Source organism: Cavia porcellus, unplaced genomic scaffold, assembly GCF_034190915.1.
Source record: "Cavia porcellus strain 051 isolate PalLab524CR breed Dunkin Hartley unplaced genomic scaffold, mCavPor4.1 scaffold_5, whole genome shotgun sequence".
Lineage (NCBI taxonomy): Eukaryota > Metazoa > Chordata > Mammalia > Rodentia > Caviidae > Cavia > Cavia porcellus.
The window spans coordinates 76025177-76130441 of NW_026947488.1; the positions used below are offsets into that span (position 1 = coordinate 76025177).

General features: G+C 36.8%; 2 protein-coding genes and 1 pseudogene across 3 annotated transcripts; 2 read left to right on the forward strand and 1 right to left on the reverse strand.

Moving 5' to 3' along the window:
- The first annotated feature begins 19108 nt into the window (after nucleotides 1-19108).
- LOC100720372 (elongation factor 1-beta-like) lies at nucleotides 19109-19979 on the forward strand (annotated as a pseudogene).
- Nucleotides 19980-52282: 32303 nt separating this feature from the next.
- Nucleotides 52283-55855, reverse strand: Serp1 (stress associated endoplasmic reticulum protein 1). Its single transcript, XM_003476554.5, has 3 exons — nucleotides 55422-55855; nucleotides 55130-55205; nucleotides 52283-53865 (listed from the first exon to the last, which is right to left on the reverse strand). The coding sequence occupies exons 1-3, from the start codon at nucleotides 55503-55505 to the stop codon at nucleotides 53825-53827; spliced, it is 201 nt and encodes a 66-aa protein (XP_003476602.2). The 5' UTR covers nucleotides 55506-55855; the 3' UTR covers nucleotides 52283-53824.
- A 189-nt stretch (nucleotides 55856-56044) lies between these two features.
- Eif2a (eukaryotic translation initiation factor 2A) lies at nucleotides 56045-102519 on the forward strand. 2 transcript variants are annotated; one of them, XM_063249175.1, is made up of 14 exons: nucleotides 56045-56188; nucleotides 74269-74338; nucleotides 80684-80758; nucleotides 84658-84776; nucleotides 86845-86944; nucleotides 87367-87449; nucleotides 91027-91100; nucleotides 91267-91411; nucleotides 91553-91669; nucleotides 95149-95720; nucleotides 97969-98082; nucleotides 99955-100083; nucleotides 101246-101311; nucleotides 101994-102519. In XM_063249175.1, the coding sequence occupies exons 1-14, from the start codon at nucleotides 56161-56163 to the stop codon at nucleotides 102057-102059; spliced, it is 1758 nt and encodes a 585-aa protein (XP_063105245.1). In that variant the 5' UTR covers nucleotides 56045-56160; the 3' UTR covers nucleotides 102060-102519. The 2 variants fall into 2 exon arrangements, with proteins under 2 accessions (XP_063105245.1, XP_063105246.1); XM_063249176.1 differs by lacking the exon at nucleotides 84658-84776 and having other exon boundaries at nucleotides 56049-56188.
- The last annotated feature ends 2746 nt before the right edge of the window (nucleotides 102520-105265 follow it).

The following is a 105265-nucleotide window of genomic DNA, read 5'->3' on the forward strand; positions in this document are numbered from 1 at the left end:
AAGTGGTTGCATGATACCTTATAATAAGCTATATCATGATATCCTTCTAATAATGGACACTTAAATGGCACTTAGTTTTTTGTTTCTCCATATATATTTGTGTAGATGCCCCCAGAATTTCTATAGAATAAGAATGACTAAGATTTCTTGAGCTTTTGCCTTCACATCATGTGGATAAGAAGAAAAGAACTGGGGCTGGGGGTTTAGCTCAGCGGCATAAGCACCTGCCTTGCAAGCAGGCAGTCCTGAGTTCGATCCCTGGTACCGATAAAAATGAAAACGAAAAAGACCAAAAAAAAAAAAAAAAAAAAAAAAGAAGAAAAGAACTAAGGCTTTTAGAGTCAAGCCAGGGTTTTTTTAAAAAAATATGTAATTAGAGCAGAAATTGCAATTCTAGTGAGCTCAAGGATCCAGATAACATTTATTTTCAAATGTATTGATATTCTAATAATAAGATGTCAAAGGGCTGAACTTCTTTCATTTAAACCCTTTGGCTCTCTCTAATCCAACTAACTAAAAGGCACCTGCAAGGAAAAAAGCAAATGGATTAAAAAAAAAAAAAGGTAAAATGATTAGACTTTAAGTGCTCCAAGGAGATGAAGAAGAAAGAGAAACATTTTAAATGTTCTTTTAATATTTTAATCAATTTTATTGAGGTAAAATTTGTGCACTAAAATGCTCCATTTTTAAATTAACAGTTTGATAAGTTTTGACAAAGGTACATAGCCATGTAACTACAGCCACAGTCAAGGTGAAAAACATTTCCATCATATCAAATAGTTTTCTTGGCCTTAGGCTGTTTGGGTTTTTTGTTTTAGATTTTAGATTTTCCTATTCTCAGATTTCATATAAATGGGCCCATGCAGAATTAATCTTTTGGACCTGGTTTCCTTGGCTCAGTGCAATGTTTTTTAGAAATTCATACGTGTTGCATGTATCAGTAATTGATTTCTGTGTATTGTTGAGTGGTATTTCATGATACAGATGTATAACAGTTTACTCATTAGCAGTGAGTATTTGAATTTTTCCAGTTTGGGGCTACTATAAATAAAATTGGAATCAAATGGAAATTTCTTCATAATTGTTTGTATGGAGATAGTGTCTTTATTTCTCTCTACCTATTACTGGTTCATAGGTAAACGTGTAGTTACAAAATGATTTCCAAGTATGTAATGTTTTATATTCTCACTGAAAAGTCCAGTTGTTCCACATTCTTGCCAGAACTCTTTGGCCATTAACACTCTTCAGTATCAGATGTCAAAGTGTTCATAGTTATATCTTGTGATTTTAATTTGCATTTCCCTTATAAATGATGATGTTAAGCATTTTTTGAAGTATCTATTGAAATCTTTGGTTCCTTTTTTATCAAGTTGTTTGATTTATTGACAAGTTACTAAATGTCTTTATATATGTTTCATAAAATTCTTATATATAGGTATTGCAAGTATTTTCTCATAATCTAGGACACATCATTCTAAGCAGAAAGTTTTTATGTAATGCAATCCAATTTATCAACTTTTCTTCAATGTTTATGTTCAATGATAATGATCTAAAGAAGAAATCTTTATGTGCCCCAAGGTCATGAAGATTTCTCCTATGTGCTCTTTTAGAAAATATATGTATTCAATTTACATGTAAGTCTATGATCTTTTGAGTTACATTTTGCATACAATATGTAGTAATACCATGTGTTGATTCTTTTGCATATGGTTATTCAATTGACCCACAACTATTTGTTGAAAACATTATCTTTTCCTTATTCAACTATTTATCAAAAATTGATTGACTCTCAATGTAAGAGCTTATACTGTATTTCTGTCAATTCTGTTCCACTAATCCATACGCCTACTTTATGCCAGTACAACAGTGCCTTCATTTCTATAACCTTTATCAAATTTTGAAATTAGATAATGTAAATCCTCAGATTTATTCTTTTTGAAATTCTTTTTGCTATTCTGAATATTTTAAATTTCCATTTAAAATTTAGATTGAAAAAAATTTTAATTTTTAAAAATAGAATTTAGATTGACTGTTTCTGCAAAAGGAAGTTTGATGGAACTTGGATTTTTTTTTAAGTCTTGTGCTGAATCCATTGCTCAATTTGGGAAAGAACTACCACTTAATAATTCTGAATCTTCTATCTATGATCATGGACTCCCTCTGCATTTATTCATATTTTAATTTCTCCCATTAATATTGTGTAATTTTTGATGTTCTGTCTTTCCATTTGTCTGAAATATATTCCTAATTACTTTATTCTTCATGAGGCTTTTGTGAATGGAAATTGTAAATTTTAATTTGGATTGCTTCCTACCTTAACTGTCATATTCCACCCTTGTCTCCAAATGAACTATGGCAGCGGTAGTCTCTGAGTGCCTAGATGGCTGACCACAGTGAAATAAATCCCAGGACAGCAGCTCCATAGGTGGCCTTTCTTGAGCCGGAGGTCCAGAGGAAACTTTCTCAAATGAAAAATTTATACTTTTGCACCTTTAAGCCTGTAACTGACTCCTGCCATGCCCTCAAAGTGTCTTTCTTCTTCATCTGGTTCAAAGTTTTTGTTGTCTTTTTAATGAGGGTAACCTCTTAGGCAACTACATTCCTTGTGATCCTCAATGTTTTCCAGGAAAAAATGTAAGTCTTTCAAATTATTCTGCTCTGACTCTAAAATCTGTCTAAAAGTAACCACAGTAGAGGGAGGAACAAGGATGGCGGATAGATTATAGCTGGATACAGAGGCTCCCTGAGACAGTCAACTTAGAATTCAACATAATACAGAATGGGGAGCCCCAAACAGAGGGAGATGAATTCTCTCATCCCAAGAAGAAATTAATGTGGCTTGCCGACCATCCAAGGTTCCACCACAAATGGCCAACGCCGTGACTTGCTGAGCCATCTGAGGTCCCGCTGCTTCGACATTGGGTTCAGGCGTGGGCAAACCAAAAGGAGAGCCGAGCTGGCAGGGTGCCTACATCGACCTGTGGTGAGTGACAAGAGTAGAGCCATTCCATAAATAGGGGGGCTCCTGCGGACAACATTCTGGGACTGGGCAGTACTGGCAAGTACAAGGAACAATCAGTTGTTCCCTTCCTGAATGGGATTGGTGGAGTGAGCTAGGCCTGGGTCACGTGACCTGGCTGAGACCCAAAAACAAGTCCCTACAGCGGTGGCGCACACTAACCACATTAATCCAGTGAAGCCTCAGAAGTTTGACTGGCAGTGCAGGCCACAGCAGCTTGCCTGACCTGGAGGGGAGGGGCCAGCATACTCTGTCCCTGTCTGCAACTCACTAGCACACTGCAGTGTGAAGGATCATCTAGCCAGCACGCTTCAGAAGAATTGTAACCAACAAAGAAAGAAACTGGGACCTCCTGGAAGAAGCAAAAAAGATGGGAAGAGGAAGCAACAACAAAGTCTCCAGGTCCCAACCCTGAGAACACTGACCCAGGACAGGTAAATACAAAGGAGAATGAGAACAGCAAACATGCAATATCAGACACGGCACCAGTGGACATAAAGAGATATCTTCGGGACCTCATAGACGGGTTCAAAAGTGAAATATTTAGCCAAATAAAGCAAGATGTAAGAAGATTAATAAAAGAGATACTAAGCACCCCTCAAGCAGACACAGACAAAAGAAGGGAGGAGCTCAAAGAAGAGAATCATTTGATGAAGAATATAAAAATATAGAATACATGAAGCAGATTCAAAGAGATCACCAGGATATTAAAAACTCTATGGAAAGATGGTAAATCAGCTTGAAAGAAACTAAGGATAAATTATCCAAACTAAAGGACAATTTTGCAACGTGGAAGTATGAAAGGGAAAACTTTTTTAAAATAACAAGGAAACAAGCAGGAACAACACAAAAGCTAGAAGACATCAAAAGGATCTACAACTTGAGAATAAAGAATGTGAAGGGGGGCTGGGGATTTAGCTCAGTGGCATAAGCACCTGCCTTGTAAGCAGGCTGTCGTGAGTTCGATCCCTGGTACCGATAAAAACGAAAAAGACAAAAAAAAAAAAAGAATGTGAATGAAGAAGCAGGGGTACAAACAACAGAACTACAAAGGTTATTCACAGAAATAATTAAAGAAAACTTCCCAAACATAGGAAAAGGAAATGATATTCTGATATATGAGGCATACAGAATTCCAGCCACCTACAACCAAAACAGAGCTATACCCAGGCATATAATAATCAAGATCCCAGAAATTCAATATAAGAACAGAATATTAAAAGCTGTTAGAGACAAGAAACAGATAACCTATAGAGGAAGGCCCATCAGAATAACAGCAGACTTCTCGACACAAACCATCAAGTCAAAGAGTCTGGAGTGAAATATTCCAAGCCCTGAAACAAAATAACCTCCATCCCAGATTGATATACCCTGCTAAACTGTCTCTAGAAATTAATAGAGAAACAAGATGCTTCCAAAACAAAGAGGAACTTGGGAAATTTGCAACCACCAATCCAAGTCTACAGAGAATACTGCAGGGCATTGGAGAGAGAGAGAGAGAGAGAGAGAGAAAGAGAGAGAGAGAAGTACTAGGACTCTAGGAACAGTGGCAGAGAGGCCTCAATGAATGGAGCAGAAAACAAAATGAAGAAGATAAGCAGACAACTGATGGCAAAAAAAGCACATAACAGAAATGAGGCAGAGAAGATTTTATTCAAAACTGATATGATTGATAGTATCAAGTCTGAGAGTATAGGCAACTACACTGAAGATGATAAGACTCAACAATACACATTCTGGTTTGATAACTGTCAGTTTTTGAAGTTCTATACTATATACAAAGTTGTGTTTTTATTAATACTGTTATGTACTGACATATTCAATTATATGATGTCTGATGATATAGCCAATTCTATTGGAGATAACAAGAGACAACACAGGAACCATGGTAGAACTCTTTGTACAACAGTCTTATATGTTTATTTCATTTCATGTGTTTATAGGAATATGTTTTGTTTTGTCTTGCTTTGTTTTGTTTCTCTCTATAATATAGAATGGATAGAAATACATGTTAAGACTCATGCATGTGTAGAATCTATAAACAGTTTTTGAGAACTGATCTTATGACACATGATGAAATGAACAGATACTTTGAAGAAAAAAAGACACTAAAAACCCAGTGCTGATCTTGGAGTGTCATAATGTGAAACAATACTACTAGCAATAGTATTCTTTGTTCAGAGTGGTATTAGACTGCTTGGGTTTATTCAGTGTCAACACAATTGAATAAATGGATAACTGCATGTATGTTTTAGTGTACAGGATTGATAACCATATTTCTAAGTTTTTGTTGCATATTTGAACAGAACTTGTTGCAATCTCACTGTTTGAATCCCTACTTTATATGCTCCACTGCAGTATCTTGAATAGCTATTTATAAGAAGACAATCTGTAATCATCAACTACTGTTTATTTTTTCTTTGAAATTATGTATTATTTCTACCTTTTTTCTGTTTTGTTTAGTCTTTCTTTAAATTAAATATTTAAAAAAGACACTACAGTACCCCAGTGCTGATCACAGAGTGTCAGGATATGAAATCCACCAATAGTGTTATTCTTTGTTCAGAATGATTTTAACCTGCTTTAGTTGGTTTAATCTAAACATAATTGAAGATATGGATAACTGCATGTATGTTTAAGTGTATAGGATTGACAACCACATTACTAAGTTTTTGTTGGACAATTGAACAGAACTGTTTGCAGTCTCACTGTTTGAATTCCCATTTTACGTGTTCCATTTTTGTATTTTGAACAACTATTTGTAGAACAACAATATGTGAATATCAACTAGTGATTTCTTACTGTTTATTTTTTTCTTTGAACATATGTATTATTTCTATGTACTTTCTATTTTGTTTAGTCTTTCTTTAAATAAAATTTTTTTAAAAAGTAACCACAGTACCCATGATACTACCTAAACAAAGGGTTGCCTTGAAATTTCCTCCACCAAGTAAATTAGTGTTAACTCTTAAATTTAGCATCCTACAAAACTTCAGGACATGAGCAAACTGGACAACTATTTCTTCCAGAATGTAACATGCCTAATCTCTAGTCCAATTTCCAATCATTTCTCACTCCCACCTGAAACCTCATGAGCATTATCTCACCCTGAAACTTGAATATCCAAGGGTTTCTTCTTTCTCTATCCTTCACCCTGTAAAGTTTTACTGCCAATCACCAACCTGACAGAGGGGAACTGGACTCAGGATTTGCTCTCTGGTCCAGTACCTAAGATCTCTTTAAAATAAAAATTCTTTTATATTATCAAAGTATATGGACTGAGTCAAAAGATCTAAATTAGCCCTAGATCTGGCTCTTTATGGCTTAAAACTTTTTTTCGGAGCAGTTATCACATGATATAGTTCACTGTATGAGATGACGTTAGGTGTTGTCTTAGTTACTTTTTACTCGTCTCTGAGACAAAATACCTGATGCCCAAGTTGGGAAAGGAAGGGTTTATTTTTTACAGTTTTTGGAGGTTTCAGTCCACACTCAGTTGGCTCCCAGGCAGGCGGGCATGGCTGGGCCACCTTTCATGGCGGCTGCAAACAGCAAGCTCGAACCAGCAAAGAACAAGACACACCTTCTTCCTGCCATTACGTCACATCCTGGCTCCACCCCTATGTAGGTGGAGCACTGACACCATCAATCCAAGCACTAGACAATGAACGAATAACAAATGCACAATTCAAACTCATGAGGCCTGGGGGACACAGACATAAACCATGACAGGTGTTATATAGATACTTACTCAGCATAAACTAGTATTGGCCTGCACTGCATAGTGAGACCCTGTCTCAAAGAAACAAAACAAAACAAACAAATACTGACTACATAGAAAGGTATTCAAATTTCAATTAACTTTCAATTTGTCTGATTAAGTAAAAGTGACCATTTCAGTTTTGAGTTATGTTTTTAACATCCCTCTTATCACTGGCTATTCTTTTCTCTTTTAGTGTAGCAAAATACATAACAGAAACAAAATACATTTTTGAGTGTATAGTTGCTATGGTTTGTGTTTGGATGCCCTCCCAAAGCCTCATGTGGTCCTGGGGAGTGGGACTTTCCAAGGCAGCTGAGTCTAGTATTTGTGATTGGTTTGTTTGTCTAGCACTAGGATTGGCAGTGTGAGTGCTGCACCCACCCAGGGGTGGGTAGCCTGCATACAATATAAGGGAGGGAAGGAAGCATGTTCTCCCCTTTTGCCCTTTTTGCTCTTGTTGCTTTTGGAATCTGCAGCAGCTGCTATGAACAGCTGCCCCTCAGCCACACCACCCTGCCTTGGAACCGGCTGATTATAGTCTGAAACCTCCCAAAACTGTATTCTAAATAAACCTTTCCTATTTCATTTTGGGTGTCAGGTGCTTTGTCTCAGCAACAAGAGAAAAGTAACCAAGATAGAATTTGGTACCAGTGGAGTGGAGTCATTGCTATGACTATACTGAACCATGTGAGCTTTTAGAAGTTGTTTGTGGGAAGAATTTGGAAAAGTTTATAAATGTCACCTGAAAGACTGGCACTGGAATGCCTTAAGGTGTTCTGTATGGGAGATTCTGATCAGTGCTCAGGAGACTAGAAGGCTGACAGAAATCCTGGTGGTAAAGACCAAGCTTGGGACATTTCTGCTGGGAAGAAGGACTACATTGGTTGTCGGACTCCAGATGATGTGTGTTATGGCTTGGCAGAAAGTTTATCTGCACTTTGCTGATGTTCTAAGACTTTGCCTGAGACTGAGATTAAGGGTGGTAGGCTAAACTGGCAGAAGAAATTTCAAGGCAGTCAAATGTTGAGGCAGTGCCATGCTATTGTTGGGGGCTTTTAACCAGATTTATATTGGGAATCGAGAACAAAGAGCCCAGCAGAATGATTTAAAATGTTGCAAGTTTGGCCAAAAAGAAAGCTCCAGTAAAGCTGTGAGCTACAAAGCTAGAGCTGAGATCTCGATTGCTGAGAACAAACAGAAGAAAAGATGGCCCAGAGCCTTCCCAGAAAGTGGAGCACCTCTACTGTTTGCAGCCTCAAAACCACAAAAGCAAAAGATTTTGCTTTGAGGAGAAAGTCATAGAGCACCATGTTCCAGAATGTCAGTGGCCATACCAGGTTCCAGAATGGCAGCAGCATAGAGAATCCATTCCTCAGAATCAAGTTCAGAGTGCTCGGCAATCCAAGCTCTGGACCCCTACAGCCAAGAGAGAGGAAAGCCTGGCTACTACTCCAACTGGCAGCAGACCTCAGTATCATCCACATGGCACTGGTGTTAGATGCATACCGAATGCAGGAGTTCTGAGGCTAAAAAGTCTTCCCCCTTGACTTTAGAAGGCCTGAGAACTCAGGCAGCGCGCCCTGTGAAAAGGTGGTGTGTGAAGCTGTCAGTGTGATGCCAAAGGTGCAGTGGAGAACCCAGAAGTTTGGAAAAGCCAGGAGCATAGATTGTCTAAGGAAACCTGAAAGGATGGAGAAAAGCCAGCCCAAGAGAGAAACTGTGGAAGCTACAACCACCAGAAGTGCCGTAGGGGTGGAGTCACCCAAGCCTTTTGGAGCTCACATTTTGGAGCTCACAGCCAGATTGCTTCAGATGCTGAACATGAAACTCCAGGACTTAATGTTTGCCCTGCTGAATTTTAGACTTGCTTTCATCACAAACCTCTCTAGCCCACTGTTTGTAACTTTTGGGATGGTAATGTCTTATCTGGTGCCATTGTATGTTGGAAGTGTTTAACTTTGTTTTCACTTGTACAGTTCTTGCAGCTAAGAGTTTTCCTTAGATCTCAGGGGAGACTTGGGACTTGGACTTTTCAGCAGTGCTGAAACTGTTAGGACTTGGGCAACTCTTGGAGATGGACTAAATGTCTTTTGAATAAAGGATGTGCATGAGTCTTTGAGGAGCCAGAGGTGGAATGTTAGCATTTGTGATTGGTTCATTGCCTACCACTGGATTGGTAGTGTGAGTGTCAATGTGTATATACCATATTATATTTTCCATTCACCAATTGATAGGCATTTGAGTTGCTCCCATCTGTCACCTATTGCAAATAATTCTGCTGTGAACATGTGTGTAGCACTGGTCTTCCTTTAATAGAGAGTAAGGCTCAAGCCTGTTTGCAGCAGGATCTTAAGAATGTAGCTGGTGTTTCATAACTTTTGTGGGAATTATCTTGTTTTTATTGGATTTTTTATAGTTTTATTTCTATGGCAAGTATGTTCATTTATAAAGGTTGCCATAACAAAGAACCACAACCTGCATTTAAAAAGTAGAAATTTACTGCTTTGCGGTTACAGAGGCCTGATTTCCAAATTTAAGGCACTGGCAAGGCTACAGTCTGCTTTCAAATTATGGGTAGAATCCTTCCTGTTTTCTTCCTGACATTTTTGTGGTGACCAGCATCTTGGTGCTCCTTGACCTACAGTCCAGTCTCTTTCTGTCTTCACATGGCCACTTCATATTGTTCCCCTTTTGTGCACATCTATGTATAAGTCTTCCCTTTTTACAAGAACATGTCATATTGCATTAGGACCTAACCCAATGGCCCTTGTTTAAATGTAATTATTTTAAAGGCCCTAATTCCAAATAAGGCTAAATTTCGGGATAGGAGTTAGAACTTCAGTATATCTTTTTGGGAGGGACACAGTCCAAGTCACCACAAGAAGATGACTAACTTTAAATTTATATAGTGATATAAAACAGTGGGCTTCAAGGATTTTTTTTTTGCTTATATACTTCAAAAAGAATTTTGAATACTTGTGTACCCCTTTACATATTTTAGGTTGACAAAAATTAATATAAAAATTAACAGATGCAAAAATTTAATATTTAGGCTATATTAAAATTGGTATCTCTAGATAGAAAAGTCATATATTCCACAATACATACCATACGCCTCAGTTTAAAAAAGAGCCAGACATAGTGGCACACACTTGTAATCCCAGTACTTGAAAGACTCAGGCAGGAGTATCACCATGCGTCCTAGGACAGCCTAGGTTATATAAGCAAGTTCAAGGTAAATATCTACTACATAGAGAGATTCTGTCTCAAAAAAAAAAGTTCAAGATAAAAGAAGAAAAGATAGTCTACATTTTGCTTTTAAGCTAAATTCCAGTGACTGGAGATACTCATTATTATCCAAAAATAAATAAGCTCTTCTTTAACCGGCAGAAATGGTTTGTGAGTCTTTTTCTACCTGAATTTTCATCTTCTGCTCCATTCCACATACACAATAGAATTGTATCCTGTTGCAGGAGTTTTCAACCATCAGTGATTTTCCCCCACAGAGGTCTTTTGGCAATGTCTGACATTTTTAGTTGTCACAACTTGAAGGAGGACTACTAGTATCCAATTAGTTGAGGCCAGGAATACTGATTATCACCTTCAAGTACACAAGGCAGCCCTACTCCTCTACACTCAACAGCAACAGAGAATGATCTTCTCCCCATGGTGAGGTTAAGAAACATGAAAACAAGGTAATATATTGAACTCTTAAGACTGAAAGACTTTTATTGATTATTATTCTATCTTCTGTACCAAAAATATGTTCATGAATCAACATATAGTTTTATCGCTCATGACCATAAAAATTGAATGTGTTTGATCCTTAGCACTGGAGGAAGGAAGAGAAGGAAAAAAAGAAAATAACTTTTAAAATATGCTCATGTGTAAAATCACATGCTCTCTATAACTCTGACACATAACTGCATCTACAGTAGAGGGAGGAGATGAATGCCCACCCTTAAGGTGTGGACACAGGTGAAAGGTGGCTTGACACAATAAAACTGAAATCATGAGATCAAGAGAAGACCCAAGACGCTGGCTGTCAGGAGAATAACTCTGGGTTAGAAGACTCCCCAAAAGTCTATAAATTTATGGTTCTTAAACCATGCTCTGAACCTGCCCACCAACTATATGAGTAACAGATTTACTAGACAACCCAGATTTCCATACCCTCATCCCAGGTTAGATGGGAGGTAGAAGCCAGAGCAGCCTCTATAGTAATCAGTGTGGAGATTCCTAAAAAACTAAAACTAGAGGGTCCATTCAACTCAGCTAATCCCCTTCTTGGTATCTTCCTGAAAGAATTAAAAGCAGCATACTACAGCAATATATGCATGCCCATGTTTATAGAGGCAGTTTGTAACAGCACAATCTTGGAACAGCCCAAATGTTGATCAACCAATTAATGGGTAAAGAAGATGTGTTTTTTTTTACACAATGGACTCTGCCATAACTAAGTATAAATTTGAGACATTTCTAGTTAAATAGTTGTACCTTGAGACCATACTCTTGAGTGAAATAAATTGAACACACATGTGCAACTATCACAGTGTTTCTATGGCAAAAGAAACTGAAAGTGTAAATAAGGATTGAAATATATAATAGTGTGAAATTGGAAGGAAATGTTCAAATAAGAAGAGGAAACAGGGAAGGGGAAAGGAGAAAGGAAGGGAGGAAACAAATGTGAAAAGAAGGAAAAATGGTAAATATTTTGTAAATAAGAAGGTAAAGAGGGTTGAAGGAAGGATGGAGAAGGGAAAAAAAGAATCTTGTTATATAGTGTACAGATAGAAATTCCCAATGATGAATATGATCATTATATATATATACCTAAAATATAACAATAAACTTAAATAATTTTTAAAAAGAGAAATACAAACTTCCCTAACTCAAAAATAAAGGATGCATGATTTAATCTGCTGGACAACAAAATAGATAAAACTGATGTAGCTGGGCTTTATGACTGGAACCCTGGTGGCATAAGTAATACCAAGAATCAACAATGGAAAAAAATTTTAAAAAAAGAATCAACAATGAGGTCATTGCCAAGTTGAGAAGGTTCCATAACACCAAGGACACCACCAACAAAGAAAAGAGACAACCTATAGAACAGAAAATAAATTTTTGTTAGCTACTCTTCAAACAAAAGATTAATGTCTAGAATATATAAAGAACTCAAAAATTTATAGGATATATATGTATATGGATATATATATATGGATAATATGAATAAACAGAAAGAAAAAATATTGTAATCCAGCATGGACAATGCTTCTAAGAGTGTACTTTGAAGCAATAAAATTGTCTTACATGTTTTATATGTTTTCTGGTCTTTTTGTCTGGTTTTTAATCTGTACGTATGATAATTACTTTATAAAGTCTTATAAGATAAATGAATCTGATGTTATAAAATAAAAGGTGGTGGAAGGAAGGAGAATTGAAATGTGTTATCTACATGTAATCATTATGTACTGTAAATATGTAATAATAAAAGTCAATAAAATGAATGTAGTAAAACATTCAGTCAGTAACAATGAAAAAAGAACAGGAACTGCTGTAAAGATTATCAAAGAGCTCCTAGACCATTCTAAAGGAACTTGGGAATCATCCACATCAAAGAGGATGTTGAAATAGATGCTAATGGCATTAAAAAATTTTCCTTTCTGGAGAATTAAATAGATGCCCAAATAAAGGACATTTAGAACCCCAAACACACATGACCAGAAAAGAATCTCCCCAGGACACAACATAGTCAAAATGCCAAACAGTCAGAACAAAGGAAGAATCTCAAAAGCTATTAGAGCAAATCACTTACACAGTCAATTTATCAGGAGAATGGCAGATTTCTCAACAGAAGTCTTAAAGACTAAAGGGCCGGGAATTTAGCTCAGCGGCACAAGCACCTGCCTGGCAAGCGCACAGCCGTGAGTTCAATACCCAGTATTAAAAAAAAAAAAAAGAAAGAAAGAAAGCTTAAAGACCAAGAGAGTTTAAAATGAAATATTTCCATGTCCTCAAAGAATACAGTAGCCAACCTAGATTACTATATCCTGCAAGGCTATTCTTAAAAAAAATCAAAGGAGAAATAAAGATCTTTCATTAAAAGGATAAACTATAAAATTTTTGACCTACAAGCCAGTATCACACTGTACAGTAAGCACATAGCAGCACAGCTCTGACGAAGTCTGCCAGACATGTGAGCTACTTCTAGGTTTGTTCAGTTCTACACATATTCACAGTGAGGGTCCATTCATATCTGTGAAAGTTTGTAACTTGGATATTTGTAGGTTAGGGACTCACTGAACAATCATACTGTGGGACTTTAAAAACTAATTTACAAATGTACAGATCAAACAATTTGTTTCTTTTTATTTTGTTGCTTTGGTGGTGGTGGTGGTGGTGGTGGTTGTCGTTTGAGACAAGGTCTGGATATATATTACAGGCTAGACTTGAGCTCAAAATGTAGCCCAGGGTCATCTTGAGAGCTGACTGAGGAACTGATAAAAAAGATATGGTATTGTTATACAGTGGAGTACTACTCAGCCATAAAGAATGAAAAACTGGACACTTTATAGGTAATGGATGCAACTTGAGAGCATACTCAGTGAAATAAGTAAGACACACGTGTAAACATCATATTGTTTCATTAGTGTGACGAGCTGAAAGAAAAAACATGTATATGTGTATGTATACGTATATAAAATATAGCTAAGATAGGTATGCTACTGATTTCTCTGAGTTCACTGAAGAGAAAATTTGTACTGGTATTATTCGGACAATTCTGGGTGAATGATTTGGGGATAACAATGTGCAGTGTATGTATCATTGTTGTCCCCTGAGTAACGTATTTTGAAATTTTGTTGTAGTTTCTTCTTCTCCTTCTTTCTTTTTTTCCATAAATAAAATGGATTTTAGAAAAAATAAAATTTAAAAAAAGATTAAAAAAAAAGAAATAGCAAGCTCCCTGCTTTGGCCTCACAAATGCTGGGATTACAGGCATGTGTCACCAGGCCCAATTCAACTGTATTTTTAAAAATCATCAACAACAACAAAATCAGAGTTAAATTATACTGTAGATCAAATGGGTTTAACTGTTATCTACAGATTCATCCAAAAGCAGAATATACTCCTCATGTAACATTGCCCAAAATAGGTCATAAAGCAAGTCTCAATAATACAGAATAATTGAAATAATTTTATGCATCCCAACAGGTCACAAAAGAATGAAAATTAAAAATCAACAGTGGGACATCGTGATCCCAGTACTGGGGAGCCTGAACCAGGAGGATCACTGTGAGTTTGAGGCCAGCCTAGACTACACAGTGTGTTCAAGCCCAGCCTGAACTGCATAGCAAGACTCTGTCTCAAAAAGATGAAAATAAGTAAGTAGGAAAGAAAATAGCAAAAAGCAAAAGCACAGAAATTATGCAAATATGTGGAGATTGAATAAATCACTGTGGAATAATTAATGGATCACTAGAGAGGAGAGAAACTTAAAAATTCCTAGAATCAAATGATAATGGAAATATAACCATCAGAATCTGTAGACACAATGAACACAGTTCTAGGAAGGAAGTTTATAACTATGAGGGCCTGCACCAGAAGAACAGTGATCCCAAAAGAAAAGTCTAAAATCCATCGCAAGGTCATAGAAAAACAAGAACAAACGAATTCCAAAACCACCAGAAGAAAAAGAATAATAAAGATCAGAGTGGAAACTAATGAAATTGAAAAACTGCATAGAATGTCAATAAATCAAAGAGTTGGTTCTTTAAAAAGGTAAACCAGGTTGAGAAACTCATAGACAAAACAAGAGAAGCCCCAAATAGCCAAAAGAGAGATGGAAAAGGAGAAATCATTAATAGATGCCACTGAAACCAAGGTGACTGTCAGAAATTTTGAAAATATATCCTCTCATTAATTGGAGAATCTTTAAAACAGAAATAAATTCCTAACCACATACAACCTAGTAAAATTTAAATGTCAATATTTTAAAAATCTAAGTGAAGAAATAACGAACAATGAGATTGATGCAATAATCAAAACCCTATAAGCCATCAGGTGTAGTGGTACATGCCTGTAATCCCAGCACTTGAGAGGCTGAGGCAGGAGGATTGCCATGAATTTGAGACCAGAATGGGCTATAGAGTGAGTTCGAAGCAGCCTGAAATATTTGGTGAGACTCAGTCTCAAAAAAAAAAAAAAAAAGAAAGAAAGAAAGAAATAAATAAGAACTTTACAAACAAAGGTAAATCCAGGATTTATTACTGATGGATTCATTACTGAATTTTACCAAATCTTTAGAGAAGAAATAGCACTAAAAATTCTCAAATTCTGCCACATAATATAAAGAATGTTCTAAACTCATCCTAAGAAGACAGTCTCCTGTGATGAACATAGGTGCAAAAATCCTCAATAAAACTCTTGCAAACAGAATTCAACAACCTATGAGAAGATTATAACACTATGATGAAGTTGGTTTCATCCTAAGGATGCAAGGATGGTTCAACCTAAATAAATCCATAAATGTAATATACTACATAAATAGAATCAAAGATAAAAATACATGATCAGCTGAACAGATCCAAAAGAAGCCTTCAACATAACATCCAACATCTTTTCATGATAAAAACCCAATGAAAATAGATATAGAAGGATCTTATCTCAAAGTGATAAACTCACAGCCAATATCATACTTAATGGGGAAAAACTCGAATCATTTCCTTGAAAATCAAGAATGAGACTAGAACATCCATTCTTGCCACTCTTGTTCAATATACTATTCAAACTTTTAGCAAAATAGCTCAGTGTGGTGGTACATACCTGTAATCCCAGTCCTGGGAAGGCGGAGTCAGGAAGATTGTCTTGAGTTTGAGGCCAGCCTGAGCTACATAATGAGTTCAAGGTCAGCCTACAATACAGGGTGAGACCCTGTCTCAAAAAAAAAAAAAAAAAAAATACCCAAAGCAATCAGGTAGCACAAATAAGCAAAGAGGGTACAGACAGAAAAGGAAAATATCAAAGTGCCCCCCCATCTGCAGATGATATGATTCTTTACAAAGGAAACTGCACCAAATGACTTTTAATCCTTATAGACAAATTTAGCAAAGTGGTAGGATACAGATCAACACAAAAAATCGCTGGAGATCCTGTACCCAAATCAAGAAACCACCAAGGAAAAAAAATTTAAATGCCATTCATAATAACTTCAAAAAATTAAATACCTAGGCATCAGCCTAACCAAGAAAGTGAAGATCTCTCAAATGAAAATTACAGAACTCTGAAGAAATTGAAGGCATTATAAAAGACTATAAAACATGGTTACAAAGCCTTGTTGAAGATAATGAGAAGGTATTGCCTCTCTCCCACTACCCCAATATTAATTTGAAATAGTAACAAACATTTCAGTAAAGAAGTAGCTTCTTTGGACCTGAGACTTCACCAGAATAACCTAGATTCAAGAATATGATTCTGGCATCAGAAAAGATCTGATCCACATGTTGAATATATAGGCCCTGGTACAATCCTTAGTACTAAAAAACAAAAAACCACAAAGGTCAAAAGACTTAACAAGATATTTCACCAAAGAAGACATACAAATGGCCAAAAGATGCTTAACTTCACTAATCACTGGGGAGATGTAAATCAAAACCAAATCAAAATAAGAACTCATTAAGATGGTTATTACTTTAAAAGAAAAGCTTTGACAAGAATGTGGAAAAATTGGACTCCTCACACCTTCAAGATGGAATTGTAAAAATGGTGTGGCCACTATGGGAAACAGCATAACAGTTCCTCAAACAATTAAAAACAGGATTTCCAGGCCAGGGATTTAGCTCAGTGGCATAAGCACCTGCCTTGCAAGCAGGTGGTCGTGAGTTTGATCCCTGGTACCGATTAAAACAAAACAAACAAACAAACAAACAAACAAAACAGGATTTCCATGTGACCTAGCAATCCCACTTTTGAGAATATATGCGGAAGAGTTGAAATCAAGATCTCACACTGGAACCCCTATCTCTATTACAGCCGTGTTCACCATAGCCAAGATGCAGAAGCACCCAAAATGTGTATCAACAAATGAGCAAATCAAGAAAACATGCATATGTATACACGTATGTATGCAGTGGACTATTATCCAACTTTTAAAAAGAAATAAATCCTGGGAGTGGGGATTTAGCTCAGCGGCGTAAGCGCCTGCCTTGCAAGCACATGGTCATGAGTTCGATCCCCAGTACCGATAAAAAAAGAAAAAAGAAAAAAAGAAATCCTGCCAAATGAGACAAAATAGATGAAAGTGGAACACCTTATGCTGAGTGCAAGAAACCAGTCACAAAAGATTCCATTTAAAATAATCCCACAGATACAGACTAAATAGTGGTTTCTGGAAGCTGGAGTGACAAGGAAATGATGTGCTGCTGTTAAAATTTCAATTATATAGGCTGGGGTACGCTCAGGATGGAGGTTTGCCTGGCCTGTGTCAGGACCTGGGTTTGACCCCTAGCACCACTAAACAACAACAAAACAGTCACGCAAAAGGAGTAAGTTCCAGAGATCTGCGGTACAACACTGTGCCTGTAGTTAGCAGTACTACAAAACACATTTAAAAATCTGTCACTGGTGAGGGCAGACCTCATGGTAAGTGTTCTTACCACAGTATAAAACAAAAGTAAAGAAAGAAAAATCAAAACCAAAAGTGTCATAAAATACAAATGATATATGTGATGAGCTAGTACAATTTTTTAAACCTTTTTAAAATTTTATTTTAAAGAGGATAAAACAGAATACAACCAATCAAAACAAACTGGTGTAAAACATACAGGACTTTGGAACATTACAAAATCAACAATAGTTACCATAATGCCTCTTGATGTATTCAAAATAGCTGCAGATAACTTAGGACATAGTAAAAATCAGATAGAATCGAATAGAAACAATATAAACAAAACAATAGGGGCTGGAGATCTAGCCGAGTGGAGTAAATGCCTGCTTAGCAAGCACAAGGTCATGAGTTCGATCCCCAGTATGAAAAAAAGAAAAAGAAAAAAAACAATGAATGCAATAAAGGTCTTTAAAACATGGCGATAGCAAATCCAAAATTGTTACCATAATACTTCTTGCTATCTTTGAAATAGCTGCTCCTGCAGTTAGATTTGACATAATCAAACAAAACAAAAGAAAAAAAATCAAAAAATGGAAATGATACAGGACTTCAAAACAAGACCATAGGGAATCAACAATGGCTAGAGCCCTCAGAAGGAGAACCCCTCTAGATGCCACACTGTGTACCACCATCCCCTGAACCTGGGATGACCACTGGCCCTAGACCTGCAACATTAGTGAACACCAAAGCACCACAGGCATCCAACAGCATTTCACCTCCATAGCTGTCATCACAGCCTGTGTTTCTCCAGATTAGCAGTCACCCACAGCTGAGGGAGGGGGGTACTTCTTGTCTACCAGCCGGTTGGCCAGCAGCTCCCACAAGGCACTGGTTCTCAGACTGGGCTTGCTTCCTGGTGTGGCCTTCTCTCTTCCTCGGGTCCGCGAATGGCCTAAACTTTAATTTTATAGTTGTGAACTGATTAAAATGGAGAAAAAGACTACACTTACAGTAAAAGTCGCCTCAACATTCATTAAATATCTCTGGAGATCAATCCTCAGTTTCTAATTCTGTATTTCTCAGAGGAATCCAGACAATTTGCATTTCTAATGCATCCTAAAGTGGTGTTTCTCATTGTCCATAATCTGAGAGTCACCACTCTAATCCAGTTGCTTTCAATTTATCTTTTAACCATAAACCATGATGGAAATACAGTTTACCCTAGAACTCAGTAGACACACATACATACATACACATGTAAATATCACATAACTCTTCATTCTCCTATGATTTTGTTTGCCTGTGTATTTAGTTTGTGTTTTTGAGACAGGGTTTCATTATTCGGTTCAGGCTGGCCTTGAACTCATTATGAGCCCAGGATGGCCTCGAATTTGCAGCAATTTTCCTGCTGCAGTCTCTCGAGTACCAAAATTACAGGCGTGTGCCACCAAAACTGGGTAATTCTTCATTCTTGCTAGAAGCGATACATGCTGTTTTATTTTATTTTATTTTATTTTATTTTATTTTATTTCACTTTCTCTTAAAAACCCACTAAGTTGGTTGTGATGTAGCAGGGAGGGTGTAGCAAAGTTGGCTGGGAAAATAAGCAGGACCTGCCAGCCACAAGCTCCGAGGACAGCCTTTTTTCTCTCAGTGCTGGGCGCCAGCCCTTTGTGCTCTTCATTCCAGCACTGCCCAGCTCCAGCAGAAAGCTGAGGCCATGGGTTTCAGAGACCTGAAAAGCCCCACCAGCCTTTAGGTGCTCAATGATTATCCGGCAGACAAGAGCTACATCAAGGGGTGTGGCCCTCGTAAGCAGATGTGGCAGTTTCCCGCCCACCACCTGCCAATTTGTGTTATGCCCTGCGCTGGTACAATCACATCAAACCTTATGAAAAGGAAAAGGCCAGCCTGCCAGGAGTGAAGAAAGCTTTAGGCAAGTGTGGCCCTGCCAATGTGGAGGACACCACGGAAGGGGAGCTACAGACAATAAAGAAGATGATAATATTGATCTCTTTGGATCTGATGATGAAGAAGAAAGTGAAGAAGCACAGAGGCTGAGGAAGAACCGCTTGCACATGAGTCCATGAAAGCCAAGTCTTCCGCCTCGCTGGAGGGGGAACCTTGAGTTGACCAAACAGACGCGGTAGTGTTAAGGGAGTGCATGTGAAGCATTCAAGCAGACGGCTTGGTCTGCAGTTCTTCTAAGCTAGTTCCAGTGGGGGGTGGCATTTAAAAGCTGCAAATACAGTGTGTGGGTGAAGATGATAAAGTTGGAACACACTGCTTTTGAGGACTGGGTGTAGTCCATTGATGTGGCTGCTTTTATTCCCAAGGCCCTGTGTGTGAAACTTCCTGTGGGCTCCTACCAGATGTGGATGGCACAAGAGAGAGGAGACACCAGCAGGAGCTCTATGGTGACGCCTCACGGTGGCCCACGCTGCGTCTCCCACATGCGGAGTGCACTTCTATGTTTGCTTTTGCCCTCTTTGTTCAGCCCAAGTTCTCTCTGCAAAGCTCGTTTTTCCTTATCCTTTCACCCCTCACTTTTCAAACACACTTTTAGTGCCATTTTTGGCTGGTCTCATTAAATTTGTTTGGTTTTGTTTTGTTTTTTTTTTTTTTTTTTTTTGAGCCAGAAGGACCTGGAGTAGTTTTGATTGGTGAGACATTTCTAAAGGAATTACCCAACAACAGTTGTATATCCCAACAGCAAGTGGAAAGTAGCAATCTGAAAAAAGCACTGACTATAGACTAATCTGTGAATGGTATATCAGTAATGTACACATTTTATCATATGCCAATAATACCAATGCTGAGCATGCCCACTCAAAATTTCTATATTTATATGTACTCATAATCTGTCAATTCATATATCAAACATTGGTAAAGGTTTTTTTTTCCCTTAAGTTTCAGGCCAAAAAATATAAACAAAGACCTAGCATATTTCTTCCCACACTCCTGTGGATCATCGTACAGATATCTCAGAGATTTATGCTCTGAGATTTATATCTTTGAGAGTCAGACACATAACAAGGATGAATAAATAACCCAAGGTCACACACCTATCAGAGAGATAACTTTATTTTCATTTTACAGCTCTTAAAATTTAGTCAGGTTCTTAGCATTGGGGGAGGGGCAGCTCCATTTAAAAAAAAAAAATCCCCAAATGTAAAGGGAGAAAATATGAATACCATCGCGTCTTTGTCAAAAGACTACAAACTTTCAAGTGCTAATTTCCCAGGAGTCTCACATGGCAATGGTGGTAAATCACAGCACATACCTATGAAGCGAGCTCTGCTAAATCACTGGTTCCCACAGCCCCGTTTCCTCCTAGCTCCTGTGATAGCCGTGCCAGACATTGCATCTGAACAACGCGCTTCACGGAGAAGTTCATCTCTTGACTGAGATCTGCCTCCTATTTTTGTTGTGTCTAGTTCCTGGTAAATATAAAGAGAAGTGAGGTTCAGACACAGCCATTTCCACCTCCTTGTGGTGAGCTATAGTGGTTGAAATTTTTGGACCCTTTAAGAGGCAGCAAGCAGGGTCTGTGGTTATACAGGGAAAATTCTGCCTTTGTTCTTATCACAGACCATCACACAGTCCTAATTAGGTGCAGACATGAGATACCTAACAGCCGCACATATTCTCTCTCTCTCTCTCTCTCTCTCTCTCTCTCTCTCCATGCGTACACAGTAAGTTCCACTGGCAATAATATTCAGAAGAATTATACAGCCACTAGACTTATAACTTGCAAGTATTATGGAGTCGGAAAATCCTATTTTAAGAAAGAAAAGGACCTAAGGCTACCTGACTGCGTGTCAATATTGAATAGCTTGCTCGCAGGTCAAAGCTTCTAAAGTTACAAAGAGTCTCGAGACTTTAAAAAAATAATTCAAGAGATTCCTTGACATGGGGTGAGAACATCTTTCAATTTTAGTAGAAAGAGAAATCTTTAGTTTACAATTCAATGTTGAAGTTCAGAAAACATAAGTAAATAAATAAACTCAGTTCCCAGTTCAAAAAAGAGATGCTTGGAGGGTAATCAGTCTTTGAAAACGCTCTGTGACTTAAGCTGCTCCAGGCGCTCGCAGTGAGCAGGGCTAAGAAATGTCAAAAACACACAACCTGACCTGCCTGCCCGTGTGTCTGTGCCTCTTACACCGTAGCTCAGCCTTTCACTCTGTTTGGCCCTGTGTGTACACTTGTCTGTGTCTCCTCTTCCCCGTCCTCCTCCTCCCCCACGCCGGGGTCCCCCCACTTCTCCACTGCACTGTGTTCTCTCCACCTCACTGTGTGCATCCTCTAACATCCATCATGGAACACGTTAAAGTACCTGGGCCTCCCAGTTTTAATTTTTATAGATCATTGACTTGACCACATTATGTTTTTCTTTTTTAAAGCTGTGTTTGTTTTGAATTTTCAGGTGATCTTTGACCTACAAGGCCTCTTTCCTGGGAGGTCAGTGGCACACTTACAAGGGGAAAAAAATTCTCCCTCCTGCTGATGCAGATTAAGGAATCGCTCAAATTCAGCAAAAAGCGCTGAATGGCACGGGTAATGTTATAGTTTGGTCTCCACCTGGTGGTTGGAAATCAGAATACAGTCTTTAATGGAACTGGAGGAAAAAGAAAATTCAGTTTTCTGTTCATAAGACCAAACTCTTAAATTAGAAAATGGCTTCCAACTGGAAAAACGCAAAATTTTTATAATCTAAAAGAGTAGTTATGCGTTTCTTTTCTAATTTTGCTTCTTTATAGCAACCAAGAAGGAAGGAGAGGCCTTCTTAATGCTCACATTTAATTCCAGGATTACTTTCCGTCAGGGACGGATACTCTCTTAAACCTCTTGTCTTCGTCATGGCAAAGATTCTCTCCAGAAACATTTATGGTTTTTAATGTAGATTCAAACTTTGGAGCTGAAAAGCACACAATATATAAATCCCTACTATTATGACTATTATCTTGTGAAAAAACACACACACCATGAAAAATAAATAGTACCCTTTAGGCTCATGGAATGTTATCACATTTGAAATGCAATAAGCTGTATGCCGCCTAATGAGAACCTAATATTATTCCCTTTCCTTGTTCTGTTTTTTTCAAAAGCAGTATTTTTTCACTCTACCAGTGCATTGAATACTATCTCAAATACAGAAGTTTATGATGCTTTTTGAAACACTTCTCACAGACGCTTATGATGCTTGTTCATATCACAATCACATTTAATTAGTGGCACAGTTGCAGTCACTTCTTGTTATTCTTGGTCATTACATTCTATGAAGTTGCCATGAACACTGAATTAGCAAACACTAAACCACTGCTCCTAGGGGAAATACAAGAATAGATCCTGTGAGCCTCCAGTCACATTTGTATCATTTGCTCAACATATAATCTTGTTTTGTGTGTGCTTCCTTTAAAGATACCTTATTTAATAATAGTCATTACTGATTTATTTAACATGGAACCCACGGTGAGCTCATGCCTGAAAAAGCTTATCTAACACATATATTTTGTCCATAAGGTACATCTCACCCTTTTTTTCTGTTTGTCTTTTTTATGAAGGGTTTCACTATGCAGCTGAGACTGGCCTTGCACTCACTTTGTAGCCCAGGCTGGCCTTGAACTCAAAGTGATCCTCCTGCCTCTGCCTCCTGAGTACTGGTATTACAGGTCTGCACCATCACACCCAGCTACATCTCAGCCTTCTTGCACTAAGATCAGTAGGCAACATTTCAGCACTGCACTTCAGGGCCATGTTAAGCACAAAAATCACTAACAAAAAAGCACAGAAATTAGAAAAGCATGATACTAAATAAAGCATGAAGAAAAAGATAATTATTTACAGTACAAACCAAGGAAGAAAGTCATCTCCCATAATCAGCTGGAGAGGCCTGTGCAGGGTAATCTAAATCTTTTACTGCTATACATAGGTCTATCTATAAATGACTGAAAATGTGGTGCAAGTATTGATAGATTGAAAATAAATTTTAACAAGCCCCTCCCAAAGCTTTGTGCAAACATAGACAAGACCTTTGGAAGGCAGTTTGGGCTGTGGAATTTATTAGGGGTCTCGCTCTTAGGAGGTGGGGTGTGAGGTCACTGGTTTATCTGTCTTCTTATCTCCTCCCTTGGCTCTTCCTGCTTCCTGGGTGCCAAGCCTCCAGCAACCCTCCTCTGCCCTTCCTCTCTGCGACTCCACCCTGCCCTGGAGCTTGCTGACTGAGGTCTGAAACCTCTACAAATCTCTCCTCCTCAAAGCTGTATATATTTTGTTCCATGAACAGAAAAATTGACCACAACGTAAGCTGTTATAGATTGAGTTATGCTTCCCTAAAACTCAAGCAATGAAAGCCCTAACTTCCAGAGTTCTTGTGTTTGAAGATGAGGCCTTTAGGAGGTAGAGTTAAATGAGGTCACAAAGGTGAGGGTCTAATCTGATGGACAGACATCCTTATCAGAGGAGGAGGCGTCCACAGAGAGCCCTCCCTTTTTTCTTCCAACCCTCTTTACCCTCCCTGCGCACCTTTAAAGGTACCTGATTTAATATTCATTATTGACTCATTTGACATGGAATTCACAGCCAGCTCATGCCTGGAAAAGCTTACCTAACATATATTTTCTCTGGAAGGACCATCTCAGACCTCCTGCACTAAGGAAGAGATACCATGGCAGCTGGGTTGTAAAATACAGCGCTTCTCAAGTGAGATACTGTATCTCACTGTAAATTTGGTTAGTTATTCCTTGGGGAGAAGGTGTCTTTAAATCTAGGTTATTAACACTCAAGATATTGGCAAGGTCTGATCTGCAGCTCTTAAGGCTTGTGTCTAGCTGTCCCCACAAAGTCTCATATGATCCCAGGTGGGGCTTTCAGAGGCGGCTAGATGTAGTGTGTGATTCTGGGGTCAGTCACTACATTAGTCCCCTGGTTGTTTTGGCATAGCTCTGGTTGTGGATAATGGGAAGGCCCAGCCTGAGTGTCAGTGCTACCTGCCCTAAGGGCGTGTAGCCTGGATGGGATATTGGAGACACAAAGAGGCTGTTGTGATTGCTCTCTGCTTCTCTACTTGACTGCTGGCTGTCTTCTGCTTTGCTTCTTTCTGCCCCTTAGGACCTGTTTCTCCTCTGTGTTACCCCTCTGCCAGGTGCCACCTCACTTTAGAGCCGGCCAACTATGAACTGAAACCTCTACAAATTGTGAGCTAAATAAACCTTTCCTCCTTTAACTCTGAGTGTTGGGTATTTTTGGCTCAGCAATGACAAAAGTAACTACCACATCAGCTGACCACTGAGACTTCTGCATTGGGTCACAGTGCCAACTGGAAATTTGGGGCTCCTTTCTCAGGGATCAGTAGGGATGCCTAAGCCCTGGCTGCCCATCTTTTGATGCATCTGACTTATTTTGTTCCTTTTGGTGTGGATGCAGGCTGCGTAGACTTGCCGTAATGATGCAAATATTGTTTGTTAAACATTAGACATCAGTGAAGAGTGGATTTGGAAGTCCAAGTTATGTGTCTAACTGCAATTTTTCCACATTTTGAAGTTTAAAGACTTCTAAAGAAAAATGTTTTGTAGCATGCTCATTTCATTGAAGGGCTTTGAGCTGACATGTCCTGTCCCTTCTTTCCCTTCCTCTTCTTCCTCCCCTCCCCCCATGAATGTGACGACCAACTTTGTCACCTTCTCTGCAGCTGAGCCTGGAAGTTTCATTGTTCTGCACAGGGCACTGAACCAAAAGAAATTTAAATTCTCAAAAGACATTGACGTTGTTCACTTGGTAAATTGATCACATAGGACTTTCTAAATACACAGTGATATATAATATCTCAGCTAGACAGAATAGTACTTCTAAGAGCCTTAATAGATATTGCCATGTGACATTGTCCTCAGCAGAATTATCCCCCAAGTGGTGTGTATTTTAGTTAGACGTGAAGCACAGAAAAACTGGGGAATATATAAAGACGGTTGTGGAACTGATCAGAGGTTAAGGGGTCTAACATAATGCACAAGGAAACACTCTCTTCCAAAACTAGCTGCTCAGGATAAATGCCAAATATCATACAGTATATAATCCCTTTCCTATTTAGAGTTTCTTGTTATCTTCAAATCACAAACATATTCATCACAGCAAAAATTATCCAAAAATCCAAAAAGCAGAAGCAACCCAAATGTCTATTTATGGATGAATGGATAAACAAAATGTAGTATATACCTAAAATGCAATATTATGCTATTTTAAGAAGGAAGTGGATTCTAACATATACTGTAACATGAATAAACATTAAGAACATTATCTAAGTGAAATAAACCAATCACAAAAGGGCAAAAAGTGTGGTTTAGTTGATATGAGGTATCCACAGTATGTCAAACTCAGAAAGAGAAAGCAGAGTGATGGTTACCTGAACCTTGGGAGAGGGGGGAGAAGGAGGCACTCAATGGGGATAGAGTTTCATTTTTACAAGATTAAAAACTTCTTGTCGTTTATTTTGTAACAATGCGAATATCCTTAACATACTGGACTGTACACTTGGAAAGGTGTGACAAATTTTACATTATATGTCTTTTACCTTAATTTAATTTTAAAAAGGTACAACATAAGAACCCTGTCCTAGAACAATTCTACTGTTAAGTGGCTATTCATGAAATGATTTTTTGTTGTTGTTGCTGAGAAAAAAACAAAGCTCAAAAATTATACTTGAAAATAAATTATACTTGACCTGCCTTGGGTCACCCCAAAGTAAAACCTAGGTAGTCTGCTTTTATAAATGCTGAACTAAGCAATCCTCAGTGGAAAAAGAGAGATGAATTTAATGGTAAAAGGCTCCTTATCAATTCTAGACACCTCTGCTTTCCTGCAGACAGAAAGGCTGTCTCCTAACACTGTGAATACAGCTGACATCTGGGAGCATATGAAGAATATCCTGTTAGACACCACTGGCAGCTGAGAATGAAGTATGAGAATGGGAGGAGAAGGGATGCATTTATTTTTTGTTGAAGGGATTCGAGAACTCTGAAGGGAGGTAGCATACATTCTACGGAAGAGTTTCTCTGAAGTACTGTTGGTACAATCCTATATTAGGGCAAAGGATGAGGAGCAGAAGTAACTTCATGATTCTTTCGTTAACTAAGATTCATCATACTCTCAGGAGCTTAACCTGACATCAGGAGATCCTGTGATTTCTAGATCACCTGATAACAGGACAAAAAGGTGAAATTGTGGTCATAGAAAACTGTCACAATGGGCATATATTGCGCGCAGAAGTGCAGCATGGCCTGGGAGTCAACTAGAATATAAGTGCTTGTAATTACTTGTTTGATTTTAGGTTTTAAATATTCTCATGATTTCTAAGTTTCTCAAAGTGAGAAAGTTTTACTACTCTTGTAGTTGGAGGCCAACTCTTTCCAATGCACAGCAATACTGTCTTAGCAAGGGTGTGGAGATTAATAAGTCTCCTTTCACACTTGAAAATTCACAAACTTGCATTTTTTATTTTAAAAAACTGTAATCTCTTTTACATTTTGCATGAAAATAAATTTCAGACGCAATAAGGAATGTATGTTTTAAAATACATCCTGGATGAATTTAAAATGATAGAATAAAAGAAAAATGAAGCTTCTCTAGGACCTGGAATGAAGACATCAGGAAAACGACCACTAGGGTAAGGAAAAAGGAAATCGATCGCAGAGAATGTGAGAGAGCAGACAGGAAAACTGAAGAAACAGCATGATGCAGAGAAGAATTAAGCCATTGGAAAGCTAGCTGTGGCCTAAATAAAGCCCAGAAAGCATCAGCAGCTCCAGGGAGAAGCAACAAATTGGGTGGCAGTGCTAGCCCCAAATAAAGCCCACGGCTGTTGCAACCTGCAAAAATAGCATGGAGCTTTACTCTACAGTCACTGTCTGTGATCACACGGCAGGTGGCGTTGGGGAAGAAGTCCAGCACGGTGCTAGTCATGTCATACGTGAGTGTTTAAGCAGGAGCCAGTTTGAGGAGGGGATCGTTGTTAGGCTGAGCTACAAAACTATACAACAATTACACTGCAGAATTTGGGGGATCACTCCACACCGTGACGGGGAGTTGGGGGGATAGCCAAGCTAACCACAGACCCTCTGAGAAGTTTAACTCAGGCTGGGAAGAACACAGCGGTTCCACCCTACACGGTGAGAAACCAGGCTGACTGCATGTGGCTTTGGAGGGAGCTGTGTCTGAAAGTGCTGGCATTAAGTCCAACAGACTGCTTAACTGCCCTGTCGCCCTGCCTACATCTAGCACAGAGCTCAGGGGTCTGTTTGCTTTCCTTACCTGTCAGCATGAGCAGGCATATGCCTTGACTTGGACAGTTGCCACAACCTAGGGTGTCCAGACAGAGGGCCCTGGAGCAGGCCGTGGCTGTGAACTGGAGGGCAGAGGGCGACGTGGAACCTGGAGGTGGCCCGGTTTCTATGACCATAGGGCAGACGCCATTGACAAGGGAAGGATGGGACAGGATTCAGCATTCACACACAAAAGCACAAGTGTGCGAACAAAATAGGTCTTGGCAGTGACTTGTTATCTTTCCTCCTTATCTGGTGGAGTCTAATATGGCAGACTCCAGAAAGAAATCACTCCTTCCAAACTACAGCAGAGGGGCTGAGGATTTAGCTCAGCAGCATAAGCACCTGCCTTGCAGGCAGGCGGTTGTGAGTTTGATCCCCGGTAGCGATTAAAACAAAAAAACAAAAAACTACAGCGGAGTTTTAAATTTTTACGGCCCTTTCTCTAAAGGAAATTCATTATTTTCTGGGGGCTTGAGAGGGAAGTTATTTTCCTTTTTTAAAATTTCCTTTTTTCATTATTTTGCTGCTTTTCTTTTTTCTTCTTTTTTATGCTTATCTTTTTGCTACTCTCATCTACTTCTGTTGATTTTCACAGTCACCTCAGTAGGATGCATTATCTCACTTCTCTCCTCCTCATTTTCCTTTCTTTTATTTTTCAATTTTTATCTCGTTCCCCTTCCTCAAAACTCTCTATCTTTACAAGTAATACTATTGCTTTATTAATCCAGATGAATTTATGCTATTGTTGAATTTATTTATATTTTAATGGTGGCATAGTTGTTACATTTAGCAGATATTTACTGCATGTCAGTATTTGGTTTGTCTTTGTGTCTCTAGTATGATTAAAGATTTCTCTTTTTTTAAGTGTGGTTACACTTTTATTGGTTTTCTAGGATGTCAATATATAGTTTTCCTCGGACTTTATTATTGTTGCTGATTTTGTTGCTATTACCAACATGACATGGCTATTACTATTAATTGCTTCTTAATGTATGCCAATACCTGTTTTGCTTTTGTGTCACCAACAGTGCTGTAATTCACTTCTAGAGAACTGGAAGTTGGCCAATTATACTGTACCTTCTACTCCCCAAATTAACAGAGGCAGTCGGATCTTGGGACAGAGGCAAAAGCCCATAGTTAATCACTCCCAGAGCACATTACTGGAAAGAAGATGCTAATTAATGATATCTGTGTATAATCAATAAATTTTAATGGACCCACAACATTCAGCATACATGTACATGCATGTGTACACACACACACACACACACACACACACACACACACTCACACACAATCCCTGATAAATATGAATTACCAAAACAACCAATATAAGAAACTGAGCATTCTCGTAACAGGTGATGAAAGTGAGATAGTACATCAAAAACCTGACAAGTAAGAAAACCAGTGGATTGACCACTGAATTCTATAAAAACTTCAAGGAAGATCGAATGCCAATGCTTCTCAAATGCTTTAATGAAATTAAAAAGGAAGAATTACTACCAAATTCATCCCTAGAAATTAGCCTTTCCTTGATTCCAAAACCAGAGAAGAACTCAACTAAAAAAGAATATTACTGGCCAATTTTTTGAGCCAGTGTTCTCTTGTGCAGTTCAGGCTGGCCTTGAGCTCGCTTTGTGGCCCAAACTGGCCTTGAACTCACAGAAATACTCCTGCATCAGCCTCCCAAATGCTCGGATTACAGGCATGCATCACCACACCCAGCTACAGGCCAATCTCTTGATAAGCATAAATGCAGAGACTTTCAGGAAAATAAGGGCAAACAAAACACAACATACCATTTAAAAGATCATGCATCATGACCAATAGGCCTCATCATATGGATGCAAAGATGGTTCAGCATACATACAACGATGAATATAATACAACACATTAACAGAAGCAAGGGCAAAAGTCACAAAATCAGGTCAGAACTGGTGGTGCATGCCTGGAAACCCAGCACTCAGGAAGCTGAAGCAGGAGGATCACCAGGAACTTGAGGCCAGCCTGGGTTACATAGTTCAAGTTGAGCTTGAACTGCACAGTAAGACAAAAAAAAAATCACACAATCATTTCAGTAGATGCAGGAGTCAGGCTTGGTGGCGCACACTTGTAATAGTAGCACTAGGGAGGCTAAGACAGGAAGATCACTGGGAGTTTGAGGCCATTCTGAGCTACAAAGTAAGTTTAAGGCTGGCCTGAACTGCGTAGCAAAATCCTGTCTCAAAAGACCAAACAAACAAACATTTAAAAAGATGCAGAAAAAGTCTTTGACAAAATCTGACATTTACTCATGATAAGTACCCTGAAGAAAATAAGTACAAAAGAACCTTCTCTCTATCTGACAAAATTCATTTATGACAAACCTATGGCCAATGTCATATTAAATGAGGAAAAACTGAAAGATTTTCCTCTAAAATCAGGTGATGGTGGACATTAAATTTTTTTTTCCCTTTTTCCTTCATTTTGCTCTTTGTCTTTGTTTCTTTTTTTCTTTTTTTGGTGGGGGGAGGGTCCCAAGAACGGAACTCAGGACGTCACACTTGGACCATCTTCTTTTCTTGTTCTTGTTACTTCTATTGAATTCTATTGATTTTTCTTTTATCCTACACCTTAGTAGGACACATTATCTCACTTTGTTCATTACCAACCTGTTAAATTAAGCAAAAATATTAGCCAGAGAGATAAGGCAAGAGAAAGACATAAAAGGGATACCTATAGGAAAGGAAGAAGCCAAACTATTTGTTCAGAGACATGATCCTTTACATAGGAGACCCAAAAAATTCTACCAAAGACTCCTAGAACTAATGATCAAATTCAGCAAGCTAGCCAGATATGAAATCAACACATAAAAATTAGTAGCATTTTTGTACACTAATAAAAAAGCCACCCAGAAGAAATGAGGAAAATAATATCATGCACAATATCTTCAATACTTTCAATAAAAACTAAATATTTAGGAATTAATCACAGAAGTGAAACATCTCTATAACAAAAACTACACTACTCTGAAAAAGATCAAAGAAGACATCAGATAATGGAAAGCTATCTTCTGTGGTTGGATAGGCAGAAACAATATTGTCAAAATGGCCATTACCAAAACTGATATAAAGGCTTCACACAATCCCAATTAAAATCCACACTGAACTAGAGAACATAATCCATAGTTTCATACGGAAACAAAAGAGACCCAGAATAGCAAAAGCAATCCAGGGCAATATGAACAAAGCAAGAGGCATAACAATTCCAAATTTTCAAACTATATTACAAAGTTGCAGTGATAAAAACAGCATGGTACTGACACAAAAACAAATGTGGATCAATGGAACAGAATAAAGAGTACAGAAACAACCCTAGTCACTTCCAGTCATCGATGATCTATAAAGGGGCCAAAAAACACATGCTGGATGAAAGATAATCTCTTTAACAAATGGTGTTAGAAAATAGTCCATACACATACAGAAGAGTGAATCTAGACCCATATCTCTCACCATGTACTAAACTAAAATCAAAATGGATAAAAATCTAAATAGTTACAGAAACAATCTGCTGGAAGACAAGACAAGAAAGATGCTTGAAGACATAGGCATAAGCAAGGACTTTTTTTTAGCAGAACTCTGATACTACAAAAAATAACATCAAGCTACTGCATAACATCAGATTGTATCATAAAATCAGATTGTATCAAATTTAAAAGCTCTGCATAACATAAGGAATAAGCAATAGAGAGAAGAGACAAATTATAAAATGGGGGAAAATTGCCAGATATTCTTCAGATAGATATTTTAGGTATTCTTGAATATCTAGAATGTATGAAGAACTAAAAAAATCTTATCTTCTAAAATAAAAGACTCAGTCAAGAAATGGGTAACTGCTGGTTGTAGTGGTACATACCTGTAATTCCAGCACTCAGGAGGCTAAGGCAGGAAGATCCCTACAGGCATTTGAGGAGGATTGAGGTAGAAGTTCAAGGCCAGCCTGAACTACATAGTGAAATGCCATCATCTCCGTTTTCTTGTTGCTGGGACGAAATACTTGACAGACAAAGTTAAAGGAGGAAAGGTTTAGTTCAGCACATAGTGTTTCAGGAAACTGAGTTAGATAGAAATATTATAGGCAGTCACACAGGGCTAGGCCTTTGAAGGAGCCAGTGTGGAAGACCAGATACCTTGCCACTGTGGAGGAGACAGACACATCCACTGTGGGCCAGACCTAAGGCAACAGATAAATCAAATGCATCCACATACTGCCTAAGGATAAGCATCAGGAACTGATGTTCTAACTAGGTCTCTATCACCCTGAGGAAGGCAAGAGACTCATCCCAGCTCCCTACAGGAAGAGTCACTGCTCTTTATGAATGCCTGATTGCTGTGTGACTCATTTCTCACTTGTCCTCGAGTCAATCAATTTTGCAATTAATCCTATTGGCTGGCCATAGTTCTGCCCCACCCAATGCTCGCTCATCTTAGGAGCTCCCATGTTTTCCCCACCTTAGACCTGCCTCACTTTGTGGTTTTGCTCTATAAAAGCAATCCACTCAGGACCCCTTTTGTCTCTCTCTGTCAGACAGAAGCTTTCTTTCTCTCAATAAATATATTCTGCTCTTAACCTCTGTTGTTCCTAATATTCATTCTTTGATTTTAAAGAATATGAACTCATATCGGATATCTAGTAGGTTGGGAGTTTCTTTCCCCCGTATCAACAAATGTGATCATTATGCACTGCAAACATGTACTAATAAAAATGAAAATTAAAAAACATTTAAAAATGAAACCATACAGAAGAATACTAGGCAAAAGGAAAACATAGTGTATACTTGCAGATGAGAAAGGTCTTTCTCAACATGACACCAATGCCAAAGCCATAAAGAATTGGCAGTCTACTGGCAGTTCCACATCTACAAAATGAAAACTACCAAGATAAAAATGGTTTTGGAAAAAATATTTTAAAACTATATAAAAGGACATGACTTTTTTAAGAGAGCTTAAAAATATTTTTGTGGGGGCTGGGGATTTAGCTCAGTGGCATAAGCACCTGCCTTGCAAGCAGGTGGTCATGAGTTCAATACCCAATACCGATAAAAAAAAAAAAAATATATATATATATATATATATGTGTGTGTGTGTGTGTGTGTGTGTGTGTGTTTCAGGTAGTTCAGGCTGGCACTCAACTCACTATGTAGCCCAACTGGCATCAGGGTCACAGTGATCCTCCTGCCTCAGCCTGCTGAGTGTGTTGGGATTATAGTTGTATACCACCATGCCCACCTCGAAATAAACACTTCTAAAAGGCAAAAGACTTGAAGAGAAAGATCCTAGAATATAAATAGCAATAAATAGGGGCTGGGGGTTTAGCTCAGCGGCATAAGCGCCTGCCTTGCAAGCAGGCAGTCGTGAGTTCGATCCCCGGTACCGATAAAAAAGGAAAAAAACAAAAAATAAAATAAAATAAAATAAAATAAAAATAAATAAATAGCAATAAATCTATGCAAAGTTGTTCCAATATCACTAATGACAAAAAGGTAGAATATAGAAATGTTTTTGTTTTTCATATTTTCATTTAGCAAAGATTAAACTTTTATGCTTTACATGCTGCAGACTGAATTCTCACCAAAGCAGCCACAGAAGTGATAAATCCAGGTTACTTCAGCATTCGTCAGTGTAGCCACAGGAGGCAGCTATTTTTGATGGCAAAGGTGAGAAGGTGGCTCCTCTAGCTGGTGGTTTAATAAAGCATCATCCTAGTCAGTAACTGAAACCCTCATATGATGTTGGTGGGAATGCTAATTAGTACTGTATAGGTATTTTTAAAAACTGTTTCATAAGGTCTTCTTTTCCTCCTCCTCCTCTTCGTCTTCTTCCCTCTCCTTCTCTTCCTTCTTCTTTTTAAACTTCGAGATAGGAATTCACTAAGTCACTAGGTTGTCCAGGCTGGTCTTGAACTTGTGATTGTCCTGTCTCAGCCTCCCAGAGTGTCATAACATCCACCAAAACTAAATTGATGTGTATCCTATAACTTAGCATTTCCACTCTTTGGTATGCACACAATAGAAATGAGTGTTTATTGTATATCCAAAGTCAACAAAGGAAATCTACAAAAATGTTTGTAACTTCATCAGCTCTTCATGCTAAAAACATGCAGTAAACTAGGAATAGAAATAAACATCCTCAACTCAATCAAGGGAGTCACTCTTCAGCAAATATCATTGTTAATGGGAAAGACTCCCTGCTGTTTTCCAAAGATCGGGAAGAAGATAAAGATGTCCACTGTTGACATTTCTCTTTAACATTATACTAAGAGTTCTAGCCAGTATAGTTAGGTAAGAGAATGAAATAAAAGGCATTTAGATTGGAAAGAAGTGAAACTAACTCTGCCCAGGTGATTCGATTTTGTATGCAAAAAATACTAAGAATTCCACTTAGAAACTCAGAACAATAAATGGGTTCTGTAAGGGGGCAGGATCAGTATATAAAAATAATTATATTTGATCAGTATATAAAAATAATTATATTTGTATAGCATAGCAGGAGGCCAAAAAATAATATTAAAAAATCATAATAAGTCTAGGTTTTATTATACAGCTCAGTAAGAGTGCTAGTCTAGCAAGTGTGAGGACTTCACCCCACGCACTAGAAAAAAAAATTATTTTAGTTATAATAGCACCAAAAAGAATAAAATACTTGGGATTAAATTTAACAAAGATTTAAAACATTGTTGAAAGAAATTAAAAGACCTAATTACACGGAAAACATCCTACTTTTGTTAAAATGGATGATGTTCCCAGAATAATCTGTAGATAATTACTGCCAAGCTACTAGGTAGCTTCTTTGCAGAAAATTAAAAATTCAATAGATTTGCAAAGGATCTAGAATAGCCAATATTATCTTTTCTTTTTTTTTTTTTTTTTTTTTGGACTTTTTATCGGTACCGGGGATCGAACTCACGACTGCCTGCTTGCAGGGCAGGCGCTTATGCTGCTGAGCTAAATCCCCAGCCCCCTATTATCTTTAAAAAGAACAAAAGTTGGACATCTCAAACTTGCCAATTTAAAAAATCACAACAAAATACAATAATCAAAACAGTGTTGGTAAGAGGGAGTGGTACATGCCTGTGATCCCAGCACTCAGGAGGCTGAAGCAGGAGGATCACTGAAAGTTTGAGGCCAACCTGGAGCTACAAAGTGAGTTCAGGGTCTGCCTGAATGCATAATGAAATCCTGTCTCAAAAAAAACCAAATAATAACAATAATAACAATTAATAAATAAAGACAGTTATTCGCATGAGGCTAGACATATGGATAAATAGAAGCAGAATCCAGAAACAGGCCATTCCATGACGGCAAGCTGATTTGGGGGATTTTGGGTTTTCATTTTTGATATTTTGAGAGAAGGTCTCACTATGTAGCCCAGGCTGCCCGAAAACTCATGGCAAGCTTCTCTTGCCTCAACCTCCTGAGTGCTGGGATTACACGCATGCCCCACCCTCTGGCGCACATTGATTTTGACAGGGTGCCAAAATAGTCCCATCAAAAAAGAATAGTCTGCAACAAAGGACGCTGGCACAACTGAGTATCCACATGCACAAGAATAAAGTTTGATTCCTGTCTTACAACATATGTAAAATTAATTCAAGAATGCATCAGAGACCTAAATATGAGTTAAAACTATAAACCTCTTAGAAAAAACCGTAAGTATAAATCTTATGCACTTAATATTTTTAGATATGACAGGAATATACATACAAGTGAAAAACTAGGCAAGATGGATATTACCAAAATTTAAAACTTGTATGCATTCCAGAAGATAATCAAAGAAATGAAAAGAAAGCCCACAGTATAGCTAACATTTTAGCAAATCATGTATTTGATAAGGGACTTACATCTAGAATATAAATATTCCTCATTTAATGATCTGCCTGTTTAATGACTTGTGAACCTATAATCTACCCCGTGGACTTATGACCCATCTTTTGTTTTATGTACAGTTCTGTACATCTTGTTTATAAAACCTCAATATCTTTTTTGTACAGTATACCTTGTTTATACAGTAATATAAACTGGGCATGGTGGCATACACCACCTATGGTTCCAGCACTTAGAGGCTGAGGCAAGATTGTTGTGAGTTTGAGGCCCACTTGGGCTACATAGTAAGTTCAAGGTCAGCCTGCACTACATAGCAATATCCTGTCTAAAAAAAAAAAAAAAAGACATATAGTACTGTAAGTTTAGCAAGTCATTAAGTTGGAGTATCCGTTAACCATTTGAAAATTATAATGTATACTGAACTAGTCAGATGAATTTGGTCACTAAACAAGGAATGCTTGCACATAAGAAATTGTTAAAATCAATAATGAAAAGCTAAGCAATAAAATTTTTAAATAAAAAAGATCTCAACAGACTTTTCTCCATAGAAGATACACTAATAACCAACTAGCACATGAAAAGGTCTTCAAATATCACTGTCCATCAGGAAAATGTAAATGTGAACCACAGGGAGACTTAACTTCACATCCGTTAGGGTAGCTAAATTAAAAAACATAACAAGAATCGGTAAGATGTAGAAAATTTGAAATTGTCATACACTGCTGGTAGGAATGTAAAATAGCGCAATTGTTTTGGAAAATAACACTGAAATTCCTTAAAATAGTGAAACAAAGAGTTATCACACAATTCTATTCCTGGGCATATACCTCAAAGAAAGAAAAACACATGTTCCCTGCGCACAGAAAAATATGTACATGAACGTCCATTGCAGCATTATTTACAATGGCCCTGATAAATGGCCACATAAAATGTGATAAACCCCAACAGTGAAGTGTTTTCAGTAATAAAAAGAAATGCTTCCTGAATTTTGCCCTATCCTCTGAGTCCATTCTATTTAAAACACAGACTTCCCAGTCAAGCGCCCCTCTGTGCCCCGCAGACAAAGGCATCAAAATTATTGAAGAGCAGAGCCAGCTGCTTACTGAATGCTGGAGGAAGAGGTAATGTTTCCTGGCGCTGGTCCCACGTGACAACAGCCACCCTTTAACTCCTTTGGAGTCTCTGGGCTGGGCTTGCAGGGTCACCGTCAAAGGGCTTTCATAATATATGAGCAAAATCTGCCTAATCTTTCTTCCAAGAAATAAAAGAGCACATTGTCTCTCTAGTGAAAGAAACTGAAAGTGTAAATAAGAATGAAAATGTGTGATAGATATTGTGACATAGGAAGTAACAGTTCAGAGGGAAAGGGGGATGGGAAGAGGGTGAAAGGGAAAAGAAAAAAATGAGGAAAAAAAGGTTAAAATGGAAGCAAAACTTTGTAAATAAGGATGGGAAGGGGTGGAAGAGAGGGGAGGAGAATGGGAAAAAAGAGGAACTAAGATACATCATGCACAGGTACAAATTCCCTATGACGCATGGGAACAATATGCATATCTAAACTGTACCGGTAAGATTGTTTTAAAAACTTACATATTATTTAGATTCCACTTTTATCACATACTCAGAGTACATAAATTTATAGACAACTACATGGGAGTTACCTAGGACAAGGAAATCTAGTGGGAAATTGGGAATGACTGGTAAAGGGCAAAAGTTTCTATTTAGATGATAATGTTCTAAAAGTTATTAGGGTGATGGTCGCACAACCCAGTGAATATATTAGATGGTTTACTTTAAGTGGATGCATTTTATATGAGTTACATCTCAATAGAAATGTCAGTCAAAAACGTCTTAGCATTATTCTGAAACTCACAGACCCCATGGAAAGATCCCAGTGGGTGGGTGTGAGAGACTGTTAGTCTAAATAAAGACCAAAATGTCTAACAGATATTGTGAAATAGGAGGAAGATGTTCAAATAGGGAGGGGGACAGGAAGGAAGAGAAAAAATGGAAAAAGAAGGAAAAATGGAAACAAAGCTTTTGCAAATAAGGAGAAGAGGGGCTGAAGGGAGGGTAAGGAAATGGGGGAAAAGGTCCAAGATATAGCATGTACATCCCTGTGATGAATGTGATCATTACGTGTACCTAAAGTGTACCAATAAACTTAATTAATTAAAAAAAGAAAAGAGATAAAACCCAACCCTAAAATTGAAAGCAAAAAAAAAAAAAATGCTGAATGCAATTTCATTTTTCAGATTCATGTACAAAATGTGAAGCTGTTTGAAAAAGGTCAGGGGAGAATGAATTTTCAGGCCCCAGAACCTAAAAGTAGTTAGATTCTCTGCGTATTCTATAAATCAGTGGCTTCCCTGTTACCCATCATGGGATTCTTTCACAAATAAGAATAAGTCAAGGGCCGAAGGGACTAGGATCAAATGTTCACATAATAGTCTCTTACATTTTCTCAGAAATTTCAGGAGATAGGAGAAATGTTAAATTACAACTGGGCCTCTGTGGATTCCACATGAGTGAATTCAGCCAAGCACAGAGGGAAAATCTTCAGAAAAAAATCAGGTGTGTACTAAATATATACAGACCTTTCCCCGCTTGGCAGTATTCCCTAAACAGTGCTATGTAACAGCTATTTACATAGTACGCAATATAGGGATTACTTAAATGTGCGTCGGTTATATGCAAAAATGACACCATTTTTATACTATAGGCTTGTGTATCCGTAGATCGTGGTTGTACCCCAGTGGGATCCTGGAATGAGCTACCTGTAGATAAGGGCAAATGTAGTAAGGGAAGAACATTAGGACAAAAAGGGAAACCAGAAGTAATTAGGTGCAAGAAGAAATGGTGACCAAAGAAATCAATGCACATGAAGCAATATAGAAAGAAAAAGGAAGGGAGGGAGAGAAGGAAGAGAAAGAAAGGAGCAAGGGAAGGAAGGCGGGGGAAAAGGGAGAAGGAGAAAGGACAGAGGGAAGAAGGGAGGAGAGACATGGTCACAAAAAAACAAAAAGTAATAGTAATAGCTAATTTGGCCAGAAAAAAATCAGACAGCATTAACATAAAATTAGAGAGAAAGATTAGTAAAATGAAGCATACTAAGAGGTTGTAGTTCAAGAAGAAGAGAAAACAGCATGCATAACCGTGGAAAACAGACGGGGAACAGCACAGTAAGCCCGCACTTGGGTGGTCTCCCCCCGCTGGCCAGTGCTGTGTGCCACGCAGCACCAGGGCTCCCGTGACTGTGTCCCACACACTGCGGCAGAGTTTAGAAACTGAGACCTCTACCGAAGCCTCACCCAAGGACAAAAGGAGAAAATAGAAGCAGAGGGAAGGATAAAGAACCTGACATACGAGGCTGGTGTTCAAGGAGAGTGGACCAGTTGATCCAGCTAATCTAAACGCTGAGTAAATAGAACAGTAGAAGCAATGTATTTTAGTGATCAAAAACAAATGGAAAGACATTGAAAACATTTGGATAAATATTTCAGTGGGCTTGCAAGACTACTAGACAACAAAGTTATGTAATTGTTAATAAACTTGGACCTCTGAAGGATGAAACTGAGCTTTCAGGACAGGTTATCATCAAAAGCAGGTCACATTTATTCCTGGAGATGATGCTAAAATCCATTTGATAACATGGAAGATCTAAACTGAGAGCATTTAAACTGAACTTGGAATTTTACATGCTTGATTTTTGTGACAGTCGTCACCCAATGTGGATCATAGCTACAGTCTGCAAGGAAGACTAAAATACCATCAGAATGCATGAAATTTGTTAAAGACATTGGTTTTCAAAGTTTGTTTTAAGGTATTATGTTTCTTTATATTGAATTATTTTAAAACAAACATTAAGTTCACCTTGTTCTTTTGTTATTGTGCAGTTTACTTAGATAAAAAAAAAGTCCACAACACAGATGTGGCTGGGTGGTAGTTACTTGCCTAGCACAGCTGGAGCTTGGGGTTCAATTCCCAGTGCCAAAACGGAATCAAAACCCCGCAATAAATTAATTATTTAATTAATTAAAATAAAATTTAACTGCCCTTCACAGCTAATTGCAGTGAGAGAGGGAAATAATGTGCTGCTAGTTCTTCTGCTCTGACCACTTTACCTGTAGGGGCTGAATGTTTTGAATAGATTTTATGCACTAAATGATCACGAATTGGGTATAAGCCTCCAGTTTTGAGCAGTCTGGACACAGAGCACAATGTTTGTCTATGCTTCAGCTTCTTAGATGTCCACTTGAGATTTTCATTAAACTTAGGATGGCCAAAATGCATTTGCTACTACAACACATGGGTCTGTTTTCATATTTGAGTGGCTTGGGGCTGGGGATTTAGCTCAGTGGTTCAGGTGCTTGCCTGGTAAATGCAAGGTCCTGAGTTTAATCTCTGGTACAAATAAAAAAAAAAGAACATATTTGAGTGGTTTATGGCTGATTGATTGACTGAATTTTTGTTTTGCTTTTTGTTTGTTTATTTCTATTGGTGGTGGTGGCGGTGAGACATGGTCTTATTAATGCAGTTTTGGCTGGCCTTAAACTCACTGCCATTCTCCTGCCACAGCCTCCTGAGTCTTGGGATTTATATGCATGTGCCACACCTGGCATGGCACCACACCTGGCGTGGCTGTTTTAGAATAAATTTTTATATTACACACATTCTTTTCCTAATCTTATGTTGCCAATACAAAACAAATCAACCAAAAGGCATTTCCACATAAAATTTAAGACTGAGTTTCAGACTAGAAGTTGCAGAAATTGAACACTGGGTGGCACCCAATCATCATCAAAAATACTAACATTCATTCACAATTTTTATTTTTACTTTAAGTGAATAAGAAATTTCACAGACAAAAGAGATTGTCTTTTTAAATCTTTTGCTACATATGAAGTTTAAAAAAAATTATTTTTTGCAGTGCTAGAAATCAAACTCAGAGCCTTGCCCAAGCCAGGCAGATATTCTACCATCAGGCTATACTCACAGTCCAAAATTTTTTATTTGGAAATAATTCCATTTATAAAATGTTACAAAAATAACAATGGTACCCAAAATAGTCATATGCCTTTTTCCAAATTTACCTATTTTATATCATTCACTTTTTTGTGTGTGTGTACTGGGGATCGAGCTCACAACCTCATGCTTGCCAGGCAGGAATTTACACCAGTTAGCTAAATCCCCAGCCTGATCATCTACTTTTTTTCTCTATCCCTTTCTTTGCCTATGCTTTCTTCTCCCTTCTCTCTTTTTCTCTCTTTCAGTGCAGTATTTTGTTGAACTATTAGCAGATAAATCATATGTATCATGAATTTTTACCATAAATATTTAACAATATATATCCTAATGATAGATGCTCTTAAATCTCAAGTCCTGGTCTTTTTTTTTCCCCCACGAGGTCTCACTGCACAGTTCAGGCTGGCCTTGAACTCATGTTGTAGCCCAGACTGGCCTTGAACTCACAACAGTCCTCTTACCTCAATCTCCCAAGTGCTGGAATTACAGGTGTATACTACCACATCTGGCCCAGCTTTCTTTCTTTCTTAACTTATTTACTTGGTTTTTTGAGACAGGGTCTCACTATGTAGTTCAGGCTGGCCTAGAAGTCTCTATGTAGTCAGGTTGGCCTCAAGCTCACAGAGATCCTCCTGCCTCAGCCTCCTGCATTCTGGAATTACAGACATGTACCACCATGCCCAGTTTGTTTTTGTTTTTGTTTTGTTTACAGTCTTTAATGGTAAGCATTACAGATAATATTTTTACAGAAGATTATAATAAAAATGTCACTTTTTCCAAAAACTATAATTGTAAGCTTCAGTTCTGTGTGCTTTATATAAACATAAATTAATCCTGATTTATAAATGAAAAAAATCATATTAAATTATATAAGTTTAAATTAAGCCTGTCTTAAATTTTCCCTAAATTGTAGACACACATATGTTCAGCACAGAGACTTGTATTTGAATGCTCATACCAACATTATTTATAGTAGCCAAAAATGGAAAAGATTCAAGTTTATCAACTGATGAGTAAACAAATTAAAAAAATGAAAATTGATTTATCCCATAAAATAAAAGAACCTTCAAAACATATGCTAAGTCGAGACTGGGGATTTAGCTCAGTGGCCTAAGTGCCTGCCTGGTAAGCGCTAGGTCGTGAGTTTGATCCTTGGTACAAAAGAAAAAAAAAGTGCTAAGCAAAAGCAATCATTTAGAAAAGGCCACATATCATCTTTCCCATATTATATGAAAAACTCCAAATAGGCAAATTCAAGGGAAAAATATACATTAGTGATTGCCAAGGGCTGGGGAAGGAGAGAGTGGATGCTTACGGGTGTAGGTAGAGGTGGAACCTTTGTATACATGAGGAGTTTCTTTTAGACAAGACGAAATACTCTGAACAAAAACAGTGATAACAGTTGCACAACTTTGTAAATATATTAAAAGCTGGACTATAAAGTTGAAAAGGGTGAGTATGAGAATTACAGTTCAATTTTGTTTTTGTTTTTGTTTTGTGAGACAGGGTCTCACTGTGTAGTCCAGACTGGTTTCAGATTTGCTAGGCAGCCCAGGCTGGCCTCAAACTCCTGATCCTCCTGCCTCCACCTTCCAAATGCTGAGATTATCAGCATACACATACCCACACTCAGTCAATTAGAAAGAAAAAAATTCAATCTTATCAATAGAAACAGGTAACAAAGTAGAAAGTAAGGTATAGGACCTGAATTTCCTGAACATAGCTTGTTTAATAGATATAATTAGAAGCATGTAAATGGGGCACACGGTTATAAAATTAAACGAAGCAAAAGTTTAAAAGTAACCCTTAAGATTCTACCTCTGACATGGCAATGTGAGGACCTCTATGGACCTTCTCCACGGCGAAATTTGGTGGAAAGTATACTAAAGACCGTATCTAAATTCTCCAGAAATTATCATAAGGTATCTAGTGAACAAGGAACCCAAGAAAAGCTGCTAAAACTAGTTAGGAACCGCGAGTCTGTACATTTGAAGCGGGACACATTTCCTTTCCCTCCCTGAGCAGAGCACAGGAAACTGTCCTCTGGGTGAATGTGATAGGAACTCAGGCTCCCTCTGCCCGCAGCTCCCGTTAAAGATGTCTGTGTTTTTCCTCCTGCTCCTGCCACCTGCCGTGAAGGATTAAACTCTGGGGAGTGTGGCCAAGAGGCGGAGCTGTCTTCTTGCAGCTCCCGCAGGGAGACACCGGCTTGGAGCCCATTCTCCTCACCCCATTCATCCAGAAAGCAAGTTTCCGTGCCAGGACAGGCAAGTTAAGAATACCAGCCACAACAGAGCAGAAAACAAAGGCATTTTGAAAAGAATAGTCATAGAGAAAATAATGAAGCCAAAACTCAGTTCTTTGGAACGAACAATGTGAACTCCAAGGTCGAGCTAGATTGACCAAGAGAAGAGGGTGGGGCTCAAATGAAAGAGGAAATACTAACTACACTACTACTGACACTACAGAAATAAAGAGTTGTGAAGGAACATTCTGAACTACAATGAACTAGTTGGCTTAGAAAAAAATGGGCAAATAGATGAAAACTGAAAACTATTAAACTGAGTCAAGAAGAAGTAGAAAATATGAATAGACCTGTAACCAGTAAAGAGTCTCTCTCTCTCTCTCTCTCTCTCTCTCTCTCTCTCTCTCTCTATATATATATATATATATATATATATATATATATCTTTTTTTTTTTTTTTTTTTTTTTTTTTTTTTTTTTTGAGACAGGATCCCACTATACAGTTCGGGCTGGCCTTGAACTCACTTTGTAGCCCAGATTCACAGAAATCCTCCTGCCTCAGCCTCCCAAGTGCTGGGATTACAAGCAAGAGATTTAATTTCTACAAACCAAAACAAAAGGCAATCTGTAAAGAAAAACTTCAGCCTACATAACTTCACTGATGAATACTGCCAAACATTTAAAGAGTTAATATCAATTCTTCACAAACTCTTTCAGCTAACAGAAGAGGAGGAAATAATTTCTGATGCATTCTAAGAAGCCAGTATTATCCTGGTATTAAAACTTACACATCAGCCAGGCACAGTGGCATATGCCCAGAAACCCAGAACACAGACCACAAGTTCAAGGCCAGCCTAAGCGACAGAGCAAGTTCAGTGCCAGCCTAAGCTATATGGTAAGACCCCATCTCAAACAACAAAACAAAATCTATGTCTCAAGAAATAAAAACTACACCTAGAACTCTTATGAATACATATGCAGAAATCCTCAACAATATACTAGCAGACCAAAATTGTGCCTGAAGAAAGGCATTTACAAAAATCTTACAGTTAATCTCATACTTCAGGGTGAAAGATTAGGAACAAGACAAAGACACCTAGTGTGGCCACTTGATTCAGTGTCATGTGAGGAATTTTAGTCAAGGGTTAGTCATTATACAAAAAACTAAAATAAAATTTGTTCAGATTGGAAAGAAGTAAAAGTATCTTGATTGGCAAAGAACATAATCTTGTATGTGGAAAATACTAAGGTATCTTCTAAAACCTTAAAGCTAATAAATAAAATCAGCAAGGTTACAATATAGGAAGGTCAATATATATGAACAAATTGTATTTCCTGATAGTAGCAGTGAACAAATAGAAAATGAGGTCAAGAAAATAATTCCATTTACAACGAAACAGGGACAATAAAGTACCTAGGAATAAGTTTAAACAGAGTGCCAACTTTATATTATGAAAACTACAAATTGTTAAAAGAAACCCTAAATAAATGAGGGGGGAGGTGTAATGTTCATGGATTAGAAGACAATATTACTAAACTGTAATACTTTCCAAATTGCTATACTACAATTCCTATCAGAATACCAACTAGCCCTTGTAAAAATTGATAATTGATCTGAAAACTTACGTGGTCACTCAAGGGACCAGAATACCTAAAACAAGTTCAAACAGGAGAGCAAAGTCCAAATAACTTGTACTTCTTGATTTTAAAACGTACCACAAACCAAGAGAAACAAAGACATTTTGGACTAACATGGGGCCAGACACAAATCAGCGAAGTAGAATTTTGAGTCCAGAAAATAGACTCATATACATGGTCAATTGATTTTCAAAAAAGATGCCAATACAACGTAAGAGAAGAAATGTGTGTGTGTGTGTGTGTGTGTGTGTGTGTGTGTGTGTGTGTATTAAAAGTTTTAGCAGCAATGACAACACAGTTGCAATGAGCTCCTCTAGAGTATAGATTTTGGGGCTGGGGATGTAGCTCAATGATATAAGCATCTGCCTGGCAAGTGTGAGGTCATGAGTTCGACCACAAAAAAAAAAAAAGTAGAGATTATAATCACTAAATCTAGCAAAAAGAACACGGACTTCTTGAGAAAAATGGCTGGTTCCAAATCCAGACAAGGAACTATCTCATGTGACTTGCTCTGGGACACATTACTATGCTTCTCTCATTTCTATATGCTTTACATACATCGGTCCATTTAATCTTTATTTTATAGTTAAGGAAATTTGAGTCTCTGGTTGCTCAAGGCCATAGAGAGCCAAAAATAATTGGGGAGGGGGGATCCAGAATTTAGAGTCAGCATTTGAAAGGTTGTTCAACCTGGCTGTCAATCAGAGACATGCATACTAAACCAACACTGAGGCTACTTTACAAGAAAATTTATTAGATAGACAGAAGTTAAGATCTGATAAAATGATAGCTTTAGTGAGCACTTGAGGAGATAGAAACTCTCGCACATTGAAGTTAGAAATTTAATTTTTCATAACCTCTTTTTAGAGGAGAGGAGTTTGAGACAGGGTCATGCCAGATGGTCCAAGCTCACCTTGAACTTACCATATAGCCCAAGCTAGCCTCAAATTTGGGATCTTCCTGCTTCAGCATCCTAGTGCTGGCATTACAACCATGGACCACCATGTCCAGCTCTATGGCCTCTCTTGGATAGTAATTTCCTCATGCCTAATATATTTGAAAATGTACACACTCCCCTCCTGGAAGTTCCACTTTCAAACCAGAGAAAATCTGCATTCACTTACACAAAGGCACAATGTATTAAAGCCCTTATTCATCAAGCCCAGATGGCAACAGTGAACTTGTGGAAACAACTACAGTATCCCTCAGAGGACACAAGATAAAGTAGCTTGCTTTTGGCAATTGAACAGTTGAGGGGCTGGAGGTGTATATATCTCAGGGGGATAGCACGTGCTTAGCATGCTTAAGGCCTCGTTGGTTTGATCTCCAGCATCAAAAATAATATTGAATGCAAAGATGCATATTAAAATGTATAATTTTGGGGCTGGGGATTTAGCTCAGCGGCATAAGCGTCTGTCTTGTAAGCAGGCAGTCGTGAGTTCAATCCCTGGTACCGATAAAAAGGAAAAAGACAAAAAAAAAAATCATAAAAAAAATGTATAGTTTTATACCATTTGACTCATAAAAGTATATGAGTATGTATTGTTTATGAATTTATACATTGTAAAAATATAAAAAATGTATATGAATAACCCACATTGACTTCAGAAGAGAAAGAAGAGGTCATTTCTCCTATTGTAACATTTTCTATATTTATTTATTTTCACAATATGAGGATGGAACCCAGGCCCTTGCCCTGAGCTACATCCCCATCCCTTTTCTTTTATTTTTATTTTGAGGTAGATTCTTGCTAAGGTACTAAAATTGCCCAAATTTGTGATCATCCAGCCTCGTTTTTTAGAGTACTGGGATTACAGAGATGTGCCAACATCAACGGCTTTATTTGAGTGATTGAACCTGAAGTCTAGTGCATACTAAGCATGCACCTCCACTGAGCTACACAGCTATTTATATTTTTTAAAATAAATATTTGAAGCAAACACGACAATATTTTAACAACCATGGCAGGAAAATTGATAAGGGCATGTAGTCATCTCATGTGGTATCATGTATATTAATATTTTATAATTAAAATATTTAAATATCCAATGTTCAATATTCAATATTAGGCACAATTTGTTCATTAAAAAAAAAAAATAAGACAGTAAGTTAAGGCTAAATGGTGGTAACTTAGATTGGATCCTGAAATAGAAAAGAAGATATTAGTGGAATATTGGTAAAATCCAATTAAAGTCCTAATTTAGTTAAAGTATTCTCCAATGTTAATTTCTTGGTTTTGACAAATGTCCCATGGTTATTTAAGACATTAGTATTAATGGAAGCTGAGTAAAGGTATACAGGAACTTTTTGTATTATCACTACTTTTCTTTAAATCTATTTTTAAATGAGTAGTACTATTAAATCAAATTTCATGTTTTTCTCTAAATATTTTTCATATTAACAAGAATTCAAGTTTTCTCAAGGACAGTTTTTGTGAGCCCACATATTTGTGGAGTGTTTCCAGGTAGGTAGCTTTACCTGCAGTTAATCACTGCATTCCCCCAGCAGTGTTGATTTTGTTGTGAGGTAGCTAGGGTAACACAAGGGCCTCCAAAGCACGGATTACTGCTGACAACAAGCAGCTTTTGAGATCAATATGCCCCTGGGTTTCTCCACTCTTTTCTAAAGAGAACAGATCTTTGAGGACCTGACACATGCAAAGTTCCACATGATTCACCACCTTGCAAGGTTTCAGAAGTCATTCAAGAGGCAAGACCTTGGAAAGGTAAAATTATAATTTGAGAGCTACAATAGCAAGTGATTCTAAGAGGATGAATGACTTCCCAACAAGTCAAAATGAAGGCCAGTGTTCCCTTTTGTTTTGGGTGAAGAGCAAGCTTCATGCTATCAGAGATCTTTTTGACACTGCAGTTATCAAAGTCAGTGTTGCTTTATTTCATAGAGTATTTTTAACACTCAAAGTTCTTTTACTGTCATAAGATCTCATAACAGCTGCTTAAAGGAAGAGGTTATTTCCTTTTCTTCCAGAAAAATGAACCTTAAGGAGATAGTGGTATTTACGGCTCCGGAACAGGTCAGTGCCAGAGCTGGAAGTAGAACTCGAGCCTTTTAACCCTTCTCAAAGTTTAATTTGCTGACACATCACCTAGGAGATCTTGTGAAATTGCAGATTCAGATTCACTGGGCTTTAGCTTGGCTAAGAAATGCTGTGTGTCTAACTGGGTTCCAGGTTACTGCTGGCCTGGACAGCACGTCAAATAGCCTAACAGGTTGGGCATTAAATTCCACTGGTTGGGTTTCCCTATGTGTACTTGGCAACATAGAAGGATTTTCATGGCATGTTAACAAAAGAAATGTTTCCCACTTCAAAAAAAAAAAAAATCTTAATACTGTTCTCAAGCAAAAACAAAAGTTTACGATTTGGGGATGGATTTCAGTCTGTGTGATACTTTCCTTCTGCACATAATCCACCATAATCACAGGCAGGGCAGGTTGTACACTAGTGACCAGTACTGAGGCTAGGTGGAAGCATGCTTGGATACTTCCAGTGTTTCTTACCTTTATGACTTGGCTGTATTGGACAATATAATGGCTCAATCCCAGATGCGTTTGTTGTCTGGAATTTGCAGTGATCCGTTTTTTGGTAGTCCACACATCAAACAGAAAACTAACTAACTATGCAGATCCCTCCAGACTAAGACATCCTAGGTGCTGAGAGTTAAGTGTTCTGTGTTTTGGGTGGCTCTGTGGGTGGCATTTTCCCAAAAAGGCCCGGGGAGTCTCCTTTGCCCAATGTACAAAATCTGGTTTATAACACCACATCCAAAATGCTCGTCAGCACAGTGTGGTTTTGCCGTCAGAAGTCTTTGTGAGGAGGAGTTATCTCTTCCCAGAGGCTATGTCTGTTTTGGGATAGATCCACAGGTTTGCGTAAGTCTAGGCCAGTGCGGCACCCTTGTCCCTCCCAGTACTCTGCAATGAAATTGAAGGAGACAGAATTTGACAACCCAGACACCTTCATTAAACAACAAGCACGACTGTTTGACTTTCCTTAGAACTAGACTGGTTGGTGAAGTACTAGCTTTTCTCAATAAAATGACCTTTGGCTTTCTCTTTGATGCCATGACGTTTCTAAATATGACTGAAGGACAGATATCACACCCTTGATGTACTTCCAAATATCAAGCACATCTTGGGTGAGCTTCAAAGGAAGAAAACCTGAATTGTGCTGAGCTCAGATAGCAACCAGCGGAGAACTTTAAAAAGATGTATTTCTTACTTATCATTTTCCCTTGTTCACCATCACTCAACTAATATGCTGAGTTCATACTGGGTGTGTAAAGCTTCGTTATTAGCCATAGCGGTGGTAAAAGAACAAGAAAAAACAGACATGGCTCTGAGCTTCAAGGATTCTATACATGAGCTGAGAAACTAAGAAACAAAATAAACATAGCAACTGACGCAGAGTCCTCGTCTTCAAAACTAGTGCTTCTGACCCATATGGTGAGAGAAAAATTTTGAAGTGCAAGTGAAATTACAGCAGACTCTGAAAAGATAGTATAATGTAGGGGAAATAAACAAAACACTTAAAAATTACAAGGTCTCTGCAAAGTGTGGGACAGGACAGTTCCACAGAGAGCAGCTGTGGAGGACACGGCTGTAAAGGCAGGCAGACACAGAGCTAAGTGATCTGGAAACCAAGGCACAGTTACCCCATCCTAATGGCAGGGGGAGAACTACTGAAGTTTAGCAATCTCCAGATTTCCCACCGAAGGAAAACTTCAGGTTTTGCACTAAGAAAAACTCACAGAGCTTCTTGAGATTTATATATAATCTTTTAAGGTAAAAAGATACATTTAAAAAAATTTTAATTTCTTGGCATCCATCATACTAAAGACTTAGTTTAGTTCTTACAAACCCAATTTCCTAACCTTTGTTCTGCTATTCTATACTATGGAGAAAGATAACTTCTTTTTTTTTCCTTTTTATCGGTACCAGGGATTGAACTCACAACTGCCTGCTTGCAAGGCAGGCGCTTATGCTGCTGAGCTAAATCCCCAGCCCCTAAAAGAGAACTTCTTTAAGCCATAATTTCCTCACATGTAAACAAAAGGGGTTAATCATGACCATTTCTAAAATTTCTAAAAGAATTATCCCACTTCTAATCAATTCTCATCCTCACTTGACTTTCCCTGTAACAAAAAAGAAAAACCTGTTATTAAACCACCTGAATGATATTGAAACGTTTTATTTAAATTTACAGATCTGCACCATCTGCATGGCAAAGTAGGAATCAATTGAATGGAAAAGAAATCCTCAGTGGAAATCACCCAGTTTATTCACAGAGCCTTTATGGGGGCTCTTTTTGAGACAGGGTCCCACTGTGAAAAGCAGGCTGGCCTTGAGTTTACTTTTAACCCAAGCTGGTCTTGAACTGGCCATGATCCTCCTGCCTCTGCCCACCGAGTGCTGGGATTACAGGTATGTGCCACTATGCCTGGCTTCACCAAACCTTTGTTATAAAAAGTACCTATGGACAATACTTCACTGTTTCTTGGACTGACCATCTAGTAATTACTAATTTTGTTTTATGAGTTTTCATAAGACTAAAAACTTTAAAGCAAAATACTTTTAGCAAAATATGACATCTTGAATGCCACAGCATTAATCACATTTGACTTTTGCATTTTTCTCACAAGAAACATCAATAGGTTAGATTCATTTTCAAAAGAAATTGCATCCTTAAAGGGATAAATTTTTATTTAAATTGGCAATTTAAAAAAGCTGAAAAACTTTTCTAAAAGACAAAAAAATGTTCACTGAAATGTTTTGTTGCGGCTGGGGATTTAGCTCAGCGGCATAAGCACCTGCCTTATAAAGCAGGCAGTCGTGAGTTCGATCTCCGGTACCGATAAAAAGGAAAAAGACAAAAAAAAAAAAAAAAAAAAAAAAAAAAAATCAGGAAAAGAAATGTCTTGTTAAAATTTTTCTAAGGCTTCTGTAGAGTGAATCAAGGAACCTCAGTTCTAGTTTCTGCTCCCGCAAAAGTCTATGACGGCAAATACCATTTATCTGATTTACTTTTTTCTTTGAAATACCACAAATCATCAACATGCTTGCAGTTGTGTCGCTTCTGTCCCAGATTAAAATACACTTGAGTGATGGAACCCTCAATCAGAGGAGGTATCAGAGCTCTATCTCCACCTGCCACTTTAGTATTCACTGAATAAATGTGTATTTCATATGTGAACTGAAGCAGTTGTAATTTCCCACGCCCTTCCTATCTTTGTTTCTGTGACATCTAGAAATTTGAATCAAAGCTCACTTTTTCCCTTTCAGTTTAACTTTTAGTTTTTTATTGCTCATTAGTAGCCTTTCCATCTAAAGACATGTCCCAATCCACCTTAAAGATAAAGCAGTGTAGTTAGTTAAGAGTGAGAGCAGGTCTCAACAGGAAAAGCTCTAAAGAAGTGATGTGGAGTTTGCTGTTGAAACCAATTCCTAAAGTTACCACCTGCATCAAATACAGTAATTTTCAAATAGGCCTCGGGGTGTGTCTTGGCGGTAATTTGCCCAGCGTGACTCCCATGGTTCCATCCCCAGCACCACAAAAACGTTAAAAAAGTAAGCAAAAGCAAATCAAACTTCAGAACAGTCTCTAAGTGAAGAATCTGACGACGTTCAAAATTCTACATATGCTAAAGCACAAGGACGTTTTCCTACTGTATCTACTGGGGAGCCCAAGAATATAACAGCACTTTATATGACATTGTGACAACCAAACTCCAGCACCTCAGGGAGAAGAGCCATGGCCCTGAAGTTGAGCATACGGGTATGCATTTCTTTAATGTGCGTCAAATCCCATTATAATGCATCCTGTTACAATAAAAATCTAGACTTATTTTAGAAGAACACTCAGTTATTTTCAGCATCAAATATAACTTGACAAATACAATGAAATAATTGACAATGCCTAGAGAGTTAAATCAGTTATTAGCTAGTGGGAATCTCAATAAATTATTTATTCACATACTCTGCTCTACATTAGATGAAATGTAAAATTCAACTGGAAAGGCAGATCAAAGAATTGTGCTTTTTCCTTGAACCAGACTTGGATGAGTATATCCTAATTGGAGAATTATTTCATTCATTTTGCTTTCAATATATTTTTCATACTACCCATTTCATTACAAATCTTACATCTGTGCCTGTAAGTACTACTGAGTACAAGATACCACTAGACATTCTTAAAATAATTTTCTTTTAACTATAAAAGTACATTCAGGTAAGAACTCTGTAAAGTCATTTTCTGTTAGAAAAACATCAAATATTCAGGAAACTTTATTTTTAAACCATAAATCAAATAGACATAGCTCTTATTTACCCAAACATGCATAATTCAACCTGAATACAAAATGTACTCAGCTGGTAAATTACATACGAAATACAAAGGGAATGAAATTTTACACACATGAAACAATTGCTGGTTATAGCAATTTAACGGTCAAATTAATCAAAATATTGTACAGCTAAACAAAAAAAAAAAAAACCTTAAAGCCAATTATCTATGAACCAAGGGAAATTGTGATATGTAATGATTTGATTCAAAGCAAAGAATAAAAGCTGAGGGAATGGTGGTGTACACCTATAATCCTAGCACTCAGGAGGCTGAGGCAAGAGGATCATTGCAAGTTCAAGACCAGCCTGGGCTACAAAGTAAGCTCAAGGCCAGCCTGAACTGCATAGTGAGGCCCTAACTCCAAAAAAAAAAAGCAAAGAATAAGGCACCTGCTGTAAGTTTAGAGCAGTAACTTTGTTTTAGTTATAATAAAATAGAATTAACCAAGATCTGTTTCAAAGAGAGAAGGGATTTATTGGGTGAGAAAGACAGGTAACAATTTGGTCAAGAAAAACCTGCTGGCCCAAAGTCAACTGATTCCTTTCCTATTTGAGCAGTTAAGTTCTTTACACGTTGTCCCTATCAACTTTTACTTTCTTCTGTATTCGAGAGTAATAAAGTCCCTATGAAGTTCACTGTATATAGACTAGGTAGCAGATTTCCCTTCTGTTCCTCTTTAAAAAGCTTATTTAAGAGATATCCTGAGGCAATTAACAAAGCAAACAAGCAGCCTTGTTCCAAATTCTTAATACACAGACCCTGCCCTGGCTTTTGGTACTAAATTATGGCTAAGTGTATTAACAGCCAATACTTGCAGTTGTCAACAAACTTGCATATTAGAAAACCCAAAACCTACCTTATCACTCTTGCCCTATTTGTAAAAAGAAAGTCTATTGAATAATCTATAAAATTATACAAGACCAAAAATTGAATATTATCAGTAAATCCTTTTAATCCCAAATGCCACTTTAGTCTGATGTATCTAGTATCCTAAGGGAATTTGTCATAAACACAGAAAAACCATTTTCAATCTAAGCGTAACTTACTGATGTGCTTGTTTTGCTATTAAAGGTGCTACTAACAAGCTAAAACGTCTTCTAGCACACTGGACTCAACAGTATGTGTTGATGAAGCATTCATTTCCAGTATTTTTCCCTAAAATTTTGTCTAACATAGTAAACCCCTTTGATGTATTAAATTAATTCTGGTGAAATCAGTGTGACATAAACAAGTCTTCCCTGCCTTTACTCCACCATGGTAGATTTTAGTGAAACTGCTTAGGTAATAAAAGCTTTTTTCATCTAAGTTTATTTCTTACAATGGGATCCGAGGTTACTATACTTATGCATGCAAAATCCAAGGTAGTGTAACAGAAATAATAACATTAAAATAGATGTAGCTATAAGCATCTCCGAGTATGCATTTAGCTTTTAAAAATTTTAGGTGCTAATGGTTGCGTCAAAACTAGGCTGTGTAGTTCCTCCATTTACATATAAGCACCTTATTATAGAATAGTTACATGACCCTATAATAGAGTGTGCTTTCAATTCAAGAGTAATAAAGTGCCTAGCTATACCAAAACCTCAAGATTCCAAATTTTAAATTAAGCTAACTGCATTTACATATCAGGGTTAATAAAATCTAGACCCTGTCTACACAGATTTAATCTAATTACCCATACTGCATACTACTTTAATAATCACTTTAAAAAAAACTTACTCTTTACTGACTGAATAAGGGTCCGCTACTATAGCTTAACAATCAAATTTTATTGCTTTATTCATATGGTGCTTTTGCAAGGCACTGTGGTATGGACTAGAAAATCTGGAATGACTTGTGAAGAAACCTTGGAATGACACGTGAAGAATGATTTGAAAGTCATTCTGAGGCAGGATGCTTTACTGTATTGTTTTTAACCGGGATATCAAACATCAGGAATGAGTTCAAGTTAAAATTCACAGGAGAATGGAAACATCTTAAGGTCAGTCACTTCACATGCCCATCCTGATACTTTGAATAATCTGGAAAATTGCTGTAAAGAAAAAGAGCAAATATTAAAATAAGCTTCAAATAAAACAGGTCTACTAAGGTAGTTAGCTGAAGAATTTGAAACCATAATCATTTACAAATACTATCTTCCTTTAGTATAATAAGTGAAAACAGGCTTATCTTAATAGATAAAACATAATGCCCATTAGGAGTTACTATATTATATTATTATTTTTTGTGTGTGCGTGTATGTGTGATGCCAGGAGTTGAACCAAGGCTTTGAACATGCTCGGTAAGTCCTGTACCACTGGAGCTACCTTGACAGATCAAATTATTTTTTAATCTTGGCTTCCCTGAATTTTATGTGTAAAGATCCAAAAGGGCTTGCAGGTAGTGAAAAATTTAAGCACCAAAGCAAACAGGTTTTTCTAGCACAGAATCTTTTTGGTTTATCCCTAAATAATTAAGCATCCTTTTTAAGGGCTGGCTTAAAATATATGCATGTTTCCTCATTCTCACAAAGCTGAAATTCAATAATCTTCGGGTTATGTAAACTGTTTGGCTCTTAGCCGTTTATCAGGAACGCTTCCAACTGATAGGTTTAGGAGGAAGGCAAAAAAATGTTAATTAGAAGTCTTACTAACTTTAGAATGTGGGAAACAGAATCATCTACATCAATATTAACATCTTGCATATTAAGATGACAAATGAAGAAAGACATTCTGTAATACATTTCCAGAAGCAAGAATTTGTTACTGTAACAGCAGGTTTCCCTGATAACTAATTTTTCTTACCATATGTCAAACTTCTAACCTAAAAACATTTGTCAGACACATTAAATTGCCCAACAAGTACCCTTCTTTTATAAAAATTCTCTGTACCAGCTGAACTTTCTAAAATATACCAAATCTTAGCCATTAAAGATTTTAAGACTGTGGTACAGTTAAATTCTAACGTCCATATGTGCATATGTTTCTCTGCAAAGGCACTGCTAATGGAGTTGCCAAGACATTCTAAATTCTCATTTCCTGAGGGTCCCCTCCACACACACACTACTTGATCATTACAAAGATTTGACCTCTTTTCTGATCTCCTGTGAGCACAAATCAAGCTGGGAGAAGTTTCTGGAGCACCACTTCAGTGCATATGTGGGACAAGTTATCTGGTTCACAAGAAACACTACTGTGTGGTGCTCTGGGCAAGGTGGGTTGAGAACCTCGCGATGGGGTTCGCTGCTGATCTGTCACTACGTCACCTCAAACTTTTCACCCAGTATGCTACTCAATAGGCGCCCCCGAAACACTTACCAGAGCCACAAACAACAAAAATGAAAAGAGCCAGTAACCAGGGTCCTACCGACGCCTTTTCCTCGGGGGCATTTCTCTGCAAAAGGAAAAATCCAATTTCAGGGACAGAGAAACCACTTGGACCCGGGCTCCCACTACCGGCTGTGCCGGGTCCAGGTCACCGGGCCCTTGCCCACCCTCCCTCACAGGTGTCCCCTCCGGTCCTGAGCCCTCCATTTAGCATCTGGCTCTGGGGAGAACTCCACGGGCCTCGGGGCGCGGGAACGGAGAGGGGCGCCCGCTTTCCCCTTACCGAGGTCTTGGCGACGTTGCCGCGCTGGGTGATGTTCTTGCTGTGCTTCTCGTTGGCCATACGGATCCGCTGCTTGGCGACCATCTTCGCGGTGCTACCACCTGTCCCGGCCGCCGCTCGGACTCGCTCGCTCGCCTCCCCCGGGTCGTTGTGAGGTGCCGCTCCTGGTGCCCGCGCTGCCGCGGCCAGGAGGCGCTCAGGCCAGGCGCTGGCTACGGCCGCTGGGCCTGGGCGCGGCGAGCTCGGGGCCGGGGAGCTAGCGGGGCGCGGGCCGCCGACCGACCGCGACGGACTGACCGGCCCAGCAAGGCGGGCGCACCGGAGGAAGGGAGCAGGCAGCCGGGACGCTCTCGCGCCGCTGCTCTGGCCGCTGCTGGGAGCGTGGAGTGAGAGAGGACAACGCAAGAACCTGATAGTGCAGCCCGCAGCCTCGAACTACTTTGGGTTCGGCTGCCAACGTCAGCACTGAAGAGGCTCCGCCCCGCGGAAATCCAGGCTCCGCCCTCTGGAGAAAGAAGGCCGGGGCGGGGCACCCGCCCTAGTCCGGCCCTCGCGCTCTCCGGGAAGCGGTACCGCAGAGCTGCGCATGAGCGCCCTACAACCGGAAGTGAAGGAGCCCCGAGGTTGCTGGTCCCGGAAACAAATTAGCGTTCTCCACGCCTGAGGAGACGTGTAGGGGCCGGGTTCGGCCCTCGTTGAACTTTCACCCGAGCGCAAAGGTTTCTTTTTCCGGGACAAGATGGCGCCCTCCACGCCGCTCTTGACAGGTGAGTTCTGAGCAAATTAGAGCATCTGCTTCTAGAGAGTACTTTTATTTTGTGTCTTTCCCCTTGAAAACTGCCCTTCGAGCCTTGGAATCTGACGTCCTATTTCCTGTGGCTTGCGCAAGGACATTACTGTTAGTTTTTTTGATGCAGCGTGACAGTCGGAAGTAAGGCCTTATTCTCTGATTCCCCTCCCTTTAACCCATCTATCATTCTTCCCTGCCCTTTCACGGAAATAGAAGGGAAAAAAACAGGTGCTAGTTGAATCTGTGACCCTTGGTTTCAATACTGATATCGCGTGGATCTTTGTTAAATCGTTTGGTTTTACGATATGAACGAAAACTACGTATGTGGTTTCACGTTTTAAGTACACGTGGACTTAGGACATCACAAATTCTGTACTCGTACCTTAATGAGATCTGTAAAACTGAATAGGCTGAGTGAAGCTGTGATAGTGTAGGTTGCAAATAATGATGTGATATCAGTGAGCATGACGGAGATACTCTAGCAGTGCTCTGCAATAGTTGTGAGCGTTTTAGAACAGTAAAAGACTGCAGGAATTTCAAAGCTGAGATAGTTTGTGGAGTTGAAGAAGATAAATTTAATCTTGGACAGTGCCTGGGAAGACGATGGACTAGGTTATGGCTATGGTCTTTGTATTTGAGTTGGGAAGAAGTCTTTTGGTTAAGTCCTAACTATATGAAAGGAAAGAAAAAATCATTAAGAGAAAGGTTGTCTACTTGAAAAGTTTTTCCGTTTCTTGTCGTTCTGTATTTTAAGATCCATGTTCACTCCTGTTGGGTCAGACTACTACAGTTCATTGACTAAACATTTATCACACCTTAACTTTAATCGACTAGGTAATATGCCAGACTGAGACTATTTAAATAGCACAATTATATGATTGTTTTCTCTAGCCTCATAAAGGTAACTAACTATGTTACTCAGAATTTTTCATGGTTAGTAGAACTATTAAAAGCTAGTACATTTTAGAATCTGGTAAATTTTCTCTTCCAGGGTAATTCCAAAAGGGGAGAATATTAATAGTATAAATTCCATCCTATTTCGGACAGCATATGAATCCCTTTATAATTTTGGAATAGCTCTTAAACATTAATTCCTTGTCTTGATAACTTGTTTTACCTTCACTACTGACTTGTTTATAAATTCCTTTAAGCAGTCTGTTACTCACTTTAGGACCATCCTGCTTTTTTTGTTGATTTGGCAAACCTCTTTATCTGTTAAAAAATTAGTTTCAGATATTGCTCTGTGAAGCCTGTTCTCTTCCCACTTTGGGATTATTTTTGTGCCTATCATTTTTTTTTTTCACTTAACCACATGGGGTAATTATTTAATTGTTCTAATATTTTTCTCTTCTGCTAGACTCTAAGTTTATTCTTGATGTTAGAAACTTAGTCCAGAACCTAGTAAACAATAAGCATTCTAAATACTTAATGGAGGAATGAAATAACAAATAGCCCTTTACTTATAGTCAAATTGTATCAAAGATGACAGTTTTCTTACAGTGCTTACAAGCAGGCACTTTGTAAGGCCTTAAAAGTTATCCTGGTCGCGGGGTTGGGGTTAAGAGGCATAAGAGCCTGCCTTGCAAGCAGGCAGTTGTGAGTTCGATCCCCGGTACCAATAAAAAGGAAAAAGACAAAAAAAAGTTATCCTGTTCAGTTTTCCTCTCTTATCCTCATATTCTTAGAGTCTCAGAGAGATGGCTTTATCAAGTTCAGCCTCACTGCAAATGCACAAAGCCAGGACTATGTTCAGATCAATCTACATAATTGTCCATTTTCTATCTTTAAAGTACACTTCTTAATCTTCTAAACATTCTCAGTTTAGATTTTTTATTAATTCCAAAATCTTTTGATAATTTAGGACTCATTTTCCAGGTATAGTGGTACCTGTCTGTAATCCCAGCACTCAGGGAGCCTTTGACCAGGAGGATTGCTGGAAGTTGGAGGCCAGCTCGTGCTACATAGTATACTCAAGGCCACCTGAAGTCGACCTTAAGACCCTGTCTCAAAAATAATAATTATTATTATTATACCTGTGGAACCGTGAATAATTTGGAGATTATCTGGTAAATTTTATTAGCAACAACTCTTAATTGAAAATGATAAATCAAAGCAGGTGAAAAGGTATTTTTTGCTTAACTCGTGTAACCTAAAAGCTTCAGTACTGCTAGTTTTAGGTAATCACATAACTACAAAATTGTTTTTCTTCATCCCTAATATCTTCCCTCTTGATTAAATTTATTCTGGAGCTGACAGCCAGCCAGCTCAGCAGCTCTAAAAGAAAGCATATTTTTGCCAGTAGTCCCAGGAAAAGTGGGAGTCTGCTATCTTTCTCTTGGCTTGGCTCTTACTCATCTTTGAATCAGAAGATTAGGACCGATTATAATCTCACCTCTAGATAGTATTTAAAGAAAATTAGGATCTCTTAAAGAAGAACTTTTTACTTGGCAGGTGAAGCAACATGAAATCCCTACCAGCTTACCTAATTGAAGTCATAGAGTTAACTTACTCAAAGTTGAGTCATTTTCCTAAATTGATATGTAGTTCAGCAAATGTAAGAGTTTTTAAAAGTATATTTTAAAAATTATTACAGTGTATATTTAACACAAGACATTTGCTTGTGGAAACCCAGTGTTTTTCTCATTCTAACTCCGACCTAGAGCAATAAATAGTATTTGAGTCTCTGAAAGAAACAATATTATATAGATACAATATTTAATGTAATAATTGTTTTTAAAGTTACTGTGTGAAACTAGAATTTATCTTAATGAACTGTTTGAATTCTGTATTTTTTTCTACTAGAATGTATTGCTCCCCCTCTGCTTACATGACTAAATCATCAGAACCAGAATCACACCAAATGTGAATGCACCTTGAAGTTAATTTCACATTGCATTCAGACACTTCTAATTAAAATGGATTCCCTATTACAAAGTTATATTTGGAAGAGCTTGTTACAGTTGTTGAAAAATTCATTGAATACGTTACAGTTGTTGAAAAATTCATTGAATACAAGTTTATTTTTGCTTTTATTAACTTGTAGCATGATTTCTGTTATTATGAACTTGATTTTTTATTTTTCCTATTAAATTTTATGTCCATTTATTTGAATTTATATGTGGACGTTGTTCAAGTTGATTAATCCAGTAAAGGAGAGATCCAAAACAACCGGAGTACTTTCTCCTACTGAGGCTTCAATTTTGGGAAATAAGAAACAAAGTAGTTGTAAAATATGTATGAATAAAACTACCATGACCCAATATAATTGTTGTTACAAATTGTCATGTAAAGCATGTGTACAAAGAACATTGTCTAATTTAGCAGAGGACCAACAATATCATCATCCTCATGGTAAAAGCTTTGATAAGCACTTTTGTCTGATAGAATATTTTTATCTTAATACAAAAATTTTGGTTTTTTCAGTATTTGATTATAACTATATATATTATCCAGTATCCCCAAGCATAAAAAAAACTTTGAATTAATTTCTTGCCATATTGTGGACAAAGTAGTATTACCAAAAGTCATATGACTTTTTATAAAAACTTTTGTTTTGATATAATTTAAGACTCATAGTGGTGAGGATTAGGGAGGAAAGGGGACTTTTATATGCTACTAATGTGAATGTAAATTAGTATAACTACTGTGGAAATCAGTGTGAAGACTACATAAAAAACTAAAAATAGTTTTATATGTTTTATATAAAACATAGATAGTTAATAGTTTCATATGTTTGAAATCCTATATTGTTTTGGTTTTTTTGTTGTTCTTGTAGTTATTGTTTGTTATGTTCTCGTTTTTTTGTTTGTTTTTCTTTTCTGTGTTTTTTTCCTCTTTACAATAAAAATAAAATAAAAAGTGCCTCTGTCTTCAAAAAAAACCCAAACAGACTGAACTACCATGTGTCCCAGCTATAACACTCCTTGGTATATACCCAAAAGAATTAAAATAAGTATACCATGAAGATATCCACAGTGTAATTCACAATTATTCAGTACCGTTCACAAGAACCAAGACATAGAATCAGCCTAGGTGTCTATCAGAGCTGAATGGGTAAAGAAAATGGTACATATGTAAAATGGAGTATTATATAGCCATAAAGAAGAATGGAACCAGAAAATAGGGAAAAGGGATGAAACTAGTTCATGTTAAGCGAAATAAACCAGGCTTAGAAAGACAAGTGCTACATGTTTGTGGGATCTAGAACAAAAAAGGTGATATGAAAGTAGAAGGGAGAATGTTAGGAGGAGGATTAGGGGAATGAATAGGGGAGCATAAGGAAAGGTTATAAAGCAAAGAAATGATCAAAGTATGTTACATGCATTATGAAAATACCATGCTGATCAGTCATGGTGGTGCACACTTGTAATCCCAGCACTTGTGAGGCTGAAGCAAAGAATCACTGCAATCTTTTATTTTTTTAAAGCCATTTATTTCAGAGAGATAAAAAAAATAAAATTTCAAAACACAAAAATCAAGGAACAATAATGGTATGCATATTGCACATTGCCATCCCCAAAATCAGTCACCAAGAGCACAAGAAAGACATCTGCATTCAATTATCTGAACAGCAGCACAAATCTTTCTCTTCAGTAAATTCAGAGAAATCAGTAGTATAACTATCTACACACACATATATATTGTTTCTTTTACCTTCGTACACTAGTGAGATAATATGTTTACATATGTGTGCCTTATTTCACTTATGAGTAAGGTCTCAGATTACATCCACTTGTCTATAAAAGTCTCAAGTTTGTCCTTTATGGCTGAGTAGTACTCCAGTGTGTAAAAGTACCACATCTTTTTTATGCATTTCTTGGTCAGTGGATATTTAGGTTGTTTATAGTATCTAACTACTACAAATTGTGCTGTTATGAACATAGGTGCACATATACCACTGTGGTACAATGTTTTTAATTCTTCAGGGAAGATATGCAGAAGGGAAATAGCTGGGTCGAACAGGACCTCTAGTCCTAGTTTTTTGAGGCATTTCCACAGTGGTTGTACCAGTGTACAGTTCCACCAACATTGGAGAAGTGTTCCTTTTTCCCCCACAGCCCCTCCAGTATTTGTTACTGCTTGATTTCTTGATAATAGACATTCTTACTGGAGTGAGGTGGAATCTCAGTGTTGCTTTAATTTACATCTCTAATGACCAGTGATATTGAATATTTTTTCATATATTTATTTGCTGTTTGTATTTCTTCATCTGACAAGTGTATAAGTCATCTCAGATGCCCATCTTTGGATTGGTTCTTTAAATATGGGAGGTTGGATTTTTCTGAGTTCTTTATATGTTTTTGAAAGTAATCTTTTGTCTGAGGAACAGCTGGCAAACATTTTCCTCCCTCATTATGGGTTGTCTCTTCACTCTGTTGGTGGTTTCTCTTGCTGTGCAAAAGCTTTTTAGTAAGATGAGATCCCAGTTGTTGATTCTTTGTGACAATTCCTATACAAGGTTTTATTCATAAAATCTTTGCCTATACCAGTGTCTTTAAGAGTTTTACCTACTGTATCATTAAATCTATCCAGGAGATTTAATGTTTCTATTTTAATGTATAGATCTTTGATCCATTCCAAACTTAGTTCAGGGTAGGGTGAAAGATAGGGATTCAGCTTTAATCTTTAGCATGTGGAGAGCTGGTTTTTCTAGCACTGTTTATTAAAAAGGCTATCTTGCTTCCAATTTTTCCAGCACCATTTATTTATTTATTTATTTATCTTTTTCCTTTAATCGGTACCGGGGATTGAACTCATGACTGCCTGCTTGCAAGGCAGGCGCTTATGCCGCTGAGCTAAATCCCCAGCCCCTCCAGCACCATTTATTAAAGAGGCTATGCTTCCAGTGAATGTGTTTGGCACCTTAGTTAAAAATAAGGTGACTTCGTGTGTTTGGAGTTGTTTCTGCATCTTCTAATCTGATCCATTGATCTTTGGGTCTGTTTTTTTTTTTCTTCCGGTACCACACTTTTTATCACAGTAGTTTTATAGTATAATTTCAAGTCAGGCATTGTGATGCCCTATGCCTTGTCTTTCTTGTCCAGGATTACCTTTGCTATACTAGATCTCTTCTGATTCCAGATGAATTTTAGGATTGTTTTCTCTAATTCTGTGAGATATGCTATTGGAATTTTGATTGGGATTTCATTGAATCTGTATAACAATTTTGGAAGTGTGGCCATTTTCACTATATTGGTTCTTCCTACCCACAGGATGTCTCCATTTTCTAATATATTCTTCAATCTCCTTTTTCAGAGTGCTGTAGTTTTCAATGTAGAGGTCTTTTACATCCTTTATTAGATTGATTCCTAGATACTTCATTTTTGTGGATGCTACTGTTAATTGTATTGTTTCCCTGATCTTTCTCTCAGCGAGTTTATTTGTGTACAAGAAGGCTGTTGATTTTTTGAGTGTTGACTTTGTAACCAGCTACATTACTGAATTTGTTTATTTTATCTAGTAGTCTTTTGGTGGAGTTTTTGGGATCTTCTAAGTAGTGTCTTGTCATCTGCAAATAACCATAGTTTATTTTCTTCTTTGCCTATCATTATTCCTTTTATTTCTTTCTCTTGTCTGATAGCTCCAGCTAAAGTTCCCAGGACTATGTTGAATAAGAGTAGAGACCATGGACATCCTTATCTTGTTCCTGATTTTAGAGAGAAAACTTTCTGGTTTTGTCCATTTATTATGATGTTGGCTGTTGGTCTGTCACAGATGGCTCTAGTCAGATTGAGATAAAGACCATCCAGTCCAATTTTCTGTAGGGTTTTTTGTCATGAGTAGGTATTAGACTTTGTCAAAAGCTTTTTCTGCATTTATTGAGATGATCATACGATTTTTGTCTTTTGCTCTGTTAAGACGGTGTATTATGTTTATTGATTTATGTATGTTGAAACATCTCTGCATCCCTGGGATGAATCCCACTTGGTCATGGTGTATAATCTTCTTAATGATTTGTTGCATTCTGTTTGCCAGTATCTTATTGAGGATTTTGGCATGTATGTTCATTAGGGAAATTGGCCTGTAATTCTCTTTCTTAGTTGAGTCCTCCAATTTTAGTATCAGGGTAATGCTTGCTTCCAGAAATGAATTTGGGAATATTGGCTGCTGTTTCAGTTTCCTTAACGAGTTTGAGAAGTAGTGGTGTTAAGTCTTCTTTAAATTGCTTGTAGAATTCAGCAGTGAATCCATGAGAGCCTGGGCTTTTCTTTGTTGATAGGATTTTTATGTCTTCTTGATTCAGCTTTGGTAATTCATATGTATCTAGGAATCTGTCCATTTCTTTGTATTTTCATCTTTTTAGAATATAAGTTTTTGGAGTAGGTATGGATGACCTGAATTTCTGCAGGTTCTGTTGTGATTTCACCTTTTTCTTCCTTAATTGCACATATTTAACTCTTTTTTTCTTTCTTTTTTGATGAGGTTGGCTAACGGCTTGTCAATTTTATTTAATCCTTCAAAGAACCAGCTCTTCAGTTCATTGATTTTGTGTGTGTGTGTGTGTGTGTGTGTGTGTGTTTTCATCTTCAGTGCACTAATGTCTTCTCTGATCGTTATAATTTCCTCTTTCATGTGAGCTTTTGGCTTTGACTGCTCTTCTTTTTCTAGATGTTTGAGGTTCACCATTAAGTTATTTGTATACCCTTGCTGTTTTCCTGATATGGGTATTTATTGCTATAAATTTTCCTCTTAAGACTGCTTTCATTGTGTCCCACAAGTTCTGGTATGTTGTACTATCATTTAACAGTAAAAACTGTCTAAAGTTCCATCTGTAACCCATTGGTTGTTCAGCAGGTGCTATTTAATTTCCATGTGTTTATAAAGTTTTTATGGTTTCTTTTGCTATGGATTTCCAATTTCGTTGCACTGTGGTCTGGTAGTATACATGGAATAATTTGAATTTCACTGCATTTACTTAAGCATGTTCTGTGGGCCAGTATGTGCTCTATTTTGAAGAACAACCTGTGTGCACCTGAGAAGAATGTATATTCTAATGTCATGGGTGGAACATTCTGTAGACATCTAATAAGTCCATTTGTTCAAAAGTTTGGCTCGTTTCTAATATTTCCTTATTAATTTTTTGAGTAGTTGATCAATCTTTTTGTGAGGTATTGAGATCTCCCAATACAATAGGACTTACTGTGATTTTTTTGTATCTGTTAGTAGTTGTTTTATGTAATTGTTATTTGTTGCACATACATTTATGATTGTTATCTTTTCCTTTTGGATTGTTCCCTTTATGAGGATGTAGTGACCTTTTTTTATCTCTCTTAATCAGTCTTGGCCTGAAATTCACTTTGTCCACAAATAGAGTAGCTACCCCTGCTTTTTTTCTGTGTTCCCATTGTATTTTCTATCCTTTGATTTTCAGTCTGTGAATTTCTTTTTGAATTAAATGTGCTTGTAAGCAGTAAATTGTTGGATCTTGCTTCTTGACTCATTCTGCTAGTCCATGTCTTTTAATTAGCAAATTGAGACCATTAACACTGATAGTTATAAATCATATGTATTGACTTATTCTTATCATGTTATTTTCCTGTTGTTGACTCCTTTTCTTTTTCCCCTGTCCCTGTAATTCTTTATCTTGCCTGGTGGATGCCTTCTATGGGGTTCATGGAGCTGAGGTCCTATATCTAGTATGTCCTTCAGAACCTTTTGGAGTGCTGGTTATAAATTTCCTCAGATATTCTTTATCATCAGAGTATCTTATTTCTCTATCAGTTTTGAAAGATAGTTTTATAGGGTACATCAATCTGGGTTGGAAGTTGTTTTCCTTTAGAGCTTGGATACTTCACTCTAAGCTCTCCTTGACTTGAGAATTTGTGCAAAGTCATCTGTGATTCTGATGTGCTTTCCTTTGGAGGTGATTTGTTTCTTTTCCCTAACAGCTTTTAAGATTCTATTCTTATGTTGAATATTTGGAATCTTGATTATGATATGCCTGGCTGTAGAATTTTTTTGATCATGGCTAATTGGAGTTCTATATGCCTCACTAATCTGCATATCAAATTCTTTTTCTCTACCAGGAAAGTTTTCTGCCATGACATCTGTGAATTTTTTAAAATACTGTTTGTGATATTTCCTGCTTTTTTATTGACGCCAATCAATCTTAAATTATTCTTTGTCTCATCTAGCAGCTGCTGGATTGATTTCCCGTGGTCCCTTGCTATTTTTGAGAAATCTTTGTTTTCCTGATTGCTAACTGCAAGTCTGGCTTCAGTATCTGAGATCCTGTCCTCCAATTGGCCTTATGTGTTACAACTGCTTTCAATAGAATTTTTATTCTCCTGCACATATGCTTGAATCTGCTGAATTCAGTTTCTTTGATATGCTAAGCTTCCATAATTTTCTTAAGCTCATCTGTTTTTTTGTCTGTATGTGCTCTAGCATCACTAAGCATGGTCTTTATCTTGGAGATTATTTCTGATTTCATTTGTCCAGAGCCTCATTCAATTGTTTGGTTATCACTTCAGAGAGGCCAAGTGGGAGGCTTTCAGATTGGCCCCTGGATTTGCCTTTGGTGAACTTGATGTTTGGGGTTGCATTTTGTTTAAGTGTCTTCTCGGTTTTTTTTCTTTCTTTTTTTAGTTTAATTCCTGGGGTGATGCTTGTGAATTTGCCTATAGGGAGTTGCTTTATTGCTAGCATTTAGGATCCCTAGATAACGACTACTTCTCTGATGTACCTTTCAGGTATACGTGGTTTTTAGGTTTGAGTCTGTTGGACGATCTTACCTCTTCAGTTTGTTCAGATGAGAAGTTGTTGCTTGTTTGGCCCAGTCTCTGGTTCTTTGGTACTGTGCCACAGTATTTTCTGTGACCCTTAGTCAATCTCAGTCATGGAATACCAAGACCAACAGCTGTTTAGAACAATTATGTCAGTTTAGCATCAAACACATCCTAGAAAATGACAAACTGAGCTAAATTTGCTGCTTTTACCTATATGAACTAGATTTGTGGGTATATAGCAAAGTCTAAAACAAACCAAAAAATTACATGTAGTATACAAGTCAGTTTTGTCTTCAGGGTTAAAATTTAAAATGAATTAAGGAGAAAATGGAGAAGTGAAAGAAAGAGAGTAGAAAGAAGTAAGGTCAGAGGACAAAGAGAGATTATGCCAGTTTGGAGAAACTGGTACAGAAGACTGAAGGAAAAGAGAGTTGAAAGAGATAAAAGGAAGAACAGAACCACAAAGAGGTAAGGAACCGTGTTTACACTCATACAAAAAGATCACCCAGCACTTGGGAGGCTGAGGCAAGAGGATCAATGTGAGTTCGAGACCAGCCTAGACTACAAAGTGAGCTCAAGGCCAGCCTGAACTGCATGCATAGAAAGACCCTGTCTCCAAAAGACAAACAAAATAAAGGAAGAAGATCAAACAATAAAGGAGAAGCGGGGGGGAGTAAACAGAAATGAAAGAACAAAAAAAGAAAATGTCCACTTTTAGGATTCTCTCTGGTTTCACTAGTAGACAGTTTATGGAGACAGAGTCCTGATTTGTACAGATCTCTCCCAGCAAGCCAGGAGTAGCTTTTGACAGGGAAGTGGATAATCTCAGAAGGCCTGCCCTGAGCCCAGCTGGAATCTGCTAGATGGAGCTGGCAGCAGTTCTGGCTTCTGAGCTCAGCTGGTCTTTCTCCAAGATGGCTCCTGGATAATCACTCTCTCTGGCACAAGGAGTAAGTCCTCTGCACTCACTACCAGTGCAGTCCCTCCTGTCTGCAGCTCCCCTCCCCTGCTGCGTCTCTCTGCAGAGGCCTTAAGGGTTGCCAGCCATCACCATCAGTCTGGGTCCTCAGGTTCAAACTGTTTCACTCGTGCAGTGAGTCCCATCAGGGAGAAGGCACCACCAGCTACATCTTTTTAATTGGACTTTCTCTCTTTTTTTCCCCCCTGGGCTTCAGTTTACACTTCAGATTCTTCCTGGGTCCAGTGGAACCACTTCCCTTCTTGTCCTCTTCATGCTGCTGTTTATACTCCAGCGTCTGGATGGAGACTCTCAGAGAGGGTGTTATCCCTGCTGCTTACTGCTCTGCAGTCTTGGTGTCCTCCAGCATCATGGCAACTTTGAGGCCAGCCTGGGCTACACAGAAAATTAGAGACCCCGTCTCAAAAATAATGACATCAAGAGAGAGAAAGGAGATGAGGGGACAGGGAAAGGAAGGGAAGGGAAGGGAAGAGAATGGAAATGCCATGAAAAACCCCAAATTCCAATTATAACACACTGATTGTGTGTGTGAAGCTCACAGAAGTTACAAAAATAGTTAATAGAATATATGTATAGTAACTATTCATATAGTTACTAATGGTTACTAAGAATCTTATTACATCTGTAGATTCATGCAACTAGTACTATCAGAAGATAGAATTGTTTGTTTACCAGAAACTCTTGTGCTGTCCTCTTACAGTGTGATCTTTCCTCCAACTCTAATCTTTAACAATTGCTGATCTGTCCTGTACTGCAATAATTTTACTGAGTGTTGCATAAACTTATAGAAAATGTAACCTTTGGATTTATTTAGAATGTGAGCATACACGTGTTGAGAAAATGTTAATTAATTGACCCAGGATTGTTCTTTTTCAGAAATGTACTAAAATCAAGAATTGGAGGCAAAGATTTAGCTCAGTGGCATAAGTGTCTGCCTGGCGAGGTCACAAGTTCAATCCCCAATACCAAAAAAAAAAAAAAAAAATTGGAGACCATTTAAAGACTGAATACTACTTGCACAGAAAAAGAATGGCAGTCTTCACACTGGTTTTTAAAAAACCAAGTGTTGACTTCTAAGTTTTTTAATTAATAGTCTGCGTGAAAGAGTATGAATAAAATATGTTTTATTTTTCTCACTATTAGGAAGATTCCCACCTATCTTAGTTTGGAACAAAGGTCTGAAATACAAATTTTAAAATGAAAAAACTTTTTATCTTGAATATCCTGAGAATTCTTACCGTTACATGGAGAAAGATTACCTTTCTGAAATCTGAATTATAGCTACAGTCAGGGTAATAGAACAAAGTTTGGTTGCATTAGCCTTTTCTAGTTATATTGCAGCTTCGTTGGGACTGCACTGAGAATGTGCTGTTTTGCTATCCTAGATCTATATATGAATGCTGAAAGAGAGCTCTTAGTGTATTGGATTTCGCTATAGCTTGTGGGAAATCTTATGCTGACAAAATGTTATGTGATGTAGGAACTAAGTGTGCTCTAATTTGCTCAAATAAACTCCCCAAATTGATAAATTCATTTATTAACCTTTCAAATGTTTGTTGAAACTTTTAGTATTAAGAATGACCTATTGTCTTCTAAATTCTGATGTATCATATGTAAAATTGCATCAGATCATTGATTTGGTTATGAAAAAATTCTCACTGTGTGGTAAGAAAACATTAAAGAATTAAACTTCAGAGTTGAGGATGTAGCTCAGTGATAGAGTTTTTGCTTAAGTTAGCACAAATAAAGCCCTGGGTTCAATCTAAAACATCACCATAAATAGCCAAAGCAATTTTACAGTTTTTAAATCTTGGGAAATGTTTATCTCAAATGCTGTGATAGATGAAAAAATGTCTATAATGGCTAGCACGTGGTGGAGCTATATATGGATCAGATCATATAAAGCCCTATAAACTGTGACACAAGGAGTTTGGCTTTTGAATATAGTTTCCTGGGCTCTATTCTCTTCTAGGCCAGACTGCCCACAGGAACAATTGTTTTGGGGAAATGTTCTACGTATGAGAAAAATGTGACATCTGGTGCTGTACTTGTGGAAGTCTAACAAGAAATTCATTGTTCATTTATGTGTTTTTCCCTTTTTTTTTTTTTTTCTTCACTAAATTGGCAGCTCCATGTAGGAATATAGTTTGCCTGTTCATTCATGGTTCTTTTATTTTTTGTCGTAATTTTAGATTGTTTGCTAGATTTTGAAACCATCAGAATTCTTAAAGTGTTGTGTTCTGATAACTGCCTCTTGACTATTCTTGAGAAAAGGAAACAGGGGTTAGAATTGGAGTCAAGACTGGCTCTATCTACCAATTTTCTTAGTTTTGTGACACCAAACTATTTTGGTGTGGGGCACAGGCCTATAATCCCTGCACTTGGGAGGCTGAAGTGGAAGAATTGTTTCAAGTTAGAGACCAGCCTGGGCTGCAAAGTGAGTTCAAGGCCAGCCTGAACTGCATAGTGAGAATCTGTCTCAGAAAGATTTGAGAGAAGAGAGAGGAGAGAGAGAGAGAGAGAGAGAGAGAAGGGGTGACTTGCGAATTAACCACAAGAAGAGGAAGCAGATATAATGGTAGCTGTAGATCTCAGTGAAACTTTCTTTAGTTTGTGTACAGTTGGTGCTAGCGAGAGTTCTAATAAAATACCACCTCATCACTAAGTATTATTAATTTTCTCAATATTGCAAAATTCATTACCCAATTTTTATCTCCGTTGCCCCATGTTGGTCCAAATTTCTATATTCTCTGGTGGGATTATTACAGAAGCATTTAAAAAAGTTTCTTCACATCTACTCTTAATACCTTTCTCTTCATTTTCTGTGCTGTATGAAATGATTTTTTCAAAATTCAAATCTGGATTTAATAATCTGCCTAAAACACTTGTTGAGGTTTCCCAGTATCCTTCAGATGCAGACCAATGTTGCTTAATTTAGATATCAACATTCTTGGTCTGAGTACTGTTTTCTTTCCCAGGTTCATATTCCAGCTAAACAGGCCTTTGAATTCAATTCTAATGCTTTCAATACTCTTGCCATGGAGTTTTTGGAATTACTACTGTTCTCTTTGCTTCTTAAACTAACTGCTATTTATTCTCCTAATCTCAGCTTAAAAGTCACTGACAGACACTTCTCCACTTTATGGTTTATATTTAAAATGTTCCCTGAAGCCTTATGTGCTCTTAGGTGAAGCTTTTGGGAGCAACTGGATCATGGGTATATAATCATGGATTAGTCTACTGATCGGATTAGCAAAATCCTAAATGTGACTGTATGGATTTGTTGATGACGAATGACCCACCTAGATGTGAGTAGCACCAATTGACTTGTAGCTGAAGGGAATAAAAAGGGAAAGCGAGGCTTGGTGCTGCTGTTTCTTGCTTGCCTTATTATAGACTGTTTCCCCTTTGCCGTGCCTGTCTCCCATGCTACTCTGCCTTGAGCCAGTCAGTGATAGGCTGAAGCCTGTACAACTTATGAGCTAAATAAACGTCCTCCTTTAATTTGGGAGTGTTGGGTATTTTGTCCTAACACAAGAAAGTAACTAAGACACTTAGCTATTTCTATGTCAGCTTCCTGTCATGTACTCTGTAGTACCATATGTCTTCCTTTGTAGTACTAAATTCAGCTATCTGATTCCATATATTTGGTTAATTTGATGGCTGGAGCTGGGTGTGGTGGTGCATGCTTGTAATCCCAGTACTCGGTAGGCTGAGGCAAAAGGATTGCAAAGAGTTTGAAACTAACCTAGTGTACACAATGAGTTCAAACTCAGTCTGTACTACAAAGCAAGATCCTGTCTCTAAAAAGCAAAAATTAGATTACTGTGTGCTGAGTTAATGAAGTCAGGCCCATGACTGATTTTCCTTCCTGGTATATCTCCAATGCTTAATGTACCGAAGGACCTATGAGGTAGGTGTGCCCTGTACCCCCCCCCCCATAAACAATAATTGAATGAATAAATCAATTTATTTGGGTCAGCTTTAGGTACATCCACTTCAGCCATTTAAAAGAGGTTTTTTGGTTTGTTTGTTTGTTTTTTTTTTTTTTTTTTTTTTTGCCAGGAATTGAACTCATGACCTCACGCTTGCCAGGCAGGCACTTAAGCCACTGAGCTAAATCCTCAGGCCCCAAAAGAGTATTTTTTTAAGGGGCTTTTTTTTTTTTTTTTTTTTTTTGGAAAAGTATTGTTAATGCTCTACGTATTTTATTTATTCACTCATGAACTTTGTTCTCAATTTTTTACATATTGCTGCCAGTAGGTGCTTAGTAAATTAATGTGTCATTGTACTTGTTTTCTTAGTTTTAGAAAGTAAATATATTAATATCTTATGTTTTTAAGAATTTTAAATACATACTATATGTTTTTGATATTTTATATAAAGTGTACAGATATCCTGTGTTCCAGTATTTCCCTTTTACAGATTAGGGTAGCATTCAGAGATGGTGACTTATTCACAGCCAGTTATAAACCTAGGTCTGTCACTGAATTCATGACTTTTTAAACTGCATTGTAAATGCTTTTGTTGTATCTATGACAATGAAAGTTTCAAATTTTTTTATTCTTTTTTTTAGTTTTCATTTTATTAGTACATGTTTGTGGTACACAGTGATTACATCATAGTTAGGGGTTGGTGCATGTGTATAACAGTTTTACTTTGTCCTCTTCTCACTCCCTCTGTCTCTTGGTCCTTTTCCCATTGCAAAAGATCTGTGTGTCTCCCTGTTTCTTATTATCTGTCTTTTATTTCATTCTTTGATTTATTTATCTTTTGGGTTTCTCATGTAAAAGAAACCATTTGATGTTTAAGCGTGTGTGTGATTTCTTTCACTTAACATTGTGGTCTCAGAGCAAATCCATTTTCCAATAAATTAAATTTATCCTTCTTTATAGCAGAGTAGGATTTCATTATAAATGAATGCCACATTGTCTTTTGAGTTTTGTTATTGTTTTTTGAGTGTAGGCTGACCTTGAAATCAATATGTAGCCCAAACTGGCCTTAAGCTTGAACTGGCTGCCATCTTCCTGCCTCAGATTCCCAAGTGCTAGAATTACAGACATACCCCACCACACCCATCAAATACATTTTCTTTATGCATTTGTTTATTGGTAAACACATAGGTCACTTGCAAGAGTTAGCTATTGTGAATTGTGCTGCTGTAAACATGGGTATGCATGTATTTTAAAACAGTATTTTTTATTTGGTTGATTTTGGGGTGGGTTGGTTTTTTTGAGACAGGATCTCCATGCAGTTCAGCCTGGCTTTAAGCTCACTTTATAATCCAAGCTGATCTTTTTTTTTTTGTACTGGGGATCAGGCTCAATGCTCTGTGCTACTGAGCTATATCCCCCGCCCTTCAGACTGGTCTTGAACTTGCAGTGATCCTCCTGCCTCAGCCTCCTGAGTGCTAGGATTACAGGTATGTGCCACCATGCCTGACTTTGTAATACAGTATCTTTTTCTCTCTCTCTCTCTCTTTTTTTGGTAACAGGGATTGAACTCCGGACCTCATGCTTGCCACGCAAGCACTTAAGCCTCTAAACTAAATCCCCAGCCCTGTAATACAGTATCTTTAACTCTTTCAGAAAGATGCCTAGAAGAGTAATAGCTGGGTTAAATGGAACTATCATTTTAAGTTTATTGAGAAATCTCCATACTGAGTTCCATAATGGTTGTACCCATTTACATTACTACCAACATTGTACAAGAATTCATTTTTCCCGGCATCAGCTTTATTTGATTTCTTGATGATTGCCATCCTTTCTGGAGTAGGATGGAATCTCAGTATTGTTTTAATTTGCATTTCTGAAATGGCCAGAAATGTTGAACGTTTTGTTCATGTGTTTATTGGATACTTGTACTTTGTGAAATTTATTTCAGTTACCGTTTTTTTAACTAGATCTTTTGAGGGGAGCTTTTTTTTTTTTTAGTTCTTTATATATTCTAGATATTAGTCCTTTGTTTGAAGAGTAGCTAGCAAAATTTTTTTCTTATTCTGTTGGTTATTTCCTTTGTTGTGCAGCGTTTTAATTGGTATCATTCCATTTGTTGACTCAATACTATTTCCTGTTCAACTGAAATTCTGTTTAGAAAGTCTTTGCCTATACCTATGTCTCCAAAGGTTTTACCTATTTAATCTTCCAGCAGATTATTTCAGGTTTAATATTTTTTGTCTTTTTTTTCATGTTTAATATTTTGATCTTTTGATTTTAGTTTAATACATGGTGAGAAGTATGAGTCTAGCTTTGGTCTAACTTCAGTGTAAGCAGTTTTTCTAGCACCACTTACTACAGAGACTATCTTTCCTCCAGCATGTGTTTTTGGCTATCATAATCTTGGGTCTCTCTACCCTCTGCGTTTCCCAGCTAGAGAGTAATGGGACTCCTGTGAGAGCGCAATTAACAATTGGGTGTAGCATGCTGAATGTCCCCCAAAACACAGCACTCTCATTTGTATGTGGAGCAATGGGTGACTTAATTTTTCTGTGTTGGATAAGTCTTTTCCTTAGAATCCCACCACCACTCAAAAGCACTGTACTGCTAGTGGACTGGACGTGGTGTTTTGTTTTTTTTTGTTTATCCTCTTGATTTAGACATTATCTTTTGCCCTCAGCTTCAGGGTAAATACTTTTCTCCAGTATCAGTTTAAAGATACTGACTCCTAGGGGCTGGGGATTTAGCTCAGCGGCATAAGTGCCTGCCTTGCAATCAGGCAGTCGTGAGTTCGATCCCCGGTACTGATAAAAAGGAAAAAGACCAAAAAAAAAAAAAAAAAAAAGATACTTACCCTTGCTGTTGCCCCAGGCCATCTCCACTCATATTTTTTTCTTTTCTATGGAAATGGGAGTCAAATCTAGGAGCAATCTACCACCAAGCTATGTATCCACCCCTTTATATTTTTTATTTTGAAACAAAGTCTTGCTAAATTGTCCAGGTTGGTCTTAAACTTGTGGTCCTCCTGTTTCAACCTCCCAAATAGGTGTGATTATAGGTGTCCTGTTTTTATTTATAAAAAGTTACATATTTTCTTAGTAGTGGTATGCTTTTATGTAACGGTACGAAAGTGTGCCCTATTATGGTAGCCATTGTTGGTTTCCTATTATCCCATATTGTTTTTGAAGTCCTGTATTGTTTTCATTGTCTTGTTTTAATTGGCTTTATTTTGTTGTACTTTGTTTGGTTTTATTCTCTTTAAAATAATAAGAAAGTATGCCCTTTTAATGCCAACAATATATAGTACAGTGAACGGAATAATGATTTTTTTTTACCATCTTGAAAATTTTTTTAAAAATATAACTGAGTTTTTGTTAGCCAAGTAATTGTGGTTCTTTCCATTATATTTCTTTAGTCCGAGGATCAGAAGGACTGTATATGGTGAATGGTCCACCACATTTTACGGAAAGCACTGTATTTCCAAGGTATGATTTATTTTGTCAAGTGCCATTATAGGAAGTATAAGCGCATTCTAAATTGTTTTTATTGTTGATGTATTTTAAATAATGAAGTAAAAAAATAAGCTTGTTTCTTAGGATATAATATATAACATTGACAGAAGCTGAGAACATGCATTCTTTATAAAAATAATTACCTTCACATTTGAACATAATTGCTTAAACCCATTTAAAAAGTGGAGAGAAATCATACTAAGAAAAGTATAAGCACTAGTGTAATTGAGTTCAGACCTTTGGTTTGAAAGGGTTTTATCTAAAGGATTGAGGAAAATCTTACAAGTATAATATTCAAATCACTGCTAGTAATTTTCATGAAATCAGAGAATGAAACTCGTATAGAGAAGGAAGATGATAGGCTACATGTACATAATACATAGATAAATAAATATATTTTTCCCAAAAAGAAACAGTGGAAGAGTAATCCAAAAACTAACCAAGGCCATTACTTATAGGGGTAGAGAAAATTATCAAATGCAGGTTGCACATTTGTGAATGAACTTTGATTTCTGGGCTGTGTAGTTGTTTTAAATAATAAAATTTAATACAAATTAAAATAGAAGACAGAAACAAATGAGCCTACCTTTGTATCAAGACACAACCGAATGAAGATCTTGGAAATTTGTAAATGCCTTTAATGGTTTTATAATTAACTGCAAATTGATATTGTCAATAGACGGTATTATAGGGTAAATAAGTAAATATATTATTGCCATTAGAGAAACATTTGACTCTATCATAACATGAAGTAAATAAATAATTATATTAACATCAAGAATCTTTTTTTAACATGAGAGTGAAGAAAGGCTTGTCTATATCTACAGAAACTCATGATTTTCATAAAAATACATGTATTTTATAATTCTTTTCATCAAAGAGACCTGGAAACAATGATGACCCACTGCCAGTGAATATGCATGCATCACAGGTTGTGAGCTCTCAGCACAATCCCATTCCTCACTAAAGGAACCATATCAGCATTGGTAGTCCATGGAGTCTTTTTTTTTTTTTTTTTTTTTGAAAAAAAGAAATGCAAGTTAAATGCAGAAGGAAAATAATGGTATTAGATAGTCACTTTGTAATCTTAAAGAAAGCATGACTTTAGCATGCATAGTGCAACACAGAGAAATGCAACACAGAACTATCCTGATACCATTTTACCCTCAGAAAGAATGGCTATCAAAACAACCTACTAATAACAAATACTGAGGTTATGGGGGAAAGTGAATTTTTTTTTTTTTTTTTTTTTTTGAGACATGGTCTTGCTATGTAGTTTACGCTGGCCTCAAACTCACAGCAGTCCTACCTTAGCCTCCTGAGTGCTGGAATTGCACGTGTGTGACACCACGCCTGGCAGAAAAAGGGACCTTTTTACATTGTGGGTGGAATGTAAACTAGTATAACCACTAGGAAATCTGTGGAGACTCTTCAGAAGACTAAATCTAGAAATTCTATTTGACTCAGTTATTCTCCTCCTACATATCTTCCCAAAAGGAAGATAACATGTTGCACCTGTTTATAATGGCTAGATCTGAGAAACAGCATGTATGTCCCATCAGCAGATGAATGAATAAGGAAAATGTGGTATTTATATGCAGTGGAGCACCATACCACCATAAAGAAAGATAAACTTGAAGCATTTGTGAGTAAATGGTGGCACATGCCTGCCAGCACTCAGGAGGCTGATGCAGAATTGCCACAAATTCAAGGCAAGGCAGAGCTACATAGCAAGGCACTAGCTCAAAAAAAAAAAAAAAAATAGAAAAGGGAACTTGATGTTAAATAAGTCAGACACACAAGCCCAGATATCTCATGGTTTTTCTTATATGATAAACACTATAAACACACATACACACATAATGAGCAAAAAAGAAGAGAAATAAATAGGATATAGCGAGGTCAGACACTTCCCCAAGCTATATATTCTGATGTTCCAAAAATATTTAATATATTTGCTAATTTGTTTTATGTATACAAGTTTATCTTAGTTTGTTTAAAAGACAACTGAGTAACAACTTTGAAGATAACAAGACATAGTGTATGAACTATTAGTCTTTTATTTTGTTGTGAAACTTTGTTTTATTTTTTCATAAAATAAAAAAATACTGCTGCTTTAAGAATTATTTGAAAAGCTTGTTAAAACATTGAAATACAAATTTTAGTTCTCTTTCCTAAGTTTTCTGATTTATTAGATAAGAAATAGTACATTTTAAATAAATCCTCAGGTGATGCTGGTGTTACAAATCTGGGGACCTGACTTTCAAAGCCAGTGATCTAAGCTGGGCGTGATGGCACATGCTTGTAATAGTAGTGCTCAGAAGGGTGAGGCAGGAGGATAAGTACAACCTGAACTACATTGTTAGAGTCTGTCTCAAAAAACAAACAAAAAAAATCCAATGATCTAGACAGGTGATTATCAAAAAATGCTAAAACTATTAGATTAACTGATGAGAAGCTTTATACAGGTTGTCATCGTCAGAATCTATTTACCAATTTTTATTAGGCCCACTCCACTAGAGAGTGCTATGGAAAATGTGGGCTTCAAATCAGTTATATTGCCATCACCAGTGGGCTAGTACAGACCTGCAGCATCTCAGGCCTTACCAAATAAAAATCTGTATTTGAACCAGATCCTCAGAAAATGTCTATGTGTGTTAATGTTTGAGAAGCATTTCTCTAGATAACAGTGGTGTTGTAGTCACGTGCTACACTTCATCAGTGTGTGCAGCACCGAAGTTACAGAAATGAGGTGGAAAGAGAAAGACAGGGAGCCAAAGCATACAGTGGGCATACCCTGAACTGACCAAAGATCCACAAAATATAGCAGTTTCTTGGTCATGCATGAGAATGTCTCTAGAGAAGCCGTATGGAACCTTTCTCAGAACAGTCTTGTGAGGAAGACAAATAAGAAATTCATGGCTGTAACCAGAGTCTTTTCATGTTTGGGTTGAAACTGAGTTGGGGTTCCTCTCCTGCCTGCTACAGTGGGCGTGACAGAAGCCATGCTGAAATACAGCCCCCACTCCTGCAGTCTGAGACAGCCAGTGGTGCACTCTTGATCAAAGAGTGGTTTAGGAGTAGGAATTTTTACTTATTTATTTATTTTGTATAAAGAATCAAACTTGGGATCTTAACTTGCAACAGGCATTTACAGTACTGAGCTACATCCCCGCCCTGGCAGTAGGATGAGTTAAGTAGATCTGACAAACCACATGACTGAATACAGTACAATCTTAGTATCACAAGGAGTAGAACAAAGAGATATTTCCACATGTGTCTCCCAGTGAGTTACAATAAGAACTATGTGGAATTTACTTGAAGGTTTTTAACAAGATTCAGAAACTTAATGTTACTAGTTTTATAGATGAATACTTCTCAAATTGACTGCATTAGAAGGACCCTTGAGAGCTTTTTTAAAAACCTAGCTCCAATTCAAATACTGTGTATTAGGTAATAGGAAAGAGTGAGTTTTGTGAAATGGAATGGCATAGTGGTGATTACAGTATGTTTTTAAAAACACTTTTTAAAATTGGATACCATGGCACATGCCTGTAATCATACCTGCTTGGGATACTGAGTTCAAGGCCAGCCTGAGTAATATAGAGGGACCTTGTCCAGATAAGTAGGGATGTATCTCACTGCAAAGACCCTGAGTTTAATCCCTACTAATGCACACAGAAATAAACCTTTGAGATACATACTGAAGTAGAATAAAATGGTGTAGCATCTGGTTTTTGCTTAAAGTAATCTGGCATTAAAAATAAAAGAATACACAAAATTAGCTTTGGGTTAATATTTAAAGTTGATGATGGATGAGTAGACTTTCACAGTTTTTATGTTGTTATATTTTTTAAATTTTTCACTTAAAAATATACTAAAAGGAAATAGACAACAATTTCCAGTGCCAAGGTTACGAATTGAATTCTGGATTCTGTCATCTAGTAAATCTGCCTTAAATACTATTTTTAAAAAATAGTTTATACCTGAATACTGGTACGATGCCCACATTTAGGAGGCTGAGGCAAGAAGTTCCCTGTGAATTTAAAGCTAGCCTTGGAGAAGAAAAGAGGGGCTGGGGATTTAGCTCAGCGGCATAAGCGCCTGCCTTGCAAGCAGGCAGTCATGAGTTCGATCCCTGGTACCGATAAGAATGAAAAAGACAAAAAAAATAAAAAAAATAAAGCTAGCCTTGGTTACATAGTGAATTTATGGCCAGCCAGGACTACATCATGAGATCCTGTCTCCAAACAAAAGGCAATTTATAATCATTGAGATAAGGTGATTTTTAGAGTCAAGATGACCATGATAAGAGCAAATTATTTTAAGCTTATGTGATCTACTTTCTGTGTAATTCCCAGACACACCAGAATAATAGAACTGTAAATAGGATTTTAGTAAAGTATCTGAGAAATGAGCAAGCCTTTGGATTGGAAGGTGACAGAACAGTCATTGGTTAAGAGTGAAGCCTGCTAATTAATGAGTTGGTGTTTGTGAAGGACTGTTGAACCACAGAATTTTTCTGAGCTTATTCAACATTTTTATAAATAATTTAGATGATACTTTAGAAGCGTTACTTTGTAATTTACATGTTACATAAATCTGTGGAATGACTAATATTTTAAAAGAGAAAATCAAGATTTAAGTAGATCTGAGTAGGTCAGAATGATAGACCAAAACCTGAGAGGAATTTAATGACAATAACTGTAAAATTCTGTTTTAAGCTTTGGAAATGAGTTGCACAAATATAAGTTAACACTACTGAGTGATGGCATAAACACAGATGTCATCTTCAGATAAGTGATTGCAAAGATAATGTTCAGATTAAGAAGAGTGTATTATTCTTGGTACAATTGTTATTTAGCAACTGAAATTATATATATATATTATATAGAATTATAATAATAATTATAATATATATATATAAATTATATATATATAATTTTTTTTTGACTTCTTCCTTTTTATCGGTACCGGGGATGGAACTCACAACTGCCTCTTGCAAGGCAGGCGCTTATGCCGCTGAGCTAAATCCCCAGCCCCTGAAATTATATTTTGACCATAAAATTCTTGTGTAATGTTGTGCTACACTAATAGAGTACTTGCATACACATTTCTGTTTGAGTCTTTATTTTTTTTTAAAAGCAGGAAGTATTTATTGAGAGAAACAAAGCTTCTGTCCAAGAGAGAAGGGATCCCGAGTGGGTTGTCCTCCATTTGAGCCTTTATTATTGGTAATGTGTTCATAATGATCATCTCCGATAGACAGATAATAATATTTACAAGAAGTGATTTTAAAAAAGACATGTGGTTAAAAAACATTCATTACAGTAAAAGACACACTGCCATTAATCCTCCTCAAAGTACTCTACCTTGCTTTTTTTTTTTTTCCTACTTTGCTTGGAACACACTATTCTCGTTGTTCTTGCCACTTTCTGAGATAATCTTTAGTATCTTTATGAGATGTGATCACATGTACAGTGAATGTACCTGCCAAGTGTCATCCATCAGAGAGGCAGGCTCATAACGTTGTGATGTGTCCTTATCTGCCTTATTCAGCAGATGTAGCACTATGTAACTTGTGCTTCTTCCTCAAAGTCAGAATGACCATGAAAGGGTGTGAACTGATTGAAGAATCAAGGCAGCCACAACAGTACATATGACCAGCTGAAGACTTGAAAGAACTTCCAGGACTGCTTCAGAAAGTGGCACATGTTCTATGTGCAAATTTGGGACAGTAGTTTGCAAGGATTAATGACAATTTGTCTTTTACTGGTACTTCTTGTTTGCCAGCCGGCGCACAGGAAGGGGCTGTGGTCTGGCAGTCCCAGTCTGCTGGTGGCCCACACATGGTGCTGGTTCCCAAACTTTGAACATGAGAAACTGATAGTCTGTCCTTCAAATCTAGGAACATTGATTAGCCCTTTGAATGTATTCTGTCCATCAGTGTTCTACTATGTAGGTAGTCTGCGACCACAAAATCTCCCTTTTGAAATTCTTCAGTCTTTGTAAAATCCGGGCTAACAACTAGTAACTTTCACACTCAGTTATATTTTTATGGTCTCCAACAAACTACTTACTCACCCCAAAACAGATCTATTTCTTAATCTGTTGAAACAAAGTCAGTTTTCAGCTTACTTTACAGTGGTCGTTGGTATTGCAGCCTAAAAGATAAGTATTTCGGGCAGGCTAACTCTTTATGGAGTGTTTTTCTACAATTTGTGTAAGTTCCTCATGAATTAATAGATTGTAGACTTTGTAGTCATATTTTTGTAAAGTATTAATGTTTGTTAATTTAAGCTTTTTTGTTATTTTCAGGGAATCTGGGAAAAACTGCAAAGTTTATACTTTTAGTAAGGATGGGACCTTGTTTGCCTGGGGCAACGGAGAAAAGTTAGTATTCATTTCTATAGCATTATATCTTATGTGTGTGAATATAACTGTCATAATTTGAATAACATGTATGTGGGTATCATTAATGTCATTAATCTTTTGATGTCATAATGTAGTGAGACAACTGCCAATACCTCCAAAGGTGTTATTTATATATTTTTATTTATTTATATATGCATATATATGTAAATATATTATACCTGACTTGAATAGTTAGTTAGAATTAAAAATGATTATCAAAAACATGACTGGGGGGGGGGCTGGGGATTTAGCTCAGTGGCATAAGCGCCTGCCTTGCAAGCAGGCAGTGGTGAGTTCGATCCCTGGTACCGATAAAAACGAAAAAGACCAAAAAAAAAAAACATGACTGGGCCAGGAATTTAGCTCAGCGGCATAAGCACCAGCCTGCCAAGTGCAAGGTCGTGAGATCCCCAGTACCCCCCCCCCAAAAAAAAGACTGAGTAAACACTAAAGAAATTGAGAAGTTATTTTAAATAGTGCTATAAATTATTGGTTAGTTTATAGTGCTATAAAATATTGGTTAGAGTTTAAGTGCTCAGTACACTTACCATAATTTTCTTTGCTTGTTGATTGTTTTTATCTTTTGTTTTTTAAACTGAAATTTTTTATTTGTGTTTTTTTGAGGCAGGGTCTTGCTATGTGTAGTTCAAGCTGACTTTGAATTCACTATTTTACCCCAGGCTGATATCAATAGAAATCCTCCTGCTTCAGCTTCCCTAATTGTGAGGTTGTAGGGATATGCCACCATACCTGACTCTTTTATCTTTAGATAAAAAGATACTTTTTTTTGCTGTTAAATTGGTGATTACAGTTAATACTATTTAGTTCTATTGTATGTAGAAGTATGTAAATTACTCGTTGTTTTTGGATTTTTTTGGTTTGGTTGCTTTGTTTTATGTTTTTCTTTTTCTTTTTTTTAAACTAGGAATTGAACTCAGGACCTTGCATTTGCCAAGCAGGCATTTATGCCAGTGAGCAAATCCCCAGTTCTTGTTGTTGTTTTTGAAACAGTGTCTCATTCTGTAATTCAGCCTGGCCTCAAATTTGTGACAATCGTCTTGCCTCAGCTTCCAAAGTGCAGGGATTACAGACGTATACTACCACACCCAGCCTTCAAAGAATGCTCTGTATTACCTAAATTATCATTACAAAGTTGGTTTTGGAAAAAAAAAGTTATTTTGACTGAATGGTAATATTTTACTAAGAAAACCAGTTTCTAATTTCCCAAAAATAACTACAGCATTTTATTTCATAGACCTCCTGGTCTATGAAATGCTCAAAGATTTGTTGCTTGATTTAAAGTAACTTTTGTTGTTTTAATGCTGTTAGGTCAGTTTTGTTTTATTTTGTTTTGTTTGCTGGGTTTACTCAGGGCCTCATGTGACACCTGTAATCCTAGTGTTTGAGAAGGTAAAGCAGGAGGTTGATCATGAGTTGGAGGCCATCCTGAGCTACATAGCAAGACCCTGTCTCAAAAAAAAAAATAGAAGCAAACCAAACCTAAGACGGGACATACCCTAGCTATATAAGTGGTCTGCTACTGAGCTACATCCCCATCACTTTTAAATTTTTTGAAAGGGGAAAAAATGTGTGCATTGGTTTGAAAAAGGCTTTAAATGATGTTCTTTCTAGTGGTAAGCTACTATAAAATCTTCAAACCCTCATATCAGATTGGATTAAACATACTATATTTAAAAATTTACTAAAGATAATTTGTTGATTTACCTTTTCTGACTGCAAGTTGCTGACAGAATTAGGTCTGATAATGAAAAATTTTTTTTATTTTTTTGATCATTGAATACAACCCACAGACTTCAACTTTCAAATTCTAAATAATATAATTTATTGAGTATTACCACAGTATTAACAATCATAGCCTCAAAGATAAAATATATTCTCAATTTTTCTTTCTTTTGCTATAACCTAGTAAGTTTTATTTTTTAATGCATATTTTACTTTTAACAGTACCAGTACTGAACCCATGGTTTTGGACTTAGTTACATTCCCAGCTCTTTCTTATCTTATTTATATGTGTGTATATGTTGGTTGGTTTTGAGACAGAGTATGGCTGTGCAGGTCAGGCTGGCCATGGATTCACTGTGTAGCTCTGGCTGGCCTCACACTCACAGTGCTTGCTGCCTCAGCCTCCCAGTGCTGCGTGTGCCACTATACCCGACTGCCTCTTATGTTTTTATTTTGAGACAAGGCCTCCTGACTTTCCAGGCTGGGCTTGAATTTGATCCTCCTGCCTCCCAGAGGGCTGGGATTAGAGGCATGCACTACCACACCAATCCATATTTTACCTCACGCTATTTGTAATCAATAGAAATGTACTTCCTAGTAAGATAGTCCGTACTTTTCATTATCTCTTTTATTAGGTGTCCCTTACTCCAATGGCTTAGTTTGTTGATAAGTATTTTAATCTTGACACTGTTATTAATAAATTTCTGTATTTCTTTCATATCCACACTTAACCTTCTATTGAATTCAAATGTGAATCTTTTTAATGTATCAGTATGTGCCTTTTTAAATGTTGCGTCCATCATTTTAATAGTTCACCCGCTAGCATTTTTTTCTTTAAAGTGTCTTGACCATAACAGATTAATTTTGGGGTTTTTGGGGTTTTTTTTTTTGTATTTTTACTGGTACCAGGGATTGAACTCACGACCACAGGCTTGCAAGGCAGGCGCTTATGCCACTGAGCTAAATACCCAGCCCCAACAGTATAATTATTTTAGGATATGAAAATCAGATACACAGTATATTCATAGTGGTCTTTGCTGTGTTTATAGTTAACTAAGTCAGAAAAGTACATGGGAGAGGGATAAAGCTCAGGGGCACAGCAAGCATGAAGTCATGAGTTCAATCCCCAATACCAAAAAAAAAGAAATATAATTTATTTTTCCTTAAATAGAGCTTTTTAAAGGATCTAGGAATAGCTTCATTAAACTTTGTTAAACTAGAAAAAATTTTTCAAAACTTCACAACACAAAAATTAAGAAAACTTCATGTAGTTGTCAAATATGCAATTTAAGAAATGTAATTGCAAAAAAAATGTAATTGCTAAAATAATTTGCAAAGAATTTTATGTTTTATATGCTTAAATTATGCTTTAGCATTTTGCCTCTATTAGTTACTATTTATTCAAATCTAAATGTCCTTTTAAACCTGAGCGGAACAGAGTTTGATTCAGCAGTTTCTGGGATAAAAATAGAGTATCATTCTTTTAAATTCCAAGAGGTTTAGTATAATACAGAGAAGCAAGTCAAACCAGAGTGATTGCAAAAACTTGGCCATGGCATTTATCACTAGTATGATCTTGAGCAGATCAACTTGTTTGATTTTCATAAGCCTAAATTTAACCATTTATAAAATGGAGATGATGACACTTACAATACTGTTGTGAAAATTAAATGAGAAAATTTATAGATAGTGTTTAGGTCACTGTATGGGACATAGAAATATAGTATCCAAAATACAGAGCTTCATTTGTTAGCTATTAGTCATTGTTGTGCCACAAATGTTTAATACCTTTTAGAGATTGCTTTTGAGATTTTAATAGATACCAAAATATCCTTATTGATTTCCTGTTACAGATTCCATTTATTCAAATGAAAAAATATTTGTTTGCATTCTGTCTAGCACCTCTACCTTCCTATAATTTGTGTTGCTATCCCACATTCGCCTTATGTAGGTGCTTTTCAATAAAATATACATTTTTTAGTTACAGGTGTTTCCAGGATATTTTCTAGAACTAACTGAAAATTGATTTTTATGAAAAAATGAAAGATTTGTAGTGATTTGTATTTGAATGTTTTGCTAGCACTGGCTATTATAAAACGATATTTTATTGCTGAAGTAATTTCTTTTGAAACCAGAGTAAATGTTATCAGTATCACTAACAAGAGACTACTGCACTCCTTCGACCTCCCAAAGACAGTTTGCCTTGAATTCTCACCCAAAAACACTATCCTGGCAACGTGGCAGCCTTACACTAGTAAGTATTTTTCCATTGTAAAAATATTCTGGCAGGACCAATTAAATTTAGTGGAAAATACCAGAAGAGTTTATAACTTTATAAGACAGTAATTCATCTTTATAATAGTAAATGGTATTTGTGACTATTTATAATCAACATTGTGTTTTCCAAATACAGTGTACTGAAATTAATTTGAAGGTATAGAAGTCCCCTCTTACCCAGAGGAAATACATTGTCAGTGAATGCCTGAAACTGCCAAATCCTTTAATTTAATGCCTCCTCTGTCTTAACTAAGATCATGTACTGTGGCTGTAAAAGTTTTATGGATAGATTTATTGCTGTAGATTTTAGCAGTCTTAGCATAATTTTTCCTCCTTTAAGTACTTGAAAGTTTCTGTTTTCATTTACAGGAACCATTATACAGCTTCTCTTTGGCATATGCAAATTGCCATCATCGCTACTTATGGGTTAATGCCCTTATTAAGCAAAATAAGTATTTACTTGAACATAAGCACTATGTAACTGTCTTAGTTGTTTTATGCTTGTTGCTGAGACAAAATACCTGATGCCCAAGTTGGGAAAGGAAAGGTTTATTTCTTACAGTTTTTGAAGGTTTTAGTCCACACTCAGTTGGCTCCCAGGCAGGCAGGCATGGCTGGGCCACCTTTCATGGCAGCAGCAAACTGCAAATTCTAACCAGCAAAGAGCAAGACACACCTTCTTCCTGCCATTACATCACATCCTGGCTCCACCCCTTTGTGGGAGAAGCACTGACACCATCAATCCAAGCACTAGACAATGAACCAATCACAAATACACAGTGCAAACTCATGAGGCCTGGGGGACACAGACATAAGCCATGACAGTAACCAGCATGGCTGCTAAGTAACTAATGGGCAGGTAGCATAGGGATGTATTGCAGACCAAGGGGAGATTCATAGTCTGGGAGGGAGAGTGTTTAGGGGGTGGTGCAGATTCATTATGCTACATGGAATGGTATACAATTTTATTTCTGGTATTTTCTATTTAATATTTTTGGGCTATGGTTGACTGCCAGAAAACTGAATCCTCAGAAAGTGAAACCACAGATAAAAGGAAATACAGGGGCCAGGGATTTAGCTCAGTGGCACAGTGCCTGCCTGGTAAGCTCAAGGTTATCAGTTCCATCCCCAGTACATACATACACAAACATACATACATACACAAATGGAATATAGTAAATGTAAGTTAGTGAAAAGGTCTGTTTTGAGATAGAAGAAAAGAAAAAGCTTAAGAGAAGATTTAGAAGGTAGCTAAAATTTAGAAAGTAGGAAGATCTCTTAACTTTCAAAATCAATATTTTAAACCATTGTCAGGGAAAGGAAGTATATAGAAATAACACCTAATGTGTAATGGTATTATAAAGAGTAGAAAACTGCCATTTTCCAACACATTTAAAGGTTTCTCCTGATAATGTATGAATATTATAGATGTGCTCTATATGTGAGTAAAATACTGGGAAAGAGTATGGTATTTATTTTAGCAAACATTTTCTAATATCAATATTAACAAAATATTGATATAGTTCATTGTTGGATTGTTCCTGGGTTTTGTTTTTTCAAGACACAGGGACTCTGGGCTGGGGATATAGCTCAGCAGCATAGCACCTGCCAGGCAAGCACGAGGTCCTAAGTTCGATTCCTGGTACCCTCACCCCCAAAAAAGAGACAGGGACTCTAATGAATCATGAATGGTTTTATAAAACTGTTTTTTATGACTTACACTATAGATTCATGGTTTCATGATTTAATTCATTTGATAGCCCATGTCAAGCTTAATAGATTGAAAAGCCTCTTAAGTATTCTTAAAACCCATAGTAATTAATTCATTTCAGAGACACTGGGCTTTTGCTCAAACATGTGATATACATTATTATTAGCTTTAGGGATGAATGACTAAGTTGATAATTAAGGCTAGAGAGGAAAATTAACTTAAAACAAGTCCTTTATTTGATTTTCATAATCCTGTTCAAAATTTTTGTAAGTGTGAAATCTTTTTTTAAAATGTTAGGAGACAATTACTTAAAAAATACATTGTTTCCTTGCAGCTTCTAAGGATGGCACAGCTGGGATACCCAACCTACAGCTTTATGATGTGAAAACTGGGACATGTGTAAAATCTTTTATACAGAAAAAAACACAAAATTGGTAAATAAAAGCTTTAAAGTATTAGTTATTTTCATAATATTTTAAATATTATGGTGTAGTATGTGCTTCTTTTGTACTAATTTTGAAAATAAACCAAAATCTAGAGCTTTAAGGATTTTTTATATAGGAATATACAGAGTGAAAATGTGGTCTTCCTTTGGTTGGCCTTTCCCCTGCTACTGGAGGTGAAACACAGCAGTGCTTTACCCCAGAGCTATGTATCACCAGCCAGTTTTTATTTTGAGAAAGGGTCTCAATAAGCTTCAAGTAGGATTTGAACTTGTAATCTTCTTGCCTCAACCTCCTAAAGTGCTGGAATTACGGGCATGTGCCACCATTGATAGTAAGCAGTACCACAAACTTTTAACATTATAACATTACAGTCTGACTAAATTCTTTTTTTTTTTTTCTTTTTGACACAGGTGTCCATCCTGGTCTGAAGATGAAATTATTTGTGCCCGAAATGTTAACAATGAAGTTCACTTCTTTGAAAACAACAATTTTAGTATGGAAAGATTTAATAAATAATTTTATTTTGTACTTTAAGCATATAAGTTTTCATTACCTTGTACAGCATTTTTAGAGTTCTCCAAATTCCTATTAATTTGCTAATGAATAATTGCTATTATTTCACTTGCATAATTATATATCTGAATGTCAAATGCTGTTAACACAAAGATTTTAATTTTTACAAATCTTTCTATTATTTGATAATTATTAGGTATTTCTTTTGTCATTTTTTTGGGAGTTTTTGCTTTTTGCTTTGTTTTGTTGGTTTATTGAGGGTCTCATTATGTAGTTCAGGTATGCCGTCCTTAAACTCATTGTATAGTCCAGGATGGCCTTGAACTCGTGGTGACCCTTCTGCCTCAGCAGGATTACAGGCATGTGCCACCACACTCAGCTTTACAGGGGTTTTTTGAGTCAGGATCTTGCCATGTAGTTCAGGCTGTTGTTGAACTCACTGTTAGGTTAGGCTATCCTCCAAATTGTCCTGCCTCAGCCTACCAAGTCCTGGGATTATAGATGTGGCCCACCACAGCCAGTGATAATTATTGTTAGATGAAGGTATGAGAATATTCTTCTGACCTTACTTGCTATTGCAGTTTGGTGATGCGAACTTCTCAATTGTTATATTGGTTTTTGTTGTTGTTTTACCAGAGATTGAACTTCGACCCTACACTTGCCTGGCAGGTGCTTATGCCACTGAGCTAAATCCCCAGCACAATTGTTTTATTTTATATAATTTCATCCACAAAAATAGACATCTATTCCCAATAAGCATCACTCCTCTGTCATCTTTACATTTATTCTGTTATTACCTCTCACTAAACTAAAGCAAGTTCCAGACATCATATAATTTTACTAATAAACATTTCAATATATATCTCTGAAGATTAATCTACTTAATTTAAAATTGAGCCACAATATGATTATCCCAAATTACTAAATATCCCAGTGTTCAAATTTCTAATAATGGCAAATATTAATTTATTTAAAACTCAGAATCCAAATAAGTTGCCATACTTTGCAATTGATAGCTATATCTTATTTCTTTTAACGTACAGTTTCCTACCCAATCTCTCTTTCTCTCTTGTAATTTATTATTTAAAGAGAAAAGCTATTTATCTTGTATATTTTTTTCATAGTTTAAATTTTTTTCTTTTTAACACAGGTATCCTGGTATCTCATGGTATGATTTAAGATAATTATCTTTACTCTAGTTGGACTTAAAGTTCATCAACTTCATGTACCTTTTTTTGGTAGATGGGCCAGGACTGCATCATAAGTTAGTGGTCTTTTATCAACAAGCATGTCATGTTTGGTTTTCTTTAATATTATAAGGTGCTGGCACTAATATTCAGTGCCTAAAGGCATTATTTATTTCATCAGTGGTGGCCAACTTAATGATCTCTTTTTTTATTGTTGTTGTTGGTGGTGGTTGTTGTTTGAGACAGTGTTTTACAAATACAGTTCAGGCTGGCCTTGAACTCTTGTAGGCTAGGCTGGCCTCTAGCTCATGATGATCCTCCTGCTGCAGCCTGGAATTATAGGCCTGCATCAATATTCAGCCCATTCCTTTTTGTGCATTATCTGTACTTTTACTAAGGAAAATTTCCCCATGTACTACATGGTTGCTGTTTGAAACCACAAGAAAAGACAATTATTGTTTCCCTTTAGCAATTTTAATATGTTCTCTCTTTAGCAAACTTTATTGTAAATATTTAGTTTTCTGCTTAATGATCTATGGATTAAAATATATATGGTTTAGGGGCTGGGGATTTAGCTCAGCGGCATAAGCATCTGCTTTGCAAACAGGCGGTTGTGATTTCAATCCCCGGTACCGAGTTTATATATATATATATATATATATATATATATATATATATATATATAAAATATGGTTTAATCGATTATAGTTATTACTCTTATTGACATTCAGATTGTCTCATCCTTGTTAATATAACCTTAAATGACTTCTCTGCTATGTAAGCTATTCCACTGTTTTGTGTCATTTCCAGTATATATCTACAACCAGCCAATTCTCTGAGAACCCTGGTTTTTTTTAATGGAAAGACCACGGTCTTAGGTTTAAAGGTTCTCATTGTTAAGTCACTGATCATTTTTCTAGGCCTTTTATTTTCCTTGGCATTCTTAAAGCTATGATAATCGTGAGGGGATTCTATAATTCCATTTAAATTAAGATCAGCAAATTTTTACTTACCATTACCTGTATTACCTTTTGATGATGCTAAGAATCCTTTTTTGGGCTTGGGAATGTCACATTTACACTCACATTCATTTGCTTTGTTCTACATTAATTCTTACACATACAATTCTTAGAATACTACCAACAGTAACAGCAATAATGCAATTGCTAAAAATAATTTAAAAGAAAAATGCATTTATTTTTGTCTTTATAGTATCCCATTAGTGACTGTTCACTCATGAGTGTATTATAGTAAAATAGAAATTGATAACTGGGTTCACATTACCAGAGATAGCTTTCTAGGCTGACTTTGAGCAGTATCTTATTGCTGTAGTTAGCAGTTCATTTTTGTGTTTTTGAGATCTCTACCTCATTGTTGTTTAATTAGCTGGCTTTCTTTCTTGTCTTATGTCTTGATTTTTCAGAAAAATGACAGGTACCAGTGCTACTTTTGAATAACTATTGACCTCTGACATGGAACAAAGAGTAACATTAATACCTCTTTATTCCCATATAAGTAGAGTTGCATTATTGTTATTCATATGAATTCTGACCGTGTGATAGAGTAAGCATCAATAAATACCAGGTGCAACCACTGTGGAAATCAGTGTGGAGACTCATCAAAAAGCTAGGATTAGAGATTCCATTTTACCCAGCTATCACATTTCTGAATCTGAATCTGAAAGTCAGCATCTAGAAAAACTGAAAGCCTCATACCACAATGATGTGCAGCCATGTTTGTAGCAACACAAAGTGTAGTAGCCAAATCATGGAAACAACCCAAGTGCCCGTAAATCAAGGAATGAATAAAAAAGATGTAGTATTTTTAATACAGTGAAGTACTACTCAACTATAAAGATTGCATCTAGACTTTTATAAGTAAATGGGCATGATTTGAGACCATACTCATAAGTGAAATAAATCAAACTCTCATATATAAACATCATTACTATTATTTGGGTCATTTTCATGTTTCTTCTTTTCACATTGACTGCAGAATTTCCATACTCATTTTCTGCAGTAGTAGCCCATGATCAGACTTGTCATGGGTTCTAATTTTAGAGGTTGAAGACAATTGACATTCATTGAGTAAGTACTGTGTGCCTGGTATTGTATTCTGAAAATCAGTCACTAGGAATCAGGTGATGTAATTCCATTACTTTCCTAAGATCACACAGCTAGTAAGTGAGTGAATAGGAATTAAGGTCTAGATTCATCTTGTTCCCAATCCATGGTTTTGCTATTGTATTACTCTGCCTTGCCTACATAAGTATTTTAGTAATAGTTACAGAAACTTCTTATAATACACTCAGCTTCCTGTGTTCCTGTTAGCTTCTCTCATCAGTCTAACACCATTTATTTTTCTTTTTAGACACAATTGCAAATAAATTGCATTTGCAAAAAATTAATGATTTTGTTTTATCACCTGGATCCGAACCATACAAGGTAATTGTTGTTTTTGTTAGTTTATGTAAACTATTACATGCTTAACCGTCTCTTAGTTTTTTGTGTTGTGTGGGGGGTTTGCTTTTTTGATAAGTGTAAAAAACACATCCATCCTAGTTTATGTGATTTAAAAAATTAAGTGATAATTTATGTGTGGATATCCTAGGTGGCTGTCTATGTTCCAGGAAGTAAAGGTGCACCTTCATTTGTTAGATTATACCAGTACCCTAATTTTGCTGGACCTCATGCAGCTTTAGCCAATAAGAGTTTCTTTAAAGCTGATAAGGTTACAATGCTGTGGAATAAAAAAGGTATGACAAATATATTTTTATTTCCCATTTTGTTTAGCAAGTGTTAGTTTAGACTTATGTTCATAGATGTATTTAAAAAATGATACTGATGTTTATCATTTTGTTTGTGTTTTAAATCTAATTAAAGTTTTGCTATTATAGCAACTGCTGTGTTGGTAATAGCTAGTACAGAAGTTGACAAGACAGGAGCTTCCTACTATGGAGAACAAACACTGCACTATATTGCAACAAATGGAGAAAGTGCTGTGGTGCAATTACGTAAGTATTCCTATAGACTTCTTTTGATAAAAATGATAATAAGTAATATGCCATAAAATGATATAATCTGAATTCTTCATCAAATAATACAATTCAAATACTTTAATATGCCATAAGGTAAAATTCCTCTTAAAAAACTTAAAATCATTCTCAAACATACTTAAGTCCTGAACTAAATCCCCAGCAACATACCCTATTTTGATAGTATGCAATTAGTTAATGTGAATTGTGCTAGTACTTTAGTGGTAGTAGAACTTCCTGAATGAGGTAATATCACTCAGGAAATAGGTCTAGTGAGTTTCACAATTGCAATACCCAAGAATGTTACCACCTCATCTTGTTTTTTGAATCAAGGTCTCACTGTATATCACACCCTTTCCTCTAATTTGCTGTCCTCCTGCCTCAAGCTTCCTATGAGTGGTATTAATGTGCATAGGGCACTGCTCTCGGCTCATCTGTTGTTTTGATGAACTAAAGTAATTTTAACATTGTTGTTTTGTTGTTTGTTTGTTGTGGTACTGGAGATCAAGCTCGCAAGCTCACACTTGCCAGGCAGGTGCTTAGTCCATTGAGCTAAATCCCCACCCCTATTAAATTAATTTTAAATACTAGCAGCTTCCTGGTTTTTCATTTAGAATGGAATATGTGTGAATCTTTCATACAAAATCATTGTATTCCCATTGAAAACAGAAATGAAACAAGGATGCTCAGAATACTTAATAAATATAACTGATCCAAAGGAGTAAAACAGAATTTTGAAAGGAGAAAACTAAATAGGTGAGGTTAAAAATAGTCACTTCTAAAAACAAGATTCCATGTACAGCAAAAATAAAAAAATATGTAACTCCTGTGGAAAGAAAACATACTGTTCAGAAACAAACCATGACCTTTTCATAAGAATTTTATAAAGATGTTATTTCTAGCCAAGTTAATCTAAAAATTAAATGTCAGTTGATTGTTTTAAAACTGGATAATCTGGTTGTAATGAATGTTGAATCTTTTTTTTTTTTTTTTTTTTTGTACTGGGCATCAAGCTCATGACCTTGTGCTTGCCAGGCAGGCACTGTCCTGCTTAGCTGTATCCCCAACTCTATAATGATTGTTGAAAAGTGAACATGTAAAAATATTCTGAAAACTTCTTCAAAAGAAGAGCAAAGCAGAGGGAGTTCTGATGTTCTCACACTAACATTAAAATGTACAGCAGTTTTAGTTAAGGTAACTTTGGCTGGGAGTTTAGCTCAGCTGTGTAAATGCCTGCTTGGCAAACACGAGGTTGTGAGTTCAATCCCCAGCACCAAAAAAAAAAAAAAAAAAAAAAGAAAGATAACTTTGGCTGTAGCTTATGGACAGACTGATAAATCTGTAGAATAGAATATTCCCTAAAATAAATCCATACTCCTGTAGAAATTCATGGATAGTAAAATTGCATTGAAGCAATGCAGAAAATACTGATCATTTAAGTTATGATTTGGGTTTTAATGATAGCGTTAAAACTTCAAAGCAACTTAAGGAAAGTATGAGAATGTTTTTTCTAATCTAAAGTATAAAAAGATTTTCTAAGAAGACAAATCATGAGAGAAAAATATTATGTTTATATATGAAAATCACAGATTTCACAGCCAGACATGGTCATCTCTGTAATTCCAGCATTTGGGAGGCTAAGGCAGGAGAATTACTGCAAGTCCAAGGCTGGACTGGGATACATAGTGAGGTTCTGACCAACCTGAACTACTTAAGTAGGATCCTGTCTCAAAACAGTAACAGTAACAAATGAATGGCAGTGATAGAGGATGACAAAACATTTGAAAAGGAAAGCAGACAAGACATGGGGAGAAGTATCATTTTGAAAAACACAAGGACTGAATGTGAGGTGTTTTTTTTGTTTTGTTTTGTTTTTTGTCTCTTTCTTTTTTATCGGTACCAGGGATTGAATCATGACCACACACTTGCAAGGCAGGTGCTTATGCCACTGAGCTAAATCCCCAGCCCCCATTAAAAAAGGTAGTTTCTTAATAAAGTAAATTTAAGTAAAAATCCAGTCATAAGTGAGGAAGAATAATAGGCATGGACAGTAAAATTATAATCTACAGGAAAAAAATCACTTGTATTAAAAGGTGCGTATCTTACAACCAAAGACAGAATAAAACAATATAAACTTTTACTTAATGGATTAGCAAAGATAAGAGTGAGTAACTGTACAGTTATAAAAGAGAGATGTGCTGTCAGAACCCATGTGTGGGCATGTAAGTTGGTACAGCATCTTTGAGGGACATTTTGGTGGTATGTTACTAAGGAAATCTAGACACTCTTTGGTCTTGCAGTTTTATTTCTACAGATATACTTGTGTGTACTCATAGTGGGGAAAAGAAAGCAAGGTTTGTAATAAAATACAGTGCAGCTGAAAAAGAATGAGGCAGATCTAATGTGTTTGTGTTGGAAAATCTTAGGGGAGCCTGAGGGCACATGGAAAGTGAGGCAAGATGATCTCAAGTTTGAGCCCAGCTTGGGCAACTTAGTAATTTAATAAAATCCTGTCTCAAAATAAAAAATAAAGAGAGCTGGGAATGTAGCTCAGTCAGAAGGCCCTCACTGTGTTTATGCCACCAAAAAAAGAAGAAAGAAAAGAAAAATCTTCAAAGTAAAGTGTTAAGCCGGACATTTAGCTCAGTGGCATAAGCACCTGCCTGGCAAGCACAAGGTCGTGAGTACAATCCAAGGTACCAAAATAATAATAATAACAACAACAACAAAATAAAGGAAACAACAAGTGTGTGTGTCAGAGATGGATGTTTAATTTCATAAAAAATATTCTGCCCTGGTACCGATAAAAAGGAGAAAGACAAAAAAAAATATTCTGAAAGGTTATACAAGAAATATAATGAATTATCTTTGTATAGAAAGACTTATTTTAGGGTACGTCTTTTTATATAGCTTGTATTTTTATTACCATGAGCATATATTACTGCTTCAAAAAAAATATATTCCGCTGTGGTGGTATGGGACTGCAGTTTACTGTTATCACTTGGGAGAATGAGCCAAGAGGGTCACTTGAGCTCAGGAGTTAAAGACTACCCTGACACCAACAGCTAGATCTTATCTCAATGATTTTTTTGTTTGTTAATAGTAAACTCTTACTATAAATCTGAATTGGTTGTGTTGCCACATTGCCAAAATGTTTGAAAATTAATATTCAGTTAAAAAAAAATTTTTTTTTGAGACAAGGTCTCACAGTGATCTTTCTGCCTCAGCCTTCTAAGTGCTGGGAATACAGGTGTGTCTCACCACACCAGGCATTAGTAAAGACTCTTAAATAATTAAATGACCATACCTTACACATTAATTCCTGTGGAATATCACAAAGGAATTTATTAATTTTACTATGCCTTGAAATTTTTGGAGGGATTTCCTTTACTGATTGAAGTATTTATGAGTGTTAATTCTTTATTGCTAATTTGGGTTTTACATTTTTTTTTTTCTAGCGAAAAATGGCCCCATTTATGATGTCGTTTGGAATACTAGTTCAACTGAGTTTTGTGCTGTCTATGGTTTTATGCCTGCCAAAGCAACAATTTTCAATTTGAAATGTGATCCTGTGTTTGACTTTGGAACTGGGCCTCGCAATGCAGCCTACTACAGCCCTCATGGACATATATTAGTACTAGCTGGATTTGGAAATCTGAGGGGACAAATGGAAGTGTGGGATGTTAAAAACTACAAACTTATTTCTAAACCAGTAGCTTCTGATTCTACATATTTTGCTTGGTGTCCAGATGGTGAGCATATTTTAACAGCCACGTGTGCTCCCAGGTTACGTGTGAATAATGGGTACAAGATTTGGCATTATACTGGCTCTATCTTGCACAAGTATGATGTCCCATCAAATGGAGAATTGTGGCAGGTTTCTTGGCAGCCATTCTTGGATGGAGTTTTTCCAGCAAAAACAATTACTTACCAAGCAGTTCCAAGTGAAGTACCTAGTGAAGAGCCTAAAGTTGCAACAGCATATAGACCCCCAGCTTTAAGAAATAAACCAATTACCAATTCCAAATTGGTAAGTACAGTTTTACTATTTTGGTAGGAAACAATTTTCATTGTGTGGAGCTATTTAGAACTTTTTCTTATATTTTTAAATATCTGAGAAAGATAACTGAGTACGATACTGACTTTTTTTCATGGGGGAGATACTGACTTTGTATCAGGAGCTCAGATTCAAGTGCCTGTTAGCCTAGGCTAGTATGTAATGCAGTAGTAAGTGGGATAGAATGGTAAATGAGAGAGCTTGTATCCTCTATAAAGGCCATAGCAGCTATACTGTAATAACTGATTCTTCCTCTAGGAAATTTTAGGTTTAATTTGTGAAAACATTTGGGTTTCAAAAAAAAAAGTTTGGTTTTCAAGACTATGGATCTGTATGCTTATGTACAATTTCCCAATTTTTAAAATACATTTGTTATCCTCAGGCCTTAAGATCCTCACCTTTGTTTTAAAATTATGACCATACTATTGATTAGATTCTGGTACACTTATAAAATTTAGCATTTTAGAACCCATAAGGGAACACTGATTAATCCCTGAGTTTCTGTGATGCTTTTAAAAAGTAAATGGGAGCCCGGCATGGTGGTGCACTCTGTAATCCTAGTACTTGGGAGTCTGAGGCAGGAGAATCATTTGCAAGTTCGAGACCAGCCTGGGCTATGAAGAGAGCCCAAGGCCAGCGTGTACTGCATAATGAGACTGTCTCAAAAAGACAAAATAAAAACAAAACAAAGAAATAAATGTGCTCCAAGAGTGAGCAGCAGTATTTTAATATTATTAGGAAAGAGACCACACTACAGCAATAAACTGTGACTCTTCTAAGTAACAAGGGCTGTGTAGTCATTTGATTATTAGGCACTCAGAAACTTTTCCTAAGAATAAGTATTCTTATACCTCTTGTGCCACTCTTCACTTCCCAGAAACCAAAAGAACAGCCCTTCTATTGACTGAACAAAATGTCTGTAACTTCTTGACTCCCGTGTTATGTTTAAACATTGCTTAATCTTCTAATCTCTGATTCTTGCAAATAAAGATCTGGCGAGTTACTTCTTTGTGAAGAAAATAAGTAAAGAACTGGGTTTCTGTTGACAGTAGTCAGATCAAAAAAGAATGTGTTTTTGATACCTGTTTCCTAAGAATCATGTGTCTCTAAGAAAAAACTTTTTTAAATAAAACTAAAAGAAATTTTGCTAGCTTTTTTTTTAAATGCATACCTCAAAAATATACACCAACTAATAGGAAGTCTTTCATTAAATTGATCCTGGCAGGATATATTATAGTAACTTTTTTTGATTTCCTATTAACTTGTTTTGAAGTCCTGTAATACTCCCACTATCTTGTTTTGACTGATTAGACTCTGTTCCATTCTGTATGATAGTATCAAGTTTGAGGGTATAGGCAACTACTTTGAAGGCAATAAGATTCACTAAGATGCCCATCTGGTTTGACTATTATCTCCTTTGGAAGTCCTATAATGTTTACAATGTCTAAGTTTTATTGGTCTTGTTCTCTACTGTTTTGTTGAACTTTATAATACCTAATGAGATAGACAATTCTCTTTAAGGAAGCAAGCGGCATTATGGTAACCATTGTTGATAACCTTGTACTCTGTTTTTACATCATGTACTATGTCTATCCTTGGTTTTGACTGACAGCTTTGTTTTGCCATATTTGACTTTATTCTCTTCCAAAAAAAAAAAAAAGTAATAAGAACTAAGGAGTAATAAAACCCAAAATGTGTAATTTTGTTGTAAAAAAGAGAGGGAAAAAAAGTGCTCTAAAGGATACAACAGCGTGTTTAGGAGTGTTAAATAGCTGACCATATTAATGTTTTTGGTTGGATCACTGAACACAACTGTTTGCAGTCTCTCTGTTTGAATGTTCACTTTATATGCTTTGATACTGTGACTTGAGCAACTATCTCTAAGACGATAATGTGTAATCTATTAACTGGTGATTTCTTACTGGGTTTTTTTTTTTTTTTTTTTTTTTTTTGTAGTTCTGTATTACTTGTACCCTTACACCGCTTTGTTTTGTTTTGTTTTTTCTCTTTTTCCTTTTAAATAAAATTTTTTAAAAAATTGATCCTGGCAGTTGGAGTGTACCACTACTAGAAATTTTCAAATGTTCTTTGCCAACAGTATTGAAATAAATTTGATAAAAATAAGTTTATCCTATAATGGCAAAAGTATATAATTTGTTATTGTGCTTATTTCTTAAACATGGGCGCCATTTCAAAGTTGCTTATTTTACATTTTCCGTAGCATGAAGAAGAACCACCTCAGAATATGAAATCACAGCCAGGACATGATAAGCCAATATCAAAAACAGCCCTTAAGAATCAGAGGAAGCATGAAGCTAAGAAAGCTGCAAAGCAGGTATTTGGGGTACTAGTACTAATTTTTCAAAAACAAAAACACATTTAAATTAGCTTTAAATATTGAATTTAAAGAACGGTGGTCCTAAGGACTTGTTACAAAATGCAGTTAGAATTTAAGTAGCCAGAATGTCTTTTTTTGGTGTTTGCCTTTGAGTTTCTAAGTAATCCTGATCTATTTAATAAATGATGTCTGTGTTAGTGTTTCATCACTATAGTGAAGTACCCAAGATAATGATATTACAAAGGCAAAAGATTTCTTATGTCTTGGTTTTAGATGTTCCAGTCCATCATTTAGGCTTGTGGCAGGCAGTACATCATGGCAGAAATGAAAGGGAGCCAAATGACTTACCTCATCACCAGCCATGGAGCAAAGGGAAGGGGGGAAGTTGCTGGGGTCCCACCATCACCTTCAAGAGCATGTCCCCAATAGCCTGAGAATCTCCCATTAGGTCTCATCTCAGAAAGGTTCTGCCAGCTATCTCCCAATATCATTTGTACCTTCGGGGGACATTCAAGATATATACTGTAGCAGTGGTGAAAGAAACTGGGCCTGACCTTAAAACCTGAGTTTCCAATGGGATTATATAGTATATTTCTGGCACTAGAGCGTTTATGTTAGAACTGATGTGAAGTCTGTTTTAAAAAAAGTTACATGACAGTACAGCTATTTTGTCACTCAGTGTTATATTACTATTTGAAATTCTTCAGCTGAGAATCCACCAGAGATACCCACAATGTTCTAATTTTTTTGTTTGCTTTTATAATTTTTGGGTGTTTTGTGGTACTAGGGATTTGATCCCAGGCCCTTGCATGTACTGGTTTAATTTTATCCTACCAATAAGCTATGCCCACGCCCCTTTTTAAATTTTATTTTGAGACAGGGTCTCACCAGTTTGCCCAGACTAGCTTTGAACGTACAGTCCTTCTGCCTCTGCTTACCAAGTAGCTGTGATTAGAGGTGTGTGCCACCACACCTGGCTAAAATAACTTAATAGTTGATTATGTAGCTGAAAAATCATACCAGTGTGATTACTGATAGGTTGTGATATTGTGTGACTCACGGTGGTAGCATGACAAACTAGGCTAGGAATGTCTTGTTATCGAAGTCACGGTGAACTCATTTTTGAGATTCAGGCAAAGTAGATATCTTTTCTGTTCAGACTGCCATAACAGAATACCATAGAATGGGTAATTTTTAAATAACAGAAATTTACTGCCCATAATCCTGGAGAGCCACAATAAGGTCCAAGAGCAAAAGAGCATCTGGTGAGGTAGCTCGTTAGTCATTGATGTCCGTCCACCTTTTTGTAGCTTCGCATAGTGGAAAGGGCAGGAGGGCTCTCTTGAGCCTTTCCTATAATATGCAACTCGCTTTCGTGAGGGTAGAGTCCTTATAATTTAACAGTTTCCCAAAGTCCCCCTGCCACTTCCACTATGGACCCTGATGTTCCAACATAGGAAAAACTTCCTTGGCGCTTTGTTGCCTACCTGAATTGCTCTGATGGTAAAGAAAAGTAAGACTCTTTTCCTTCTAACATTATTTGTTACATGTATTTGCCTTATACATAGTCTGTAGTTTTGGAGTGCACACAAGAGTGAAACCTTTAAGGCCCTGTCACATTTCCAAATCATCCATAGGGATGGCATATCCCCAAATACCCAGAAATCCCAATTGCTGGTTGACTGGTATAGAAATCGCCTAACTCTGATAAGGTCTGTTCATTCTATTTTAGTCGGGGAATATGTAGCACAGTTCAAGAGACTTTTAGTTAAATTCTTCATATAAAATGTAAATAAAATGACGTACCTGGTTAAGACTGTGTGGATGGAAATATTTTAATGTTTTCATTTTTAAAAATGTTTCCTGCAGGAAGCAAGAAGTGACAAGACTCCAGATGTGGCACCCACTCCTGCCCCACAGAGTATGCCACAAAACACTCTCTCTCAGTCAATTTCCGGGGACCCTGAAGTAGACAAAAAAATTAAGAATTTGAAGAAGGTGAGAGACTTAAAACGGATATGTATATGAAAAGGAGTATATCTAAGAATTTTATAAAGAAAAATAAAACTTAGATACTATAAAATAGTATCTAGGAAATTTGTAGCTTTCTCACTATGAAATACTGTGATTTAAGAGTGATACTTTAATTCTATTCACAAATGCTTAAAAGCTATTACTACTTTTATTTTTAAAGTAATAATTCACATTTGTACACAAAATGCTGAACACTTTCATACTCATTATTTCATTGTATACCTGAAAGGTAGGTAGGAACAAATATTTTATCTCACTTTTAAAGATGAATTAGGGGGCTGGGGATTTAGCTCAGTGGCATAAGCACCTGCCTTGCAAGCAGGCAGTCGTGAGTTCGATCCTCGGTACCGATAAAAAAGAAAAAGACCCAAAAAATAAGTAAATAAATAAAGATGAAATAGGAGGGCTGAGGCTATAGTTTAATACAAAGTGTAGTTTAGCTTGGAGCTCTGGGTTTGAGTCCTAGTCCACCAAAAGCAGCAATAACAATAAAAGATGAAGAAACAGAGACCAAAAGTTAATGGACTAGTAAAAGTGGCAACCAGGACTGTGGAGTGTTTCCTAGTTGCATCGTCATGTTCCTCTTAACCCTAAACAGTTTACCCTGTGCGTCACTCAGACAGTGCGTTTGTTTAGTCACTTAAGTAGATGTCATTTTTATATTTCCTTTCATATAATCTTACAAAAATTAACAAGAAATGCAATTTTGATCATCATATATTTAAATAAGTGGACTGGTAAATAGTTCAAAGGAAAAGACAAGGTCCAGGTTCAGTGAAGTATTGAAATAAATGGTAAAATTAGCACTATATTTATGAGGCAGGTGCTGTGCCACTGAGCTATAACTCCAGCCCTGAGTGATGTATGTATATATGTTTACATGTGTGTTTATACATGAATGATAACATTAATTAAAAGCTTGAAAAAATTTTTTGACAGTTCTCATTTTTTTCATATTTAGCTTTTAAAAAAATAGTTTGCCCTAACATTTTAATAGACTATTTTTGATGGAAGCATAATTCTCCTTGACTCAAGTTTCATAAACATTATTGGCTTCTTAATAAGAAAACTCTCATTAGAAATTGGCTTTTCCTGTCTTGCTCTAACTGATTTTTGCTGTTTGTAGAAATTGAAAGCAATCGAACAACTAAAAGAACAAGCAGCAGCTGGAAAACAGCTAGAAAAAAACCAGGTATTTTGCATTTTATTATAAGTAAACATTTAGACTTGCTCAATAATATTTGTACTTTTTAAAAGTTTTGCTGGATATGATGGTGCATGCCTGTAAATTACCCAGCATTTGGAAGGCTAAGACAGGAGAATTGTCACAAGTTAATGGCCAGCCTAGGCTACATAGTGAGTCCAGGCCAGCCTGAACTACATAGCAAGATCTTGTCTCAAAGAATAGAATAGGATAGGATAGGTAGAATAGAGTAGAGTAGAGTAGATTAGGGGCGATAAAGTAAAAACTAACCTTTAAGAGGAAAGGATTTGATATATATAGTAGATTACAGTGAATGACATAGTTACTCTTGCTGAGGGGCTTATGAATGCTGTCACTGCTGAGAATGGTGGCAGTGTGCTGTATTATACAAATGAATCTCTTCTTTCCTATATCTCTGCTAGCATTTTTTCCCCTTCCTTGCCTCAGCAGTTTTGAGGCCAAACGTAGAAAGGTAGATAGTGAGACAGCTTCTGTCATTTATTCCCCAGATTCATTCTAGATGTCAACTTAGAATTTGTTTCTAAGGTATTTTTAAATCTGTGTTTTCCATGGATCTGCTAAAGTGTAAGAACTATTCCTTCTCTAAATTTTTTCTGGCAATAGTCATTTCATTTCCAATTTAATAACTCAATGCTTTATACTTTTCTAGTTGGAGAAAATTCAAAAAGAGACAGCCATTCTCCAGGAGCTGGAAGATTTGGAATTGGGTATTTAAAAATTCATTGAAAGCAAATCAGTGCAAACATCTCTGCTAAGCCTGTTGGTGTACTCAAAACATCCATGTGCCTACATTTTATGTTGGTCTGCAATTTCAGCCATTTATCCAAGATTCTGCATATGTATGAAATTATTTAGTAATTGTCTGTTTATTGACATTTACATCCTATAGCATGTCAGTACATGATAAAGAAATACCTGAATTTTTCAAATAAGATGGACAGATTAAGAAATATTGAGCTGGGCGTGATGACACAAGCCTGTATTCCCAGCACATGGGAGGCTGAGACAAGAGAAGTGTTGCAAGTGCAAGATCAGTCTGGGCTACAAAGTGAGTTCAAGGCCAGCCTGAACTGTACAGCGAGACCCTGTCTCAGAAAGACCAAAAAAAAAAAAAATCTAATTTTTAATTGGGGACAGTATTTGCTATGTAAATGAATAAAGACATTTTAAATTTGTTTTTGTCTCTTAAATTTTGTCTCAGTTACTTATTACAAGGCATATATTAAGTTACATAATTTTCACAACAAAACTATGAGGTACATGTTACTATAGTCTTTATTTTATAAATGAAGACCCTAAGACCAAAATACTAAGAAGTTTGCCATTGTCAGAAACCTACTAGACTTAAATTAAGGCAGTCTGATTCTGGAGCCTGTGGTCGGGGTTACTGTGATAACACTGGTTCAAACAGATAAAATATCCTTGTCAACTCTGCCCTCATCTAAAGGATAACCTGACTGCTAGGTTCTAAACTGTACATATTTATACTGTACACACTTTGCCAAATTACTCTCTTTCAAAGTTTGTATTTTTAACTGTGAAAGGTTTTTTTTTATTGATTATCAAATGTTACAAGGCCTTTGAATTTTTGCCAAGTTGAGAAGGGAGAAATGATACTATTTTTTTTTTTTTATTAAGGAGAAAAAGAAAAAAAAGAAATAGAATACAAGTTATACAGAATTTCAGAAGAAATAAACAATAGGAAATCACTAGTTAATAGATTACATATTGTTATCTTAGAAATAATTGTTCAAGTTACAAAATTAAAGCATATAAAGTGGACTTTCAAACAGTGAGACTGGAAACAGTTTTGTTCAATGATCCAACAAAACTCAGTAATATGGTTATCTATCTTATACACTTAAATATATATGCGGTTATATTCTTTAGAGCACTTTCTTTTGTACAATGACAATTACACATTTTGGGTTTTATTACTCCCACAATTCTTATTGCTTTTTTTTTTTTTTAAGAGAGTAAAACCAAATGTGATGTAACAGAACAGAGTCAGTCAGATCAAAAGGATGAGCATAATAATGTAAAAACAAAATACTAGGTGATCAACAATGGTTACTATATTACCTCTTGCCATCTTAAAAAGAATTGCCTATATCATCAGTCATAATAAAATTGAACAAAACAGTAAAGAATAAAACCAAAACATTGGAGACATTACAGGGTTTTAAAAGAAGATAATAGTCAACTAGAATGGGTGTCATAATGAATCTTATTGTCTTTACAGTTGTTGCCTATACTTTCGAACTTGGTACTATCAAGCAAAGCAGAATAGAGGAAAATCAGTCAAAGCAAGATGGTGAGGGCTATACAGGGTTTCAAATCAAGTTAATAGGAAATCAAAGTGGGTTACTATAATATATCCTGCTTTTTTTTAATCTTTCCCTTAAAAAGAAAAAAAATAAGTAAATAATTTAAAAAAGGAGACAGCTAAAAGAGGGCATAATAACAAAACAGTGCAGATCAAAGCATAACCATTTAAGCAAAATAGTGTTTCACCACAAGAGATCCTGACATAAAAGTAGTTACCATAATGTCTCTTTCCTTGAAATCTTTGAGTATAACTTCGTATACTGTAGCACAAAACATATCAAGACAATGTAAAACCATTCAAGAGAATGACAGTATTACCAGGTATTTAGAACCAACTATCAGAAAATGAACAATGGTTTCTGTATAATCTTGCCTATAAAAGTTCTTGCTTATATTATCACATATAATAAAATCCAATAAGATACAACCTGTTAAGACCCATGGCGACAGAAGAATACAAGCTTGATGGGGCTTCAAAGCAAGATGATACTAAATCAGCACTAGCTGTTATGATGTCTTGTTTTTTCCAAAATAGCTGTTCCTACCATCCAATCTTCTCTGCCTCATTTCTGTTGAGCTCTTTTTCTGTCGTTTGTTGTCAGTATGTCTTCTTCATTTCGCTTCCTGCTCCATTCATTGTGGCCTCTCTGCCACTGTTTCTGAAGTCTTGGTATTTTCCTTTTTTAGAATATCCTGCAGTATTCTCTATAGAGTTGAATTGGTGATTGCAAATTCCCCTAGTTCCTCTTTATCCTGGAAGCACCTTGTTTTCCCATCAATTTCTAGGGACAGTTGTGCAGGATATATCAATCTTGGCTGGAGGTTGTTATCTTTCAAAGCTTGAATTATTTCCCCCCACGCTCTTTGTGATTTGATGGTTTGTGCTGATGTGTGTAATTCTGATGGGTGTTCCCTTGTAAGTGATCTGTTTCTTGTCTCTGATGGCTTTTAGTATTCTGTTCTTATATTGGATTTCTGGAATTTTGATTATTATATGCCTGGGTGTAGCTCTGTTTGGGTTGTAGTTGGCTGGGGTCCTGTATTCCTCATAGATCTGAGTATCTTTACCTTTTGCTAAATTAGGGAAATTCTCTTGGATTATTTCTGTGAATAGCTTTTGTAGTCCATTTGTTTGTGTCCCTACTTCTTTTATGTTCCTAATTCTTAGGTTGTAGATCCTCTTATCATCTTCTAGTCTTTGTATTATTGCTGTTTGTTTTCTTGTTATTTTTAAGAAGTTTTTCATTTCATGCTCCCATATTACAAGCCTGCCCTCCAATTCAGATAATCTATCCTTAGTTTCTTTCAAGCTGTTATGTCAGCTTTTGATAGAGTTTTTAGTTTCCTGGTAATCTCTTTGAACCTGCTTCATGTATTCTATGTTTTTTTCTATTTTCTCCATCAAACAATTCTCTCCTTTTTTTCTGTTCTTCCATTCCACCATCTGTTTTTTTGTCTATTGGTGCCGTGTCTGATATTGCATGTTTTCTGTCTTCTTTGCATTTCCCTTTCCTGGATCAGTGTTCTCGGATTGGGGATTGAGGACCCTTTCTTGTTCCTTCCTCCTCCCATACTTTTTGTTCCTTCCATACA

What these genes read in the sequence shown, in the direction of transcription:
- Eif2a (XM_063249175.1), top strand. Translation starts at nt 56,161, where the DNA reads ATGGCGCCCTCCACGCCGCTCTTGACAG. An exon ending in CTGGATCCGAACCATACAAG is followed by an intron (nt 91,101 to 91,266) that starts GTAATTGTTGTT and finishes TGGATATCCTAG; the next exon opens with GTGGCTGTCTATGTTCCAGG. An exon ending in CTAAGAAAGCTGCAAAGCAG is followed by an intron (nt 98,083 to 99,954) that starts GTATTTGGGGTA and finishes TGTTTCCTGCAG; the next exon opens with GAAGCAAGAAGTGACAAGAC.
- Serp1 (XM_003476554.5), bottom strand. Translation starts at nt 55,505, where the DNA reads ATGGTCGCCAAGCAGCGGATCCGTATGGCCAACGAGAAGCACAGCAAG. An exon ending in GCAACGTCGCCAAGACCTCG is followed by an intron (nt 55,206 to 55,421) that starts GTAAGGGGAAAG and finishes TTCCTTTTGCAG; the next exon opens with AGAAATGCCCCCGAGGAAAA. An exon ending in TTTTGTTGTTTGTGGCTCTG is followed by an intron (nt 53,866 to 55,129) that starts GTAAGTGTTTCG and finishes TTTTCTTTACAG; the next exon opens with CAATTTTCCAGATTATTCAA.